General features: G+C 39.6%; 2 protein-coding genes across 3 annotated transcripts; both read right to left on the reverse strand.

The window, feature by feature from the left end:
* Window positions 1-55,542: 55,542 nt before the first annotated feature.
* Window positions 55,543-104,459, reverse strand: LOC134531302 (ubiquitin carboxyl-terminal hydrolase 3-like). Its single transcript, XM_063366999.1, has 11 exons — window positions 99,514-104,459; window positions 85,785-85,932; window positions 84,861-85,118; window positions 83,926-84,081; window positions 80,758-80,994; window positions 78,280-78,454; window positions 72,547-72,685; window positions 71,993-72,111; window positions 70,459-70,652; window positions 65,521-65,561; window positions 55,543-59,859 (listed from the first exon to the last, which is right to left on the reverse strand). Exons 1-11 carry the CDS (start codon window positions 99,590-99,592, stop codon window positions 59,735-59,737), a joined length of 1,671 nt encoding a protein of 556 aa, XP_063223069.1. The 5' UTR covers window positions 99,593-104,459; the 3' UTR covers window positions 55,543-59,734.
* A 5-nt stretch (window positions 104,460-104,464) lies between these two features.
* Window positions 104,465-117,085, reverse strand: LOC134531313 (small ribosomal subunit protein eS17). 2 transcript variants are annotated; one of them, XM_063367008.1, is made up of 4 exons: window positions 116,916-117,085; window positions 116,572-116,723; window positions 105,421-105,592; window positions 104,465-104,589 (listed from the first exon to the last, which is right to left on the reverse strand). In XM_063367008.1, exons 1-4 carry the CDS (start codon window positions 116,916-116,918, stop codon window positions 104,521-104,523), a joined length of 396 nt encoding a protein of 131 aa, XP_063223078.1. In that variant the 5' UTR covers window positions 116,919-117,085; the 3' UTR covers window positions 104,465-104,520. The 2 variants fall into 2 exon arrangements, with proteins under 2 accessions (XP_063223078.1, XP_063223083.1); XM_063367013.1 differs by having other exon boundaries at window positions 116,813-116,935.
* Window positions 117,086-121,896: the final 4,811 nt, after the last annotated feature.

Below are 121,896 nucleotides of genomic sequence, written 5' to 3' on the forward strand. Positions count from 1 at the left end.
TATATGTTTTTTTAATTATTCATTTTTCTCGAATAAATTACTAATTAAGTACTATAATTATTTTTAATGTAAATTGAGTACTTTACAAGATTATGCATATATGTTAATATTTTATAAGCACATAAATCACATACATACGTAATGTAAAAATAATTAAATTCCAATATCCTAATTGATGATAATATCTTTAACTCTTTCCGTGAAATCAATTATTTTAAAATCAAATTAGGAACAGCACCTGCAAAAATACTCAAGTTTGGAAGTATATACTGTTTTCAGGCTTATATAATTTATATATTCTAACTATGAGTTTTGTATTTTTGAAATATTGATTCTGTTTTTATTTTATCAAAAATAATTTACCACCCAGAAATTCAGTCCTAGATGCTTTTTTTCTAATGTATGATGCAAAGTGATGACATCGAGTACATCTGTGAAAACATTTGACAAGATTAGTCAGTTTAGTTTGATTATAATTTAGTATAGGTCACTCTAAAGGCCTTCAACGTGATCCAAGTAGATTTTAAGTTCCGTACATTTGTTTTAAGTATAGCAATATGGTTTCATTATAACAAGTATGATTCTACGATGCGATATTCAAAGAATCGTTGCAATGTAGTTCATGACTCATAGATGAATGTTGGATTGATGTCGCAGTATTACTACAGTTCATCGAACTGGAAACACGGGTATAGAGGAACAACAGAAAATGGTTTTTTAATAAAAAGATTAAATTTATAATATATATAAATAGTCCCATAAGTGTAATATGCCTAAAACCCACACAGTTAAGAAAACATTTTAAAAGAATTGACAAAACTAATGCCAATAAATAAACACAAAACACACGAACAACAAGCAAGTGTAGTGTAGTTGAGCTATACTCGGTTCAAACGACCCAGACGAGCACAAAAGTTTCCTTGAACGAGGAAGGCTGACGTTTCGGGAACCAGCACTTTCTTCCATCTTCAGCTTGTCTATGCTGTCCTCGTTGTCATGTGTTTCGTTCGTTTGTTGCCATTCATTTCACTTATCCTTTTTTTCACTTCTATCTGTTCGCGTGTTTTTCTTTACATATCCCAATCCAAGGATTATCTGCATGTTATACGTCTGTATATTTTACTAGAAACCCATTCTCTGTTGTGACGACCAAAAAAGTGAAATGGCATCAGTATAACATTCATTTACAAGCTGCGATTCTTCATTGTTCTGAGCTATGAATATTTAAAATGAGATATCATGGGGAGTAAGGGAATATTTTTGTAAACGGAGAAGAATAGACTACATCAGAAAGAGACTAAGTCATGTGTTGCAGTTTTTTATTTCCTTTCCTGTTTCATGTGTTCTGCATCGTTACTGTTTTCTCTATCACTACTTATTTGTGGTATAATGCATGTATGTTTAATTTTTATGTGTAATATTGCGTAGTATTAAGTTAAATTACATATAAATAGTGCAATTATAACTATGTGTCGTTTTTCTAAGAGCAATCCTGTTTTGGTTTATTGCTTTAGGTTCTACTTAAAAATCATTACTAAAATAACTTTTGAAAACGTAGTAGGAAGTTCTTAACTTTTTATCGGCACTGAAGTCTCATCGTAGGTGGGATATAAAAATAGAACACGTTCGAGATTTAATTCTTGCAGAGTTCCGTTTCCTTTCCCCTAGTCAAAGTTGAGTCCATCAACACGCAGCCACAAGCAGTACTTGCGTGTGTGGCGGGTTGCATGTCGCCAGGCGTCCCTCCCATGGTGTCCCCCCCCCCCCCCTTTCACCAAGAGGAGTGAGTGACGTACCCCGACACGCCGGGTCGACTCTGTTCGTCTCAGGCGCGCTGTTCAGGACAACACGAGTAGTGTTCGAACATCAGGGACTACTCACTCTCAGAACTTACACGCACACAGTGTTTGTACAGGGCTAATGATCACGGCAGAACTTACAGGTCTTCGAGGCTAATTTTGTCGTTATGAGTCCTGAGTTAACATGCCATGTAAAAAAGGAGGCATATGATTTAGTATAGCTACAGTGGTCAAACTAATTAATACATTTTTTCACAAATTTATTCTGGCACAACTTGCTCTACCTACGCATAAAAAATTGTGGACAATCTTCTGTTAGTCTGCCCTGGGGAGAGTAGAGGTCTCAGGTACGATCCTTGAGACGAAGTGGGGTGTACGTAGGAGAGAAGTTGCAATTTAATTGAGCCCTGACCTCTTTCTTCATAAATATGCAGATTCTCCTCAACAACAGAACGTCTGAAAATTAAACTTTTCTTCTTGTAGTAGAGCGAGAATTACGTCAGCAACGAAGTTACTTGGGAATAAATAAAATACGACATGCATATTTTATTTTATGTTAATAAAGACCACCATTTGTTGATATTAATTTTATTTATGAATAAATCTTTACAATTAAAGCTACGACATCTTTCCATGACTTACAGTAAACCAGCTAATATTATTTTGTATACCATCTTTAATTATAAGTTTTCATATTTTTACTATTTGTTGATTATTTTAAGAACATAAATTGGTGTCTCTTGGCAATTTTTTACAGCTGTAGTCATTCTGACAAAAAATAATAATTCAATGCTAAACACAAATTATTTTTTTTTCCAGATAAACAATTTATAGCAATCAGCCACTATTAATAACAAGGCATTCCATAAAATTATGTAATTTTTTCAAACAGAGCAATTTTTTTAATATTAAATAATATTAAAATATTGTTGACAAAAACATTTTAAACCAAGATTAAATATTTCAATTATCACTCCTTAGAAAAGAAAATTTGATATTTATCATATGATTTTTTTTAATACAACAAGAAAATGTACTTTACAAAGTCTGATTCCAGTTTTTGCTTTACAAATTACAATGTTTAGACACAATATAAAACATTTTCATCACTTCACAAAATCGTGTCCAAAATATTTTATCTCCGTAGCGTATATCTGGCAACAGAGCAGCGTGTATCTGGCGAAAGAGCAGCGTGTATCTGGCGACAGAGTAGCGTGTATCTGGCAACAGAGCAGCGTGTATCTGGCAACAGAGCAGCGTACATCTGGCGACAGAGCAGCGTACATCTGGCGACAGAGCAGCGTGTATCTGGCGACAGAGCAGCGTATATCTGGCAACAGAGCAGCGTGTATATGGCCACAGAGCAGCGTGCATCTGGCAACAGAGCAGCGTACATCTGGCGACAGAGCAGCGTACATCTGGCGACAGAGCAGCGTGTATCTGGCGACAGAGCAGCGTGTATATGGCAACAGAGTAGCGTACATCTGGCGACAGAGCAGCGTGTATCTGGCAACAGAGTAGCGTGTATCTGGCAACAGAGCAGCGTACATCTGGCGACAAAGCAGCGTACATCTGGCGACAGAGCAGCGTGTATATGGCCACAGAGCAGCGTGTATCTGGCGACAGAGCAGCGTACATCTGGCAACAGAGCAGCGTGTATATGGCCACAGAGCAGCGTGTATCTGGCAACAGAGCAGCGTACATCTGGCGACAAAGCAGCGTACATCTGGCGACAGAGCAGCGTGTATATGGCCACAGAGCAGCGTGTATCTGGCAACAGAGCAGCGTACATCTGGCAACAGAGCAGCGTGTATCTGGCAACAGAGCAGCGTGTATATGGCAACAGAGCAGCGTATATCTGGCAACAGAGCAGCGTACATCTGGCTACAGAGCAGCGTGTATCTGGCAACAGAGTAGCGTGTATCTGGCAACAGAGCAGCGTACATCTGGCGACAAAGCAGCGTACATCTGGCGACAGAGCAGCGTGTATATGGCCACAGAGCAGCGTGTATCTGGCGACAGAGCAGCGTACATCTGGCAACAGAGCAGCGTGTATATGGCCACAGAGCAGCGTGTATCTGGCAACAGAGCAGCGTACATCTGGCGACAAAGCAGCGTACATCTGGCGACAGAGCAGCGTGTATATGGCCACAGAGCAGCGTGTATCTGGCAACAGAGCAGCGTACATCTGGCAACAGAGCAGCGTGTATATGGCCACAGAGCAGCGTGTATCTGGCAACAGATCAGCGTACATCTGGCGACAGAGCAGCGTACATCTGGCGACAGAGCAGCGTGTATCTGGCGACAGAGCAGCGTGTATCTGGCGACAGAGTAGCGTGTATCTGGCGACAGAGCAGCGTGTATATGGCAACAGAGCAGCGTATATCTGGCAACAGAGCAGCGTATATCTGGCGACAGAGCAGCGTATATCTGGCAACAGAGCAGCGTACATCTGGCAACAGAGCAGCGTGTATATGGCCACAGAGCAGCGTGTATCTGGCAACAGAGCAGCGTACATCTGGCGACAGAGCAGCGTACATCTGGCGACAGAGCAGCGTACATCTGGCGACAGAGCAGCGTACATCTGGCGACAGAGCAGCGTGTATCTGGCGACAGAGCAGCGTGTATCTGGCAACAGAGCAGCGTGTATCTGGCAACAGAGCAGCGTGTATATGGCAACAGAGCAGCGTATATCTGGCAACAGAGCAGCGTACATCTGGCGACAGAGCAGCGTACATCTGGCGACAGAGCAGCGTGTATCTGGCGACAGAGCAGCGTGTATCTGGCGACAAAGCAGCGTGTATCTGGCGACAGAGTAGCGTGTATCTGGCGACAGAGCAGCGTGTATATGGCAACAGAGCAGCGTATATCTGGCAACAGAGCAGCGTATATCTGGCGACAGAGCAGCGTATATCTCGCAACAGAGCAGCGTACATCTGGCAACAGAGCAGCGTGTATATGGCCACAGAGCAGCGTGTATCTGGCAACAGAGCAGCGTACATCTGGCGACAGAGCAGCGTACATCTGGCGACAGAGCAGCGTACATCTGGCGACAGAGCAGCGTACATCTGGCGACAGAGCAGCGTGTATCTGGCGACAGAGCAGCGTATATCTGGCAACAGAGCAGCGTGTATATGGCCACAGAGCAGCGTGTATCTGGCAACAGAGCAGCGTACATCTGGCGACAGAGCAGCGTACATCTGGCGACAGAGCAGCGTGTATCTGGCGACAGAGCAGCGTGTATATGGCAACAGAGTAGCGTACATCTGGCGACAGAGCAGCGTGTATCTGGCGACAGAGTAGCGTGTATCTGGCAACAGAGCAGCGTGTATATGGCAACAGAGTAGCGTACATCTGGCGACAGAGCAGCGTACATCTGGCGACAGAGCAGCGTGTATCTGGCGACAGAGTAGAGTGTATCTGGCAACAGAGCAGCGTGTATATGGCAACAGAGCAGCGTATATCTGGCAACAGAGCAGCGTACATCTGGCAACAGAGCAGCGTGTATATGGCCACAGAGCAGCGTGTATCTGGCAACAGAGCAGCGTACATCTGGCGACAAAGCAGCGTACATCTGGCGACAGAGCAGCGTGTATATGGCCACAGAGCAGCGTGTATCTGGCAACAGAGCAGCGTACATCTGGCAACAGAGCAGTGTGTATATGGCCACAGAGCAGCGTGTATCTGGCAACAGAGCAGCGTATATCTGGCTACAGAGCAGCGTACATCTGGCAACAGAGCAGCGTGTATATGGCCACAGAGCAGCGTGTATCTGGCAACAGAGCAGCGTATATCTGGCGACAGAGCAGCGTATATCTGGCAACAGAGCAGCGTACATCTGGCAACAGAGCAGCGTGTATATGGCCACAGAGCAGCGTGTATCTGGCGACAGAGCAGCGTGTATCTGGCAACAGAGCAGCGTGTATATGGCAACAGAGCAGCGTATATCTGGCAACAGAGCAGCGTACATCTGGCGACAGAGCAGCGTGTATCTGGCGACAGAGCAGCGTGTATCTGGCGACAGAGTAGCGTGTATCTGGCGACAGAGCAGCGTGTATATGGCAACAGAGCAGCGTATATCTGGCAACAGAGCAGCGTATATCTGGCGACAGAGCAGCGTATATCTGGCAACAGAGCAGCGTACATCTGGCAACAGAGCAGCGTGTATATGGCCACAGAGCAGCGTGTATCTGGCAACAGAGCAGCGTACATCTGGCGACAGAGCAGCGTACATCTGGCGACAGAGCAGCGTACATCTGGCGACAGAGCAGCGTACATCTGGCGACAGAGTAGCGTGTATCTGGCGACAGAGCAGCGTGTATCTGGCGACAGAGCAGCGTGTATCTGGCAACAGAGTAGCGTGTATCTGGCAACAGAGCAGCGTGTATATGGCAACAGAGCAGCGTATATCTGGCAACAGAGCAGCGTACATCTGGCAACAGAGCAGCGTGTATATGGCCACAGAGCAGCGTGTATCTGGCAACAGAGCAGCGTACATCTGGCGACAGAGCAGCGTACATCTGGCGACAGAGCAGCGTGTATCTGGCGACAGAGCAGCGTGTATCTGGCGACAGAGCAGCGTGTATCTGGCGACAGAGTAGCGTGTATCTGGCGACAGAGCAGCGTGTATATGGCAACAGAGCAGCGTATATCTGGCAACAGAGCAGCGTATATCTGGCGACAGAGCAGCGTATATCTGGCAACAGAGCAGCGTACATCTGGCAACAGAGCAGCGTGTATATGGCCACAGAGCAGCGTGTATCTGGCAACAGAGCAGCGTACATCTGGCGACAGAGCAGCGTACATCTGGCGACAGAGCAGCGTACATCTGGCGACAGAGGAGCGTACATCTGGCGACAGAGCAGCGTGTATCTGGCGACAGAGCAGCGTGTATCTGGCGACAGAGCAGCGTGTATCTGGCAACAGAGCAGCGTGTATATGGCAACAGAGCAGCGTATATCTGGCAACAGAGCAGCGTATATCTGGTGACAGAGCAGCGTGTATCTGGCGACAGAGCAGCGTGTATCTGGCGACAGAGCAGCGTGTATCTGGCAACAGAGCAGCGTGTATATGGCAACAGAGCAGCGTATATCTGGCAACAGAGCAGCGTATATCTGGCGACAGAGCAGCGTATATCTGGCCACAGAGCAGCGTACATCTGGCAACAGAGCAGCGTGTATATGGCAACAGAGCAGCGTGTATCTGGCGACAGAGCAGCGTGTATCTGGCGACAGAGCAGCGTGTATATGGCAACAGAGCAGCGTATATCTGGTGACAGAGCAGCGTGTATCTGGCGACAGAGCAGCGTGTATCTGGCGACAGAGCAGCGTGTATCTGGCGACAGAGCAGCGTGTATCTGGCGACAGAGCAGCGTGTATCTGGCGACAGAGTAGCGTGTATCTGGCGACAGAGCAGCGTGTATATGGCAACAGAGCAGCGTATATCTGGCAACAGAGCAGCGTATATCTGGCGACAGAGCAGCGTATATCTGGCAACAGAGCAGCGTACATCTGGCAACAGAGCAGCGTGTATATGGCCACAGAGCAGCGTGTATCTGGCAACAGAGCAGCGTACATCTGGCGACAGAGCAGCGTACATCTGGCGACAGAGGAGCGTACATCTGGCGACAGAGCAGCGTGTATCTGGCGACAGAGCAGCGTGTATCTGGCGACAGAGCAGCGTGTATCTGGCAACAGAGCAGCGTGTATATGGCAACAGAGCAGCGTATATCTGGCAACAGAGCAGCGTATATCTGGTGACAGAGCAGCGTGTATCTGGCGACAGAGCAGCGTGTATCTGGCGACAGAGCAGCGTGTATCTGGCAACAGAGCAGCGTGTATATGGCAACAGAGCAGCGTATATCTGGCAACAGAGCAGCGTATATCTGGCGACAGAGCAGCGTATATCTGGCCACAGAGTAGCGTACATCTGGCAACATAGCACGCTGAAACGAGGCGCTCAAGATGTCGAACTCCTCCAGCCTCCATTAAGGCTCGATTGTTTGCAGTGGTGTCGGATCTCAGCTTGCTCCGAGGCGGTGTGTGGTGGAGGAGGGGGGAGGGGTGGAGTCTCCGGAGCTGGTCCGCCCCAGACTGTGTCCCAGGAGGGTTCCTCGTCGCGGCGACCGCCAGCTGCCCGCTGCACCCGTGCTGGGTGTCGGTGGTCCAGCAGGGACCAGCTTCCTCAAGAGCCGACATCTGCGTTCCTCCACTTCCTCTCTCTCTCTCTCCCCCCACCACAAGAAGACCCTGGTCCACGTGACCACGGCTGGGTCCCTGCTTCGAGCCACAGTCCTCCAGCCGTGCTCTTTGTTACTTGTGAGACTGGACAGAGACCCCTCACCACTGTGGAAGGATGGCGAATAGGGATGAGTCAAGCAATTACTCATATCCTCATGTACCACCAAATACGTACTCGTCGAAGGAAAAAAAGATTCTAAATAAAAATAGTAGAGGAATTAAAGGTAAAGTAACATTTTCAGCACTGATAAAATTTTAAGTTTACTAGGGTTTTTTTTTCATGCCTATAAATTTACCATTATTCAAGATATTGTACTTTTAAAATTTCATATATAAATCTTGATTCTGGAAGCTTATTTTGGATACCAAAATTTAGAGTTTTGAATGTTTCAACACCTTACTTAATATTTTTTTATTTTTTTTTATTTATTTTCGACTCTCCAGACTTAGATTTGGATTCAAGGGGTATATTCGAGATACGAATTCTAGATTTGGATTTTTAAAAAAAAAAAATTGGATTCAGCTCATCAAATAACAGGAAAAGCTCACAGGGCATTCTAGCAAATATGAACCCTCTGGAGTCTCTTCTTAGTGGATACCATCAGTCAGGCATGGATAAAATGTAGATTGACTTGTCCCAACATATTGTAAATTTTAGTGTGTGCCTCTTAATTAGAAGTATTTTTCTTTGATCTTATATGTAGGGGCAGGCATTTTTCGCGAAACAAAAAAAAATCTGTACGCTTAATAGACAGCAACAAGGCATACCCGCACCAGCGGTTTCTTCCTTGTGATTGGCGGCCGTCGGCGAGAGAAGTCGTTGCCTTGTTTGACCGAACCACTCGGCACGAGTTTTCTCTGGCAATGAATCACTGTGATTGGTGTTGTTACAATCGATATGTACCTGGGAGAAACTCACCCAATCACGAAACACAAACGACGCTACAGTGTTTTAACTTTCAGCTACTCTTAGAATCTTTTCGCGAAATTTGCATGCCCCTAGTTGCAGGTAGAGACCTGAAAAATTCGCGGATTCATTTCGTGAAATGCCACATTTCAAATATTTATATCTTAGTGCTGCTCCTGCCATTGGTTCACTGTTAATCTGGAGTAATGTGGGCCAATTAGAGACCCTCACTCGTAGAAGTGTCGGAATCACAGGCCACCCAGTCGAGACGACTCACAAGTCAGCAGCCAATGAGCAGGTGGCATTTGCCCGAGTGCGTAGAGGATTGTGGAGTCTATCCTGGAGGTCGTTGAACCCACGAATTTTTCCGGTCTCTAGTTATAGGCAACAAATCTACTCCAAGTATTCAAAAACTTGAAATGCATCATAGTTGCACCGCTGGTCCGCTGGTTCGCAGCGGTCGTCTGCTCCAGGAAGAAGGCGAGTCTCGAGAAGTGGAGCCGGCGAGGAGGTCACCACGACTCCACCACGGACAAACTGCAGGCTGCACGGAGGCTGAGGTATCGGAACTGCTTCTCGCCGTACGGTGTGCACTATGCGGGCACCGGACACGGGTCACGCGCAGAGGGGAGTGAGGTCACCACGACTCTGTCCCCCCCCCCTCCCCTTCCTGGTCACACTCTAGCTGCACGGCAGTTATTAAAAGGTACAAAGCAGTCAGGTTTTAATTACAGGCGCTCAGGGTGTTCACTGACTAATTGATAGGACGGTAAAGGAGAAGGTGTAATATGGGAAAAACTTGGAAGACATGATAATGAATGCAATATTATGTACCCCAAACTTTAAATATATATATATATTAATTAATAACGACCTTCTGAACTTATTTAATATTATTTTGCTATCTCAGTTATAGTTATATTTGTAATTTACCTAGAGTAGTGAGTTGTACAAAACTGTAAAATCTGTAATTGGAAGTCTAATTTAGTAGGGTTTTTTTTTACAATTACAAACAAAATTACATTGATTTTTTTTTTAAAATCCTTCATCCAAAGTTTCTAAAACAGACAAAAAAATATTTTTACTATTAATTATTTAGCAGGGAATCAAAATAGTTTTTCAATGTTCTAAATACAATTCTGGATTTTCGCCTGGTAGAAATAAATCTATTTGAAAACAATAATTTTCTAAAATGTAGCAATATAAAATTTTTAAAATTAAATCTTTAACACCGTTAGGTAACTACAAAACTGTTACTTTTCTCGTGTTATATACTAAGGGATGATAATAAAACTGTAGAAAAACCCTTTTCATACAGTCATAGGATTTAATTTCACTATAATTTGAAACGTTTTAAATGACCGACGCAAGAAGTGCTCCAAAATAACTTACTTTGAGCGAGTTTAGCCTGTCAGTGCTGAACGCCAAAGAGAAGAACGGCGACAAGTAGTGCGTAGCAAAGATGCTACATTTAATATCATCGACCCTATATATTGTTACGAACGTGAGCAGGGCCGCGGCGCGCACAGGATCGGGGCTGGCTGGCGGCCCCTCGCGGCCACTGACGTCACGTGGCCGCCGCAACGTGGGACGTGCCGCGCACGCCTGGTGGATCACAAGGGTCGTCGCTTCCCCCCCTCCTTCCCTCCGCTCTCCTAGCGACTCTCTGCCTCTGCGCCGTTACCTGGCACCTGGCACCTGGCACCTGGCACCTGGCACCTGACACCTGGCAGCTGGGGAGTTCCGCGAGCCGCCGAAGCGCGTCTCGATATTTCTGGCGTCGGGTCGGCGCGGGATGACGCGACTGGCCCCAGCCGCGCTCGTGAATTCTAGAAGTGGCGCCTGGACCTATATAAGCCCGGGACGCCGGTATCAGGGAGTGAGTTGATCCGGGCTATAGTGCCGCGGGTGCGGCGAGAGTTCCGAGCGAAGTTCCGAGCGAGGCGTCGAGTGGAATCCTCGGCGAAGGGAGGTGCGACGGCGGCGGCGGCGGAGTTCGGCGACGGAGGACCACGATGGGTGCTGCGGCGAGAGTTGCAGCCCAGCGAGGTGTGCGGTGTGTAAGAACCGGGTAACTGGGGAGTAAACATGTTCAAGTGTAATTGATTATTAGGCCTTTTTAGAAGATTATTTGTTAGTTATGTAAATATTGGAAATCAATAAAACTGTGTAGCAAAATCTTTAATTGGGCTATCCATTTACGAACCCAGTAGTTTTCCCACGACGAATTATTATTTTTTTTTATTTTAATAATTCCTAACATGTACTATATCTATATTAATTTGTAATTCCAAACATTCGTTAATGTTGTAACTGAAGTATTGGCATTGAACGATGGAGAGTTGTTGAGAGGTCAGTGCTGTATCGCCAACCCTAGGGATACTCCGTACAGAGTGCCGACGTGAAGTGCCACAGCTGTGTTGTGCACCGGTGGGAAGACCAGGGTACCAGCTACTGGCTGCTGAGTCCGGCTCACGGCGGGGCTGAGGGCTGCTTTCTGGTGCAGTGCGGCCCCCTCCCCCCACCCCCACCGGCCTCAGGGCTCATTATCCCGTCCCCCGACCACCCTCCACGCTCTAGAAGCCTCCGCGGGCCGAAACAGGACGTGAGCACCGCATGAATAATACGCTGCACTTATGCCGGTAGCTTCCTCACCCACCTCCCCCCCCCCCTCCCAGTCCGCTGCCATCAACACCGCCATATTTGAATTTCAAATCGCAGGTGTTATTTTCCGCGATTCCGCGAGCGCTCATTTGCTAACCCCTTGCCCCCCTCCCCCCCCCCCTCCATCATCGTCCTACAAACCAGTCAGAACCAGTCCTGCCACGCAGTGTCTGGGCGGTGCTGGTCGCAGGGAGGGATTTTCAATATGGCTGCCAATATGGCCGACATGACAACAGTCGACTATCTAGAGATAATTACTACTGCACTCTAGCGGATAAAAAAATAAACTAAAATGGATGCAGTGAAGTCTAGCAGATGAAAACATGGCGAATCCAAGATGGCAGCCATGACTTCATACTGGCTGACGTAATAATATTCTTCGGTATTAGTGGTGGGGGTCAGTTTGCCATCTACCACCAAAGGAAAGGATTAGTTTTATTTTTGCCCTCACCGGGTTCGAACCGAGGACTCTTAATATCCATGGTGTAAGTGCCCTTTTTATTAATTTTTTGTTTAAATTATAATTTAATATAACCGTTATCCTAACACAGCTACATGAACAATAATACGTTCAAATATCAAAAGACACAGAGCTCGTTGTGACTATAAATTAAAAGCAAACTGTAAAACGTTCAATGTCTTACGTGTGTTACCAATGCAAAGTAACACATTTCAAGTTGACATAACACGTAAAACTCATTATGTTTAAGCGTGAAAGATCTTTATACACACGTGCTCAAACACCCAAATGACTACTGAGCACAAATTAATTTCAAACGTTAAACAAGATTATACAAATAACAGTAGAAACTGATTACAAAAAAATATAGCATGACAATATTATGTTACAATCAAGGTGTAAGAAATAGCAACAGATCGTGTGATCTTTGCTAAATAATTATCATGGTCTTGAAAACGTGCTCTCAAAATTGGGTTAAAAATGGGAAATACAGAACATACGAAAGGACTTATTCCAATGTGGCGTAACCTCATAAAAATAAGTCGGAAAAAAGAAAGGTAACTCGCCGGGAAACGCCCTGAGAAAATACAAACAAGGGAGTTAACACTTACTGCAGCCAGCAGGCACAAACAAATTTGTAACCAAACTACATTTAGGAGTTCGTAGACCAAAAATAATAATTTGTTAAGCACAAATTAAGTTTCGATTATGACTTGATGTAGGCTTTTGGACATACGCCATTGCTTAGCCATTGTGCTAAGCAATGGCGTATGTCCAAAAGCCTACATCAAGTCATGCACTCCCATTGCACAAATCTTTCAAAGATAATAAGTTTCGATTATATTTACTTTACGAGTAGACGGTGCAATACGAGTAGATGGCATTGAGACAAAATTAAACTCAAAGTGATGGGTTCTTTACCTATTATTTATTCTTAAGGACTGTAAAATTAAACGGGTTACCTTACCTCCGAGATAGAATCCGCGATGCTCTACATACTAATGCAAACGTCACCGGTTCATTGGCTGGATACTTGTGAGAAGCTTTCAAACTGGGTAACTTTTGATGCGATTGGCTCAGAGTTCTCCAAATTAACAATGAGCCAATATCACTTGCTGCACAGAGGTTAAAGTAGCCTATCGCGAAATGAATTAGCCAATATTTCCGGTCTCTATTGATTCCTGCTACAAGTTTTTGACGTGACAACGTCGAATAAATCGATGAACGCCGGCTGCACGCACGAAAAAATGTCCCGTAACGCTCATTGTCCCGTTACTCTGTGTCCCGTTACGCTCATTGTACGCTTGCGTCGCATCTATCTCTCTTCCACTCGATTGGAACAACCATCGATTGGACTTTTTCGGGGCACATTAAACTTGAAACACTCCCATTCGTTTCCTACTTTTCCTATCATCGTCCTATCCTTAACAGAATAACACAGATTGGAAGAAGTTAAATAGGAAACATGTATAAAAGTTATCGTTAAAATAATCTCTTCGTCAAAGTAATAAACATATTTGAATTAATGAGTGCAATTATCAATAAAATTGTAGATTTCATTTCACTCCTCCTTTATATCCATACAAAATAGTGATAATGCAATAAAAATGATTCAATTTTATTCATAAAAGTATGCAATCATTTTATCAATGTTTTGTTATGACGTTGTCACGTTAAACTATCGTCCGTAAACCGACTTTACAGACAACCAATTTTTTCTTGCACGTTTAGGCACTGTTCCGTTATATTTACGTGTTATTACTTTTGGGTGCCCAGAAATTTGGTGTAATGTAAAACCACGAACACAAACTTTCCGTAGTTTTGAAAATTGCATCATAGTTCGAATATCGCGTCCTCTGCGACATTTTTCCACCGACCACAGAAAGTTGGCCGAGGCAAGTAAAGTCAATTTAAAACATGGAAGGTTGCTTTCAAAAAAAAAGGGGGGGTTTTCTGTAAAGTCGGTTTACGGAAGATAATGTTACGTGATAACGTAATCAAATCAATGTAAATAAATTGTTAATTTGAAATGACGAAAGTGGACAAATAAATCAAATTTTTTTTTAATTGCTGCTTTTAAAAATCCCGCCTTAACCTGTTTTATATTACAGAAGATTTTCTCGCACAGTGGTTGGCCGATTCTTGCACGCTCGGCTCGGGCGGAACGTGACAATGAGTCATGCTTTTTCGTGCGTGCAGCCGGCGTTCATCGATTTATAAGACGTCATCGCGTCAAAAAATACCTGTGAAAAATACAATGTATGTTGTGAAGTTTTGGCTCGTTGCGAGATTAATTTGTGGAATATGTAGGTCGTACATGGAGGGATGTGGTTTCTCGACCGTGTATGGAAAATAATAAAATACGTTACATCAAGTCATGCACTCCCATTGCACAAAATCTTTCAAAGATAAAAGAAAAAAGTACTATATCTGAGCGTAGCTGTACTAGACCACTAAAAAACTTATAAAAGTACTAGATCTAGTAGGACACCCTGCGACTGTGCACACCCTTGTAGCGCGCCTGTCTCTCCCCAGGACCCAGACTTGCCCCCGTCGTGGCCAGCGCCTAGGAGCGCACAACCGCGACCCGCCGCGGGACACAGCGCTGGCCTTTGTCACTCGGGAAATTAAAAAATATTAACTAATTTCCTCTCTCCAGCGCAATGTTCTTTCTCTCTCTCTCTTTCCGGAAATAAAAAATTGAAAAGTCTGCATGTGAACGAGGATCCGAGGTTAACGCTCACGTTTCGAGTGAATCACTTCAAACGACTCTTGTTTCCTGATATTAAAATTATTTCCCAGAGTTTCAAATCTAGGGCTTTTTTTTTTAAGTTGATAGCAATATCATTGCATTCAGTTAACGGATAAGCGAACACATCGGTTCAGTCTGTGTATTTTTTTATTATTATTAAAGAACTGAAAGTATTTTGAAACATTAGATTAAAAGGTAGACGAGAAAAATTTCTGAAATTAATACGGGGGTCTTACTACCGTTAATAGTACGTGTGTGTCATTTTCAAAAATACGCCAAGTAAACGAAACCGGTCCTGGAGATTTCCAAATAAGTAACAGCCCTACAAGTAAGCATGAACTGAAACCGTGCTAATTTTTTCCAAAAAAGTGAATCTGACTACTCCCTTTGATAGCAAACGCAGATATGAACGAATAGGTTTTAATTGTACGCTTTTAAAACCATACTTCGATGAAATTGCCTGCCCTGTAGCGCTACAGGTAACAGTTTCTGATGCAAGCACGAATTAGTTGAAAACAAATAGGTTGAATAAAACCAGTTCACGCTAATCTGGCCAATATAAAATGAACGGTTAAAAACTTGGATAGAGTTGGTAAACTGATAATGAAATTTCCCCTTTGCCATACACGCACTTTTGAGATGGTAACATATTGTGATAATATTTAATTTTGACTAAACGGTTGCCAAAGAATGCCTCTTTTTTAGTTTATGGACATTTCAATACATTCATTTTAATTTTTGACTTTATATTTATCTATCAGTGAAAAGAAAGTTATATTTTAAGTATGATTTTAAAAAATTAAATTTCAACATAAAAAAGTGTGGCTGTCATGCCACTTTGGCTCGTTGATTTTACTATTTATACAGTTATTTAGGTTTATTGTCATGATTTCATAAATTGAAGTACGGTAGCATGATATATATACAACCATAATTTAAAGAATTTTTAAGTTGAAACTGAAAAGTAGCTTAACGAATTTTTTGTAAAATATTTGAAAATTTGTAAGTTATATAGAACGGAAATGTGTACACACGGTGCTGCCATCTGTAGAGGTATCAGAAATCTCAAAAAGATGGTGGATGCGCGTGATTCACCCGTATACATTAACTTTCAAGAACATCAGGGGATGTAATAAGCATATCGGTGTGCCAAACTAAACTTCACAATAGTAAAACTGTCCTTTAATACTTTATGTTATAATTTGAAGTCATAAAAATAAATAATAACAACTTAAAAAAAGATTAGAATTTTGACTATCCTTATTTAACACTGAAATGTAGAGATAGTGCAGCATACCTCACACTGTAGACACGCGAGAAATTGGTGGCCGACATATTTATAGACGCCATGTTGAATAAAAGTATTTCGCGATGAAAATTTTACCGTTAAATCTTAAATGTAGAATCAGCTCAATAAGATGTAAGGTTTGTTATTTACAGATATGATTTCTTTTATTTGAGCAATACACTTCGTGTTATAAAATGTGTTTTCAAAAATTTCCAGGTTATTTTATCTTTAAATGTCTCTATTGTACTGCAACTAGTCTTTTTTTTTTCACTTGGTTGGCACACCGGCAAGTTTGACAAGCACCAATGTGCCAATCAGCTCCTCCCCCCCTTAATGTTTTTAATGTAACCCCGCGTCGTTGTGAAATTGTAGTTGTAGTTTTAGTGGTTGGTGTATGGGTAAGCGCCAAGGAGACGATAAGGACAACACAAATTACAACCATGTCTTACCCGGGATTCGAACCCAGAGCCCCCGCACCGTATCTCGGTGCGTTGCCGACTACGCTACGGAGGACGACAGTCTGAGCCAATCATCTGTACTCTTCTAATGGCTTTGTAGGCGGAGCTCGTCTTAAGACATCTATCGGCCTGATGTGACCAAAAACAAAAATCTTGGGGATAAAAATCCGTGGAAAAAATCATCTTGGAGCTGCCCTGTTAAATTCCCAGCGCATTTGTTTCTGCCTTGCCCGGCTTCACGTCGGGAAACATTTGACTGGCAGACCAAAAGACAAACAGAGGACAGGTTGTGCGTGCAGAAAGGAACGCGTAATGACGTAGAGACCTGAAAAATTCGCGGATTCATTTCGTGAAATGCTACAGTTCAAATAATCATACCTTAGTGCTGCTCCTGTCATTGGTTCACTGTTAATCTGGAGTAATGTGGGCCAGTTAGAGACCCTCACTCGTAGAAGTGTCCAATCACAGGCCACCCGGTCGAGACGACTCACAAGTCAGCAGCCAATGAACAGTTGGCATTTGCCCGAGTGTGTAGAGGATAGTGGAGTCCATCCTGGAGGTGGTTGAACCCGCGAATGTTTCCTGTCTCTAGCAATGATAGTTGCTGGTGTGGAGCGAGAGGCGCCTGAGGAGTGGCGTGTCTGCGCCACAGTGCGGTCCGACTGATGGGAGACGTGTTCGCTCCCCAGGTGGCCCGAGGCAGCTGGTCTCTGCCGCAGCCGTCGCCGCGACACCGGAGCGCTCCTGAGATCTGTAGGGCACAGGGGGTCTCTTTGAGTCAGCCGCGCTTCTGCCCCGGGGGACGGCCTCTCGTCGACACTGCACCGGGGTGCTTGCTGCTCCGCCAGGAGGCTGCGGTGCTGCGGTCCAGCTCTGTGCTGCTCGGCGGCGCGAGAAACACGCTCCTCCCCTCTCGCCAGTGACTGGCTCGTGTTCCGACATTAGCATCGCAGCCAGTGCCGCTTCCCGAGGTAGTCGCTGCAGTCGTATACACCAGGCTTGGCGAAGCAAACAACACTCTTTGAAAGAGGTATTCATCTCTCTCTCTCTCTCTCTCTCTCTCTTAAAAACCTGGAATTTTACTTTAAATGTTAACAGCCTTTTAAATAAAAAACAAAAAAACAAGTAGATGGATTTTGGTTGTGGAGTTACCTCTGTACTGCACAATCTCTTCTTGAAAATCCGACCGAGAGAAAAGGGGAAAATAAAGCCCGCGTTTCGATAGGAGATTGTTATATCGAAGTTTTCATGCTAGCTTCCAAGGCCACGGTTCAATAGGAAGATTTGACAGTGATCTGAAGGGAAAAAAAAAAATTGAATTTTTCTTCACAACTTTAGTTTGCGGAATATTTTTTTTAATACGGTTGTAGGAGACCTGATAATTACAAAACGTGAGGAATTTTGTTTTTTTAGCTTAGATGATTACTTTAGAGACAGATACATTCTGCATAATCTGCATAATTTCCAAGGTCGGTCTCAAAAATTGTAACTCTTTCTTACTCCTCGGCTTACGTAGAATGATTGGTTAACACAATGCGGCTATTATTGGGTGAATCATGAAGTCCCAGTCGCACGGCAACCGCATTGCCATGCGCCATGCCGAGAACTGATGGGGCTTTCTTCGCCGGCCTGGGCAGTGAAGAAAGCAATGTTGCATAGCGAGCATAGTGTTTAGAACAAGCCGTCACATTTCCCCCGTGATATACCCCTGTGCTTCAAGTTCTTCAGCTCTCTCTACGTAACATCGCAATTTTCATCAGCGGTTAACTTGGTGACAACTGTGATTTGGGATATTCCTGACTGGAATTATTCATTTGCATATGATTAGGGAACGGAAAAATTCGCGGGTTCATTGTCCTCTAGGATAGACTCCACAGTACTTAACAAATTCTGGGAAATGACACCTGTTCATTGGCTGCTGATTCGTGAGACGTCTTAACCAATTTTTCCATGATTGGGCACTTTCTTGGTTTATGTTTTTTCATTGGCCCGAAGTTCCCCAGATAAAATGTGGGCCAATCGCAGAAGCTCTACGAAGGTATACTTATTTGTATGTCAGTCCATCGCGAAATTAACTCGCGAATTTGTCAGGTCTCTACATATGATTCACTGAGGGAGTGTCACTAAACTTGTCCAGTAGCAGAAGTACTTACGACAAAAAGTCAAATGTACGTTTGGCGCGACACCCAGTTTACTCGTTCCTGCCAACCAGCGATGTTGGAGAAACAATATTTTTCTGAATTCATTTGTAAACGTCGAAATAAGTGTCGGGCCAGACAAACATTTTTCTTCTCGCGCCTGGTTGGCTGAGGAGATGACCACCCATAACCCTTCTTTTTAACAATAGGTGAAAAAAAAACTTAAGTTGCTAGAAAGCAAAGTTGGTAGCAGTGGAAGTTACGCCCGCAGGGAAACTGAATAGAACTCGGTCCGGGCAAAGTGAAATATATGCCAGAAGTTTGTGGGGCCTGAGAGAGAAGGAGGTTTGTATAAAAAGGGGGGAGGGGAAGAGGGAATTCGCAGTTTGGGAAGTGCTTCCTTAACGATTCTCCGCTTTCTGCACCCCTCCTCCTTTCCCTCCTTCCCAATGTTGTCCCATCCCCTCCACTCCACCCACACTCCCGGAGATGTAACTTACCTTTTAATTGGCAGCAAGACTTACCTCCTCTTCCTCCAGGATCATTTCCCAGCAGTCCGGGCCTCCGCACATACGCACATCGACACATCGACACATCGACACATCGGCATAGTGATGACCTTGACTGGATTCAAGGTTCACAAGTTTTATTGACGCCAAATATACACGAGCAATACAAAGCAGATACAAAATTACATATTCATTCCTTCTGCCTGAAGCTCGTACACGAAAACAAAATTAATATACTTATACACTGAAAAGAAAGTACACAAAATCAAGTTGCCTAAAAAACATGGGAAAAACAACGAAAAACCCCGCCAACTAATTGAAGGAGTAATTGATAGAGAACAGAAAGTTCAAAAGCACTGAAATATAAACAAATGTATCGGCGCATAACTTTATAAATAAGGCAACTAGCCCAGGAACAATGAGGATAAAAGCGGGAGAGATTCGTACATAATACTAAATAACTGCCGAGCTCGCCGAGTTGCGTTCCCGTAGCTCGAACTGACGACTGTCGTTTGTTCGACGCGCGCCGTTGCTACTAAAAAGCTACTTGTAGGCGAAGACATGGCTGTTTCGCGTTACGTAAGGCTGTCAGACAGGACTTCGTAGTTTGGGCGAGTCGTTCCCCAGTGGCGGGAGCTGAAAGCGGTGTTAGTCCACGAAAATATTCTGTCCTGAAATATTTTTGACGTGATAACGTCTTATAAATCGATGAACGCCGGCTGCACGCACGAAAAAAAATTTTGTCACGTTCCGCCTGAGCCGAGCGTGCAATAACCGGCCAGCCACCGTGCGAGAAAATCTTCTATAATATCAAACAGGTTATGGCGGGATTTTTAACTAATTGTTCGTGATTATATTTAAACAAATTATTTAAATTAAATTTGCAAAAACTGTAAATAATATTTGAAAATTAAAAATTATGCAATTTTTCATCAATGTTTTCTTATGAAGTTATCACGTATAATTATCGTCCGTAAACCGACTTTACAGACAACCCCCTTTTTTTCCAAAATGGTACATACGCTCTTACATTGCCCGAAAATAAAACTTGTGATGTATTAACAGTGCTCAAATTATATTTCGTGGTAAAATGCCATATCTGCTGTATAACTTTGTTTTCGTTTTAGCTCGAAATTATTCCATATTTCACATATTCCTTAGATATTAGAGCATATGCAGTTTTGAAAGAGGCACCGTGTTCTTTGCAACTCATACTTTATAGACCGGAAAATGCTGAGTAGCTGTTATGTCACCAGCTAAACAGCGAATACAGACACTCCCATTGTTACGATACTTGGATCTCACATAACCAATAATCATTTATAGTGACCTAATTATTCAAGATCCTGTCATAAAATTGAAAGTATGCCTTTATTGGGACATCAGACACTAAAGTAGTTAACCATTTAGGACCCACAGAGGCTTGTGAAGTTCATCCTGACTTAAAATTAATCAGAAGAATGTCCGTGTATCTACACAACCTTTTTGTTCATTCGACATAAATCGAGCAGCAAAGGAGCAGAATGTTAACTGCGGGTCTTGAGGCCTGTGTAGAATCATTTTAATTATGGAACCCTTAGACTGCTGTAAATTTATAAATAAAAGTTATACAATTTTCAATTATTTATGAGTACGCTCTTTGACTAGACGTCTTAGAACTAGCATACCTCACTAAAACATGTTATTTTTCTAGTGATAGATTCAACAAGAGCATGTATTACAATAGTATTAAAGGACGAAACTAGAAGGTGGACAGTCAAGGCTTGTTTCCCGGGCGCCGTAGTCATTACTATTGATATTTACTCGAATATTGTACTGTTAGAACACAAGAACTAAAGTTTAAGGCCAGATGAGCTGAATTATTTTTATTGGAAGATACATACATGTATCTCGTCAAATATTTAAAAAAAAATGTATTTTTCGATTACTATCCAACTCGCAGTGTATTTAAAATAAAAGGACGGCTAAAAAAACTATATATTTACCATCTAAGTTGAGTAAAAAATATTTTTAATAGTGGAATTAATATGTGGTGGCGATATGAGGTGTTGTCGATAAAGGTATTGGCTTGGTAGGCTTGAAAAAAAAGGTGGTGCCAAAAAGGGTTCTTGCCCCGGGTCTAAACAGGTCTGGTGACGTTCCTGCATTAGTATTTTCTAGTAACAACCAAGGATTTACTATCATTTTGAAATTGATGAATTTCGTATTAGTAGGGTCAGGCATTTTTTCGAGAAATATTTGAAAGTTTACTGGACTGCAACAACGTATACCCGCAACAGCGTTTTCTCCCTTGTGATTGGCGGCCGTCTGCCTTATTTGACCCCGGGCCGCTCAGGACGCATTTGCTTCCGCACTGGATTACTGTGATTGGTGTTGTGACAACCGACATGTACCCAAAGGAAACTTACTCAATCACGGAACACAGACGATGCTACCGTGTTTTAACTTTAAGCTGTGTGTTATACCAGTTATGCCTAGAGACCGGAAAAAATTCGCGAGTTCATTTCGCGATAGGCTAAAATACAAATAGTTATACCTCAGTGCTGCCTCTGTTATTGGTTCACAACTCACCTGGGTGACTCTGGGCCAATGAGAAACACCCAACCTAAGCTGTATCGAATCAAAGGCTGCTACGTTGGGACGTCTCACAAGACAGCAGCCAATAAGTGGGTGACATTTGACCGAGTAGAACGTAGAACTATGGAGTTCATCCTACAGGTCATAGAATCCGCGAATTTTTCCGGTCCCTAGTTATGCCAGTTGTGCCAGTTTTAAGTTGTGTTTCTAAGTTATGCAAGTTGTAAGTTGTGTGTTTCTAAGTTACGTGGAGATCCCCTCGCCGTTGAAGGCAGAACTCTTCGGGGCGATGCTTCCTTCTCCGTCTGGCAGAGACCCGCCGGCGCCCAGCAGCCAGGGGACCGTGTTTACTGCGACTACCTCCCACCAGCGCCGCCCACTGGCGGAGAATAAACAACTCCCTCCACCCCTCGCGCCCACGCACGAGGTGCGCCACTTCTTATCGCCCCTCCCCCACCACATTCTTCTGTGTGCCTTTCCTCCAGTCCTCCTCGGCGCCACACCGGCGACTTGTCTCGCCCTGTCGGCGCTGGCTCCTGTCCTTCCCCCCTCTGCTCCTCCACACAGCTCACCCTCAACTATCCATCCGCACACAGCTAGAGACCTGAACAATTCGCGAATTCATTTCGTGAAATGCTACAATTTAAATAATCATACCTTAGTGCTGCTCCTGCCATTGGCTCACTGTTAATCTGGAGTCATGAGGACCAATTAGAGACCCTCACTTGTAGAAGCGTCGAATCACAGGCCACCCAGTCGAGACGACTCACATGTCAACAGCCAATGAACAGGTGGCATTTTCCCGAGTGTGTAGAGGATTTTGGAGTCTGTCCTGGAGGTCATTGAACCCGCGAATTTTTCCAGTCTCTAACTATAATAGTTTGGCTTCTGGGTTGTAGCCGTGTCCTTGGCGAATAATTCACCGACGTTTCGGTCGACATTGCAGTCGCCATCATCAGGCAGCAGTTACCTACTGAGGTTCTTACCAGTTGTCCTGCCTTTATATACTCTCGCCTGAGGAGAAGGTGCTTCCTGATTGGCTGCTGCTGTGGGCCAATCGGAGCCTTCCTTTGTTGGCTGTGGAGCTATGTTTTGAGGATCGTCCCTGATCGGCAAAACAGCCCAGCCAACCAGAAACAAAGGAAGGCTCTGATCAGAAACAATCGGTTAAAATAAACAATCCCATGTAATTTAGTTTTAGTATTTAGAGTTATTTAAGTCCCGTAGTGACTCCTGGAGGAAGTAGTCGAGGGTGGTGTAGTCATGTCCACGCCCGGCTCTTGGACCCTGTCTGCGAACAAGCCCAAATATAAAATGATCAGAACTGGTTCACAGACAGTAGGTAAAATGGCAGGAAATTCCAACTAAAAACGGTGATGGTCAGGGAATAAAGGTTTGGCAAAAACTCGCCAGACAGGGAGGTGGCTTCTAGCTCTCAGCAAGGTAGCCCGCCAGGATGCAAAGCTCGCGAACACGCGCCGTTGTAGCGGATGTTTCCATAATTTAAAACAATTAGTAAAATTTAGCGAAGTATAACTATTTCTACTGGGCACGCAGACTGACTAATTACTAATTAATAAATGCGCTATAGGTCGTACGACGACCGGACTGAAGTCTTGCAGTATGCTGGCCGATTATCAAAGGCGGTCAGTCTGCTCGCGATGCGCGGAGTGTCTTCGTGGCGGTAGCGACTCGTAATTAAAAATAGGCGATGGCTTTCGAAAGAAAGTAGGGGGGACTTCGGCTTCCGCACCGAAAGGTTCCGAAGATTTCCGAGGGGGTGGTCGAGAAATGCTGACTTCGATATCTCGACGTTGGTGGTACTTGCCGATTTCAGCGCGACCTATTGAGAGGTGATCGAAACAAGAAGAGATCGACTCGTTCATCTCTCGCACGAGACGCATAGAGCTTATGGAGGGGACTAGTGCAGCGCTCTGGTGGCTTGGAAATTAATTACAGGGCACAGCTTGTTGTGTGAGGCGCCAGGGGGCAGGCGTTTAGCGGGCGTTCAAACAACCAGGGGAAATAACTCGCAAATCCGCCGCTAGAGGGCAGATGCAGTACTTTCGAAGACTGGTGGCGAGACCTTGAGATTCGGCCGGGGTTGGTAGCCGGTCAGTGAACTGGGCATGTTTCCCTGGAAAGACAGAAGAGGGGGGGGGGTGTAAATGTACCAGGGCAGTGGGAAACTCACTCGACAGAGTCCGGAGATGTGCCGAGGGCTTGAGCTAAACGACTCGTGATCGTGTCTGAAATCGCTCGCGTAAGGTTGGCTCTCAGAACCTAGCTGCTCTGATAGCTTGCAGGACATAGCAGTTCTTGTCACGGCTCGGAGGACAATTACAGGTGATGGCCGTGCGTCAAAGCGGGGATAAAATGAGCGCACCTGCTAACTCACAAAGGCTCTGCAAAAATCAGATCTACATCTGGGAACAGGATTGGGGAGACTGGCCTGACAAAGATTAAATGGGAGTGTACAGATAGTGGAAAAAGTTTATGTTTTAGCAGCAAAAATGACTAGTAAAATTATTTTTCAAAATTTCCATTTCGAATTGTGCCAAAAAAAAAACTAATTTGCGGTACACCATAAATTTTCACACCCTACTTGATCACATCCTTGTTCTATTAATGTTTCTATTTTAATTTTATCACTGCTCAATTTTGCTGCAGTGGGTCTCAGTTTGAGGGCCCAGATGGCTACTTCTGTCCCTGTCTTTCTGCTCCAATCTTCTCGGAGAAGTTCCTGCTCCCAGGAGCATGTATGCTTCAGTAACGGCCGGTGAAGCACGTTGTTTCGGCATCCCTGAACGACTCCATCTTCACGGTGGGTGCAAGGGAGTTAAGTCATAAAGGGATGTAAGTCTGCTCCATGTTGCCTTCTTAACAAGTTATTTCCAGTGCTGGAACTAATTTCGGACCTACGAACCCTTAAACATGTGACAACTAATCATTAACTGTACGATGTATCAATGGCTAAAATATTTGAATTTGCTGGTAGCTTTATAACTTGAACTCAGTAATGTATTAAATTCATAATTAATTTTATGTCAGATGGCCAATGTAATCTCATTTTCTTTGATAAATCTATTAATCTTTAAATGTTTTCTATATCTCTCTTATCCAAATAAAAATAAAAATAAATGTTTTCAGTAATAAAGACGAAACGAAACACATTTCTCTTTTAGTTTATTATCTTGTAGTGACAATGATCCACTCTATTGAGGAATTACTGTTGAGCCTGTATAGAATTTAAATTTAAGTTGTCTCGGTGGTTAACCTCTGGTGATTTCTGACCTACAGGTTTATTACAATCCTGAATGCCTTCCTCAATTTCTTAGATGTTTATAATTATTGAATATAACCCACCGACGGCAAACTTATAGTTGTTTAGTCATGCCTGTACCTTATTTCTGTTGTATATTTCTTGAATATCATTTGCAGAGCTCTTCGAAATGTTGAGTCTGCTTTGTGGTCTTGCAGCTCTATAAAATTGAATACTCTTGTTTGCCATAAATTGCGATCCCTGAATAATATTTTCTGTGAGGCATACCAGCCTTCGAGCACAGGTTATCTTGTTAAGTCGTTCACTTGACTCATGCATGATTTTGGAAGGGCTAGCAATGTTTTGCGGTCCAGGTTCGATCCCAGTACGGTGCAGGGGTAAGTTTATATTTCATGCCTATCTCTTTGGAACTTTTAACTGGCATGTTTACTTATGTTAGAATTGGAAATTGTATCTTAAAATGATGTTTCATAAACTTGGGATTTAGCTAGATCGATATTTCGCCCCCGAATGCAGCTATTCTCTCAATTTAAACGAAATCGTTAGAGCCGTATTTAAGAACGCCAGCGAATTTTGCTTTGTGCTTACATGTATTTATATTTTACTAAGAAGAACTAGAATCAGCGTGTGATGTTGATGATTAATATTTTCTAACTTTTACTACATGTAAATACATATTAATTACTTTAATATTTTTTCATAAATAATTTAACCTTTTAACTCGATCCACCGAAGTGTATTGTGACACTCTTTTGAGTGCCACGATTTGTTTGTTTAGGTTTTGTGTGTGATCGAGACGCGGGCGCAGTCGTGCACGCTATCTGTGTGCGAGCGCGCGCGGCGGTCTGGTTAGTTGCTGGTTTTATCGTGCGGCGCTGCGATCTGGTGTGTGTTTGACGCGGGAGCCCTAGTGTTTGTGCAGTTGGTACGTGAGGGAATTTAGCACTCGGGAGAAGGAATTGGTAGTAGTGGCCGTGCGTTAGGCTGTTGGTATGAGACAGCTGGTCGAGAGAGTTGATGTGAGACGCTTGGAGGAGTAATGTCGTACCTAATGTAGAGGTGGGTTGTTACAGCAGTTTTCGGTATCTGTACCAAAATGATACTGATACAATAATGTACCTAGTTACAAGTGTCTGATACTTTTGTATCAGAGCAGTATCGGTCCCAGGAAGCGACGAGGTACACATCCTCCGTGCCGTCATCACCAGCGTAAAAAGGTATCGGTGTCTCTGATACATTATTCATCACGCCCGGTAATTCTCTACCTCTGTTACTCTCATGCCCGCCTGATACAGCCAGTATCAATCAAAATTCACTGCAGTTCGTCCTGGCCGTGTATTAATTACCACCATGTACATTGTTGCGGGCTGTCATGCTTTGTAGTTAGTATCTTTATAGTGAAATAAGGAATGGATAAGTGCAGGAAAAAGACTTCATTTGTGTGGAATTTTTTTACGGAAAATAATGAGTTTGCTAATTGTAATTTGTGTAAACAAAAACTGAGTTATAAATCATCATCGACTAATCTGAAGAAACATTTGAAACGTAAACATTGATATAGTATGCTCACTAATGTACGTATCTGTTTTTTTTATTTTTTATTTTTGATAAAATCGTAATATTTTAATGTATGAAAACACTTGTTACTAATTGTTTTCGAAAAAAAAGTCAATATGTTGATTACATCTGTTATTAGTGTCAACTGAGAATTTATTTGCATTTTCATAGCTGTTAGGTGCACAAATATAAATATTATATCTTGTATTAATGTACTTTTTAATATTAAAATTTCATTAGTTTTATTATTGAACGAGACTGTGCACGCACTGCGCACTGAGCGTACTTTGATGTGGGACAGTAACCAAACGACTCGTAACAATTTGGCTTTGCGCCTCTCCTTCAACGCCTTCCCCTGCACTTCCTCCCCTACATTATTTCCCTTCTTTATTCCTTATTCGTCATTCCTGCTCCCTCCCCTTTCACAAGCTCCGCCCAAGTGACCGTCATCTGCGATCGGGTTCTGCGCACATTGGCCGTGGTGTTGTTCCAGGCGAATTCTGAACTGATACTAAAGTACTTGATACTTTTCAAGTGTCCTCGGTTGCCGTTCCTGATACAGGCGCGTATCAGTAACAAAGTATCAGGTTGATACTTTTCGACCCACCTCTAACCTAATGGAGAGAAGAGTTGGAGTAGGAGTAAAATAGGGTTAACTGTAAGAAGCCTACGCAACTAATGACTGGCCGTTTTAAAATGAAAATTCAGCTGCGCACCCGAGACAATGGTACAACGGAATAGAGGTTCATCTCTTATCGATTAGCTAACGAGAAGTATTAATTCAATCAACATTAGTTTCACGAGGGATTGTGATTATGAGTAAGCAAATGGAGAAAAAAATGAAGCCAAACTGCGTCGGAGTATTGGACTGATCACGAGAATAAAACGTTTTGCTCTCATAAATCTACACGTCGGGGTACGAGAAGTTGTAACAATATTATTTACCAAGGACAAGAGGGAAGTCTACTTCAGAGAGAGTTTTTCATGGGGAATGAAGATATGAAGAGTTCTGCTACGAGGATACCGTTTTCTACCTGCTTGGATATTCAAGTAGAAGGCGGAGTCTACGAATAGAAGTTTTGTGAAATCAGTGTAGCTGTGATGACGTCAGCGCGGCGACTTCAAGGCACGTCAGCGGCTGGAGAGAATGGGGCCGCTTCTCCAAGGCTTCTGTAAATTGCTGGGGGCAATTTGATTTTTCTTCATAGTTCAGTCTTCCTTCAAACTGTAAGTGTTGGCATTTTATTTCTGTGGATCTATCCAAGATTTATTTCTCTCTTAATTGGGAGTCTAGGTATGTGTAGGCTTTCCCCAGAAATAATTTTATTTTGTCTCATGGAGTTGTGCTCTGAATTACCGTTATGTTGAGTCGCTTTTTTTGTTGTATTTTTTTTGCTGCCGACTCACAATTCGGCTGTAAATCTGGCGATCAGGTAATGCTGAGGCTTAGACAGGTTTGCCACACAAATAGGATGAGTAGTTTGTAATAAATCCCCTTTCCTGCTAAAGTAAAGTTGATTATATTCTGTTAGCATTTAAATTATATTTATTATATTTATTGGTGCTCACCCTTGTTGAACTTTATAAAGTAAATTCGTAAAAGGAAATAGTGAACTGAGGAAACATTTGTTTCTTGGTTAGGTATAATTATATACTTGTTAGGTGATTACATTGGCGTAGCTGTGTTTATAATGTTGGGGGGGACAAATAATGATTTTGATGTCATGTAAACCCATTCCCCTGTTACTAAGACGGGGAGTCCGGGGGTCCTCCACAGGAAAATTTTTGTTTTAAAAGTGCAAAATAGCGCTTTTTAAACAGTTTTTGTATCGAACCATTGGATACATCGATGTTAAAATTATTATTGTTTCTTTAAGATAAAATTTGATGAGTGAAGAAATTACAAATAAAGTTGGGAAGAATAATATTATAAAATAAAAATATCACGGTCTAGAAAGTTGAGGGGGACAGTCCCCTCCACCCAAAAAGTTCAGGGGGACACGTCCCCCCTGCCCCCCCCCCTGTTCCTACGCCCCTGAGTGATTATTAATTTTATAAATGTTCTGTGGCATTATATTGTGATTACAAAGTACATAGTAGGTATAGACTATATTGCCAGTCCAGCTTGAAGGATTTTACCAAAATTGGTGTTTTATTATAATTTGCTTTAGAATAAGTGCAGGTACATTCTTAAATACTCAGTAACTCTTTATCTTATGGTGCTAAAAATATATTTATTAATGTGAATATGCCAGTGACCTCATGTGTATGATATTAATGTGTTTAATAGTACCTGAACAGAGTAATTTAAATATTTTTATATAGATTGTTTACACATTCTATTTTGTTATTTATATATTATTTTTTATGAGGTTTTTAATGGGGTCAAGTGGTATGGTGTAACCGGTGCACCGGACGGGGGGCAGGTGGTTCCAGAATTTGTGAGGCAGGAGGTTTTGTATTGGAGGGGAACGGCCTGTATGCCCTCTTTGCTTGAGACCTTGACCCCCATTGATTATTCTAACTATTCTATTATGTGTCTTTATATGATCTTAAGACTGTTGCAGTCTGTAAATGAATTAATGCCTTTTTCTGATGTGGGATATTTACTGTTTATATTTTTTTGTTTAACTGAATATTATAAACTAATACCTTCAGCCTGGGTTTTATTATTGTAATCCAGGCTTCTGCTTGGTCCCTATTAGTGTTTACTGGCCCGGCCAGGCAAAAGAGGGGGTTACAGTATCATATCAGTTTGTCTGTAATAGACCTTTGTTAATATGTTTAACAGAGAAGTAATAACATTTAAAAAATACCTACAGTTATGAAATAAATGAACATAATATTCGTCAGATTAAAACTGACTGTAACATAATTATAGATTTAGATTTTATATTCTACATTTTTGTGATAAATTATTCATTTAAAATGTGGTATGAGTATGAACAAGAATATGTTTTCATTTATACAGAATAATCTTAACTTTTTTGGTCTGAACACTCCTCGCTGTTCCAATGAAATTCAAAAAGTCACATAAAGTCAGGAATTTCGACTATAAATCTTCTGTGGCTACTGAAGTCACATTATTTGTTGTTTGTGTACTCGTGAGCAAAGATTGGTGGGTGTACTGTCGTGCCTATTAATTACAATTATTGACATAACTCTGAAAAACCGTGAAGGAACGGTTAGCGGCGTGACCAGTTGGAGAAAGAACACGACAATGACTAGAGCTGGTAAACTGGACAACTGGACACCACAGTCTGTATTCAGTAATGAGGCTACATGACACACGTGCTAGGCTAGTCCTGGAGCAGGACCGTCCCCGGGGACGGTGGGGCCGGCTCTTCGCGGTCGGCGGCACGGTCACGAAGAAGCCGTGGTTGCACCGGGTCTCGGGTGGCTCTGTCGACGGCTGCATCGCCTCGTAGACTTGCGAGGAGACACACTCGGGAGGCGGCTACTCCTGGAGCTGCTGGGCGGAGCACGCGCAGGACCGTCCCCGGGGGCGGTGGGGCCGGCTCTTCGCGGTCGGCGGCGCGGTCACGAAGAAGCCGTGGTTGCACCGGGTCTCGGGTGGCTCTGTCGACGGCTGCATCGCCTCGTAGACTTCCGAGGAAACACACTCGGGAGGCGGCTACTCCTGGAGCTGCTGGGCGGAGCACGCGCAGGACCGTCCCCGGGGACGGTGGGGCCGGCTCTTCGCGGTCCACGGCGCGGTCACGAAGAAGCCGTGGGTGCACCGGGTCTCGGGCAGCTCTTCCGGAGGCTCCGTCGACGGCCGCCTCACCTCGTAGACGCGCGTGCAGTCGGAGAAGTACGTTACCTTGGTGTACGCCCACTGCACCTGCGACAGACTCCGTCGCTCGACCCCCCGCCCGCAAGACCCGAGGCATCTTCACTGAGACGAGGTCAAATGAGCATGCTGTGTCTTGGCATCTCGCCACACGAGAGCCGCCAATCAGATGAGGAACTACGTGGTGCGGGAAACAGCTTTGTCCGCCACGTTTTATCACTTAAAGAGCTCCGCCTGCCTGGTCACACATACGGTGTGCACAGCTTCAGAAAAACCCACGGAATTTGAAAACTGCTTAGTATGTTCGAGTGGGGTCTGGTTACGATTTAAGAATACGCTGAGGCAGATGAGATATTTTTTTTACCCTATTTCGTTTTTAAACTGTACTTTAGAAAGTGAAAATGGCTAATGCGCTAAAGGGTCTCGCATTTTTTCGCCATATAATGTTATGGTTTTCACTCAAATCTCATAGTTTCCTTGTGCACGACTAGAAGATCATGCCAATTCAGAATCATGTGCTAGAAGCACAAGTAAGTGTCACACTTATCATCCCGCCTCAATAACACAAATACACTTCTTAGTAGGGGTGCCCCTTGAGAAAAATTACAGTTCAACCTCACTGGGAATGGAACCCAGATCTCCAAGGTGGGAGTGTCTGACCGCACAACCCCATGGCCCCTTCACGGAGATGAGTGTATGTTGTGTGCCGCCGATCAGCATTTTAGGCACAATTGTAAATTTGGATTTTTAAATTATTAGTTTATTTTATATATAATTTTGTAGCTAAAACTAAAACTTTTTCTACTCACTGCACACACCCACTTAATCTTTGTCAGGCTAGTTCCCCAAGTCATTCCCAGGGCCGTATCTGAGACTTTGCCGATCATTTTTAATACAGCACCTTGTCTCGTCTTAACCCCGCTTTGGTGCATGTCTGGGCACGGTGACAGGACCGTGGCCAATACTGCTTGTTCCTGCAGTCTCCCGGGACCCCATTTTTCTCGGAGCTCGCCTGACGCGAACACTACAAAGCATGATCACGAGTCGTTTTACCAAACCCTCAGTCACGTCCCCAGGCTCTGTAGAGCTAGTTTTCCACTGCCCTTGCACATTTCCACCTCTCCCGCCCCCTCTCCAGCCTTTCTGGGGAAAACTGCCCAGAGCAGTGACCGGTCCTTAACCCCGGCCAAGGGCGGTCTGTCTCAAGGTCTCGACACTAGTGTTCGAATGTACCACCTCTGCCCTCTAGTGGTGCAATTAGCAATTACTCCGAGCGGTTGTCAAGCTCAGCCTGCCCCCTGGCGACTCACGCAACAAACATTTCCCTGTGTTTCTCTTCCAAGCCGCCAGAGCGCTCCACAAGTCTCCTCCATAAGCTCCATAACCTCGTGCGAGATATGCACTAGTCGATTTCTTCTTGGTTCGGCCACTACTCAGTAGGTCGCGCTGCGAGCGGCCGCCAGAAGAAACGTCGGGATATCGAAGTCAGTATTTCTCGACCCCCCTCGGAAGTCTCCGTAACCTTTCGGACTTAAAGCCTGAAGCCTTCTTTCTAATTCAAGCGCCTGTTTATAATTAAGCGTCACCTCACCCTACCAGAGACTTTCAAGCCGCGACGTCAGACTGACTACTTCGTTTCTCGGTCAGCTCTCAACAAGATTCCACTTCTGTCTTCATACAAGAATGTAGTCGCTTTGTCAACGGGTGTTCCCTAATTTAGATAGTAGTTAGTCAGTCTGTGTTTTCCATGTAGAAATTGTTATATTTTGGCTAAATTTTATTATTCTAAATTATTAGTGCTTCCGCGTCAACTGCGCCTGTTCGGAACTGTCTCCGTTCACCTCCCAGCGGGCCCACTTCCTGAGCTCTAGGAGCAACACCCTGTTTTGGTGAGTTTCGGCAACCTTACTCTTCCTCGACCATCTCCGTTTTTGTGAGCATTTTTGCTCGTTTATTGACTGTCTGTGAAACAGGCTTAATCCTTTTGAATCTGCCTTGTTCACAGACAGGGTCCAAGAGCCTGGAACCGACATGGCGACCACAAGCTCTTCCTCGTCCTCGGTGACCAAGGACTGCTACAGCGCCCTGCTAGCCCATCTATAGCAAAATACCTCATCCTAGGCCAGCTATTTTCTAACATCATATCTCCCAATTCTCCGCGATACCTGCAGCATGCCAGTTAGGCTACTACTTCAACGATCCTGAGAGGTTTCACAATTTTTAACCTCAGGACTTTGATTAAGCTATATTCTAAGAATTAAAATTTTGGGATTGATTATTTTTATTGTTTTACTAAAACAAAGAAAACATGTTAATAATATTTTGATTAGGGCTGGCCCATATAGAAAATTTTATAGTATCCATGGATTAATCCTATTATGTATTTGAAAGTATTGTTATTATGATAATGTTTGTGTACTAATTTTTCTTCACCTATAAAAAGACCAAATAGAAGCACAGACACAGACGAAATTGTATTTGTTATTTATGCATTTGAAACTTTGAGATCCACCAACTCCCAAAATGTACCCAGGGAGTGTAACAGTTGGTAGGAACCATAATTATGAGACCACCCTAAATCCTCCCAGACTGCCAATGTAGAGCCAGCAGAAAGCTTCGTTGGAGGTCCTTTAATACAAGCAACTTTTAAGTAATGGTTTATAATGTTCCATGCAGAGATCATTCTGTACCGTGTATCGAAGTTTAACTCCTGATTCCTTGTGCACATATGACAGAAATTTGGTTGTGCTACCTTTGCTTGTTTATTTCATTGTCGGGAGTGTCACAGGTTGATCTGTAAGCCCCTCTGGCGCTGTCATCAAAGTGAAATACCAGCGCTGACTCGGGGCTGCAGCAGATTGTTTTATGAGCCACTGAAGGGATGGAGAAGAAAACAATCCTCTCAGTTATGGGTTGATGCCGATGCTTATTTTTTCTGGCAAGTATCGTCTTATGGTGGTTGCAATCACTTGCATCATGAGTAGCCGTACTGCAACAAAGCTCGGCGCGGCCATAGTGTATTACAAGAGCTGTACGTGAACAAACTCCAATGAGGGTCATTACTAGAGGTCAAGAAATCCCAAGGATGTTTTTGTAGAGACCTGAAAAATTCGCGGATTCATTTCGTGAAATGCTACAGTTCAAATAATTATACCTCAGTGCTGCTCCTGCCATTGGTTCACTGTTAATCTGGAGTAATGAGGGCCAATTAGAGACCCTCACTCATAGAAGCGTCGAATCACAGGCCGCCCAGTCGAGACGACTCACAAGTCAACAGCCAATGAACAGAAGAGGATTTAGAGGATAGTGGAGTCTATCCTGGAGGTCATTGAACCCGCGAATTTTTCCAGTCTCTATATATTTGGTGGCAAGCTAGACTTTAGACTCTTGAATGTTGGTATGACTTCAGCTCGCGTATAACCCTGGAGGTCTCTAAGCTTGCATCAGGATGACGCCCAAGAGTAGAACCGAACCAGTGGTTACCAATTCAAGACTTCTAACAAAGCCAATATCCCATTCAGCCTGAGTCAGCAGAAAATAATTAAGGAATTCTTTACAGGTCATTGAACAATCGCATTTTTTCATGACGCTAGCCAAGGCTGCTCCTCGATAAAGGCCCATGGTCCTTGAAGCGTTGTCACTGTCCCCCGTGAGGACAGAAGACAGTGACAGTCCCCACGACTTGCTAGGAGCAGCCACATTTACACGCGGCAAACAAAACATTGAGTTGTTAAACACCGGGATTATCATGATAGCTGTTCATTATTTGCAAGCCTGTGCGCAGAGACAAAACAAATAATAACAAAAAAGATTTTAAGGAGGGCCAAGTAGCAGGTGTTAGCGAAAGAAAATATGTTTCACTTGCTGCTTTTGATATGATCGTACTCCGTACAATGACTATATACTTCATGAAGAGCTTTTGCCTGCACCTTGTATTTAAATTATGCAATTTACCATAATAAAAATTATAAATGTTTTAAAAAAAATATTTTAGTACTATTACATTTATCATTATATATCCCGGCAAAGTTACTTAACTCATATACCTAAATTCATATTAGCGAAAAGTATATTTTTAAAAAATTACGATAAAAAATATCTAATTAATTAAATACATTACCAAAATTATATAAAAAGTTTCATAATATAACGATACTAGTCTTTTATATTTACGTATCTTTCAAATTGTTCTTATACATCATTATGGGCGGTATGTTTAAAGTAACGTTATTATTGGCCAATATAAAAAATTGGTTGTCTGTAAAGTCGGTTTACGGACGATAGTTTAACGTGACGTCATAACAAAACATTGATGAAATGATTGCATACTTTATGAATAAAATTGAATCATTTTTATTTTAATAATAAAAGAATAAATACTTGAATTTATACTAGTAATCAGATTTTTAAAATGCAAGAATAATTAACCTTTATTGCCGAAATTGTTGTTGTAATAAGCAATGAAAACCACATTAACTTTTCACTTCACTTTATAAACAGTCGAGTGGAAGAGAGATAGATGCGGCGCAAGCGTACAATGAGCGTAACGGGACACAGTGTAACGGAACAATGTGCGTAACGGGACACAGTGTAACGGAACAATGTGCGTAACGGGACACTTTTTCGTGCGTGCAGCCGGCGTTCATCGATTTATTAGACGTTGTCACGTCAAAAATATATATTTAAAACTTTTCTTAAAGTGCTGCAGTATAATGCGGCCTTAAAATCAACATCTCAGCTCGCAGCGGCAAAATGTCACCACGGAGCGGTTACGTGTTCATATTGCACATTCTTGTTACTGTAATTCCGACGCAATGAAGCACAGTTGGGAGACGTCGTGCTAATTGTGTTACCGGGACTGGGCGGGTGACTAATCTGATGATGCTCTGGCCGGCGCGCCAACAATACACGCAGCAGCTCGTACAATTTGCGTCTCGCAACTTTACTGGAAGGCGTACCAGACACAACCTTGCCTTGCACACAAAAGGACGGGGTTCTTGCTGCTGAAGTACACAGCTAACGGTTAACGACGCACAGAACCAGAACGACAACCGAATTGCAAAATCAACAAAACGCCGATTATTTTTTTACAGCGCGCTTGATCATCACATGTCTCGTGCACAGCACTGTCGAACACGGAAAGCCATCCTTCCACAGACGAGAGAGCCATACCCAAAGTTCTCCAAAGTTCATGCTCGCTTTTTTTTGTTCTATCTGATTGTATAAACCGGTGTGGCATTAAATTTTGCGGTCGATTAGGATAGGTTAGCTACATTATAAATACTTAAAACATTGCGGATGGTTGGTTATATTAGGTAAGTATAGCTACATTAAAAATACTGTAAAATCATTTTATGGTTGCTTAGCAAATAACTTTTTAATATGTAGCTGTCCAGGGCTAGGAAACAGTTTACATGATTTCACAGTATCTTTAATGTAGCTATCCTAACCAAATCAACCGTCCACAATGTTTTAAAGTATTTATAATGTAGCTAACCTAACCTTTTACAATGAACCAAAAAAAAACCGAAGATGCACGATCGGTCGTTTGGCTCTCTCGTCTGTGAAAAGAAGGCTTCCCTTAGCCATGCCCACGAAGTATGTCATACACTGCCCATTAGAATCAATAATGAAAGTACCTAAAACCAAGACAATAAGAATACTTAAAATAAACTAAAACCATAAATTAGCTTCTTGCGGTCTTTAGAATGTTCTGGTTATTTTTTTTTCACGATCATGTAGCCAACCTTAGCAAAACTTACAACTAAATTTACCAGAATTATAAACCAAATGTCCAAACTAAATAAAAAAAATTATGCATTTAAATAAAATCAATCAGCATCCAAAACCATAATAACAAGTTACTTTAAAAATAACCTGCAATAATTTAAATGCAAAAAAAATAAACTGTGTACCAAAGAAGAGGCACATTCCACAGCAGATTCGAGCTAGGCAACACTCTGGTATACGTGATTCGAGCTAGGCAACACTCTGGTATTCTTTCATTCCCATTTCTAAACACTGTCCAACATTACTGGTTCTTTTTTAATTATCAATTTAAAGGATGATAACCGAATTTCTTTATGATCTTGGGCATTGTATGATCAGAGCTTATAAATTAACAATAAATATTTTATCCTGCTCGAAGTAAGATTTTAATCGACGACCCCAAAATAATAAGTCGGGGAGGCTGAATCCTAATCAACTAGAGCCATCCAGAGCTTGTGGTATCTTCACTCTAGACTGGGGTATTGGTCCCAATAATTGGGTTGAAGAATGCAACTCTTAGATCGTTAAGAACTTTGTCCGAAATAACGCTCTCATCAGCTGGCTTACGCCCCATTCTGTATGATGAGTGTGCCATTTCAGTATTAATGTTTTTACGTACCTACATACTCACATTAAATAGCGATTCGTTGCGATGTTTTTGAATCAGGCCTTGTGCCCGCCATGTAATTACCATTGTCAATGTGTGATGTTCCTTTAGTGTTCATGAATAAAATGAAATGTTTGCATCATGCAAATGGATTTCTCTGCACTACTTATTTGCTTGTTTTCTTTTTTTATATAATTGTGTCTTGTGACGCTTGAGGCAGTCAGGTGGGTACTCGTGCCCCACCTGGTTCAGGGTTGAAGAAAGGGTGCCTCGAGTTGGGACTGCCGGGCAGCCAGGCTTCTAGACATGGCGGGGGGTTCTGATGAGAACCTCGCCGCGAGACAGCAGCAGCAAGTACCTGGGTGAGGTCCGGGTGCCGGTAGCGGTGCCTCGAGTTGGGACTGCCGGGCAGCCAGGCTTCTAGACATGGCGGGGGGTTCTGATGAGAACCTCGCCGCGAGACAGCAGCAGCAAGTACCTGGGTGAGGTCCGGGTGCCGGTAGCGGTGCCGTGGACGCCCCGTGTGGTTCACCAGGACGGCAGGCGCGCTGCTGGGGTCCCTCGGCGTGGAGGTCGCGTGGCTGCCCTCCTGCGGCGAGCCTGCCAGCTGCTGGCTGACCACTCCCGGGGCGCGATCACCGCGGTCCTCCCCGGGACCCGCCGACTTGAACTGCACCTTCGAGGCGCCCGCGGCGTCGTCCCGCGGGGCTCCGGCCCCGTGGGGCGTGTCCCCCGGGAGGTGGTCTTCGGGGTCCGCCGGTCCGGGGGGTTCTTCCTCGCAGTCGTCTGCGCGACGGGCGCCGCACACGCAGTAGGGGGCGCGTCCCAGGCGCCTCTGCACCTCCCGGCAGTCCCTGGAGTCCGGCTCCTGCCGCTTGCCGGGGGACCTGCCCCCCATGTCCTCAGAGCTCCGACCCTCCTCTCACGCCTCGTCCTGCCCGCCCCGCGGAAATTTTGACTCGCGTCTCATCGCCCGTGGTGCGTCTCCAGGCGTCAGCAACAATGCCCGTATCTCGCAACAATGGGCCGAGTCACGACTGTGTCTCGCTCACTTCTTCCTCTTCCGAACAATCTCCTCTTTTTATTTTTTTTGACGTGATAAAGTCTTATAAATCGACGAACGCCGGCTGCACGCACGAAGAATATTGTCACGTTCCGCTTGAGCCGAGCGTGCAAGAACCGGGCCAACCACCGTGCGAGGAAAATCTTCTATAATATCAAACAGGTTAAGGCGGGCTTTTTTTAACTAATTGTTCGTGATTATATATTTTAACAAATTATTTAAATTAAATTTGCAAAAAACTGTAAATAATATTTGAAAATTAAAAATGTATGCAATTTTTCATGAATGTTATCTTATGACGTTATCACGTAAAATTATCGTCCGTAAACCGACTTTACAGACAATCCCTTTTTTTTTATTTATTCGGTGAGACGTACATGGCAGTTGCTTCAAGTTTAGGCCACAGTACCACTTCACTTTCAGAAGTACTGCTTACGACCAACTGAAGATCTGCTGTGTGCTTTTCCGCTGCCTCGCTGGTGTAGTGGGTTATCTTGCTGAACTTGTAATCCTTGGGTCGTGGATGTGAGTCTTGCATCGGACAGGGGGATATTTGGGATTATTTTTTTCCTCAAGCCATCGCCGGCTAAGTCCTCCTGGATTAGGTCTAGTTAACATATCCATGCATACTCTTGTCGAAATTTTATCCATAACTCTATTTGTACATTAGTACCTACTTAAAGTATTTTCTTTGTAGTAGTCGTATAGACCTGTGTCACTAACCATCAACGAAAATATCAAATTACAATTTAATGCAATAACTATGTTACACAAAATAAAACACATAAAATACTTTTATCTAGTTAAACTGTCTTCTTGTCGTGTGTACCATGCGGGTATATATTTTTTAATATGTTGATTTCAAAAGAGTTAACAGTAGCACAAATTTATAATATGAGCCTGTCTGAGGTAGCATTTTTCTATAAGGTTAAAGATCTGAAAATTATACCAGGTTATGTATGCTCTTGTGATTTAGTGCAGCATCGCTCTCTTCGGGGCTTCTTTTCGAGGCATTATAAGAAACGTATTCACAATTTTAAATGATAAGGACCTAGAGAAATGGGGTCATTTAGCATAGTGGATTCCGAGTGGACTTCAATGTGCCTTTCATAGTTTATTAAAGCGAATAAAAGATTCTTGAGTGATTTTATTTAATTACCCATTCGTAAAAGAAATTCAAAATATTGGTTCTTGGTATAATTTAAATTTTACTAATGTATTTTTAAATTTGTGTGGAAGTTGAATCACAGAGTGTATTTCAGCAATGAAGATGATAAAGATAGCCCAAAATACATTAATATCTACTAGAATGTTTAAAGCTAACAGTTGTACGATGGTCTTCTTACTCCTTGGGTTGAAACATGGATGATTCGAAAGGTACCATCAATTTCGAAAGCCAAGCAACTCAAACGGCATGTAAAATAGAACACTCATCGAAAATGTACTTTGATTTGGTTTCCCATAAACAATGAAATTATATTTGCCTATAGTTGATCACAAGATAGAATTATTAAAAAAATTGTATTTTAGAAATCTTGTAAAAAACGATCAATTGTTGTATGAACTAAAAAGTAAACAAATAATCTTTAAATTTAATCCATTTGTTAATAAGCTAAAAATAATAATCAAGTAACAAACAAAACAATTAATTTTAATGAATAAAAGGGTATGGGATGATCTCTTCTTTCATTTTCATAATGACCCTGTCGTAACGAATAGACATTAGTGGTAGAAACTTTGAGACAACTGATATCAAGCACCCCACGCTTTTTTTTATTAAAATTAATTGTTTTGTGTATTACGTGATTCTTTTTATTTAACTTATTAAAAAATTTCGTTCTACAGAGTTGTAGTTAATTATGTCGCTGTTAAACAAAATACTTAAATTTAAATATTAATTTTTACTTTTTAGGTCATATAACTGAAGCGTGTTTTCTATGTTTATTAAAATATAATTTTATATTTTACTTACTAGCTCTTATTGAATTTTTTGACGTGACAACGTCTAATAAATAGATGAACGCCGGCTGCACGCACGAAAAAGTGTCCCGTAACGCACATTGTCCCACTACGATGTGTCCCGTTACGCTCATTGTACGCTTGCACCGCATCTCTCTTCCACTCGATTGGAACAACCATCGATATGACTTTTCAATCATGTTTTCGTCGTTTGAATTATTAATATTATGTAATTTAACGATCGTCCACCGATTTTCAGCACAATCGGTGCTGTTATTTAAAAGTAATGTTGTATTTTCAAATACGTTTTTGTACGAACAATTGTGTTTTACAGTTACACATAATAATTCAAATTACACCCGGGATCTTTTGCACAATGTTTTAAAAAATATTGTAACACATTATAAATAATTTTGGTGTATTTGGGATGCGTATTTGTTATAAAATCGTATTATAAAAACGAAATAATATTATTCCCCTTTGGTGCTGTTATATACGGTGACGGACGCGAACCGAACGAATCTCGCTATCAATCCGCTGTTTATAAAGTGAAGTGAAAAGTTAATGTGGTTTTCATTGCTTATTACAACAACAATTTCGGCAATAAAGGTTAATTATTCTTGCATTTTAAAAATATGATTACTAGTATAATTTCAAGTATTTATTTTTTATTATTAAAATTAAAATGATTAAATTTTATTCATAAAAGTATGCAATCTTTTCATCAATGTTTTGTTATGACGTTGTCACGTTAAAATATCGTCCGTAAACCGACTTTACAGACAACCAATTTTTTTAATACCTTTAAAGGTAACACAAAATCAATTCTCAAAGTCCCGAAAATTTCGGGGGCAATTGACCATCCCCCCCTTCCTAGGAGGTCCGACGGTGCCCGCAGGCCTGTAAGCACATCAAAACTAACGTACTTTAATTGTCCTGACTTTCAAACAATCGGAGGCATGTGACCTCTCCCTTTGGGGGGGGGGGGGGAAGAGGTTGTGGACATCGAAGGGCCTGGAAACACGCTAAATCGAAAAACAGTCGATTTTTTAAATTTTGTGGTTATGATATGCCCCCCCCCCCATCTTTTCCCGGAGGGGGCAGTTGACTTCGGGCAAATTTACCACGATGCCTCGGACTCATGGATATACCAAAAGCATGGATATTGCCCAAAGCAAAAAAAGTAGTGTTTTTTGCCTCTATGCCCCTCCCCCCTTCACACTTTGGGTCAAAGTCATTAAATTATTGTATTGTCATCGGGATAACATATACTAGAAAAGTTTCAAATCGATACGACAGTTATAAGTGGGTTAAAATCGACTTGATTACATAGTTACAAGTGAAGTTAATAAAATCGTGTTTAAAACATAGTCCCTTTCAAACAAAGTAGAATCATCGGTGTTCACTCAAGATCATTAACACAATACTTACATCTGGTGGGGAAAAAATTATCGTTGTTTGATTAACAGTTCCTGGAATCATATGAATAAATTAATTAGCCTGGATCTGAATCAGTGTCTCAGCATCCTTCAAACTCTTTTAGCTGTTAGATTCCATGGGTCTTTCCCGTTGTGGCCTCTCTTCGATTCTGAGTCCCAGTTGACAATGTACTACGTCCTGCCTAGGTTTTCTTGTATATCTGTGTTTACGGGTATATATATAAATATATATATGTATATATACATATATATAGAAACAATTCTAAGAAATTAAACTTATTTTTTGAAAACATACCTATATGTTCTTATCATTGGTCTCCCACAAATAGTTTATAGTAATATGTTCAAGTTATTACTACCGTTGAAATATGTACTCATGTACTGTATCTATGAATCATATGATTCGAGTACGTGAGATTTATTTTTTAATAAAATGATAAATATGTTCCTATTACAGAAGTTTTATTCGTTCTTAGATAAATTAAAAGTATTCAATAATAATCCACCGATTCAAACATGACATTGTCGATGAGACGTAAAGCCAAAAACCCCTCTTTCTTGTAATGATTCGTTTCACCTTCAGCACAAATACGAACGTAGAGGATTGGGAAGGGTAAGATATGTCTTCAAAATTTTAAAAAGGACCTGATTCCCTCGTTTATAAATCACAACTACTTGAGCGTCCGTTTGAAACAACAGTGAACACTGTCATCTGAGAAGGCGGGTTCGTGAGGGCAGAAGGCCAGCTAGGCGGGCGTGCAGTAGCAGTACACCGCGACCGAGCGCCACTCGCGACTGTAGTTGGAGCACTTGCCGCCGCCTTCCCGCCGCAGCACCGTCACGTTGTAGTGGTAGGGGTGGCATCTGTGGCCTCTTCGGCAGAGCAGCTGGTCGCAATCCATGTGGCGGAGGTACCTGGGCTCGTACTCCTGCAACACCCCCAACATTCCCCGTAAGGTACCTGGGTTCATACTCCTGCAACACCCCCAACATTCCCCGTAAGGTACCTGGGTTCATACTCCTGCAACACCCCAACATTTTATGTAAGATAACTGGGTTCATACTCCTGTAACACCCCAACAATCCACGTAAGGTACCTGGGTCCGTAATCCTGCAACACCCCAACAATCCACGTAAGGTAACTGGGTTCATACTCCTGTAACACCCCAACATTCCAAATAAGGTACCTGGCTTCGTACTCCTGCAACACCCCAACATTACACGTAAGGTACCTGGGACCGTACTCCTGCAACACCCCCAACATTCCCCGTAAGGTACCTGGGTTCATACTCCTGCAACACCCCCAACATTCCCCGTAAGGTACCTGGGCTCGTACTCCTGCAACACCCCCAACATTCCCCGTAAGGTACCTGGGTTCATACTCCTGCAACACCCCCAACATTCCCCGTAAGGTACCTGGGTTCATACTCCTGCAACACCCCAACATTTTATGTAAGATAACTGGGTTCATACTCCTGTAACACCCCAACAATCCACGTAAGGTACCTGGGTCCGTAATCCTGCAACACCCCAACAATCCACGTAAGGTAACTGGGTTCATACTCCTGTAACACCCCAACATTCCAAATAAGGTACCTGGCTTCGTACTCCTGCAACACCCCAACATTACACGTAAGGTACCTGGGACCGTACTCCTGCAACACCCCCAACATTCCCCGTAAGGTACCTGGGTTCATACTCCTGCAACACCCCCAACATTCCCCGTAAGGTACCTGGGCTCGTACTCCTGCAACACCCCCAACATTCCCCGTAAGGTACCTGGGTTCATACTCCTGCAACACCCCCAACATTCCCCGTAAGGTACCTGGGTTCATACTCCTGTAACACCCCAACATTCCAAATAAGGTACCTGGCTTCGTACTCCTGCAACACCCCAACATTACACGTAAGGTACCTGGGACCGTACTCCTGCAACACCCCAACATTTTATGTAAGGTACCTGGGTTCATACTCCTGCAACACCCCAACATTCCAAATAAGGTACCTGGCTTCGTACTCCTGCAACACCCCAACATTACACGTAAGGTACCTGGGACCGTACTCCTGCAACACCCCAACATTTTATGTAAGGTACCTGGGTTCATACTCCTGCAACACCCCAACATTTTATGTAAGGTACCTGGGTTCATACTCCTGTAACACCCCAACAATCCACGTAAGGTACCTGGGTTCATACTCCTGCAACACCCCAACATTCCACATAAGGTAGCTGGGTTCATACTCCTGTAACACCCCAACATTTTATGTAAGGTAACTGGGTTCATACTCCTGTAACACCCCAACAATCCACGTAAGGTACCTGGGTCCGTACTCCAGCAACACCCCAACATTACACCTAAGGTACCTGGGTTCATACTCCTGCAACACCCCAACATTCCATGTAAGGTACCTGGGTTCATACTCCTGTAACACCCCAACAATCCACGTAAGGTACCTGGCTTCGTACTCCTGCAACACCCCAACATTCCATGAAAGGTACCTGGGTTCATACTCCTGTAACACCCCAACAATCCACGTAAGGTACCTGGGCTGGTACTCCTGCAACACCCCAACATTCCACGTAAGGTACCTTGGTGAATACTCCTACAACACCTGCATACACCATGTGAGGTACCTGGGAGAGTACTCCAGCATCACCCAATGGTAGTTATGTAAGTTGTACTGGTTAAGCTTATGGTAAGTAATTTAGTGACTTCTAGTATGAACTTATGAAATACACGCTGAAAAGGCAGATAAACAATGTGTCAGTTTCAAATTTTTTAACAGTATATTATTTGCATGTAATTTTAAGACGATTTTTATTTGAGTTATATGTTGAGAATTTTTTTTTTAAGTTAGCGTAGATATATATAATTAATTGTTCCTAAAGTTGCGTTAGCAGAGCGATGGTGTAGCGTTTAGACTGACTGCTCGTTGGAACGGGAAGACAATTTGTTGGGGGGGGGGGGGGGGGTTGTTTGTAGGACTGGGGGTCAGCTGGGAGCTGGTAAGGAGTGGAAGTCACAGGAATTCGCGGAGTTTGAAAACTAACGAAAATGTGGCCGGGCCGTGGTAATTCAATTTACGTGAAATTAGCTGTAACATATTACAAGTATCTGGTGGTGCTTGCGAAGAGTGCTATCAAGAAAGTGTCTACGAGGTTTACGTTGGCAGCTACTATGGGCTGTAAATCTGTTCCACTTCTGGGGTAGTGACACCGCTGCCAGTAGCTTTGGCTGGTCACTCTGCTGGAATTTACCTGGGCTGGATTTATGCCCAAGTTCTGAAGAAATTCGCCTGAGGCAGTTTGTTCCGCTAACACGCGTAATCTGGAGGTGATCGCCGCGTCTGTCCTCGAAGTGAACCACTTCGGCGACTCGTGATTCATGTGAAGTGTGCGGTAAGCTTTGGAAAGCCAGATCCCCGTTTCCAATCCAACATTTCGGAACCTGCAACCCGACTTGTAGCCTACATTGTTCCCCTGATTTAAAGAAGACCGTACAAGGAACGATTTAAATAATACACTCCCGAGTTAAGGATGGAAGAATAAAGCTGGCCAGACATACAATTGTATTTCTTTTAAAATCAATTATTTTTTTAAGAAAATACTTTTAACTGTAAGGTTGATTTTTATAGCCACCCATAAATTGTAAAATTTACAAAAAGGTCAAAAGGTTTTATAACTTTTTGTAACTTTGGATTTTGTGATAAATATTTAACTTATAATATTTTGCATTCATATTGGAAACAGAGGTACCTAGCATTTTGTGTGTGTGTGTGTGTGTGTGTGTATATATATATATATATATATATATATATATATATATATATATATATATATATATATGGAATATAAAGCCGTTGCTGGTTGAAGTTTTCAAACATCTTTAAAACACAAAATTAGTTGCGGCTGGCCGTGACATCACAGGGTGCGCTCCGATAGTGGCAGACGGTACAGACACGGCTGGTACCAGCTTAAAATAAGGACCAAGGAGTTATTACCTCGTAAAAAATTTTCGTGAATACTAATTTTCACAAGAATTGGAATAGCATTGCAGATACTGTGAGTAAATTATCGTGGAATAGGTTATCAGCATGGAGGCTAGGGCAGCCGTTTTGTTGGATGCTTTTAGTGAAAACCTTCTATCATGGCATACGGGCTTATAAACACAAACCTTCCACCTCTACCAACAAGAGAATATAGATGAACAGAGAAAGAGAAAAATTCACACAATTCCGTGGTAAACACTCCTTTCCTAATTGTGATTGCAATTCTACCAGTGACTAAAAGCAGTGCTGCCACATTCATAAAGATACTTTTCGCTAACCCGACAATTTTGAACCGCGATATTTTGTATAGTAGTTTCAATAATAGGCATTTGAACATTCCAAAACTCTCTAGCAGAATGAAATCATCGGAAAGCATCAAGAATCCTCAATTATCGGGACTTTAACTATAATATTGATGGTAATACTGACCAAGCCGAGATCGGTGGCGCTGTAAGTAGTGCCGCAGCAGCAGGGAATGTGAGGCACGTCCTTGAAAGTCTTCTTGGCCAGCGCTCTCTGTGCGACGAGAGCAGGATGCAGCGGGCAGCGCACCATGGCTCTGTGCGCAGAGCCCAGAGCATAGACCAGGCAGTCCAGCGGATCCCCACGTCCGCCATCTTGTCGACCGAGCAGCAGCACTGCAGCACTCACCGCCAGCGCCTATGGACGTGTTTAGGGCGTGTCGGCCGCTTTCCTTCGCATACTGTCAGCAGCCGGGATTAGAGATGGCTACAGTATCCGCATATAGATATACCGGTCTTTGATCAATTGTTTGAGATACATCGACGCAGGCTTGGCCATATATATATATATATATATGTGTGTGTGTGTGTGTGTGTGTGTGTGCGATATATTGGGTTATCGAAATGTCGAAACTGTTTCACTTGTTTTATTTACAAAATAAATATTTAAGAACGTGTAATATTTGCCATCGTCCAGTTTGGGTATCAAAACCTGGGGTGGCCTAGTGATGTGACTAATGCCAGATTTCTGGAATTGTCCCAGTGGGTGCCAGGCCAGCTCGAAATCTAACTAAATGCTGTATTCGTGGGTCGATGGCTCCAGCATGTCACTAACAACGAAGGCTAAGAATCTAAGAATGGTTGCCAGAATGCTGCACTGATTCCTGACTATGAGTAATTAAAACTAATAAAATGACTGCAGAAGGTTTTCGGAACATTGCACCATACAGACATGGTACGTGCCGACTAATTTCATGGTTGTTCCTTGAGACATAGTACTCATTATGCTAATCACTGGTCCTACCTGCAGACATAAAGGGAAGTTTTGATTGCAAGTTGACAATCCCATATGTTCAATGTTAACCGTAGATAGGTTTTGACTCTCAGAGCCATGAACCTGCGTTAGAAGTCTTGCTGATGCCGGCAGATATATGCTCAGCCTCTAGAGTCATGGGGTCACGGTGGTAGAAATTTTAATGTGGTGGCGAGCGGAAAAGGTAAGGCGAAAGAATGTGGTAAACATTTGGAGTAGGGCAATGCGGCAATCGAAAAGGGTTATGTATTAACTAATAATCCCTTTAAACCAGATGAATAAAATAAGATGTTGCTGAACAATTATTAATTATGATGTAATTAATAAGAATTGTTCGATCGTGCCATCCTGTCTATAAATGGGGCCATGACCGACTGCAGCTCACTGCTTATTCGCTTGCGAAAGGCGACCACCCCAGGCTGCCTCAGTCATCATCCACCAGCACCAGGAGTGGACGCGTGTGTGCACCACTTGGTCTTAATTTTTGTCATCATAACTGCATAGCAGCAATAGAATAAGTTTTCCCGAATCCATTTGCATCGGCCCTGTGGCTAGCCCCAACTGGCTCGGACTAGCTTACCAGCTGCATAACATAATTATGTTAAGTGTCCTAATACAGGATGTTTCTTTAGTTACATAATTTTTACATTGCCTACCCAGAGGTTGCGGGTCAGGTTTCCCTTAATTATCCTTCGCTGCAAAGCCTTTAATGTTTAGTGCACACTACCTGGCCAGTTAAGTGTTTTTATTTCTAGCTATGTTAGAATGTAAACTAATAAAAAACTGTAAAATGTTTTTGAAAAGATTTGACTTTAATCACACATTGCTCTGGTTACATGTATATGGCTTATTCCGACAAAGTACATTCACATTTCAAACACCACACACACTATTTTAGTTATGGCACATATGTTCCTAGTGGCAGTCTTGCTAAGGAGAGAGTTAGTTGCAATTGGAGGCGACTAATCCCGTAATTTGCTTAGGTAACCATGACACAAAACAGCTGCACTAGCCATGAATTCATGTTACGCTAATTTCGAGTACCGATTCCTAACTGTAACGCTCATGTTCTTTTAGTATGCAGGACCATGGTCCGGCGTCGAAACACAACGGGCTGAGTGCTGCGGTAGCATCATTCAAAGTGCCGTTTCTGTATTAAAACAATGTCGTTCTGTATATTTTGGTCTTCATTTCGAACTTGCTGTCTCACGCCACATAGCCAGGAACTCTCTTGAGACCTAACCAGGCATAAACTTTTCTAACTTCACCCACGGGACAGCCCAGCAGATGACACAATTATGTAATTAAACTGTTTAAATAGATTTAATTTCTGTAAACAATTGTTAAATATTATGAAATATAAAATGAAAAAGTAAAACAAAAAAGGTTATTGTAAGTATCGAACTTGAGACGGCAAATTGTCAGAATTTGTAGTTAACAACTACATCATGCCACTTACTTAACAAATAATAAAAAAAAAAAGGGGGGGGGTTGTCCGTAAAGTCGGTTTATGGACGATAATTTTACGTCATAGCATCATAAGAAAACATTTTGGAAAAATGGCATACTTTTTAATTTTCAAATATTATTTACAGTTTTTGCAAATTTAATTTAAATAATTTGTTTAAATATAATCACGAACAATTAGTTAAAAAGCCCGCCTTAACCTGTTTGATATTGTAGAAGATTTTCTCGCACGGTGGTTGGCCGGTTCTTGCACGTTCGGCTCAGGCGGAACATGACAATGAGTCATGCTTTTTCAAGAGTGCAGCCGGCGTTCATCGATTTATAAAGGCCCTGTCACACTGTCAAATTTTAGCTTCCAACACCTTCCAATATGTTGGATCCAATATCTTTGAGGGTTGTGACGTCACATTAAACGTCACTATCGCAGCCATGTTTATTTGAGAGATTGAATGTCTAGAGTTTCCTTCAAATATTTTACGTATAGGACTGGTTCTAAAATATGTTGGATGGGATCAGCCAATCAGAGTTATCTAAAATAAAGTGGCCGCTTTTGTTTCCGTTTCCGAAGTGTAATAGTTTCAATATCAGCAATGGCGAATGGGAAATAAATGCAGTAATTGAATTAATACTATTTTATTTCCTGCTGGAATATGTAATTGTTATTGTATATTTTCCTCCAATTGAATCTGTATGTACGGAAGTGCAGGTTAATATATTTGACTAAAAGAAGTTACTGTAGTTTTGGAATATTATGGTTCTTAAACCAGAAAACATCTTCTATTCAACTTACGATCATTATTTGATTGCTATACCAGTTTTGCTTACGTTCAGGTATTGTTGATACACTAAATTAAAACGTACAGCAAGCATTGCGTACAAAATGTGCCATCAGGAATGAGGTATCAAAACTAGGATATGCATTTCTGAACTTTTACCTACAAATCCAAATTAATAACACCTATAATAAATTTTAAAATATTTCAATTCAGAGACTTAATGTAACTAACATTATTTTGGCTTACCCAATCAATCTTTCTTATAAGTCATTGTTCTCCTTATTTCACAATAGCTGCTACTCTGTAAGTATTGTCTGGAATTTTCTGGAATATAGACTCATAATTTCCTGACAATAGATGGTACTGACTTACGTTAAAGCAGCATCTCTGAGTAAGCAAGTAGCTCTGGTGATTTGCAAGAAAGGCCTAGAAATATTAAAATTCTGCCTACGTGTTCAATTATTATTATTTAAGTTTTGAAAGTAATACCATTTTTCGTGAATGTAAATATTTGTGTAGCAGATCCTTGTCAGTAAGCCTATACTGCCCAGGCTGTACGAAACAAGCATACCTGGTCTAATATCTCGTTAAAAAATTATTTTAAAGAGATAATGTGACTGAGGTGAAGTTAGCTCAGGTTGAGGTTTGTAACAGTAAATACGCTTAATTCAAAATAAAACAAAATTGCCAATTTCTAAAAACAGCAAAAAATTAACACATTCACTTTAAAGTATAAGAACAATTTTGATGAAATACAAGTGAAAGTGTCCATACAACAGCAGCTAGTTGGGTGAGAAAATAAGCGGGAATGAGAAGGTGACGCCGACCGCCAATGCTCCTCTATGTCGCATAGACCGCTATGCCTCATCAACGTCTCGTAAAAACGTGTGCATCGAACGCGCTCGTGCGCGCAGCAAAGTGCAGTGCGTGCGACGAGGCGAACACCATGCAACGAGTGCTGCACCGGCGGAAGGATCCGGCCGGGTGTGGCATGTCCCTCCGCCGCACTACAACAAATTATTTTAATTATGTTTTCCACAGGTTTTATTAAACATTATTTTCCATTAATTAATAATTAAGTCTTTGCAAAATCATGTTTCACTGTGCGATTTGTCCCGAACCTGGCCGGTTCAGTTTCCCGCGAAATTCACACGTTTCCGCGGGAGGGCTGGCGGGGGAGGGGGGTCGCGCGCGGCGACACCGTCAGTGTCCTTCCGGGAGCTCGAGAGGCCGGCAGCCTGCGCGCAACGCGGAACCTTCAACCTTTGCATTCGCCGACATGTAGTTTTTCAATAGTGTAGTTTCTCTTAAACCTTTTACGTACAGTTCCGCGGTCGGCCTACATTTACCATGAGGTACTTAACTTAATTCATCAGTGCTCCGAGATGAGTGTTCTACGTCATACGTAAGTACTGTGGGGAGATTATGTGGATTTACGTCGGCGCTTCACGCCCAATCTAGCCTACCGGCTACCTAGTTTTGGCCCGCACGGGGCAGCCAGCAGGCGACGCGTGCCATCAAACTTTATAACGAGTCAGTCCCTGGGACACACCTAGGCACCACGTAGAGTCGCCGGAGACACGGGCCTACGTGTTGCTAGCCCAGTTTAATTAGAGTTAGGTCATAGTGTAGTGTATTGTGCGTCAGAAATCATGTGCCATATCAGGGTGTATTTTTTGTAACTATCGCATCACGTGCACAAATCCGCCCCTCACGCGCATAACAATCGTGAGCCGCCACTGAGGAAGTGAGCTGCGCGTGTGACTAGTCGCGTCGGGCAAACAGTTACGGCCAGAACGGGCAGCACCATGTATTGGGCTGTGCTGTATTAAATTCACCAATTATCTTCAGAAGCTTTGTGTTATTATTCAGGCGTCCCGAGCGGCCATAACAGCTCGGGGGGCCCTACTGCGTTGACCCCTACCTCTAGCCACAAGGCCGAACCTTCCCTGAGATCTCGAACTGAACAAAAATCACGTCTAAATAAGCAGAGGTAGTGGGGACGGCGTCAAAGGGATATGCCTACTTGCAGATTTACATTTAATTATATTTTGAGATGGTGTTGTGTGGAATACTCGTAGAGAACATAAGGGACTTAAATGATTCCCCTGTCGCCAAAAATCTTAATGTAACTGCCAGCCTCTGCTTTGCTGGTATAGACTGGCACAAATGAGTATCCTTCTTTGCAATGCGAGACTCCACAATTGAAAGAAGATGATAAAAACTTTCAGAATCCATTATTACATAGTTCGGAAATGAATCGGCATCTTCGTATCGAAGTTCATGACAAAAATGGGTAAAACACCATTTGTTTGCCGGGATAGTATCCACTGTCTCGTCCACCATCTGCGTTTCCTTTTCTTAGATTTCTCTTCTAGTTTACTGAGACTTGCTACAATTGCAATTACAGCTACAGCTTTTGAAACACTTTGATGCTCTTAATGCAGGCATTGCAAACACCTGGAAAACGTAAATTTTAAACTGTGTATGATCACAATATACCTAAATTGGAATATAACCTACTTAAAAAAGCCCGCGTTCCTTGACCCAAAATTTGTTTTTGATTCTAAATACTGTCATTTACAGTTCTCTACAGAATGTTTGGTAAAACGAGCTCACTCAAAGAAAATTGATAGTGTGAAATGACTTCAAATATATTTTACATTGCTCGTCAAATAATATTGAATACAATATATTTGAAGACGTATTTCATCCAAAATCACCCTTCAAATTTTGTTGTCCAATTTATTGGATACAATATATTTGACAGTGTGACAGGGCCTTAAGACGTTATCAAGTCAAAAAAAGTTTCTAACTGTACTGAAAAATTTTTTATCTTTTAACCGGGTTGTTAGGTAGGTATAAAATCGAAGGGGAAAAAAACTTTATGGTTTTAAGCCGTAACCTTCATTACAGTCAGGCAATACACGAGCAAGACATTCTCTCGCACCACTTTAACACATGTGAAAAAATCTTCCAAGGCATTGGTACTATTGGGCATTTATCAAACACCCAAAATAATGGAAAATTATAATTTTTAACACAATTTCAAATTTAGGTGGAAATAGGGATAATATCATATTTCATACGAAACTTCCAGATTAAACAATTTAAATCGTGGGTCTGATACTACTAGCGCCATTAGTTTGCAGACTTAACTAAGCAGGTAAGACACACCAAGGCAAAGGAAAGGAAGTTGCCAGACTATATATGCCCATGGTTAAAACAGAGATTTTGAGTCGAGAGCGGGAAGCCTGCAACTCATGTAGTTTCGGTTCCCTGCAAGAATTTCCGAAGATTTCCGAATATTTGCTTTTTGGTATTAACGCCACTTTAGCCGCTAAATCAGAAGTTTCCAATGAAAACAAGCATGTTCTGACTGACCTAACCTAACCTAACCTAACCCTTAGATTTTTTAATTTAAATTTTTGAGAGAAATCCGAAGTTGCACGAACGTGGTAGGGAACCGAAACTATGTGAGTTGTAGGCTTCCCGTCGAGAGCGCTACTTCAGAACCACCTAGCGTATGTAAACCCTAACTAAAAATTTTGGTTTTGACTAGTATAGATATATCTGTGAGTATAAATCTGCTTGTGAAGCTAGCGGCAATCTGCGAACTACCGGCGTTAGTAGTAGTTGAGCATATTATTAACATTGTGTTAAATGGGAGTTTTGTATAAAGTATTTATTTATTATTTTAATTCTGTTCATAGAAAAGATTCTGTTTCGTTTTGAATCTGGATTACATTTTATGATTTTTGAAGTTATTCTTCTTTATGAATTTTTACGATGCGCGCGCATTATGCAATGAAATTGTCACAATATCATGAAAAGGCTACACAAAATCAAAAATTATATATGCTTTTAAATATTCTACTTTAATTATTTATCAACTTGTCTGTATCATTAAAAACATTTATTTATTGTGCATATTAGTGATAGAAATTGTGTTTATAAACTTTTTCAATTGTATTTATACACGTGTTAGGTTATATATAGGCAATTCTTTTTATGAAAAAACGATAATGAATTTTTACGAAGCGTGCGCAGTTACAGGACAAATTAAAAATGTATTTTTAAATAATATCCTTTTGTGATTTATATTGAATACTGGTCCATATAATTTAAATATTCATTTATTGTGACTATTGATGATATAAATTGTTTACTATTACTTTTTCAAGTGTCTTTACATAGTGAGATTATTTTCCCGTATGTATAATTCATGTACTTTATAAATTATAACAAATTAAAAAATTCTGCAAATTTACAGATTCTTATTATTAATTAAAATGTACCTCTTTACTAATTTAAATAATTGATTTTGTGTTAGTATTAGTATTGAATACCGAGTATTTATTTATTACTTTATCGTCCATATTTATATCATCACTCATCCTTTCATTTTTATTAATTATTTGCATGCAAAATGTCTGTTCTGCTACCCATGTTTTCGTGTGATTTTAAATAACTTTCAAGAAATGAAAAATATATTTTATTCAAATTTAACTTTCTCAGGAAAATATATATATTCTTATTACCGACATTAAAATATATAATTTTTTTTAACCTGATATATATATATGTGTGTGTATAGATATATATATATATATATATATATATGTATAGATATATATATATATATATATATATATATACATACACACATACACCCCGTGGATCTAATGGTCGAGCATATATATAATTACCATAACATTTCAGTTACATTTTACTTATTTGTTTTCAAGAGCTGAAGCTTGCATAAAGAAATTTCACAACCAAATTCTATTAGCCATGCTGATTTTTTTTTTTTTTTTCCCCACTACTTTGGTTTTACACATATTTAAGAATGCATGAACTTACTATATAACTGTGTGCTTATATAATTTTATTTCTTGCTACTTTGGTCACTAGCAATCTTGAAAAATGGACGTGGCAGTGGGTATACTAAATAGGCTACAATATTGTACCACAGTATAGAATGTAGCAATGTAGCAACATAACTAAATGACCATTTTAGTATAGGTACTGATGTAATGTGACCTAATGGACACAATTTTGAAAACCTAAATTTCTCAAATCGGATTACTAAGAAAAAAAATTATAAGCCTTGACCACCTCAAAAATATAATTTTAATTTTTTGAATCCTCGCAGCAGTGTCCTACAACAGAATAACGAGGTGGCACAGCGGAAACCAGAGTTGCATTTAAGAGGGGTTCAAGTCCCAATTCCTGATTGCAAAATGTTACGATGGCGCCTACCTACAGGCCACGGCCGATACCTCCTCCACAATATCCCTGGTATGCGTTGAATGCTACCATCTCCAATGACCTCCTCTTGGAGATGGAACATGCGACAGAGTGGTCCAAGAGCAGCCGCACTCCTGACAGTGTTGCCAGGGTGCGCGTCTCCACTCGGGCGCACAGAGACTCACCTTGATGACGCGCCACGCCGCTGTCATGAGTGTCTGTGAGCACCCCGGGCAGACGCGCGGCCACTCTTATACGCGAGAGGCGGCGGCATCCATTAGCCGGACACCGGACACCGTCCATTGTCCGGCCCGCCTCCTTCCCCCTCGAGGTGGTGCTGTTTCCGTCAACCCCCGCGATATTTATAATCCACACCCACTCGCCTCATCCCAAGAGGCAAACATGTGAAACCCCCGAGTGCGTCCCGACAAGAAACGGCTCATTCACCGAGAAAACAGTTGTGTAGTCCCCATGAGGAATATTATGAATGAATAATGGCTGTGAGAAAAAAAAAACACGTATTATTAACACATTATCTTCTCATTTAAGTTTACAGATGCTTCGATACAAATGATTTTACTTTTAATATATGTACAAGGATCATAAAAATTTAAATTATGTATAAAAAATTTCCCTCACATCTAAAAAACTATTTATTTTTATAGAGTATGCCTCAATTTGTATTTGTTTTTCTGGTATTAGGACAATTTATGAAATGGCTCTATTTATCAGTACACATTATAATTACAGGCACCAAGAGTTTAAAATATTTAACACTAGCTGATGCACCCTCGACAGGCAGAACTCTTTTGCGTTGCTCGTTAGGCCCTGTACACGCCCCCACCTCTGGGGAAGTCGCTGCCGTGCCTCTATCAAAAGAAAAAACCAAGCATAGTTTTGAAAATCTACTTTTGAAAATCAACTCATGATCATTAAAACTGAGATAAACTGGGATAAATATATCACAAAGATGCCACCATTTTTTAAGGGCCTTCGAATTCACATTAATTAAACTATCAAAGTGTAAATATTGTGGCAACGATAACAACTACAGAAAGACAGGATTAAGAACCAAAAATGAAAGAAACATCAACAATGCAACAGCCGTTGCCACGGAAATCAAAGGGAGAACGAGGTCTAAGATGACTATAAAAAAAATAATAATTCAAAAAGAACCAAGATGAATTTAGAAACATTTTTTTCGGGGTGCACCCCCTGAAGCATCCACGTACAACATTTCACAGTTTTATGCCTCACCGTGTCCGTGCTACGTGAACTACACACAGACAAACAGACAAACTCTCTTCCTTATTAATATAGATTTAACTCTGACTATACACTTGAACATACATCTCAATGCCACACTCAATCTTTTAGGTACTTAAAAACAGTTTCTACACAAAAGCAAACAAAACAATATCTTATCTTGGGTGAGTGACAATAAAAAGATTGAAGACTTGAAATTTTATTTGTATGTATTTTATTTGTAGGTATTAACTTGCCATTACAGTTTAAACAATAAATGTCAAACCGACGGGTCAGATCAGCTTGGGCTTGCAAAGGCCCAACACAAGGTTAAACATTGTCGTCCAGTCAGTAAAACACAGGCACAAATCTCCACAAGTTTCGAACAGGGGCCAGCCAACAAATGGCACAACTCCCGAAAATGGAAGCAGGCCCATTGTGATACAGCTTCAAACATAGCCAGAAAACTTAAAGCTCTTATGTTAAATGAAATTTTGGACTGCAACTCCCAATTACATATCCACAACAATTTACACTCTACTCTTACTTATCTTCTCACATGCATAAGCTGTAACATAAGAACGGTCATAATATTTTAACCTGGCTATTGTTTACATGAACTCAAAAAAAAATTTCTTCCAAAATTTTATGTACATGTACATACATATATATGCACTAATGTAAGGAAAAGCAATCACTTTGCGGGCTTCACAAAAGAAAAAATTTCTTCAAATCATGTACCCAAATAACTTCCCAACAAATGTGTACACAAAACCGAACTAGGAAATAAGCTGAATTATTTTGATCATATGCCTGTGCTTCAAAGAAAGACCTCAGTCGCAACTACACTGCACACATTACCTCCCAGCTATACAAAAGCCTATGACAATGCTTAAAAATGTGAGAGAGTTCTTGAAAAACACTATTTTAAAGCAATAATTGATTGATGCTGACCAATTAAAATACTAAAAAATTGACTTTTGTATAACTCACCGAAGTATGGTATTTATTTCGTTATTGCGGAAAAATATGCAAAATAAAATTTTTTGATGGATTAGTCAGCTTCTAATCCTAAACATCAAAGGTAAATTTAAAAAACAATTTAAGGCATTTAGTAAAATGAAATCTCCAATCAATTTTTTCACCAACATTAGCATTTCATCAAAAAAATTTGCAGATGATTTGATATAATAGGTACATCAATTTTTAAAGTACTACAATAACTTCATGACTTATGTTTCTGAAAAATTTCCCAAACCGTCTTTGAATTCCCCTACTTCCCATTGTGGACATTGTGAAGTATAAATATTGACACGGTGGCTACAGAATTAGGATTTTAAAATTCCTTACATTTTTTCACATTTTCAGAGAAATTTTAAAATCCCCGGCCCCCTTTCTTAAATTATTGTTCTCTAATATTTATCTAAAAAAAAAAACACACATACAATTTTTATGTGAAGTTGAAGTTAAACCTCTCACTTAGTCTCATTATGTATACTCCGTCTTAATGTTTTAGCAAAAAAAGGGGGTTGTCTGTAAAGTCAGTTTACGGACGATAATTTTACGTGATAACGTCATAAGAAAACATTTTGAAAAATGGCATACTTTTTAATTTTCAAATATTATTTACAGTTTTTGCAAATTTAATTTAAATAATTTGTTTAAATATAATCACGAACAATTAGTTAAAAAGCCCGCCTTAACCTATTTGATATTTTTCTCGCACGGTGGTTGGCCGGTTCTTGCACGTTCGGCTCAGGCGGAACATGACAATGATTCATGCTTTTTCGTGCAGCCGGCGTTCGTCGATTTATAAGACGTTATCACGTCAAAAAAAAGAAACAATCCACATAACATTAAAAAATTTTAAGGTAAGGGTTTACAAACTTTTAAACAAGCTGAAACTGCACGGCAAGTGAAAGCATGAAATCACAATTGGTGTCCAAAAGTTGAGCTGCAGATGGTTGAGATGGTTGTACGTATCTATGATTGAATTATAATTGCTTTGTGATATTTTCCATCAAACTAACTAAACTTCACTGGTCCTTAAGGACACAGTGCTATAGGTAGTTGGAAACATCAATCTTGCAGCATTAGAGCAATACCACACTCCATCTCTGAGCTGTCAAAATTCCCTGTTCAAATTAAAACACATAAAAAAATACATAATTAGTTCCCTAAGAATTTCAGCCACCCCTCCCCGTTTCTCATGTTTTTTTCCTGTCTGTAGCCACAGCCATGATAAATCTGTAATACACCAATCTGCGAAAACAATAAGTCTACTGGATGGACAGAGCTACTGCCTCCCCCTTACCGCCAAATTCTCTCTTCATTAAACCAAAAACCATTCCAAAACATATTTTGGCATCAAGTTTAGCATTAAACTAAAGTACTAATTTTCAACATCACACCAATCATTTTCCTGATGAGATTGGGGCATCTGGCGGGAGAACACAAGGGCAGATACTAGTTGCTGCCTGCTACGACAAATGTCTACAATTTGTTAGAAACATCTGACAAACACATTAGAAAACTCTTAAAAAAAAATTGCACTTAAAGATAATTTCCTCCCCAGACAAGTTAAAAAAAATGTAGCACTGGACCTACAAATACATTCAATTTTTACCCATTTAATAAAATTTCCATGTTAATAAGTTAAATTTTTTAAGTACTTTGAGACACTTTGTAACAGGGATCAACTGTACCTCTATGTGCTCACCGAGAGGTGTGTGGTGTGTCCAGTCTCATATTACTTATCAGTATATCACCTACACGACTTATATTTCGTCAGTTTAGCTTAAAATAATTTTGACAGCAATGCAAAGCTCCACCATACACGTTCCAACCACACAAGCAGAAATCTAACGCATACCAACTGCAACCGCATGTGCAACACAGGGTCATGAATGTTGAGAAGATGAACAGATGAAAAAATACACTGTTGTCAACTAATTATAATAAAAAAATTGTGTTACTTAAAGGAAAGAATGATAAGACAAGAAAGTAAATTTATTTATGCTGGCATGCCTGTCAATAGTAACTTCTTCACATGAACATCAGCTAATGTAATAATGATAATTCTGACTACTATACTATTTAGTTTATTGCAAAATTCTAAACAGCAAAAAAAAAAAATTAATACTGGACAAAACATTATACCCTCAAACAATGATTGAACACAGAGTTGATAAACATTGTTAAATGTGATTCAAACAAAATTAAAAAGAGTTCTGTTATTTTTAGGAAAAACACTTCCCATGATTTTGATAATAAATTAGTCACTTGAATGATTTTTGGTTTCACAACTCATCAGTTTATTAAAAATCAGAAACAAAGAATCTGTTCTGTTCAGATGGTCTTTTAGACACACAAAACAAAGACAGGCAATCAAAAGAAGAGAAAAGATAATATAAAAAAAAGTACCTAACTGTTTACAAACTAGCTAGAAAGTAGTACTATATATAAATATAAATCATATCATACACAAATGATAATTTTACAATAGGCGTATACAAAAACACATTTCCGAGAATGCAAGTGTTAATAATATCTCTCCCCAAGCAGATTCACAACCTTGCATCAAGAGCACATCTATTATTGATATCATCTTAATTTAAACGAGAGTGGATCTCATAGACTGGGATCCCAGTAAAGGCATTGCCTTTTGTGATGTCTTCAATTTGTACGTTACAGTTAATTTCACGACCGCCCGTTCCCCGATGAACCCACTTCGTTCAGCATAGACGAACGTGAATAAGCAGTAATGAAATTGATAAAATCGTGGGCTTAATAAAACCAGTAAGAGACATGATAATTTTTTTGCAAATGGAATCTGCAAAAGAAAGCAACTCCACAAACATGCATTCACGCTATACTACTTCAATAAATACACCCTAGTCTTTCTTCCACAATAATGTTGTACGTAACGAAATGTGAACCCGCCGTTCACCGTCGAATCCAGATGTCGGCGGGCGGGTCGAGACGCCCGACTCTCGATCACGTGCTACACCCCCCAACCCCGTCGGGATCACTCCGCATCGGACAGCGAGAAAGGAACATAAAAAAACACCGAGACCACCTCCTGTTTAAGACGAACGCAAGCGTGCGAAAACCTCCCCAAGAAAATTTAAAAAAAAAAAAGGGCGCTGGGTGATCAGTAAACATTTGTATTACAATATGTACATAAAAAAAAAAATTAGCAGAGAACTTGAATACTGAAAAGCCTCGGAATGTTTCAACGTAACACAAGTCCAGCTTCCCCTCTGCACCAAAAAACAAAATACTGCATAATTTATTTTTTTAATATTTTTTTTTTTCATTTCTTAAGGAGACTGGTGCGATCACTTGGTTCCACTACGAAGGGCTCGTGGAGCGCGCGAGGGGGGGCGGGGGCGGGCCCCACTCGCTCCGTCACGAGCTGACCTGCGGCAGGCGGAACTCCCGCCGGATGTAGAACAGGATGTAGGGCTTGCACTTGGCCACCACGTCGCCCATCGTGGGCCGCACCGTGCTGTCGTTGAAGTGGAACCACTGGCCTGCAACAAGGCGCCTCCTCACGTCGCTCCGTTCCCGTGCACTCCTGAAGTACCGTGTTCTCTCGCATCATCGTCGCACATTTTATTCTAAAATCATGTTTGAAAAGTAGGGGTGTGACAATTACGCGAGGAAAAAAAAAATTTGTTAGATAAAATTTCTTATAAAAACAAAACCCATTCATGGAAAGTACGTTTATTTAAAAACTGAAGTTTAAAAGAGCACGCCAAACAATTGAAATTAATAGGTCGCGCAACAAAAACCTTTCTTCGACTTTAAATAGAAAAACAAAAACAGTGACGCGAACGCAAGCCACTTGAATCTGTGACGTGAACTAACGTGTAACTATTGCCGTAGTACACACTTGTCACGAAAGAGTACGGGGTATCAAATGTAGTTAACTCGGCAATTGACAGAGCGCACACGTTGCATGCAATCGGCGAGATATCGATATTCCACTAGGTGTGCACGGTCTATGCAGGAAGCAACATAACCATACATAAACGATGCCAACTTGCGCTTTCTACATTATTGTAAATGGTACATAGCGACGACGCAAATGAAGAGATAAAGGTAATAATGTTTGAAAATGTCTTAAAAAGAAAAGTTACACGGCAGACAACCTCGCATTTTCATTAATTAAATACGTAAGTGGTAATGTCCAAATAAAGATTAGACTTCTACTTTAAAATACATTGTTTTATACGGAAAAGATACCTACACAAAGCGCTCAGAAACTAATAGCTGGACCAAAAACATCATGTGACGTTTACACGAGAGTTTTTTTTTATACTCCAATATTGATGCCCTAAAATGTGGGTGCAACGATTATGTGTGTACGATGATTATGCGATAAAAGAGGGTACTTTAAATCTGGCACGTTTGGGTCAACAGCCATGCCAGGTAGTTTTAACGGGAATACTAAAGAAAAAGTAACACACAGTACAACGGTATTTAAAACAAGTTGTATTAATCTGCCATATAAAAAACAACAAATACACTAAGCATTCTGTTTAAAAAGTCCCTAATGTCACGTTGCATTGTAACAAATTATATGGGCCGTTAGGATTTGCTGATTTAAGTCAGTGCTGCAGACAAGTCACTTGCCAGCACCGACACGGTGGGCGGCAGACGTATAATAACTGCGCTGCTCACGGAGCTTCGCAATACTACCGAGATATCCTAACTGAACAAATTAAAGTTACTTGTCGAAATATTCAAAAACACAGCCCAAAATTTAATCTCCCCCCCCCCCCCCCACAAAAAAAAATGGGAAACTTACTTAAGGGTAGCACTACATTTTTATCTACCAATCTGCATAAAATATGTGACCCTTACACGGGTGAATACAGTAAAAACACAAATTAAGGTTCCTAGCCATGACATAAAGTGTCTCAAATGTACAGAATAAAAACTACATTTTAAGTCAATATACAGTAGAACCCGTTTATAGTGAACCCGCCTATAATGAATACCCGTTTATTGTGAATTTCCGTCTGTCCTGGCAAAATGATGTGAGGTTATGTATTAATTTATTGGATATATGTAGCGCACAACTTTTGTCAATGTTGATACGTTTTCCAGTGTACCACGAACAAATTTTGCCGAGATAATGCACATTTATCTCAAATATTTTCATATAATTATAAGTTTTTTCACAAAACGTCTATTATGGATCACATTGAAGTTTTTCTCCGCAGTACGCTACTCGATTGTCCACTGTTCATATTATAAACAAGTCATATTCGAGTGGCCTCGGTAGGCTACGTGTAGCCCAAAATGGTGATCAGTTTGGTGAAAATAAAAAATAGTTTTCCCTGCATAATTAAAGAACGGACGAACGCGTGTACATTTAATATGTTATCAAAATTAAACATAAATTACCACCACACAAATACGTATGTACATTATAACAGCAAATTCAATATTTTTACGTCTCATTTTTATCGTTCACATTTCGGACATTTTGATCGAGTAAGGTTCGTAAGACTACCACTAAATAGAACTCTGTGGACTAAATTTTTCCATAGAAAGTGAGAAAATTTTGTTCCAGCTTTAGCAACTGCGACACTAAATGATACGTAGTGATCTTTGATGCGCCAGACTCGTTATTTTTCGTTTATTTACTTTTGACGGTAAAAAGAATTTCGTGTTATTAAGCTGCAAATGTGCTTCAATAAAAAATACGTACATAAAAATGGGTGATAAACGCGGTAAAAAACGTAAGGCATTATCTGTGCGAGATAAACTGGACATTATTGAAAAGATAGACTCCAAACCCACTGTCCCGCACGTGTTAATAGCAAAGTAACCGCGAAGTGCAACATCCACATTAAGTACAATATTAAAAAAGCTGAACAATCTTCTTTCTCAAGCTGCGAAAACGTCACAGAGTATTAAATGCCTGAAAAAAGGATAATACGCCGATGTCCAAGAACCATTAGGTAATAGAAAGTTTGTACATGTATAGTTCATTAAAAATAATATCTGCATTTGCTCATAAAACTGTTGCTTTAAGTACAGCAAAACCCCTTATTTGCACTTTTCATGGGGACAAAGTAAAAAAGTGTAAAAAGCGGGAAAGTGTAAATAAAGGGAAAAGTATAAAAAGGAGTACAGTTTACCTTATTTAGAATTTTTTTCCTTTTGTTTAATAGCACATACTACAATGCAGGTACAAACACACTAACAACAAATTTTACTTTAGTATTTAATCAATTATTAATTTACCACATTTGACAAAAATAAAAAAAAGAATGAAAGCCAAAATGTTTTTCTGATTACTTCCTAAAAAATAAATTTGAAATTTTCTTCTGCTTGCTTTTTTGGCTGTTCAAGGAGATTATTTGCCTCTCCAAATTATAAATACAGTTGCAACCGGCAGGGTTTATAACAAATACAGGCTACATACACATTGCACAAAGTAAAAATTTTTTTAAGAAAAGGCCGCAAATTGATGAATATTTACCGTCAATAGCGCGCCAAACGCGGAGAAAGGTCATTGTACTCGGTCAGCTGCTGTAACGACGCGGCGGCGCATGCGCACTCTATGCTCCGCCCAGACTCATGACGCCATCAGCCGCCAACCAATAGATGCGAGCTTAGCGGAAAAAAATATAAGCTCCACCTCCCGTGTACCAATTTTATCCAGTTCTAATACCAGTTTATTGGTATACGCACCAGTTTTCTCGCTGCCGTGACATGTTCAAGTTTACGTTTATCATGATGTCTTGATACCAATAATTAATTATTTACGATCCCCAGAAATAAATGGTTGGTTTAAAAAATATGCGTCAACTGTACAATATTTCCCAAATTATAAAAGACGTATAAAACAGTTACCAAGACACTGCTCATTTTATCTTGTGAAGTTTATGTCTCGTACCAGTATTTCGGCTAAGTTGTGACATAAATACAGTATCAGAACTTACAAGCAGCCATGTTTGTACATTCATGAGTACGTTTTTCCCTCGTGCATTTTAGATTGTCTCCTGCTATAATTACTCGTACTTTTACACGCCTAGGCTTAAATTATTACATGTTTAGAAATAAAAGCAACTTTTCATGTTATAAAATATGTACAGCAAAACCCCTTATTTGCACTTTTCATGGGGACAAAGTAAAAAAGTGTAAAAAGCGGGAAAGTGTAAATAAAGGGAAAAGTATAAAAAGGAGTACAGTTTACCTTATTTAGAATTTTTTTCCTTTTGTTTAATAGCACATACTACAATGCAGGTACAAACACACTAACAGCAAATTTTACTTTAGTATTTAATCAATTATTAATTTACCACATTTGACAAAAATAAAAAAAGAATGAAAGCCAAAATGTTTTTCTGATTACTTCCTAAAAAATAAATTTGAAATTTTCTTCTGCTTGCTTTTTTAGCTGTTCAAGGAGATTATTTGCCTCTCCAAATTATAAATACAGTTGCAACCGGCAGGGTTTATAACAAATACGGGCTACATACACATTGCTCACAGTAAAAAAATTTTTAAGAAAAGGCCGCAAATTGATGAATATTTACCGTCAATAGCGCGCCAAACGCGGAGAAAGGTCATTGTACTCGGTCAGCTGCTGTAACGACGCGGCGGCGCATGCGCACTCTATGCTCCGCCCAGACTCATGACGCCATCAGCCGCCAACCAATAGATGCGAGCTTAGCGGAAAAAAATATAAGCTCCACCTCCCGTGTACCAATTTTATCCAGTTCTAATACCAATTTATTGGTATACGCACCAGTTTTCTCGCTGCCGTGACATGTTCAAGTTTACGTTTATCATGATGTCTTGATACCAATAATTAATTATTTACGATCCCCAGAAATAAATGGTTAGTTTAAAAAATATGGCGTCAACTGTACAATACTTCCCAAATTATAAAAGACGTATAAAACAGTTACCAAGACACCGCTCATTTTATCTTGTGAAGTTTATGTCTCGTACCAGTATTTCGGCTAAGTTGTGACATAAATACAGTATCAGAACTTACAAGCAGCCATGTTTGTACATTCATGAGTTTACGTTTTTCCCTCGTGCATTTTAGATTGTCTCCTGCTATAATTACTCGTACTTTTACACGCCTAGGCTTAAATTATTACATGTTTAGAAATAAAAGCAACTTTTCATGTTATAAAATATGTATATTTTGCTATTTAAAATGTTCATTGCCTACTAGCTCCACGGTATTTTCTGGTTGTTTATGGTTGTTACGTGACGTAAATAGCGGGATTGATTCGATTTTTGAGACGTAATTCGCGGGAAAGTATTGTATTGGACTATATGGGAACCAAACGGGACCTGAAGAATATAGTGCAAATAACGGGAAAACGTAAATAACGGTAACGTAAATAAGGGGTTTCGCTGTATATTTTGCTATTTAAAATGTTCATTGCCTACTAGCTCCACGGTATTTTCTGGTTGTTTATGGTTGTTACGTGACGTAAATAGCGGGATTGATTCGATTTTTGAGACGTAATTCGCGGGAAAGTATTGTATTGGACTATATGGGAACCAAACGGGACCTGAAGAATATAGTGCAAATAACGGGAAAACGTAAATAACGGTAACGTAAATAAGGGGTTTCGCTGTATTTCCATTCGTTCTTTTCTTGGCTTAGGCCTATGTGTAGTTAAGATTTTGCTTTTGAGTATGTATTGCCAATATAAAAGTTTTCTCAGATAAAAATTTTCCCCTCTATAGTGAACATATAAACTACTCCCTTCAGATTCGTTATAACAGGGTTCTACTGTACATCGTAACTAAGTTGTAATACTGATCATAATCAATAATAATCCCAAGGTACTGACAACTCTTCAACATTCGACTACAAACTTTTACACTTAATATTCAGTTTTAGTGTACGTCAACATTTCAACTTGTAGGCACATCGCGGAGCTCCGAGCCAGCCACCCACTAACCGTGCAGTACTGCTGTACACTCCCAACACACTGAACCAAACAAATTCTGCAGCAGCAGTTACAAAGAGCCACGGTTCGGCTAGCCACAACCACTTATGTAACCAAAAAAATTAACGTAAAGTTTTTTGTTTGTATACTCCACTCTAAAAGAACAAGTTTCTAACAGCACTGGTAATTTCTAAGAAAAAAATATGTAGTGACATTGCTTAATAAGAATTAGGTACCATCTAACATAGCACTTACCATCTTTGACAGCAAAAGCGGTGTAGTGTCCTGAGCCAGCTCTGAAACATATATCAGTTAAATAGGTAATTAATACACAAATAACTATAAATATTATAAATGTCATGTTTACAATATGCGAACAAATATATAGTATGTGTTGCCCAGTACAAGTAACAAGACAAACTCAAGCCACAGCATCGTCATGTGACACGGACTATTTGGAGGTGTCGCTCAGTAGCATGAAGATCAGAGTCTGATCAGGTGTAGGTGTCTAGTGATAGCGAATAGCAAATTGGAGTCCACTAGGCGGAGGTTAGTGTTAGTGTGATAGCATGAAGCAGATTGGAGTCTGATCAGGTGCAGGTGTCTAGTGATAGCATGAAGCAGACCGTAGTTTGATCTGTTGAAGGGTTCGAGCAATAGCGTGAAGTAGATTGGAGTCCGTCTAGGCGGAGGTTAGCGTGATAGCATGAAGCAGATTGGAGTCTGATCAGGTGTAGGTGTCTAGTGATAGCGAATAGCAGATTGGAGTCCGACTAGGCGGAGGTTAGCGTGATAGCATGAAGCAGATTGGAGTCTGATCAGGTGTAGGTGTCTAGTGATAGCGAATAGCAGATTGGAGTCCGACTAGGCAGAGGATAGCGTGATAGCATGAAGCAGATTGGAGTCCGATCAGGTGCAGGTGTCTAGTGATAGCATGAAGCAGACCGTAGTTTGATCTGTTGAAGGGTTCGAGCAATAGCGTGAAGTAGATTGGAGTCCGACTAGGCGGAGGTTAGCGTGATAGCATGAAGCAGATTGGAGTCCGATCAGGTGCAGGTGTCTAGTGATAGCGAATAGCAGATTGGAGTCCGACTAGGCGGAGGTTAGCGTGATAGCATGAAGCAGATTGGAGTCTGATCAGGTGTAGGTGTCTAGTGATAGCGAATAGCAGATTGGAGTCCGACTAGGCGGAGGTTAGCGTGATAGCATGAAGCAGATTGGAGTCTGATCAGGTGTAGGTGTCTAGTGATAGCGAATAGCAGATTGGAGTCCGACTAGGCGGAGGTTAGCGTGATAGCATGAAGCAGATTGGAGTCTGATCAGGTGTAGGTGTCTAGTGATAGCGAATAGCAGATTGGAGTCCGACTAGGCGGAGGTTAGCATGATAGCATGAAGCAGATTGGAGTCCGATCAGGTGTAGGTGTCTAGTGATAGCGAATAGCAGATTGAAGTCCGACTAGGCGGAGGTTAGCGTGATAGCATGAAGCAGATTGGAGTCTGATCAGGTGTAGGTGTCTAGTGATAGCGAATAGCAGATTGGAGTCCGACTAGGCGGAGGTTAGCGTGATAGCATGAAGCAGATTGGAGTCTGATCAGGTGTAGGTGTCTAGTGATAGCGAATAGCAGATTGGAGTCCGACTAGGCGGAGGTTAGCGTGATAGCATGAAGCAGATTGGAGTCCGATCAGGTGTAGGTGTCTAGTGATAGCGAATAGCAGATTGGAGTCCGACTAGGCGGAGGTTAGCGTGATAGCATGAAGCAGATTGGAGTCTGATCAGGTGTAGGTGTCTAGTGATAGCGAATAGCAGATTGGAGTCCGACTAGGCGGAGGTTAGCGTGATAGCATGAAGCAGATTGGAGTCTGATCAGGTGTAGGTGTCTAGTGATAGCGAATAGCAGATTGGAGTCCGACTAGGCGGAGGTTAGCGTGATAGCATGAAGCAGATTGGAGTCTGATCAGGTGTAGGTGTCTAGTGATAGCGAATAGCAAATTGGAGTCCACTAGGCGGAGGTTAGTGTTAGTGTGATAGCATGAAGCAGATTGGAGTCTGATCAGGTGCAGGTGTCTAGTGATAGCATGAAGCAGACCGTAGTTTGATCTGTTGAAGGGTTCGAGCAATAGCGTGAAGTAGATTGGAGTCCGTCTAGGCGGAGGTTAGCGTGATAGCATGAAGCAGATTGGAGTCTGATCAGGTGTAGGTGTCTAGTGATAGCGAATAGCAGATTGGAGTCCGACTAGGCGGAGGTTAGCGTGATAGCATGAAGCAGATTGGAGTCTGATCAGGTGTAGGTGTCTAGTGATAGCGAATAGCAGATTGGAGTCCGACTAGGCGGAGGTTAGCGTGATAGCATGAAGCAGATTGGAGTCTGATCAGGTGTAGGTGTCTAGTGATAGCGAATAGCAGATTGGAGTCCGACTAGGCGGAGGTTAGCGTGATAGCATGAAGCAGATTGGAGTCTGATCAGGTGTAGGTGTCTAGTGATAGCGAATAGCAGATTGGAGTCCGACTAGGCGGAGGTTAGCGTGATAGCATGAAGCAGTTTGGAGTCCGATCAGGTGCAGGTGTCTAGTGATAGCATGAAGCAGACCGTAGTTTGATCTGTTGAAGGGTTCGAGCAATAGCGTGAAGTAGATTGGAGTCCGTCTAGGCGGAGGTTAGCGTGATAGCATGAAGCAGATTGGAGTCTGATCAGGTGTAGGTGTCTAGTGATAGCGAATAGCAGATTGGAGTCCGTCTAGGCGGAGGTTAGCGTGATAGCATGAAGCAGATTGGAGTCTGATCAGGTGTAGGTGTCTAGTGATAGCGAATAGCAGATTGGAGTCCGACTAGGCGGAGGTTAGCGTGATAGCATGAAGCAGATTGGAGTCTGATCAGGTGTAGGTGTCTAGTGATAGCGAATAGCAGATTGGAGTCCGACTAGGCGGAGGTTAGCGTGATAGCATGAAGCAGATTGGAGTCTGATCAGGTGTAGGTGTCTAGTGATAGCGAATAGCAGATTGGAGTCCGACTAGGCGGAGGTTAGCGTGATAGCATGAAGCAGATTGGAGTCTGATCAGGTGCAGGTGTCTAGTGATAGCATGAAGCAGACCGTAGTTTGATCTGTTGAAGGGTTCGAGCAATAGCGTGAAGTAGATTGGAGTCCGTCTAGGCTGAGGTTAGAGTGACAGCATGAAGCAGACTGGAGTTTGTGTTCAGGTGGCATTGTCCAGTGCTAGGATAAAGCATATCAGTTTGATCAGTTGAAGATGTTGAGTGATAGCATAGAGAGATTGTGGAAGACACAGCAAGTGGGACTCATTCACTTAAAACAAAAAAACAAATGTAAATGAAAAGAGTAACACTTGAATACACTTATAACACACTGGCTGGAATATCTGAATACGGTCTTCTCAGTTTGTGGCGAACGGACGATAAAATGAATTAACAATAAAACAAAGCTTTCAGCATATACTGTGCGACATGTTATCGTATAATGGTAAACATAATTTCACTGTATGTTATGTATAGGGGTAGTCAAATTTCGTTAATGACGAAATCGCGAAATTTTAAAAAAATCACTTGCACATGATGTGTAATACAAATAACCTTACTTGGTAGTGATAAGACGTTAATATACTGCATTTCGTTTTAACGAAATTTGCTGTGATGCGCGAAATCCGTAGTTTTTCACGAAATATGACGAAATCGCGATATTCGCGCGAAATTAACTTTTTTTATCGCGAAAAATCACGTTGAATCATTCTGGAACTTGCACAAAACGTTTATTATTCCAAGAGGTTATATGTGAGACGCCATCTTTGCTTTTGTTTTTCTCTAGCACCCATAGAGTAGTGTGTGGCAATAAACATTATCACTTTAGCTACTGGTGGACAAATCACAGATGGCGTTGGTAGTTACGAGTGTCGAAATGTTCTATGATTTTGTTTTCACGAGTGCGTGTCTGTCGAGTTTAAGTTCTTTATTTCCGAGTGGATGCAATATGTCTCTCTTCCGCATCTATGATCGTTTTCCGTTGAAAGTTTTTGTGTCATTTTGGTCATATTACCGTGGTCACTGGATAAACGTATAAAATGCCGAAAGTTGTGTTTTCGAAAGAGCTGAAGGATTTTACGTAATCAGTAAAGAAAAAGGCATCATGATGTGCAAGTTCTGTAATGTGCAAGTCGACTGGAAAATAAAATACACGTGTGAAAACACTGTAAATTTCGAGCATCGCACAAGGTGAACAAAGCATCGGGTTCTGGAACTAAGCGTCAAGTTACTCTAGAACCATATATTTCACGAATGAAAATTATTACATCCAGACGTACGCCTACTCAGTCTCCGTCGTCGCACACGTTCCTACGAGACGTAGAAGGCCATAAAACGGCAAAAATGACATTATTTTGCCGACCGCAAATGCGTCTGGTGACGCAATCGTCGATAGGCCTTAACTCAATCTTTGTTCCTTTCTCTGAATCGGCCAAACGCAGTCCAGAAAAATAGCGTCACTTCCATATTAGCCAATCAAATCATAACTTTCAAAATGTTAATTGTTGTATTTGGGCGTCCTAGCCGAGGCGACTATTTATTTTCGTAGTTGTCACGGCAATGCACGAAAATAAATGCCGGCCAAGAGTGCCAACATATACATGAACAAATACCGCACACGCAGTTGAGGCGGTGAAAAAGTAAACAAAAAAAAAACAATACTCTGTACTGTTGAATAAGTACTGTGTTTTGGTGGGGACTAGTTTGCAGGAAACATATAATAGCTGATTTTCAGAGATAGGTAGTCAAAATGGACTTGAGCCACTAACGTTTATGATCAGTTTCCGATTTTTTTGTATGTAATCTTGAGAATTTTAATTACAAATGCAGCGTGCTAAATTTTAGATGTGAATGTACTTCAAAACATTGTTTTTGATAAATTTCGACCAAATAAAACAATTATTCCATCAAACATATACATGTGTATAAAATTATAATGACGAAATAGTTATTTTTTCTAACTAAACAATTTTTTTTTCACCGAAATTTGGCACCGAAATAACTCTTTTTATTCACCGAAATGGGCCTTTTTTATTTACCATTTTTCATTGGCCCTAGTTATGTATTTCAAATTTGATTTTAAAATTTTTTATGTTCATGAGTAACGGAAGCCCACAGCGCATCACCGCCACCAGGCAGCCCACAGACACGGACTGCTCACCCGGAGCCGTGGTGGACGATGATGGCCGCCAGGTCGTACAGGTTGCTGCCCGTGCCCGAGCGCCGCGTCTCGTGCAGGTTGCTCAGCACGAACTGGGACATGTCGAGCGCCGTCACCGGGAACGACACGTCCGTGTCTATCTTGGTGCGGAACGAGTTGTGCCAGCGGAACCTCTTGAGGTGCAAGCACAGCACCTGCGCACACACCAGCACGTCGTCCCCACCGTCCGTGCCTCGCGCCAGCTAGTCTGGCCTTCGTGACAGTGCTGTCGAATAGGAGCGCTACAGCCGGTCATGTCTGTACTACATGTGCATTCTTAAATGTATTGTGTTGCGTTACAACATTTGAATTTATGAAGTACTTATTTCAACTATTTTTTTTATTAGTTAAGGTTTGTTTATTTTAGTACTGCAGAAAGAATTTGTTAGAAAAAAACATTTTTCATAATTAAACATTTCAGATTGATTGTTTATCTGCTAGAAGACATTGTTTCTACTTATAAAAAATTTTTAAATTTATATTAAGATGATTTCAAGAAAGTGTACTGCGATTCAGGAATGCAGCAAACAATAAATATTTTAGATTCTCTATTTTTTTTTTAATATAAGTACACTGTGTGATGGGTCAAAGGTTAGTTGTGTATACAAAACAATGTTAACCCAAAAGATGAATGGCGACACAGGTGCCCGAGCACGCTCGCGCGAAAGAGCGAGGAGGCAGGGAGCACCTTAGAATGAGGAGATTGGAGGAGAAAGGAAGGAAGATGGAGGAGGAAAAATGGAGGATGGAACAGAAAGGAAGGCGGAAGAAGGGTAGAGGGAGGATGCGCAAAGGAAGAAGGATAGAGGGAGGACAGAGGAAGAAGGATAGAGGAAGTATGACAGAGAAAATAGAGGGAGGAGGAGAAAGGGTAGAGGGAGGAGGAGAGAGGGTAGAGGAAGGATGAGAGGATAGAGGGAGGAGGAGAAAGGGTAGAGGAAGGAGGAGAGAGGATAGAGGAAGGAGGAAAAAGAGGATAGAGGAAGGAGGAGATAGGATAGAGGGATGAGATAGAGAGAGGATAGAGAAAGGAGGAGAGAGGATAGAGAAAGGAGAGAGGATAGAGGAAGGATGAGAGAGGATAGAGGGAGGAGATAGAGGATAGAGGAAGGAGGAGAAAGAGAGAGGAAGGAGGAGAAAGAGAGAGGAAGGAGGAGAAAGAGGTTAGAGGAAGGATGAGATAGAGGAATGAGGATGAAGAAGGGATAGAGGAGGGATGAGAGAGTAGAGGAGGGAGGAGAGGATAGATGAAGGAGAGAGGGTAGAGGAAGAAGGAGAAAGAAGATAGAGGAGGGAGGAGATAGAGGATAGAGGAAGGAGGAGAAAGAGGTTAGAGGAAGGATGAGATAGAGGAATGAGGATGAAGAAGGGATAGAGGAGGGATGAGAGAGTAGAGGAGGGAGGAGAGGATAGATGAAGGAGAGAGGGTAGAGGAAGAAGGAGAAAGAAGATAGAGGAGGGAGGAGAAAGGATAGAGGATGGAGGGACGACTCACGTTGGGCAGTCGCCTGATCCAGAAGCGCTTGGTTGAGCGCTGCTTGCTCTTGCAGTTGTTGCAGTAGTACAACTCCGTCTCCGCCAGCTCCTCCACCTCTATGAAGCTGGTCAGGCAGTCTGCCAAAACATCATCAACTGACATCACTCCTGGTTGCCTAACACCACCTCTTACAAACAACACTACCCATCATTCAAACAAACATAGTGCACATCATCCCAGAATAGAGCTCAGAATAGTGTGTGAAGCAGAGAAAAAATTGTAAGCAAAAAATATAAGAAGCAGTTAGCGTAAATTATAAGGTTAAGAATTTGTCGTGAGGGAGAAACATACAAAAAAGTTGTAATAAATTTTAAAAAAAAGGGATGAACAGGGAAAGCAGGTAGAGAAAAAAAGAGGGGGCAGCAGAATATAGTGATGAGAGATAAATGACGAAGTAAAATGAGGTATATGAGTACACTTGCAGGTAAATAAGGGAATGCACGAAAACAGATAAATTATTTCAAAATGAATAAATCAGCTGGATACTCGCAGGTTGCCTGCTAGTTGCTCACCAGCAATGTTGCACTGGGGCACCGTCTCCTCCCCGTCCTTGCCCTTCTTCTGGCACTGGAACTTGTCTGGGATGTCCAGGGACAGGTCCAGGAACGGGTCGTGCTTTTTCGACTCCCACGTGCAGTTCAGGCAGCACACCTGCGACAGCGCCCCACGCACCCGGGCCTCCTACAGCTTCTACATCCGCCACGCACACTGCATGCTGCATGAACATGAACCACGGCTGTTCAGGCTACGTCCAACACGCCGAATCAGCTATTTCATGTTCTCTCCGTTATCCTGTAACTTTATTGCGACAGCTCTATTGCATTCGTTGTTGGGCCACAAATTTCCTCACCCAATATTTACTGAACTTTATTTTAAAAATTTAAAGGGTCACGTATTTACCCAAAAATGTGACTCTATAATGCGACCCCAAACTTTTTGATTATGAGTTAATAAAGAAAAATATACAGGAAAGCTTCACTATAAAGAACACGAAGGGACCAAAAAATAGTTGAGTTTGTTATACTGAAGTTCTTTATACTGAAACATAAGCATTGTTATAAATATGTATACCGATAAACACATGAAACACCTTAAGTGTACTAAGGTTCAGTATCTCAGTCATTAGTCTATGGCCGCTTGAAGAACCTGTTCACATACTCTCTGCTGATGCTTTGTCTATGGTCAGGAGACACATTGTAGGCAGAGCTGCCAACCTCAAATCACACCCATCAGTAATGACAATTATATAGAAAAAGTACATGTACAATAAATTTTTCCTGAGGAATTATGACACACACAAGATAAAATAAGGACAATAAAATGCAAAAAAAAAATGAAAAATGTAGGCCTATGCATATGAATACAATGAAAATTAATGAATCAAAGAAAAAAAAAACGATTTGAACAATACAATCATCTGAATATGTAAGAAATGTCAATAATTTTACAGGAAATTTTCAACCTTCAATTCAAAGTATGCAAAGTTATACTTTTGAACAATTGTCTTTTTATTTGCTTCTTTTATCCTGGTTGGATAAGAACTGTCTTATAAACAAACAACAGAACTTGTAAACAATAACTCTGCGTTAGTTACTTTCGTTTCTTCAGATGTAGCGAAAAAACTACGATATGGATTTATTGCTCGTCATGACTATAAAATATTCCGCATATTTCTTTAATTCAATGTGCCCTCTACAGTCATCCCTTCCAACGTGTGCAATCGAAAAGTCACACGTGCATACATTACAAAACGCATGGTGTTCCAAAACATTTGAAGACGACAAGCATCGTCATTCTTTTGAATAGTTAGGTCTTAGGTCGAAAGTTTTGATGAATTGCGTTATTTTTTTTCTCCCCCACGCTTCATTTCTACAACCGGCAATGAAGAACACAACACTATTGAAAAACGTAAAAAATTTCACGCCTGTAGACACGACAAAAACACTACGGACTGTGATGAAAAAAATGACTTTCAAAAACTAATTAAAACACCGGTTTGCCAAAGTACCGTACAAAAATTATCGTAATGTAAGTAGCCAAAAAACGAAAAATCCGAGAATATGTACTAGTAGTTGTATCGTACAACGGACGTAATACCATTCCAATATTATTTCAAAATACGAGAATTAATCTACTAATTTCGATAGTACATGCGCACACATACTAGTTCCGTTATTGTTTTTGTTTACGTACACGCTGTTACGTTTGAATAAGAAAATTAAAAATAAAGAACAAGTTTTTGGATGGTAATTTTTTTCATAATTTGCCTCAAGGTTGTTCGTTCAAGTGAATATTTTTGTTTCACGAAGAAACGGACCATCGTAAAATTCGTTAAGATGAAATAAAATTCAAGGTTATTATATACGTTTTTGGCGGGACCAAACAATGAGTTCGGTTAAGTGAAGTGTTCGTTTAACTGAAGTTCGTTGTACTGGTGCTTTCCTGTATATATATTATAGATTGGAAATTACAATTCAAAAACATGGCTCTTGAAAATTATTTAAGTTATCAAACTTTGACGGGCTTCGCCTCGTAAGCCTGGTCCGACTCCACTGTCCAGTTCCCCTCCTTCCCGGCATTTGTACCGCCGACGTATGTAAACATGCGTGCGTTCAAATTGCGTGCCACGGACTACCGCAAGAGGGTGCTTAGCGGCAGTGCGACGTCACCCAGAAACCAAGAACAACAATTATTATTTAAGTATTAATATATAAAGTAGCGGAAGTTTAAGGTTCTGAGCCCTATGAGGGATTGTATAAATTATAAGAGTGTTTAGTCTATTCCTTAAAACTAACCCTTGGCGCGGGATCACAGAGTAGAATAACGGTTTTGTTCCGGCGGGAAGCTGCTCGCCCCAGTTCCTCTTCGTCATCGACCGAGACCAGACGTGCGCGGAGTCATCAGAGACGTGTGGCCACGTGTCGCCAACCCCGTGGTATCCGTGCGTGTTAAGCGGTGTGGCGTGCCCGACGCCTATAGCGGGCCAGATCTTAATAAATTAGCTCGATCTAATCAGAGGACCAATATCTCGCCTCACACGGGCCACGTAACGCCCTGACCGGGAGTCTCAGCCGGGTCCACGTGGTGGAGCCCACTACAAACAGCCTCGGGTAAGCAGCTGTCCTCAACTTATTCCATACTTACTAGACCATTTATATTGCCACTTTTCGCCAGTAGAGTGATTTACATGGTCTCTCTGGAAACACCAAGCTGCAGTTATAAAAAAAAAAGTTGTATTTTTATGACTGTGGTTCAAAAGCTGCTGTAAAGAAAGCAAAGTATGTGATGATGTACAGTGGTCTGGAGGACTGGGAGGGGTAATAGGGAGGGGGCGTGCCTTTGCCAGCAGTCGCAGGGAAGAGAAGCAGACAGAACTCAAGTGACAGACTCCATTTGCTCCTCTCCTTCATCCTGCATCTCTCGTCTGTCACAACCCGAGCTGGGGTTAAGGAAGCTCCGGACTGAAGTGGCATAAGTGGCATTAATGAGCCAGAGCCTGTAAATTTTGAACTAAGCTGTTCCCAAAAGTAAAATACAAGTTTGCGATTATAATGCAACCACCCCACTTCTAATTTCCAAAGTTTTGGTAAAAAAAAAAAAAAAAAATCATAGCATTATAGTCAAGTATATACAGAAAAAACTCTTGCGTGACATTTTTTTCGCTATTAGATAATATTTAAGGATTATCTTTTGACAAAATTTGGGACAAAACATAAAATCCAAGAGGGATATTGATAAAATGGCAGTGAAAGTTCTGAAACAGAAATAACCAATGAGACGTGTGTGACAGAGCCTTAAACTATAACTCGGCGAGGGTCACAGCTCGGGGCTTGAGGCTGACTGTGCCCTCCCCAGCACAGCCGAGTGTTCTCAGGACATCATGTATTATAGTAGTCCAGTATGTCAGCCGATTACATAGTCCAACGTCATGGTCATCTAGTTTGTATCCGTATTTTATTGACATGAACATTTTTATAATAGCCTCTGATGTTTCATTATTTTATTCATAAAGGCCATCCAACCACATTTTTGCTGGTTTTTTCACATTGTTTGCTGGGTTGGTATCTGTTTGATTGCCTTTTATAAGTATTTTATTTACTTTCAATGTTGTTTTTATGCCTATATTTTAAGTTTGGTTTATTTAGAAGCTACATATATTCATGTTTCTAAAACATTGTGTATTGTTTTGGCAAAGGATGAGAGACAGGTGCGCAACATGGTGGAACAAATTTTATAGACATTTTATCAGTTACAGAGACATGGTGCTTCCTGTGTGTATTCTTATTATGGGAATAAATCAGCAGGTTTTCACTCCCACGGGAGATGGTAAAACTATCATGGTTGCATGCTAACCAATCGGAAAAGTGTGTTGTTTTCGGCAAAAAAGGCCTTCATGCGAGATATAGGTATTGTGTATGTTATTGTGTCATTGGATGCAAGAGGTGTGTTGTGATTGGCCAGTGAGTTATGCAGTTCCCTACGTGGTGGTACACACCTGCGTGGCCTTGTCAGCCGTTGTTGAGTACTGTGCTGATAGATCGCGCCATTCGGAGGCTCACAAAAACAAAGTTTATCCTTAGTTATAAACTGACAATTTCATAAACGGTGTTGTGGCAGGCACAAATAATGTGCTTTAAACTTGGTTTTTCTTTTGTCTTTCTGCCCCAGACATGCAGAGCAGTCCGGGTGGCCTGTTGGTCCACCGGTACATAGACGATGACGAAGTTGCTAGGGAGCGATTAGCAAAGTTCAATATTTTATTTTATGGTACATTACGGATTAGTGTAACGGATATGTATTTTTATCGGGAGAAAAATAAATTTCTATACCTTTATTTAACAAATAACAAACAGGTTCAAGTAAATCAACAGTCACAGACACAACTCTACACCCAACTACCTGCAACCTCCACTGGAATACTTTTTTTTAATGTTTTTTTTGCATGCACCAAAAATGAATACTGCCATTAAGTTGCAAGTATGCACTATTCACTGTAGTTTAGGAGGAAATATAAAATAATGGCATGTAAAACAAAGATTTCCATTAAAAAAAATATGAAAATTTATTTTCTCTGTCATACAAGATGTGAGGTTACTAGGTCTTCAGCACATGCTATCTAAAAATCTTTGGGAGGCCTTTAGTAACAAAATTATGTACAAAATTAAAAACTGTAAAAATGGATTGCATTTTTCCAGCTCACTCTCAGATAAGAATTTAACAGACCAGGTAATTTGTAGTTCACATTTTGTTGAAGCGGTTGTTATGGTCTGTCTCACGCTTAGATTGCAGTACAGAGAAAATAAGAGACCACAGATCCCAAATTGCTAACATTAAAAATCTTATTTTATATATCATCTTAAATTTTGATAGGGTTTAATATTTTTTTTAGATTATACTATTTGTTGATTTTTTGAAGACCATAAATTATTGTCTATTGACAATATTCTCACAGTTGTAGTCGTTCTGACAATAAAATAATAATTCAATGCTAACCACCAAGTATTATTCCACAGGAGAAACTATTTATAGCATTTGTTCACTGATAATAACAAGGCATTTCATAAAATTACGTGCTATGATCAAAAGAGGAACAATTTTTAATATTAAATGTTTAATAAAATAAATTGTTCAAAAACAACTGAAATCAAGATGGCGTCTTTCAATAAAGATTCTTCTTAGAAATAAAAAATATATATATTTTCAGATGATGTATTTTTGAAAACAGGAAAACTTATTTCCAAATTCTCATTCCGAATTTCACTTTACAAATGACAATGTTTCAGATGTATTCCAGTAAATTTTTATTACATTAAAACAACGTGGCTAAAACACTTTGCTCTCTGGGATACACGTGACGGCAGACACACGTGGAAAACCAGGACAGCGCTAACGGCAGAAGCCGAGCGTTGGGAAGACGGAAGCATACTGCTCTCCCAGGGAACACAATACTGCTCTTTGGGATACACGTGACGGCAGACACACGTGGAAAATCAGTACAGCGCTAACGGCAGAAGCAGAGCATTGGGAAGACGGAAGCACACTGCACTCCAGGGAACACAATACTGCTCTTTGGGATACACGTGACGGCAGACACACGTGGAAAACCAGTACAGCGCTAACGGCAGAAGCAGAGCATTGGGAAGACGGAAGCACACTGCACTCCAGGGAACACAATCCTGCTCTCTGGGATACACGTGACAAGGACAGCGCTAACGGCAGAAGCACACTGCACTCCCAGCGCGTACCTCGCTCTGCAGGGTGCCGCCGAAGACGGTGGTGACGATGGAGCTGGTGCTTTTCTCCAGCGAGATGTAGGGGTTGTCCTTGAGCGAGAAGTCTGGCAGCAGGTGGAGCAGCTCCGTGTGCAGCCGGTCCAGCATGTAGCGCAGGAACTCGTGCGCGTCCTGCTGCTGGTAGCCTCTGTAGCACGCACACGCACGCTCATCAGTCGCCGTGCCCCGTGCCCCGTGCCCCTCCCGTCACACACCGCTGTTCCTCGCGTCGCAAACACGAGCCGAATGATACAGGTTTCTGACGTGATAACGCCGGCTGCACACACTAATATTTGTCACGTTCCGCCTGAGCAGAGCGTGCTCGAGTACCGAACAACCACCGGGCGAGAAAATCATCTGTAATATCAAACAGGTTAAGGCGGTTTTTTTTTTTTAACTAATTGTTCGTGATTATGTTTTAAACAAATTATTTAAATTTAATTCTGCAAAAAAACTGTCAATAATATTTGAAAATTTAAAAAGTAAGCAATTTTTCAGCAATGTTTTCTTATGACGTCACGTAAAATTATCGTCCGTAAACAGACTTTACAGACAACCCTCCCTTCCCCTTTTTTTATGATTACTAAAGCCACTTGTTCATTTGGAAAAAGAAAAGACATAACGTGATTTTTTAACGAGATAACTCGACATTCATTTCTTAGTAAAGTAATCAAACTTTCCTCAGATTCAAAATTTAAAAATTATGAAATTTCATGAGTGAGACACTTCAAACGTATTTTTATGCGAGCGTAACCATCGTGAAATTTTTGAAGTCATTTTGAGCGTAAAGTTTTTAAAATCAAAATATCTGTTATTCCTTCAATGTTTTCTTATATTTAAATGTCTCTTCCACTCAAGGTACTACATTTATCTATGAAGATTACTCTTTTTATTCCTAATCTTTCACAGAAATGGGTATGCCTCTATTGTAACCCTTGAGCTGAGCAGAAACAAGCTTGGAAACTGAATGCCAGAGCCGAGCTCAAAACTTTAATCAACTGTTTAGGCAGCTAAACTCTAGCCACCAAAACATCAGAGGCCAAGTTAATTTTAACAACAACCGTTACTAATAAGATACTACCCAAATTACAAAGTCAAAATTTTCTTCCTTTGAAACTGTGACTAAAATGCAACTTTAAAATGTCTTCACTCCCAAGCTGTCACGGGCTTTAACAAACCACAGCCTACAAACATTTTTTTTTATTTAATGATTAAATCTTTACTGATTAGATATGCCAAGGAAAAAACTGTGTGGTCTATAACGACTAGTTCATTGTGTCTTTTCAACATTACACTGTTGCCCACCATTGTACACATGAGAAGTAATATTGTGCAACATAAATGGAACTCACTATCTTGTCAGCGAATAGAGTGCATAATAGTGCTGAAATGTACACTTACTGCATTTGAATTTTATTTATCATAGAAAATAGTTTCTAACTAACTTTTAAGAGTATTGTAATAAAGTGTGCAGTTATAAACAACACAATCTCAGAAATTTAATTTTTGGCTCAAAAAAAGTAATATTGCACAAAAAAGACACAGATGTGCCAGTATTGTGCAAAAAAATGTAAATGTTTCACAACACAATTCTGTCAACAAGTGTAAAAATGTTTTAACAGCTAAAACTAGCAAGTGAGGCAAGTTGATCTGACCAGCCAGCCGAAGTTCAATGTAATTGTAAAATAGGGCTGGATTTTACAGTCAATTTTAATAGCAGAAGCTTAGCTATGGTTTCCCAACTTCAACTCATCAAGTTCATGTGTGTGTGTATGTAAACACACATATTATGTGAGGTTGAAATATTCAAGTTGGGTTACATTTGGGATACGACTGCACTCGAGGTCAAATTACAATCCAGGTCATCTTATGATCAGGATCTTATTTCATTCTAGTTAATCATATACTTGGGAGATCCTGAACTCAAGGATTCTATGGTCTAGACCAGCGGTTCCCCTGGGATTCCGTGAGTCAGGACGAACGTCATATAAATCAATTGGGGTTCTGCCGAAAGAAAAGTCGATCATAGTGTTCCCTTGCCGGAAAAAAACTGGGAACCGCTGGTTCTAGACCATTCTACACAAATGAATGGCCGTGTTACATAATATTTAAGAACAATCTGACTTTGGCAGTTTAAAACTAACCCTTTTTTTTCCTTGGAGAAGAACGTAAATAACTGCCAAACCACAGTAAATATACTACTGTAAAATAAAAAAATTAAAATTAAATTATGGTTTTACATGCACTCAAAATTTTCATTTCACAAGAAAATTATATTTTCATTTACTATTTTACTTACCCTAAAAGAATTCGTAATTGTTATTAAAAATGAATAATACGAATTTCACAATACCAACACCACTGCCAACTATTGGCACTCTCAACTGCGGCACACACCGGGGATGGGCAACTGAGAACAGACGGACGCGCGGAGCGAGACGGGGCGCTGACCTAAAACGAGGCACCACCTTCCAGATGACGAGGAAGAGCGACTCGGGCGAGATGGCGCCCTTGCAGCCCCCCTGGTTCAGCCCCACCAGCACCTTGCGCAGCTCCTCCGTCATGATGGCCTCGTTGATCTCGCAGTAGCTGCGCGAGTGGTAGAGCCGGCGCGTCGCCAGGCCCGGCCGGCTGCCCGCCTCCAGCGACGGCAGCTGCTTGAAGTAGTAGCAGAACTCCTGGATCGTGCTAGGCAAACCACAGCCGGCGGGGGCCCTCTGAGGCCAGGCCTTCGCACCGTCGCCGCCCGCCACCTCCGGCTAGCTCCCAGTTGCAGGTCACCAACAAACAACAAATCTATACACAAAGTTCCATGTATTACCCGCTTTATTTATTTACGTAAAAATAACACTATATATTCCGTACAACCGAAAACCCAAAAAAAAAAAAAAAAAAAAAACTAACTGTACATAAAAAAAAATAATACACGGAGCCATTGCTCGGCCCGCCGCCCGAACAACGACCGCTCGGCCCGGTGCTCGGACAATGACTGATCTCACAGCCTTCCTTTCCTTCGTGCGGGCAGTGTCCTGGGCTCGCTGACGTGATTCTCAGCCAATCACGGCGCGTGGCAACAGAGGCAGGTAACGAAATGCTTACTTCTGTTCCCACGACGCAGCGATTTTGTCTCTTCCTCGCACTCCCGTGACCGTGACTCACACGCCTAGCGTGTGAAACAAAAGCCTCGGTCGTGGAAAAAATGAAGGAAAATCACGTCAGCACGCCTTCCGACACAAAGAAGACAGCAAAAAATTACGAGAAAATGAACTTGTGAATTTTAAAAATAATAACAATAAACCCGGAGAATTACGTTTACAATAACTTTTAAAAGGAAAAACTTTACATCTAACCCGAAATATGACAAAAAACTTATAAAAAATTATTATTAATGAATTGCATGAGAAAGGCTGTAATTTGGGTTGTCACAGCACGTCTGTCCACTGGGGCAGTACTACAGACCTACAACTCACTTCAAATGTCACAACGTACGTCAAAACCATAATATGAACTTCGATAACCACCACCACCACTCATTAAAGAAGAAAAGACCTAATTATAAGTAATGATCATAATGTGTTTGATGATGATAATAGAGTAGCAAAGACTTTTGGAGAAATATTAATATTAGATATTTTGTAAGTATTGTGGGTGAAATAATCACATAATCTGTCCAATGGGGCAGTACTTTCCATGCCTCAGGTCACAACTGCACAAGCAGACCTACCACTCACTTACAATGTCACAACACAGCTCAAAACCAAAATGTGAATTTCGATAACCACCACCACACATTAAAGAAGAAAAGACCCAATTTCAAATATATTTATTACATTCAATATTGGCCAGCATTAACAAAAGCTAAAAAATGGTTTCAAACAGATAGTCTACACGCACTAGTACAATAATGAAAAAAATACCTCACTTCGGCTAATGTTACTTCAAAAATAAATAAACTCCCGCCCATCACACGGTCTGCTCAGCAATAGGCCTACGTGAATTCAGGACCTACAGGTCACGTCGTAACTTAATAGGCGAGAAAGAGCACTGCCCTACACGTATGACAATGTTCGATTGCTTGTTTCACGTAGGGGCGTTTGAAGCTTCGGAAAAGTCAGTCAAATTGAAGGCTGCAAACATCAAGTTGAAGTTGACACCTAAGTTTCTTAAAATTAATCATTTGAGTTAAATTCTCATTTCACACTGTGGTAAAGAAGATTTATGTAAATGAATATCACTATTGTTCACATTACAAATGATTAAAGAAATGTATTTTATTTAAAAGAAAAATTTTTTTTTTAACATTACCATTAGTATTTACGGTGGTCACAAACAGCATTGGCAACTGATATTTATGTTGCTTGTAACACACTATTTGAAAATATTTCCAACCTTTGAGTAAACAGGTTATGAATGTCAAAAATCTCATATCTATAGTGTAACTAGGCACAGCTTACCCAATACAAAACCAAATAATACATACAGTTTGGAGTTATAGTGATATTCAAGTACATTAAAGTATTTCCTTTAAAAAAAAACCCCCATTCAAGTTAAAAAAAACTACATTAATTTTAGTTTCATAAAAAAACAGGATTTTCCAGCTATTAATGAACATATGACCTTTTTCTAAATTGGAATATTGAGCTTGAAGCAAAAACAAGATTATATAATTAGCTCACCCAAAACATTTACAAAATATTTAATATTAATATTTTTTCAAAGTCTTTGCTACTCTATTAACATCATCAAACGATAAATCAGAAATACTGTATTTCACTTTGCCTACATTAATAACGCATTATAATCATTACTTATAATTAATACAATAATTAAATCTGTAAGTGGTCTTACAACTTACTCATGAAGGTTAGCAAACTTGTAATGATTTAAGAAAAAAAAATAGGCACATTTACCTCATACACTTCGAAAATTGGTAACTGATGTTTTACTACCAGAAATTTCCATTTAATCCCACTCACGTAACAAATAAAACTAGCGTTGCTTACAAAAGGCAAATAGACAAATAGTATGTCTGTGAATTCATCATCTACACTTTAATGATAGGCACATCAGAAGTATTTCTAAAAACAGCAGTAAATAATAATATCGGAGATGAAGTGATTGCAGAACCAGTTCGTGTTGGTTGAACCAGCGACAACACACTCGAGATGGTCTAAAATAATGATTCTACGGCCGTTTACAACAACCTTCTGCAATATGCACTCCTGTTGTGCCCTGGGAGGGAATTGTGAAAATTTTTATAGATATTTCCAATAGTGTTGGTGTGTTGTTTTAAAACATATTAAGTAATTTTTTTAAATAAAAATGGTCATTTCATTAAATTAATAGGCTTAAATATTATTATTGAAAGTTTATTTCTGATACAGCTTCGATGTACGCTCCTGCTGTGCCCTGGTAGGAAAAGGTTTTCAATATTAAAAGGTAGAATGCACGTAAAATATATTGGAGACTTTCACAACCATGGTCTTATATTTTTTTTTTTTTTAGTTTTTGGAGTTTGGCAACTTCAAAGAGGTAAGGTGTACCGCCAACCCAACGTGACTGACGACAAGCGAGGAGGATGCGGTACACCGGCACACTGATACGCAACACATCAACTACCTGAGCGAGTGGAGAACCGCGTTCATGAAGCACGTGTTGCCGAGGTTGCGCAGGCCTACCACCTTCTTGTCGCGGGCCTTCGCGTTGGCGTTCTTGAGGCCCACGTCCTGCCGCTTGCACTGGCTGTTCTCGCCGTTGCTGTCCGTCCAGTACGACCTGCGCACGACACAAAACTCTCTCTCTCTCTCGCTCTCTCTCTCTCTCTCTCTCTACGACTGTGGCTTGGACAGCCCTCTCAGAACACTCAGAAATATTGGCACTTTTTAAAAATGTTGCTAAAACAAATAAATAAGTAGCATACATTAAACAATAAAAATGTTTTATACCTAATGCCTAGAGACAAGAACTTATTTTTTTTATTTTTAGGCCAATTTCGTTTTCAAAACCTGTGGTTTCGGTGTTAATCTTTTTATTTTATATAAATTCTGTTTATTCATAAAGTAACGTATTATTTAACACCTAATGCATAAATGTTTTACGACATTTATTTGACTGATAGATGAAGCACTTGGAACAAAAAGCACGTGTTTGAAAAATGTACCAAATCATAATGTAAAAATTATTACTAATAACAGTTGCAAGATGGAAAAAAAAAAAAAAAAAAAAAAAGTAAAAAAAAATTCAAGTCTACTTAATACATACATTTATATGATCTGAGTTAAGTTTTGATTTAAAATGCTGATTAATTTCATGATAATTGTATTTCAGTGCTTTATGGTTGTATATATGTACTTGAATTTCGATATTATATGGTGTACTGACATGAATTTTCTGTGTTATTTCAGTTTTATTGCAATTCACCATATAATTTTTTTCCCTACTTATAACACATTTAAATTTAATTAAAAAATAGGAAAGTCCAGTATCACGTGGAGATGTGGGCCGCAGCAGCTACAACAGGATGGCAGGCAGGGACGAGATCCGGGGACGCTCACCGCTTCTTGGCGCGGGGCCGCAGGATCCTGACGTTCTCCTGCATCTCCTTGGCCAGGCTCTCGTCGGACTTCCACAGCTCCTCCTGGGCCAAGGCCGCGGCCGCCTCCGCGTCGTTCTCCTTGTTGAGCGGGTCGGGGGAGGGGGGCCGGTCCCCCGCCAGTCCCGCCCGTCCCGTCGCGCTGCGCGACAGCGCCTGCCGCACCAGCGCCACGTCCCCGCCCTCCGTGTCGTTCACCGCAAACTCATCGCACGCGTAGCTGCAACACACGTCGTCTCCGCACATCTTCACCACAGCAACGACTGGGGTTTGTGAGAGATGCATCGTCTGAAGGGTGATGTTAAGTGCAGATGAGTGAAATGACACGTCGTCTTCGCACATCTTCACCACAGCAGCGACTGGGGTTTGTGAGAGATGCATCGTCTGAAGGGTGATGTTAAGTGCAGATGAGTGAAATGACACGTCGTCTCCGCACATCTTCACCACAGCAGCGACTGGGGTTTGTGAGAGATGCATCGTCTGAAGGGTGATGTTAAGTGCAGATGAGTGAAATGACACGTCGTCTCCGCACATCTTCACCACAGCAGCGACTGGGGTTTGTGAGAGATGCATCGTCTGAAGGGTGATGTTAAGTGCAGATGAGTGAAATGACACGTCGTCTCCTCACATCTTCACCACAGCAGTGATTGGGGGTTTGTGAGAGATGCATCGTCTGAAGCGGTGATGTTAAGTGCAGATGAGTAAAATGGGATAATCTCCCATCAGTGGAAATCTATGTCTGATCACGGCATACTTCCAACACAGGTCACCACGGACTTCATTCGAATTTGACCAAACTAAAAAAAAAATTTCGAAAATACATATCAAGACCCGAAAATGTTACGAGTGTGTCGATGAAGTACAAGGATCGGACCCGTCCACTCACCAGTACACGGCGTACGCCTCGCAGTCGATGCAGAGCGGGTGGGTGGCGTTCTCCTCGCCATGCTGCTTCGCGTGGCCGTTCACGAAGCGGCCGCACCCCACGTTGCCACACACCAGGCACAGCCAGAGGTTCTGGGTCGTCCCGCACGCTGCAAGCAAACCACGCTGCGTCAAGCCGTGTACAAGATGTACAGTCTGGTACACTGGACACGCTGCTGTGAGGTCGACACCGAGTATGCAACACACGCTGGGCCCTCACACATACCTCTGTAAAAAGTCACACAGGCCTAACAACCACATGTAAACTAATCAGTGAGTAGCTAATCATGTTAATTTTATTTTTATATGCCACCATTTAGGACCTACACTCATTTTCTTGACAGCTGCAGGCAAAAAACAGGGTCCTCAAATGACTTCAAAATGTTCAAAATTTGTGAATATGATAAGACAAAATTTTGATGAACCTATAGGTGCCTTTAGGTTGGATTCACTAGATAAAATTTTTATGTGTATGGTCAGAAAGCTTTCTAGGTGTGTATACCCGGACATGTCCCAATTTTATAGCCTTTTTAACTGTTCGGGTGGCTTTTCTAGCAAACCCCCAACCCCCTTTTTTTTCCCAGTGAAAGTGAGAGGAAATTCCTGATCATTTGCTTTCATTTGTGTGTATATTTGAACTCTTTGTTGAAATAACATTACTTACTCTTTAATACTTTCCTCCTTGAGGAGATCTACTATTCACTGACACTGATTCAGACACCCAAATAATCCACACTTGTACATCTTTGGGTACTTTTTTGCCGTTGTATAAGCAAAAGTTAAGTATAGTTATGCCAATTACATAAAAATAAATAAATTCAATGCTTAGGTATAAAAATTCTCTTAAAAGTGAGTTTTATTTTATTTGTGATTTCATTGTGCACTTTCAACTATTTCTAGCCCTGTTAACATAATAGATCAATTAATAATTTCACATTTATTTACATTAACACCATCAAAAAGTAAAGCACTACATTATAATTTTTTCCGTAAATTAGTTGTACATGGTTCTTTTTTCTGTGTTACTTATTTGTAATCCTAAATCTGGGTTTACCATGCACTTCATGATGGGATCCAGACTGGTTTATAAGTCAATAGTTAAGAGATCTCCCTGTTCATGTACTGGCCACTTGCTCCAGTGAGGAATTCACAACTCTCTTCAGATTGATAAAAAAAATGGCATAATTAATAGAATCAATTAAGTTTTTTAAGTGTAAACATCAGTTGCATCATGATTTGTACATTTATTTGCAGCACCAAGGATTTGTACAACTTTTGCCAATGCTGCTTATGAACTGTGGATCTCATCTGAGATAGTGAATGTTTTTTTTTTCTTTCATTAATCAGAATTTACTATACAGACATCAGGTTTTAAATTTTCTATCATAAATTTCATCTGTCCCCTCTTTCCTTTAGAAACTATGATAGAGTAACAAAGCAAATTTTTTTCCAAATCCATAATCCATTGCTGTTAAGTATGCATTATCGTCTTTTTCATCTAATTTAGAGTTCGATATTATACACGCTTGCTGTTGAGGATACTTTGAGCTCTCTTCACACAACATACTATCTTATCAGAAAGGATGTTCCTAACACGCCAGGCATGCAGTCAACAAGAAACTATTTCATTTTAATATCATGAATGAATGGGCTTAATGTGTTTTTGACATCGAGGTTTATTAGAAAAAAGAGGAGTGACAAGATGAGAATGAAGCGTTGACGGAAACGGGAGACCCTCGGGAACACACGCCGGCTGTTGTGGTGCTCAGTTTCCACTTGCAGGTCGACCCCAACAGCAAGCAAGCCCTGATCGACTTGGCAGGAGGCGAGTGATCGGACCACTCAACCCCGTGAACTCCCGGTCGATAGGTTCCACACCAAATGATTGCAAGACATAAATACACATTCTCCCACAACAGGTACTCAGGGCCATCCAGAGAGAACACGGAGGAGGGAGGGGGGAAGTACCCGGGGCCCCGGTTGAGGGTTGAGTTTCTAGAATTTTTTTAATGCTTATGGTTACCCTGATAGGAATAACAATTTCATCGTTAATAGAATTCATTGGAAACCTTACAAATTATGTAAGCACAAATCCTGTTTACAGTTATAGCCGCAGTAATGTTTACATTCCTTCAATTATTTTTTTTAATCATAGGGTTTGAAAATTTGTATATTAAATAATACATGGCATGTTTACTAACTAATATCCACAGTTACGTTATTGATTTTAATTAAAGACCATTAAATACAGGAAATAAAAGTAAACATTACCCTGAAAAAAAAAGAAATTTCACTACTAATTCAGTATGTTCACAAATGAACATTTATTGTAATTTTAATAAAGCAGATTTAGTTGGTCCATCCTGCATAAGCCATTCTACAAATGGTAGCATTACCATTCCAATGGATTCAGCCCATAAAGCTCTCACTAACACAACTCCCTAGTTCTCAAATGCTCACAAAGATACATAGTACTAACAGCCCTGCTTTAAGCTGGAAGGCTGAATAGGGTAGGCAACCAGTGGCTCACGAACTACATCCACCTATAATTATTTCTTGAACAACACATTCAAGACTTACCAGTACTCATATCCACAACGTGGTGGTTGACGTGAGATACTGAATTATATTTGTGCCCTACCAGCAGAAAGTATTTGCTAAGAGAAGGGAAGAGGTTTGAATCTGTGAAATAAATCCCAACCCGACAACCTGAACAGTAAGGAAAGGAAAAGCAAAGACAAAATGTGAGCTACCGGGAGCCCAGCCTACCTGGGCATACATACGGTGCACAGAGTTTCAGAAGACACCACGCCATTTGACAACTGCTAGATATATCCAAGTGGTGTCTGTTTAAGAGAATCATTTAAGAATGCACAGAGAACAGGAGGGTAGTTCTGTTTCTGTATTTCATTTTTCAACAGTATTTTTTAGGAGAGTGAAAACAGTTAAAACACGTGTTATAAGAATAATTTTTAGACATGAAACGCCAGGTAAAGATTCTTGAAAGCACCCAATGGCCTCGCATTATCACACCTTTATCTTTATTTCTACGCCATCTTAAGTTATGATTACTGCTCAAATTTAATAGTTGTCCAAAGCATGACAAGGAGACTTCGCTCCAGTTCAGAGCCTTGCACTTAGAGTAGTCACCGCGCTAGAAGCACCAGCGAGCGTCGCGCTTATCATCCCGCCTCACTTACAGATACACCCCTGACGAGGCGGGCCCCTTAAGTACATGAAGTATTTAAGCAATTAAACTGATTCAAATATGGCTTAAAATCGATGTATAACATAGGCTATCATCAAATATTTTCTCACAAGTTATGAAACTAATTTTAATATTTACTGCATAGCTCGGTAAAGAACGAATTTAATTTTGAAAACTCTCGAAGGATGCAAACCCAAGGAACCAAAATATGTAGATTTTTACTGTATCACTATTTCTTAACAAATTTTTAGTATTAGTATTAACTTTTAAAATATTTTTATTCATAAAGTAATAGCATCTATTCATTTTGTGAACTCCTGAAATAAAACTTGAAATTTAAAAAGGTGAATAATTTTTCACTTGCTTCACTAGACTTGTATGCTTTCTTTAGCAAAGTGATTTGTGCGCAGAGAGACGCTTGCTACAGAGAAAGGTCTCCATCTGGCATTTTATGTTTCGGCATATTCTGCAATCCGACGCCAATCAAGCCGCTTCCGTTCGGATTTTGTTTGGGTGGATTCCTGCTGTTTGCCTGAGCCAACAAGTCGCATTACTGTGCTGCTGTTTACTGATAGTTTATCGTTATTGTCAAGTTTTATTCGTGTACAGTTTTTTTCTGTTTTCTAGTGGGTTACATTTTACATTTCACAGGTACATTTCTGTACTGATTTTTTGAGAAGATATTTGAATCATGGATTCAATGTGATAATAATATTTATTTATTTATTTATACAGTCCAATTAGCCTTTGTCTACGGAAGGTACCATAGGGCTATCAACAAGTCATTTGTACACAAATATTTTTGTAATATATTAGCAGACTCTTTTTTATACAGTAATGCAACTATGTATTTTTTATTTTCTCACAGCAGCTCGACCATAGTTCTAAATCAGCTGGATCAGATGCCCTTCACTGTATTTTGACTTGGGTGAAAGTCTTCAAAAATTTATACCCCAAAATTCAGATCAAGAAACTAGGTTTTCTTGAAGGTCATTAGGACAACACACGACACAGACCAGGATGTTGGAGAGGAAATCGGCCAGGAACTATTCCAGGATGCACCTCCCACCCACACAAAATTACTGGTTCTTTTGCACCACATCCTGACACGTATGTGCCTGATTTCCAGTCTGTTATCACGAGACAAGATTATACGGTGAATTATGATAAAACCAAAATAACACCAAAAAAACATGTCAAAAACACAACAAAACTCAGATGCAAGTTAATACACCATATGTAGCACCAAAATGCAAGTTATGTATTGGAATTAAGCAGCATTTAAAAAAATAGTAATTCAAATCATAAAAAAAGTAATCTGTACAAGTGTTTTAAATTCAAGGAATGTCAATTCTAGGAAAAATATTGTACCAAAGTTTTTGGATCAGAATAATTAATTTAAATTTGTTTTATTGTTAATATCTCTTATTGAACCACTTTTAAAACACAAATTGTTGCTAATTTATTTTTATTGTTCTGGATGTATTTTGTTTTAAACCAACTTACTACTAATTATTTAATAAAAAATGCAGCATATAAATTTTTACGCTATTTTTTGTGGAGTAAGTATTACATAACAGCTTTTATAATAATAAAAACTCTTCCATTTTAAAAACAAAATTGGACTAAAAATAAAATCCTAAAATCTTGTCTCTAGTTATCAAATCTGGGGTGGTACTATGTAATGTATCTGAATTAGGCTCAGCATCACATAGACATAGGTTCATTACAGAGGTGACGAGACGAGCGACTGTACAGCCAGGAACTGAACCCAGAGCCTTAGGCGAGTGTCACCACCTGGGTGGTGCTACAACCGAGAGGCATGGACGGCGGTGATGCCTTCACGGGCGCCAAGTGGCCAGTGCCGTGCACACACACCCCGTGTCACCCCCGGTGTCGTGACGTACGCACTCACGAGGCAGCCCCTTAGCAAGACAACACTCGTCCCTGCATGGCAAATATGTCTTCCGAACTTCCTTGGTCACACTGAAAATATTCTTGTGGGCAGCAAAGTCACCTGATACGTCTCCAATGGAAAATGTACAGAATAAACTTGGAAACCCACACAAGATTCACACTTCATAGTAAGTATGTGAAGAATGAAGAATTACCAATAATAATTATTTAATAATTTGTAGTACTGGAAATGCAACACACTTCGAAACGTAGAATTTCATCTGCTCCTCCAAATGACCGACGATAGAAAGCGTGATGGTGCGTGGCGCATCCTCGTAAATTGACTTGCAGCCAAAATACTAACTGTGTAACATTTTCATTCTAAATGCAATCACTCCTGCCTAACCACAGCATCTAAGACATCCAGGAACCATCATCAGTAATCTATATTATAACGAATTTGATAGGAAGTTTAGAATTTTTTAAATTTCAAACCCTGTTTTACTGTAATACTGTTTCAGCCAAAGGTATCAGATAATGTTTAGAATTTTTACAAAAAATTATAATAGATCTGATAGCATACGTACTAAAAAAAATTTTTTTTTTGTCTTTCAACCCTTGTTATTTCCAACCCTTGCAGTAATGGTCGGTTACTTAAAAATGTACTTTAGACAATAGTTTTACACAATATTAAGAAAGTTTTAAATAAATAAGAACGTATTCAATAGTGTACACAGTAGGGAATTTTAATTTAGGTTTTTATTCTAATCCCTGGATTTTTCAATCCCTTGCAATAATTGACTGTCTAATCAAAAAATGTTTCAGACTAAAATTTAGGATAATTATTATAACAGTAATTACAATTAATTGTTATAGAAATTAAAGTTTACCTATTAAGGGAATTATGACTTTTTATGTCCTCCAACACTTTTTTTCCACCCTTGCAGTTATGATTTGCTGTGTCAAAAATTTATTTTGACAAACGTTTTTGGTATTACACCTACGAGTTAATTCAAACAGATCCAATACTTGTCATATAATGGGAGTTAAAGCCATTTTTCTGTTATACAAAAACCTTTTCCCCTTTTCTACCCGTTTGGTTGGATTAAGCCCATTATCGAAATGAACCGAGATTATAGATTGCTTTATTTTATTTAACATTTTTGAAGCAATTTGTACAAAAGTACGGCAGTTATGTTCATAAAAATGTGATTTTTTTTATATATATATATATATATATATATATATATATATAATTACATATGAACTTTTGAGTTGGTTAAGGTTTTGGGGTCTATGGACCATGGAACGAAAAAGTATGTAGAATTTTTCCGGAAGTTGCCCCATGGTTAACGGCTAAAGTAGGTAGTATTTCTTCGAAATCTATATAAAATAAGCCAAGACTACTTACTAGTTGTGCTATATGTAAGATCTCATAGGTGTATATAGTTACAGGGGGTATTTCCAGAAAAAAAATTGGTATACAGTCGGTCATCTGCCGATGGTTGATTTTGACACGAAGACAATGACTATATAATTCAAGTTTATGATTTTGTTTTACTTGAGCTTAATACCTCAACATGTGATGTCATAAACTAAGAAACACAGTTAGATGGAACACGAGAAGTAATCAGCCGAGGTCTACAGTAAGTAAAGCACGGGTAACTAGATTCAGGATCGTTGCACCAGGATTTGAACCGGCTCCTCTGGACTGTAGGTCCAGTGTCTCAACACAGGATGCCTACAAATACCTTTTGGTGATATTTTACTAAAATTGTATTTTATCACAGAGTTGTTTTTTAAATAATTACAAAACCAAAATTAAACATGAACAAATGTAATAAAGAAATTTTCTACAATTCACATGTTTTAAGTTGGAAAGCTAAAATGTTTTTTACAGATAATTTCCACAAGATTTAAGTGGATAGTCACCAACTGTTTGTGCCTCATCAAGGGTGTATATGTGTAAGTCCGGTAAGATGATAAGCACTACGCTCACCGGTGCTATTAGCACGGTATCTCCTTCGAACTGGCGCAGTCTTCTCAACGTGCATAGTGCAACCATGAGATCTCATCGGTGACTGTAATGTTACATGTCGGAGAAATATACTGCAAGTCCCTTAAATGCTTTCAAGAATCTTTACCATGTGATTTATGCCCAAAATTTACTCTGAAAACACGCTTTTAAGCCATTTTCCCTTTTCTGAAAACAAAGTTTACAAAACATAATCCGGAAACAAAACTACTTATTGGCCCTCAGCTAATTCTTAAATGCTTTTTGTAAACAGACTCCACTCGGATGTCTTGAATAGTTTTCACTTTGCATTGTTTTTTCCTGAAGCTCTGCAGATTGTAAGTGTTCCCAGGTAGGCGGGGCCCTTGATGTATGGCCATGTGGCCATAAACTTAAGTGAGACATCAAGAAACAAAATGTTGCTGTAAATTTAAGTTTTGTCACTTTCAACTCTATTGTCGTTATTGACCTTTCTGTGACTATCGCGACCAGTCTTTGAGTTTCCTAACATTTTCCTGGCTCTCGGTACTCTTGTGGCCTCCAGACGTCCTGCAACACCGCGCTCCGCTGGGCTCATCAATGAACGCAGGAGATTAGACAGGTGTTCACTACATACACACTACTGGAGCCCCGTCATGCAGGTTGTATCACTGACTTGCACTGCTTCACTTTTGTCTAACAGTGGGATGAACATTACCAGTCTATTGCTATCACAATTTACTGAAAACCTTACAAGTTAGATGATGTGTGGTTTGTACCCTCTCATGCAATCAAAAATTAAGGACATTTTGAAGGCCCCTTCACTTCATCACCTTTACCACTATCATGGATAGAAAAACTATTTGTAATATCACACCCCTCAAGGAAGTAATTCATGCAAAAAAATTAATTTCATTGGGTAGTTCAATTTTTACAGATATCCCCTTACTGTCATTAATTTATCTTTGGAACACATAACTAACCCAAGCATAGTATGTAGGTATCTGAAATTTAATAACCCAAACATTTAATGTGATGAAATTTACTTTATAAGTTAAAAGAGAGGCAATAAAACCCATGTTTTGAGTTTAAAGGCGAGTCATAAAACACAAAAAAATAACTCAATTTTTTTATGTACGAAATCTAATCACAAGGCCCGAAATTCGCAAATTGCACTGCACATGCGCAAAATGTTGTTTGCTGCCAAGTCGGAAACGAAAGAACATTAATATTCCCGCATTTACCCATTACTTGCATGCTATCAGTCTAAAGAAAGTAGATTTAAAATTTCTTGGTGCAATTTAAGAACTGAAAAGAAAGTGGTTACACCTGAATTACGTTGATTGAGAACCTTTGTGATTTTATGTTATGAATTATCTAAAACTAAACCTGAATTGAAATTAACATATGATAAGTTAAAATCTCAATACAAGGCCCAAATCAGGCTAGCTAAACAGAAAGCTAATGATGACTATATAAATAATTCTAGAAATAAATGTAAGTCAGCGTGGAGAGTTATTAATACAGAAATAAACAATATTAATCATATGGATAATGATACATCTATATCTGCTTCAGATTTTAATTTATATTTTACAAATGTGTGTGAAAGTGTTAGGCCTAATGACCATGATATTAATTTAGATCTTGTTTAACAACTTTGAAATTTAAAAAATTAAATCTTGGTGAAAACACCTTTAAATGGACTGAAATAACTATAAAAGACGTAAGTAAGATTATAAATAGATTAAGTAATTGACGTTCAAAGGATTATTATGGTTGCTCTAATTATATAATCAAGCAACTACATGATGTTTTAATATTTCCTATCACTTTATTGATAAATTGGATGTTTCGGGAAGGTGTTTTTCCTAATTGTTTAAAAATAGCTGTGACTATTCCTATTTATAAAAAAGGTGACAAAAGAAATCCAAATAATTATAGGCCTGTATCACTTATACCTACCTACCTGTTATATCTAAAATAGTAGAAAGTTTAATGAAGGATCAATTAGTGAATTACTTTGAAAATAACAATTTTTTACATCATCACAGTTTGGTTTTAGGAATGGCATGTCTAAATGTAAAACTGTTGAAAATCTTGTAAACTATGTTTTAGATGGTTTGGAGTCAAAAACCAATGTATCTTCACTATTATTAGATTTAAGTAAGGCTTCTGATATAGTAAATCATAAAATTTTAATTGAAAAACTTAAATTTTATAGAATAGAACACTCAGAGTTAAGGTTACTGTCATCCTATTTGGATAATAGGATGCAAACAGTTAAAATAAATGATAAAAAGTCAGGTTTACTGCCTATTAAAAATGGAGTACCACAAGGATCAGATCTTGGGCCCTTGTTGTTCTTAATCTGTATAAATAATTTGCCCGATTACATGCTTAATGGAAAATGTATTTTATATGCTGATGATACTACCTTTTTAATTAATGATAAATATTCTGAGATTTTAAAAATTAAAATTGTACAAGCTACGGAAAAGTTTTATTACTGGTTTAAAACCAATAAGTTAGTTGTAAATTACGATAAAACAGAATCTATTACTTTCACTTTAAAACCTTCCCTAGAAATTAAAACTGTTAAAATTTTTAGGTATTTATTTAGATAGTATATTAAATTGGGATTCACACACAAATGCCTTACGTAAACGTCTTTCCAGCGTAATTTATTTACTTAGAAAGTTGAAATACTGTACGAGTCAACAATTGGAAAATTAATTCATACTATGCTTTCTTTCATGTACACTTACTATAGGTATGGTATTATACTATGGGGTAATTCACTCGGAGCCAAAAGAGTTTTTATATGGCAAAAAAAAAAAAAAAGTGATAAGAACTATTGTTGGAATTACTGAAAGACAATCATGTAGAGAATATTTTATAAATCTGAAAATACTCACATTAACCTTGTATTTTTATATTATACTGTTTATTGAATGATAAAAGTAATCTACAAACTTTAATTTTAAGAAATAATGTACATAACTATAAAACCATAAATAGATATTTAATTGATGTCAGTTATAAACAACTATGTAAATCATATATGAGTTTTGTAAATGTAAGTGTAATTTTTTTTAATATATTACCCTTGTGTGCAAAGACAGTATCTTTTGATAAGTATAAACAAATCTTAGAACAATGGCTCATATCCAATCCTTTATACTCACTAGACGAATGGAACAATTTAAATTTTAATGACCTTAAGTTTGTGTAAAGTTATATTATTGTTAAGATGTTTTTTTCTTTTAACTTAAAAATGTGTATTTATATATTATTATGCATTTTCAATGACAATGTCTATTGCACCCTATGTTTAATGACAATAAATATGATCTTTCATTTCATTTCATTTATTAGCGTCCTATATTTGACAGTACATATGTCCAGGTTTTGTCAGTAACATTATAAATAAAATACAACATCATAATACACTAACAAAACAATATAAAAAAAAAAAATACATTATAACACAATAATATATGTTACAATAAAAAATGATAATAAAAAACAATGCAGCAATTTATGTAGATGCACTGAGGAATTCATTAACAGAGTATGGAGCTATTCGTAGTAGGTAATCTTTGAGATGTCGTTTAAATATGGTATGTGATTGGGATGCTGTATTTAACAGGGATATCGGTAGAACATTTATTAGTTTAAGGCCCATGTAAAAAGGGTTCAATTCGTATTTTTTTGTTGAATGAAAAGGAATGTGATTCTTATAAATGGATCTGGTAAAGTGATTATGTATTTCATTATTCTTTACATACTTAATATTTTGAATTACATAAATGACAACCGAATATATATAAATGGCTGGAAATGTTAAGAGTTTGTTATTCAGGAAAATAGGCCTACAAGAATCTGTCTTACTAAGATTATAAATAATTCTAATAACCCGTTTTTGAAGCTTAAATATCTTTAGCCAATTTAAGGAATTTCCCCAAAAAATAACACCATATCTCATTATTGAATATATGTTTGCATAATACATAGCAATTACTGCTTTATGTGAAGTTACAGTATTAATAGTTTTTATGGCAAAACAAAGAGAACTAAGTCTACGACACAGAAAAGATATATGATTAGTCCAATTTAGATTCTCATCAAGATTCAGTCCCAGTAATTTTGCTGTTTTTACAGTATTAAGAATATTATTGCCAATAGTCACTTCAATATTATTTAATCTATTTATTTGAGAGTTAAAATATATAATAGAAGATTTTTGAATATTTAGAATCAGTCTATTATCAGTAAACCAAGTTTGCATTTGGTTGAGGGTTATGGAAATTCTTTTTTGTAGTTCCTGTAAAGTCTGGCCTGTTACTATAATGGAGGTATCATCTGCAAACATGATAGTCTGGCCATAATCTAGAAACAAAGGTAAATCATTAATAAAAAGCAAAAACAAAAGTGGACCGAGAATTGAACCTTGGGGAACACCAATACCAATTTTCAAAATTTTTGACCTAGAAGTAGTGGTAATATTATTATAAGTCACATTAATACTAGTAATTTGTGAACGATTTGATAAATAAGATTTTATAATATTGTTTGCAACACCTCTTATACCATATTTACTTAATTTTTCTAATAAAATATCATGGCTTACACAATCAAATGCTTTGGTTAAATCTACAAATATGCAAGCTGTCAAGACTTTATTATCTAAATGAGAATAAATACTATTGAGTAGAGTGAACAATGCTTGTTCCGTTGACTTGCCTTTAACAAAACCATACTGATTACTGGTAATTATATTATAACAATTTAAGAATGAAAGCAACCGTTTTAATATAATCTTTTCAAGAATTTTTGAAAAATTTGGTAATAAAGCAATTGGTCTATAATTATTAATGCAGGTAGTATCACCCTTTTTATGTAGTGGAATAATTTTCGCTATTTTGAGCCTATCAGGAAATATGCCATTTTCTAAACATTTATTAAATATATAGACAAGGGGCTTTTTAATGTGTTCTGCACATGATTTTATTACAGATTACAATTATCAATCAATTATCAATTATCAAACCTATCAAAATGTTAGTCTAGTCAAATAAAATTGCCAATTATAAACAGTCTATGGAAAGCTATTGAACAATAACACAAGAAAACTGTAGAGTTTTAATGTTTTTTTTTTCCACTCTGACAATACCCATACTCAAAAGCTCTATAATGTACCATTGGAAAAGCAGATAGCAGTGTAACTTATTGCTCAGTGTTTATAGCTGAGACAAGAAAACAAATAGTTACTACCTCTAACCTTATACAAAGGTGGGGGGTGGGGGTGCTATTGCATTGTCCTCAGATGGTGGAACAAGAGTTTTTCAACATACTAACTTTTTTATCACAAAACATTCATGAGATACAGAGAAACATGGTGATAAGACTTTTTTTTAATAGTTCTTTACATTCAAGGCATTGTGCTGAAAGGTATGCTTCATTTTATTTCCTTCCTTCAGCTACTTATTAGCAACTTCCATGCCAACCAAGGCAGAATATGATTTATTCAACACAATGCCATCTTCCATTGTTTGCCAATAAGTAGGTACACAATGAAGATTAACAGGAGTTATTTTTATTTAAAGATTATACACACATACACAAAAACATCAAAACCTCTAACATTAATTGAAAGTGTAATTTAATCAAATGTTATTTTTTGTAATATAATGTAAATGTCGGTAATCCTTCATTTTTTGACTCAAAGTGTATTTTATTTTCATCACAAGTTCTATTACAGTGTAAAAAAAATCCAAGACTTCACAAGTAGAAAACAAAAAATAAGCATTAATATTTGTGGCATTTTTGAAATTATCAATTGGGTACTTCAGCATCAACCTCCTAAATATGATTAACTTGCCAATCCCATTATCAAAAAAAATTTTTAATATAACTGAAACCAAGTATTTTGAATTTGGTTAGTAGTTATTTACCAAATAATTATAAATAAGTTCAATGAATAAAACTCTTGCACAGGGGCCATTTTTTAAATAAAAATATTATAATAAAGAACCATTTCGGGCACAAATAGAAATGCAAATGTCATTTTAACTTAAGATTCTTTTTTTTTTTCCGGAGGCACTATTCATTCAAGCGTCAGGATTCTGAAGGAGAAAAAATCAATACCAGCCTTCCAGTGAACTGAAACAGCTGATGGATAAAGAAATCTGGGAAAATGTAGGCCACATTCATGATCCATCTATTCAGATTCGTATCAAAACGCGGCGAACAAAAAAAAAATTAAAAGACCAAATCCGATAGCAATAAAAAGAATGTTCTTCATTAAATATTGAAATATCTGTAAAACGTCAAACAGTATTGTGGAGGTTATGTTTGTAAATTAAATGTCACATCTGCAAACTATATAGAAAAATTGTTAATAAAATATTAAGTCAAAAGTCGTTCAAATATCAATGGCAAATTCGATTTTTTTTTTAAAGTCTACGTAGAGTAAAAAGAATTGAAAAGTAGTCAAATAAATTGCAATAATTGTATAATCAATAATTTCACCAAAAAAAACGACAATTAAATAATTTAACACACAACCTTATTTATAGGATCCATTCTTACCTGCACATTGCCAGTTCTTTGTGATTTTTTCTTGAATAATTTGGATTTTTATACTATCCGAAAGGTGAGGACATTCCATTCTTCGACACAAAAAGTGTTAATATTTCACGAAAAATCTAGTTCCATTGGAAGGTAAACGCAAAACGTTCCACAACGCAAAAACACATCCGCTCCTACCGAAACCAGTTCAACATTCGATACTCGACCAAGAACCACATCTTCAAAACACAAGCACTTCTTACCACCATGGAGCGAACCACGGGCGACTGTGCTGCCAAGACACGACGAATGTATCCCTCCGCGCTCCGCGCAGACAGATCATATGGACGAGGCGAAACTGTCATTGGAAACTGGCGAATGTTCTCACGGCGGTCGTTGTTTCCGCGTGTTAAAAATATTTAAGACTCCAGTTTGAAAAATGTTTGTTAAATATGCAACCGACATTTATATTCGCAACAAGGAGAAATAATTATAATCGCCATTAACTTGTTTTTTGGACTGCAGTAACCCGTTGTAATTATCGCTCTCCTTTTGTGGATGCGAGCATTTCTAATCTGAATATTAATACATTTTCACGTAGACGACGCAATAAATGAACATTAAATCGGGCTTTGAAGTTATTAGAGCAATTTTTAAAGTAGTCTATTATTATTTTTTTAATAAATTCATGACTATTGGCCTCTGGCCATCAGAAACCCAAATTATTGAAAATGTTTTATTGCAGCAGCAGACCTTGGTCACTGTACGTTTGCTATAAGGAAAAACGAAAAACAACTTTCTCCTAACTTGTTGCGAGAAAAAAAAAATTTCTTACTCATGCCCTTTGTAAAACTATAGAACTTAAAAATGTAGTATAAGCCTGTGAATAAGATTAATTCACAACAAAAAAAATATATTTTACATTTTTTAAACACGCCTAACTAATGTTTGGTTAATTTTGAGCCCCAGAGGGGAGATGAAAACTGAATTACTTGAACTTTTACTTGTGTTCTAAGTCAACCAGGTTGATTATAATACAAAATTTAAGGATATTTCAGTATTAAAAATTTCATTTCAAAGAGAAATGTTTATATTTTTTAATGTATTTTTTATTACCTCTTATTTATGCCCTACCCAGTAAGTGATCAAATTACAACACATGATCATGGGTTAACAAATGTTTTTTTTTTCTATCAAAAAGGGTTACCTATTTAATACAACCATATTTTAATTTATTGCCTGAAGTACGGTATGTAGAGTAAAAATCTGTATTTCAAAGTGAATATAAAATACCATGCTTAGCCTTTGTGTTAAACTTCAAAGTAGCAAGTATAAATAACAGCCCAGACTCAAATTCACTTACTAAAGCCAAATTATAGGTCAGCATTAAAATTACATCAAACATATTTGTTGAAAGTAACTAAATTCATAGGTGTATAGCTCATACATAATTCCTGTTTCCAGCATTTTGCAGTTTTCTTTCTCAAACCTCAGCAAGTTTGTTACGTATAAGCTAGCTCTTACTGCACTCCAACTCCGAGAACTGCATTATTAATAACAAGCTTCATACTACATACAGTATGCCCAAATACAAACACCCCCTACCCTTTTTATTACATACTTGTCACATTCCATTTCCTAGGTGCTTAACCCACAACACAAATTAATGTAGTCACAAAAATTTTGTTCAAAATAAACTTGTTCTTGCCAGAACATCAGTCTTCAACTTCAGATGTAGAAATTCACATAATAAAAACAAAACTAGATCTGTAGCAGCCATAATTTTGTTTCAAGATTTCCCTACTAAGTAAAAACAAAATAAAAATATATTTGAGCACAAGTCAACCAATACATACGTAGAGCAGATGGTATATGAGGCAGCCTCTGATGCATATAGTCATCTCCATAGGGACACGTAATCTAAGTTTCTCACTGTAAAATTTTTCCACGACAGCATCCCCCATCAATAATTTAACATGTAACATAATTCAAAATTTTTTATTTCTTTTAGAATGGATACCACAAAGGAAACTTTATCTTCATGAACAAAACTTAATTTTTTTTTTTTAAATTATAGCTAAAAATATATATCATTTACCAAGATATATTATTTTACTGGAACACTTTTTTTTCTCTTAACTAATATAACCGTGTGTAACATCTGTTTCACATTTAGCTGTCAATATAAATTTGTTTAAGTATCAGTAAAGATCTTTCCGGCTAACTGACCAACAAATACTTAATAAATTTATTATTTTAAGAAAATTCCTATGAATTTTTCACTATGCTAATATGTACATAGTGCATCTGATGATTGGAGAAAAGTTGAATGAACTGCGATAAAAAGCAAACCACCACACAAAACCAAAAAGTAAAAACAAATAACTTCAAAACTAATTTTAAATCATGAAATATAGGCAGTATCTAAAAAAAATAATCCAAATTACAAAAATGGCATCCTTTTGACATCCCCAACTAAACTAATGCTGTAATACAGTCTTCACTAAGATATGTACGCAAATACATTAAATCAGAAATATTTCCCGGGTTCATCACCAATATTTACATAAATGTCAAAATGATTACGCAACACACAAAAGCTTGCAGATTAATTTTAACTCTGATTAAATGGGTTCCAAACCAGCTTATTACAAATTACGTAAAGTAAAACCCCGTTAAAAAGTTTCTCAAAAGGTATTTGAAATTTGAGACTTATTAAAAGGATGTATTTATTCCTATAGGCGGGTGCTATAAATATTCTTTTAATTTATCATGCAGCAACTTTTCTCAACTGGGATATTTTTAAAGGTCCCAACACACCCCACCAGTCCGTACTGACAGTCAGGACTTCTGATGGCTTTCCACCGAATCAGACTGTGGCCTTGAGAAACCCTCAGTCCAAACTTCTGTGTGTGGAAACAGTCAACAGCATCTCATCAGATCAAACAATCGGTCTATTAGCAGTGTCATGGGAGATATCTTTGTTTACCCTCTTTGGTTGCTTTGCTATTTTGTCTGCAACATTCGAAGTTTCTTCCATTTACCATGATGAAACGATACATCCAACAGCAACTACAAGACTGGTCACATGTGGGGAAGTTCAGTCCAAAATGTCAGTTCAGACTGTTCGGTCTAAATTAAGCAGCACCAAAACTGGTAGTGTGGGGCCTCACAAAGGTTTTAATTTATTTAAAACAATTTCATGTCATACCATTTCTGGATTACACTGCATGTCACAGCAAAAGTGCAAGGTTTACCTACGACATGCAGCGTACTGTATCAATGATGCATGTCCATGAAATTGTTTCAAATCAGCATTTCCCATCGCGAGAATAATTCAAAGAAAGTCGGGGTTTAACTGGAATTTTAAATGCAGATTTTAGTTATATCATGTTCAAAAATACTTTGCTTCAGCAAAAACAGAACACACACAAAATGTTATCTACTGAACTGGCCTTTTCTTTGGCAACATAGATGTACATAGCAATTTTTTTTTCTCAATTGGAGAATTAAAGGTGCTAATGTAATAAACAATTCACAAAAATAACTATGGTTCAAATATAGAACTTAGTCCAACTAAAATTTAAAAAATAAATTCTTTAAAACCAAGGAAACATAAAATTTTATATTCATATTTACAAAATTTAAGCACTATTTTTCCACATGTTCCCTGCAACATAACTTTTTGAAAGCACTGTACTTAATAACATAATTTATTTAAGTTTTTTTCCAAAGTAAAAAAATAGCCAAGTAGACTATACCAGGGTTAGTGAATGAATTTACCTTACTTTATATTGAATCTTTTTCCTCTAATATCAAACATTTCGTGATGTTTTGAGGGTTTAGATTTAACCCACTAATGTCTCACCTCTCAAAAATCACTCATTAGACAATTACAAATGCTTCTAAGCTGAACTTACTTGTAAGCTGATTCTTCACAAGTGCTGCAAAGGGGTTCAAATAATAAAAAACATAAGCTAATACAACAGCACCCCAGTATAGCCTGCAGTATATAAAGCTACACATAATCAATACAAATGCAGTGAAGAAATGAAAAAAAATGTAAAGTTACAAAAGAAATTTATATTTAAAGTTGAACTTTATAGGATCTCATGTTATAACCAAACCCTCAAAATGTTCATTTACTGTCATAAAAATTAGGTATGATAAAAAAAAATTATTTCTCTAAATTTGCTCTGGTATTAAATTGAACTTTAACTCATAATTTGATAGTCATACTATATTTAAAAACAAAATGAAAATTTTCCATAATTATTTAACACATCTCTTTATAATTAGACTTCTCACTTTAAATACTTTCAATCATTAACTACAAACTTGAAACCAGTCTATATTTCAGTGATTATTATAAAGAAACATTTGAACCATAATTTTTGTTGAAAAACTCACCTTTTTTATAATAAATAAGCAAAATATACAAAAAAAATGTAATTCAAAAATTTTTTTGACATAACATCTTATAAATTAATGAACGCCGGCTGCACGCACTAAAAATTGTCACGTTCTGCCTCAGCCGAGCGTGAAAGAACCGGCCAACCACCGCGCGAGAAAATCTTCTATAATATCAAACAGGTTTAAAGGGGGGGTTTTTCAAAGCAGCAATTTAAAAAATTTGATTTGTCCAATTTCATCATTTCAAATTAACAATTTATTGACATTGATTTGATTTCAGTTTATTTCTATAACTAATTGTTCGTGATTATATTTAAACAAATTATTTAAATTAAATTTGCAAAAACTGTAAATAATATTTGAAGATTAAAAAGTATGCAATTTTTCATCAATGTTTTCTTATGACATTATCACGTAAAATTATTGTCCGTAAACAGACTTTACAGACAAACCCCCATCTGTTTTTGATTAAATTTACCTAGAATTATAATAAATACACATTGTGATAGCACTAGATACTAGTACAGTATGAGTAGATATAGAAAACACAACAAGGGAGTCAGTTTATAGAGTTTATTGAAAAGCGAGGCGACAAGGTACAGGCGGGCCCCAGCCTCAAGGTCGCCGGCCGAACGACTGCGTGGTGGGCTGCAGCAGCTGCAGACCGCTGATGTTGTTGAAGTCCTGGAACAACGCACCTCCGTCACACTCCGCTTTCAGCCGGGTTCACACTTTCCTTTTACTCCTCGTGACAGCTTCATTTGAATTTTATTCTACAATACCACCAATTACAGAGTACCCACGCAAATTTGTAGAAAAAATTGTCTTGCTTCTCCACGACCAAGATTACAAATTTCCCTGAAGAATTCTTTAAAATAATCTATAGCTGTATTAGTTAAAAAAAACTTGTGAAAGCTATTTAACAGTGTTTATAACTATGCACTAAAACACCACATGGTCTAAAAGGACAGCATCGTAGCAGAGCATGATACAGTAGAATCCCGCCGATGCGACCCCCCTCTGATGCGTCCATTCCGTTTATACAACAGTTTTTTGAGAAACCGTGAAAAATTTGAGCAGAGAAAGTCGAAAATTTGAGTAAAATCGGCTGAAAAACAAGTCAGTTACACTTTGTTGGGCGCTATGTGTTCACGTTTATCTTGGCGAGATCTGTACTGTAAGCAGGCAGGCATACAAAAGACGGCTAAAAATAGATACCACCCCTCTAGACTGTCCACGCTAGCCAATACCGGTATGACCGAGGACGTATTAGGTGCTTCAAGTGTGCGTGAGAGATAAGATAAAGAAGGTGAAGAGGGCGAGACCTGACAGCCAATATATTTTAAATTTTAAGGAGGGGGGGGGGGGGGGGGTAAAAATCGGCCCAAATTCTCTATTGCGACCATTCCGTTTATAAGTCCGTTTTTCCGGAAACCGTGAGGGGTCGCATCAGCGGGATTCTACTGTATTTCCCTTTCAAATTCGGACAAGTGAGAAAGCGACACGACGGCTCACCAGCATCTTGAGCATCTCCTTGGTCTCTGCGTCCACCTCGATGATGTCGTGCTCCAGGGCCGACACCTCGGGCACGTAGTTGTCGCGGCGCTCGCGCTCCTCCTCCTGCAGCTTGATGGAGATGCCGCGCACCTGCGAGTGGCGCAGCCGCTTCATCAGGTGGGTCACGAACCTGCCGACACGCCCTCGCACCAGTCGCAACACACGCGCAACAACCACCGGGACAGACTTCAGGCTCCTACAGAAGTACAAGCACGCTGAGAACTGTGGTCGAGGGGTTCGCCTCGTCAGGGTGTATGCATGCGAGGCGGGATGATAAGCGCGACGCTCAGTGTCTCCTCTGGACTGGCACGCAGTCTTCTCGTCGTCACAGGACAACTGTGAGATCTGAGCGGTGACCGTAACATTATATGACGAAGAAATAAAGATAAAGGTGTAATGCAAGTCCCTTAAGGGGGTGCCTCCCATTTCAGGTCAGGATTTTATATTTATATTAATCACTGATCAAATTTTAGACTTTTTCAATTGTCTAACTTTCACGAAATTGAAAATATATATAGCGCATACTGTTTGCATAATTAGCTGCCTAAGTTACATTTTTAACATTTTTGGGTTGTACAAATAAGGAAAATTAAATTTATTGCATAACTGAAAATTTTTAGGTTTAACTGCAACGCCACAATTTTGAAATGCCAGGTAATTTTAATTAATATTTACTGAAAGAAATTCAAACCATTTCTTGAAGTAGCCAGTGGCATTGCAGTTAAACAAGAATCTTTACTGGTTGTTTTACTCTGAAAACATGCGTTTTAGCAATATTAACTCTTCTAAAAATACAGTTTAAAAACTTAATCCGAAATTAAAAGTACAAATCGGCCCTCAGCGAACTCTTAAATGCTTTTCGTAAACATCTTGAGTAGTTTTGAAATCGAGTTGTTTTCCCTGAAGCTCTGTGCACCGTACGTGTGCCCTGGTAGGCGGAGCTCTTAAGAAAATTGTCATTTCTTCCTTACAGTCCTACCAAGAAAAATAGATGTAGTTTGGCAGTTAGTCAAGGACACTTTCAGTAAAACCGACTGAGAAATCTCAAAAATTGAGAATACTACACCAGATACAAGAAACTGATTTTTATAAATGATGGAATAAGTTGGCAGGCAACAGTGAACGAGACTACAGATCAATAAAAAAATTTAGAAACAAAAAAAGTGTGATGAAAGTAGATGAGTGTTAATGCCCCTCAAAGCAACACCCTACTTCATTCCAGGAAAACATAGCGCCAATCAAAACAGCCCTTATCGTATACGGTTTCCAATAAGAGAGTATGTTAATCAAAATAATTAGTTTTCCAACTAGGTAAGTGTGCTTACTGACTACCATTTTAACTAAGACCACCATTAAAATGAATCCAAAGTACTAAATCTAAATACATCTCAAAATCATTTAAATAACATACATTTAAACAACCTAAAATTAATGTACAAAAATTAACATTACTGTTAACACAATTTAAATAACAGGGCTTCCAGAGTAGATGCTAATAATATTTCCGAGTTACAAAACAATAATGTTTCAATAAGACATATATTTCAGCTCAGATAAAATTTAAAAATAAAAGCATAAACTTAAAAACTTTTTATTATTAGAAAGATTATTTAAGCCATTAATGTAACTTCTAACTTGTTAACAAAATATGTATTTGCCATAATTTGCCACTAGTACAAGCTGTTAGGCACGAGGTAACAACCCTGAAAGCTTTGCTTTTCTCACCAGATATATTTCTGCATAACATAAAGCCCTGAACGATGTTACATGGGCTAAGTCATTATGCAATGAAGTAAGCAAATAGCTATTAAAGAAAGGCAAATATTGTTTTATTCGCCACACTAATTCATTGTATTGTATTTAATGCTGCACAAGCATCATACCTATTGTGCAAGCTTGGAAACAAAAATTCATGTAAATGAAAATAGTGCTAGTTCGAATCTACGACCGCAATACTTCACATCATACTGTACTTCATTAGCGTTGCTTACCTCAAAACCGCGAAAATCAAAGTGTCACTTCGAGGGGCAGATGTACATGCTAACTTATTTATTTATATAGGAAAGTACTGGCCAATCTATTACTTATTATTGATGCCCTATAATGTGATCCTAATAGTAAAAGATGTATAACAAGTGTGAAACAGTTATTATATAATAACATTTCTATTCTTGCTGTAGTTGTCGAAGAAATCAACGAGACTCAAATCCTTCAAGAAACACAGCAATAACTCAACAGTTCCAACATTAATATGAAAATTAAAAAAAATGGAACTTTGGAAATAAACCAAGCTGTCATTCAGATGAACTTACCTTCTAAATACTGGAAAAATGTTACGAGATGTTTCACAAATAATCATTAGATACTTCTAAATGTTCGAGGTTTGACTGCTTGTTCTAATAAAGTTATTAATATGTCTCTAAATTATTATGAAAAGGAAAATAAAATTGAAATTAAAGGATATGTGATAATGAGCGTAGAAGGAACAAGAGAAGTGCTAGAATTAAAGTAATGATACAGTGTAGAGAAAGAATATGTACTTGTGAATGTAGCGGACAGGAAAGCTACAATTAGTCTTTAGAGGAATGGAATAAATTTAATAGCAGAGCGGAAAATTATTATCTACAACAGCAATAATAAAAATAAATGTTTATTGCCATAAAGCCAATAAAGGGAAGTGGTTATTGTGAATTTTAAAAGTGTGCAATTGTGAGGTGTGTAAAATTTGTTTGATTAATGGAAGATTTTGAAATATATAAGAAAAGTCGGCAAGTACGAGTAAATTGTTAATGAACATTGAAATTGGTTTGAAGAGGAAAAGTGGAAACTAAAATACGCCCAAAAAGTGGCAAGTCTGATATGTATTGTACAGTCAACTATATGTTTGAAGGTGGTGTTAGTTTAAGGAATATGTGATAGTTAATATGTTGGCCTAGCACTCGTGCAGGTAATGAAAATGAAATTAATGATTGATTCGACTTGGTCAGAAAAATTATAAATACTTAAATATACAAACTGGATGGGACAGTGTAACATGTGATAAAGTTGGTTACGCTATTGGTATGTTACATTCTAACAGTATAAGCGGGAGAAAATGTGGGTCACGGCGAGGGAAGAGGTAGTGCAGTATTTTAGCATATTTCATTGTAGTATATTATGGGTTTAGGGTGTCATAATGAAGAACGAAAATCTAACCGGTGTAGTTTGGTTTTAGATTCTGGAATTTCATTATGTGAAATAAGAGAAATTTTGAGATAAAAATTTCTTAGTATCGAGAAGTAGACTTCACTCCCACCCAGTCTAGTCCATTTTGCGATACCAGTAATTTAGTCCTCAAAAGTTTAGACTTTTTTGCAACTTTTATTTTTCAAAATCATGAACTTTTGTAATAAATAGAGCACTGTGTTATATTTCCCGATACCACCTTAAGTTATAACATCTACAAACAACATTTTGCTGATAAATATCGGTATTGCAAAATAGATACAGCGGGAAGGGGGGCCGGAATATAGCCTAGTTTACGATACCAAAAAGCAGATTACTGTTTACCGCCCAAAAACCCCCACATTCCTGATATTCTCCCGTAAGAATGTAAGGGTGGTAATGATGAAAGCGACGCCATCAGTATGTTGTGGGATCATAAACAAGACAACTCCCAAAGTAGCTTTATTTAAAATAGGTCCTTTTAAACCACCCGTTAGCACTTATTTTACAGTCTAATAATGTAGCTAGCCCAACCAACTATAAAAACAATTTTACAATATTTTAAAATGCAGCAAACGCAACATAACCAACTGTTAACCAGGCAACTGCCACTAACTTACATTAAGTATTGCAATACCCTTCTTACAGAATCATCAGAAAAAATAGTAATTCAGAAGGAAAGCCTCTTTTCCAAAAAAACAAATATTAAATAAAAGGTAAATATGTAGTTGGGCGGTATTTGCGAAAAAAAATGTTAAAAATATGAAAATAATTTTATAATATGCTCTTTAACTTCCTCTTTTCATTAAACCCAGCGGAGATAAGAAATTCCAAATACTTTAGGAGACATCAACTTTTTTAATTTTCATAGTTGGGCGAAATTTGTTAAAAAAAAAAATTTAAATTCCGAAAATACTGTTATTCTATGCTCTTTAACTTCCTCTTTTCATTAAACCCAGCGGAGATAAGAAATTCCCAATACTTTAGGAAATATAGAATTTTTTAATTTCCATCACAATAACTGTGCATTCATGCGGCAATTCACAATTGTTTTTTGTTTACGAGTATCAATTTTTTTTTCGCGACATAGGAGAATGACTACATCATTATCTACTAATGGCAAAGGAATTGTACCCGCCTCTAACTTAGGTGAGTTTTTAAAGTTTCAAATTTTAATGTTTTATTTGTTATTTGGATATTGTTGCGCAAGTAATAGGTAAAAAAAAAATATGTGAGTTCCTACTGTTCATCCTTTGTCTTGGTTTGTTAGGTCAGGTCAGTTACATTATTAATACTTTAAAACTAAACAACCATTAAAATTAATTCACATTATTTTTAATGTCTACTTAGTTTGAAAGTATTTATAATGTAACTGACCTGACCTAATCAACCATTTTAATTAATTAGGCATTCACGAACACACGGCAAAATACAAAAATGGTGGCGGTCGAATGATTACACAGGTCTTGTATTGCAAAATAAGAACGGCAATATCTTCTAAAGTATTTGGAATTTCTTATCTCCGCCGGGTTTAATGAAAAGAGGAAGTTAAAGAGCATAGAATAAAAGATTTTCGGATTTTTAACATTTTGTTTCCGCATATACCGCCCAACTACATAATTACCAAATAAAATTCCAAAATGCTTTGTTTTACTTCCCGACATGTTTACGAATCATTGTCCTAGGCCATTTTTAAATACTATTCATGTAACTAAACACAACCAACGCAAGGAAGTCACCGTCACTAATAATAAATCATGGAAGTTGCAAGACCTCACCAACCATTCAATTTGTACATGTAAAACAGTAGGAAACAAATTTTTCCCCGGGCGTCTTATGAAGATTCATGTTTTTAATGAAAACTTGGCTTTAGATTTACACTTGAAATTGGATAGCAAGAGGTTCTCCCCTGTCCTTGAACCTTTCCCTTTGGTCCCTTAGATCCTTCACATCTCTCACTGCAAATATTTCTTTTACCGTGTGAAAAGTTATCATGTGTAAAATAAAAACAAACATCACATCCTTCTAAGTACATAACATCTAAGCCTTATAAACGTTTTCTGAACACCACTTCCAATATGGAAGGCAAATAAGTATGTCGAGATGCAAGAAGTAGAAAGATGCCCAATACTTTGCATTTCATTTTTACATCAAACGGAATTTAGAGATGAGTATTTGAAAACACTGTTAGTGAACTTTACGAATCTTAATTTCTTACTAAGATGAAGTTATACCACTTTAAGATGTGGTTAGGTTAGTTATATATTTAGACAACTTTAAAATAGTTGACAGTTAAGTTACATTAACTGGTAATTGTATTGTATCACATATCCAAGTATATCTCTTGATCCTAATGGCATGATCCTGAAAATATTTATCCTGTGGTACAGGATGCTTTCTGTTTTAATTTAGTACATCGAAAGATCCTGCACATAAAAACTTGTCATAGATAATTATGATCTTAAATTGAATACAAAATAGGGGTAAATATGTAGTGTACGGATTATCGTCAAAATTTTTTTTAAAAATCTGAAATAACTTTCATTATATGCTCTTTTACGTCCTCTTTTCATTACAGCCTGCGGAGATAAGAAACTCCAAATACTTTAGGAGATATCGAATTTTTTAATTTTCATATTTGGGCAATATTTGTTAAAAAAAAATTTTTTAATTCCAAAAATACTTTTATTCTTTGCTCTTTAACTTCCTCTTTTCATTAAACCCGCCGGAGATAAGAAATTCCAAATACTTTAGGAGATATCGAATTTTTTAATTTTCACCCTGAGCACTCTTGCGGCATTCACCATTGTTGCTTGTTTACGAGTATGACTTTCTTTTCTTTTTTTTTCGCGACGTAGGTGAACGACTACATCATTTTCTACTAATGGCAAAGGAATTGTACCCACCTCTAAATTAGGTGAGTTTTTAACGTTTCAAATTTTAATGTTTTATTTGTTGCGCAAGTAATAAGTAAAAAGAAAATTATGTGAGTTCCTACTGTTCATCCTTTGTCCCGGTTTGTTAGGTCAGGTCAGCTACATTATAAATACTTGTTTTTTGTTTACTAGTATCAATTGTTTTTTATTGGATAATGTTGTCACGTGATAGTTCGTGATAGGCCAATATTCAAATGAACCGATAGGTGATGATTTATATATTTAGGTGAGTTTTTAACGTTTCAAATTTTTACGCTTTGTTATTTCGATATTGTTGCGCGTAAAAAAAATTACGTTCGTTCCTACTGTTATCCTTTGTTCCGGTTTGTTAGGTTAGGTCAGCTACATTATAAATACTATAAAACTAAACAACCATTAAAATTAATTTTATAATTTTTAATGTCCGTTCAGTTTCAAAGTATTTATAATGTAGCTGACCTGACCTAATCTACGTTTGTCCCATTTTGTTAGGTCAGGTCAGTTACATTATAAATTCTTAAAACTATACAAGTAAAATTAATTGTAATTATTTTTAATTTCCGTTCATTTTGAAGTATTTATAATGTAACTAACCTTACCTAATGGAAAATTTCTGTTATTTAGGCATTCACGCACACACGGCAAAATATAAAATTGTGACGGTCGAATAATTACATAGGTCTTTTATTGCAAAATAAAAACGGCTATATCTCCAAAAGTAATTGGAATTTCTTATCTCCGCAGGCTGTTTTGAAAAGAGGACGAACAGAGCATATAATAAAAGTTATTTCAGATTTTTAAAAAAAAAATTTTGATGATAATCCGTACACTACATATTTACCAAAATAGGTTTTTCTTTTAATTCAACTGAACATAAATTATTGTTATACCACAAGTTTATGTTGTTCATGGTTGCTACAGTAATAGAATCTTATAATTCCCTGTTTTCCAGAAATTTAAGAGAAAAATTCCCTGACTTTCATATGAAGTACATACCATATATCAACGTGCATATGATTAAATGTAATATAAAAATTTCAACATGAGGTAAAATAAGGTTTTTTTTATTGTGTTATTTTGACGGCAGAATTACGAATGTGTTTTTTTCCTTCGACATGGCTGGTGAGAGCTCTTCGGCCCATATTGCTGAGTTGAATACTTTTGTAGCACAAAGTGCAGTACGCAGAATTTATGTTTATAGCAGAGGGTTTGATATGCTGAAACTGTGAATCCTTGAGCCAATTCTCCTTAAAAGTAGTTTTCTTCGACATCTCTAAGCTAAAAAAAAAGTACATAATATTTTCAGGTTAGGTTAAAAAATTATTGTTTATGAATTCTTAAAAAAATATTACTACACAAATACAAAAACTATTACGAATTCACACCTAGCAATATAACGGGCCTACTTAGAGAATTACAATAGCAGCATTACAACATGCAATACTCTTACATTCTTACAATGTTAACTAATGATTCTGAGGAAAAACATGTTCATTTATGCATATTTTTTTATACACAATGTAAGTGTCACGCAACAGAACTCACGGATTATAACGGTTGGAAAAAAAAAAGTAATTAAAAAAATAGTTAGAAAAAATGCAAAAACATAACCGCACACAAAAGCCACGTGTTTTCGTATCAGCTTGGTAGTTTTCCAAATGAGAATTGGTATTGCTTCTTTATCAAAATGCACTTTATTTTCTTATGATCGCATCAAAAACTAACTTCACCTGAAACACCTTTAAATTCACGTAATAAGCTTTGTACTCATCTTATTCCACGTGAAAATAGCCTTCAAAAGATAAACGACGCCATGCCCGTTCTGTAGTTCACTGCATGGAACGGAACAAAACACAAAGTCTCAAGGGCAAATTAAAAAGGATCAAAACACGAACAAATGAAGGCCGGGTTCGCTAGTGAACAAACGAGTGCCTGGATTGGCCAGAAGTTATGGTGGGTGGTTGTAACAGCCTATTGCAACGGACAATCGTAGACCAAGTAAAAAAAAAGTTGCAGTTGCCGTGTGCCTTAAGCAGCAGGCTTTTAGTGGAGTCGTTCGGTAGCGGTACGAGCGCATCAAAACAAAGCTTTGTTTGAATTATAAGCAACTTTAAAATTTCCAGAATTCGTAGAATTTTCCCTGACATTTCCCGGAATTCCCTGACCATTTTAATTTCCGACATTTCCCGGTTTTCTAGTCCTGTAGCAACCATGGTTGTTGCAGGATCTTTTGACATACTAAATTATAACTGCAAGCATCATGTACCACAGGATAATAATGAACAGGATCATGCCATCAGGATCAAGAGATAACCTTAGATACATATGGAATTTTGGTAAATATTTACAATCGCGGTAGATGCCAAAAAAAATGCTAAAAATCTGAAAATACTTTTATTCTGTGCCCCTTCACTTCCTCTTTTCAAAACAACCGGCGGAGGTAAGAAATTCCAAATACTTTAGGAGATATCGAATTTTTTAATTTCATCATATGTAGAGTCGCGGTATATGCCAAAAAAAATGCTAAACATCTGAAAATACCTTTATTATATGCTCTTCAACTTCCTATTTTCATTAAAAGCGGCGGAGATTCGAAATTCCAAATACTTTAGGAGATATCGAATTTTTAAATTTCAGCACAAAACCAGCGCATTCCTGTGGCGTGCGTGCACCATTGTTTCTTGTTTACGTACGAGTATCTATTTTTTTTATTGGATAATGATGTCACGTGATTGTTCGTGATAGGCCAGAATTCAAATGAACTAATACGTGATTATTTAGTTCAATTATTGTTTAAAACGGTGTTTAATTACCGCCTCCAACTTACGTGAGTTTTTAACGTTTCTAATTTTAAAGTCTTATTTGTTATTTTGGTATTGTTGCGCAAGTAATAAGTAACAAAAAAATTTACGTGAGTTGTTACTGTACATCCTTTGTTACGGGTTTGTTATGTAAGGTCAGTTACATTATAAATAATTTAAAACTAAAGAATAATTAAAATTAATTCACATTATTTTTAATATCACCTTAGTTTGAAAGTATTTGTAATGTAACTGACCTGACCTAATCGACCATTTTAGTTTACTGTTCACCCTCTGTCCGGGTTTGTTTGGTCAGGTCAGTTACATTATAAATATTTTAAAACTAAACATCCATTAAAATTAATTCACAAAATAATTTTTAATGTCGGCTTAGTTTGAAAGTATTAATAATGTAACTGACCTGACCTAATCAACCATTTTATTAATTACGCATTCACGATTCACGTATTCACGAACACACTGCAAAATAACAAAAATGGCGCCGCTCAAATGGTTCCACAGGTCTTGTATTGCAAAATTAAAAAAATTTGATATCTCCTAAAGTATTTGGAATTTCTTATCTCCGCCGCTTTTAATGAAAAGAGGAAGTTGAAGAGCATATGATAAAGGTATTTTAGGATTTTTTACATTTTTTTTGGCATCTACCGCGACTCTACATATCATGAAATTAAAAAATTCGATATCTTCTAAAATATTTGGAATTTATTATCTCCGCCGGTTGATTTGAAAAGAGGAAGTGAAAGAGAATAGAATAAAAGTATTTTCGGATTTTTAGCATTTTTTTTGGCATCTACCGCGATTGTAAATATTTACCGGAATTTTTACCAGTCACTACACTAACCTAACCAAACATCAATTATAAATCATTTTTAAAATAGCTAACATAACCAATCAATGTACATAACCTAACAAACCCACACTTTAAAATGGTCAACTACTGGTAAATTATTTTAACTATTTTAACTATGACAACACCCTCTTAAATGAAGTAAAACATACGACAAAAAATTAGGGATGAGTCGGGTCGGTTCTTCCGTTCCTCGGTTCTAGGCACCCGGACCGGAACTGTTTTCGAGTACTGAAAAGACCAGTTTTTTAAAGTTACGTGACTCAAAGCGCTTTAGAAAAATGATGCATTCACAGCCATAACTATATTCTATATTATATTTACTGCCGCGATAACTTTATTCTGTATGTAAAAGTAGCACAATACAGATAATTGAAAATTTTCCAAAATTCCCATTTTGGTCATTATTTTCATTTATTTACGGTAATATGCCTAAGCTGCGCTGCCATGTTTTTGTGAACATAGTGACCAACTTGCCATGGATTACACAACTTATCATACGTTTTAACTTATAAACGGTAAACGTTATTTTACCATTCCAGAATTAAACCATATGGTTTTAAATGTATGTGAAAATTGAAGTAAACAATTAACACCATTTTAGATGTTACTTTAACATGATACTTATTTTACCATAATTTGGCAACACATGCCACCAATAATACCAGGAGGTTGGTACACAGCCAGAACTTCGACGTTTTGTTTTGGATACTGTCGTGGTTTAGGCGATAAATAATTTGTGTTATTGGCACGTAAATTAATAAAGGAAGTAATATTTTCAGCTTTGTGCATGAGGAGTTTGTTTCGTTGCAGTAATGTCGTCTGTGTGGGAACATTTTGTTCTTGATGCAGATGAGAATTTTGCTATATGCGAACATTGTATAAAATACTACCGATGAGACAGTAAATTTTTTTTTCTTTTCTTAAAGATTGATTATCCTCACAACCAATGAGACAGGAACCAGGACCGGAGAAGAACCCAACCGAATTCCAAAAACCAAAATGGAACCGGAACCAAAAACATTACAGAACCGACCCATCCCTACAAAAACCCATTTAAAATTAGTACAATTATGAATTATTTACTGCTGCTATTCAAAATTGCATACTACAAAGCTCTAGACGAAATAAGCATGACTGAAATAAGGGTACTGTAGTAGGCTTCATGCTATATAGTGAGCTTGTTTAGAATCTGAAGTGTCAGAAAGAAACTCAACAGTAGATTACTTGCTGTTCAACACGAACTACTGAAACATACACCTTGCGATTACCAAACTATAAAATAATTAGGTGCATTAAATAAAAAGATCCCATGTCATACCCAGCAATCTTGTTCCTCAATGGTTTACTTGGTATGATTGCAATCTCCTCACATATTCTCTTGTTGGTGTGGAAATCCAGGGTCAGACGAGTGTAGTACTTCTCAATTATCACACGAGCGGCTTTCTTCACAGTTTTAGTACGTACCCGCCCCTGAAATAAATAAGTACTTGTCAGATCACATCTAACATTAAATTACAAATACAACATTCAAACATTTAAAAATAAAACATAAGTCAAACCATTTAAGAATAATCAAACAAACTAAATAACGCCTTTAACAGTGACAAAGTAGATAAATTACGAAAGATTCAAACAGATTTATAAAATCCCGTAACTACTAACCATTTTACCCAATTTCTTTACACGGAAATAGAGCCCATGTGGTCCAAAGACATCCCAATAATAACAAATAAGAGAGCAAGCTTTTTTCTAATTCAACTACAATAAAATAGAGTGACTAATAATGATTTGAAATAATTCTTTGAATAAATGCCATAAAGTTATAACTTTACATAAATATATCAACGTAATAAATAAATTGATTGCTTGAAAAATATACTGTAAAGTACTTTCAAAACACAAATACATTAGCGAAGAGAAATTAAAACATTTGAATTCAAAATTTTGTAACAATTAGTTTAAAACTTTAATTATAAAAAAATCTAGTCTAGACACAGAACAGTTTTAGTTGGGAAGTGACCACGATTGCATGATTACGTGCACACTGGGTGAAGCAAACTTTTCCTTAACTTATTGTTGTGGCATAATGAATACATGTCAAAAACATTGGCTGAAGTACCTGTGTTTACATTATAAAAATAGTTTTAAATTCCTTTTTTTATACACTGACTATGTTAAACGATTACCATTCATATTTATACTTATTAACCATCATTATGCAATATTAAGCATCATTTCCGCAATGTTTTGGGCAAAACAATGTTTGGCAATGGAGTGACGTCGACCCAGGTGTCTCCCCGGCTCCTTCAGGTCGTTATGCCTCGCCAGCGCCATCTCGTGAGAGTGTTGTGCAACGCAAGTGTCGGTGACATGTGAACTTGTGTTTCTTTACAGGGTATGACGTATTTTTTTTATTATAAATATATTTTTGTTTTACGTTTTTATACATAATTTTTGCTTATATTTTATTTTTAATTAATTTTATATTGAAGGGTTTTGTATTTTGAATGTTTTTAATTGTTCACCGGGCGCCTAGGCTGCGGCTTCCGCCTGTGACCAATCAGCGTGTTCCGCGGGCTCGCGAGGAGGGGTGGGACGCAAGCGCTGGGTCGCGCCAGGCGGGGAGGGGAGGCAGTCGGCAGCTGGACGCAGGAGGAGAGAGACGTGGCTACGAGAGCTCTCCGAGGCGGTGAGATCGGGCGCGGTGTCTCGCCGCAGTTAATGCAGTGCCGAGAGGAAGCGATTCCTCTGTCACAGTCGTGTGGTCAGTGAGGTGTGTCATCGTGTCATTCAGTCGCGGCGTGCAGTCAGGCACTGCTTTCGCGTGCGTGTTTTTCTCCGGCAGTTTACGAGTCGCGGAGTTCTTTTGCGGGCTGGATTTTCGCTTTCGTTGCAAGGTAATTTTCGGGTCTTGCTCATCACGAACAGGACATCACGTATTTCTTTTTTCATACAGGAACAGTGCGCGGAACCGGGCTCCGCCCTACAGGATCGGTCACAGGCGGGAACGCGGTAGCCCCTTGTAAAGGGATTGTTTTCGTATATAAAGAACCTGGAAACCGTCTTTGAGAGTTTTAATGACTATCCTGGTGACTTAGTCCCTTGGCCACGCGGCCCGAACCCTCTCTACCGAACACTGAGTAGCCGGCTAAATACTACCATTCAGGGGCTAGTCGGCCAGGCGACGACATGAGAAGTTTAAAAATTAATTTCAACTATGTTGATTTTCAACTCGTATCGCCCTTCTTACCTTTGAGACAGCTTGAGAAACGTATCATATCAAATTAACGTGTAAAGTATAAGTTAGGGTTGCCGTCGTCCCGGTAACGGAGGCTGCGTTAGCGGGTGAGCCTAGTAGGGAAGTCGGCTGGTATACTGTTCGGTCCGGATGGGCGCCAGGCTAGCTTGCAGCTAGGCCACAGTGGGTGTGGGTCGTCAGCCCCTGTGCAGCTCACTAGGCTCACCGGCGGTGCGGAGTTCACGTCCGGAAAACACTCACATATCTCACTATTCGCGTCTCACATCTCGCGGTCTCACGTCTCCCGGAGTCTCACAGGGTTACACTTCCATCCTTAGTCGCGCGCGGGCGAAGACTGACTAGTGATGGTGACTGTGCGGAGGATGGGTGTGAGGGTGCATTTCACCAGCGGGGGCTGGTGCTGGCGGGGTGGGGACCGGGCTTTACTGCCCACGGAGGTACGATGTCAAATGCCCCCCCCTGGAGAAGACCGGTCTTAACCCGCGCTCTGGCTCCCGCGGCGTGTTTGCACCCTCACTGCTGGCAACAGGTCCAGGTGGGAGGCACCTGTGAGAGCTGCCGCTGGTAGGGTCTGCGCTCTGCTTCCCCCTGTGTCCCTGGTGGTGTACCTGGGGGCGGCGTCTCCAGACGAGGGCCCTTGGGATGTTTCCCATGTGGTATGCCTCCAGGTACCTGGGTGACCGTCATACTCGGCGGGGGTGGTCAGGTCGACCGTCTCCTGCCCGACTCCCCAAAGGTTTTGGGCTGTCATTGGTCTTTACGGTGGTTACCCCATATTCGGGTTGCCCCCGCGTTTGTTGCAGATGACATGGACTTCTTTCCTGCGCTGGGCTTCCTACCGAAGGGCCCATCTGTGGGTCCAGTGATGCAATTGTCTCTCTCTCCGGGCCGATTTGGACTGACAATGAACGGTAGGGCACCCTCTCCCGCTCAGGGATACCTGGTGACATGTCTGTATTGTTGGTTTCAGCTGCCTGATAGCACTGGGGACTCCCTGTTTTGCCACCGGGCCATGGGCAGTTCGGGTTTTGGCCTCTTGGTCCGGGTGTTGTGGGCCGGTCTCCTGCATAGTCTTCCACGAAGGGGGGGTGCGGTGACTGTCGGTGTGGTCCGAAGGGTGCTTCTTCATCCGGTTCGCTCACATACATTGTGAAGGTGGCTCCTTCTAGGGGTGCAAGGTGGCCCCAGTCACCAAGAGTGGCGACTCCAGTGTTTCTGGGTCTAGCTCCTCCAGCTCAGTCACGACTGGTAGGGTAGGCGGCATGCCATCAGCTTCGGGCTCAGATTCCTCTGCTGAGACATCTGTGATGCTGAATTGCCCCAGGTTTTCTTGTTGAGGCTGCCATCGGCACGGGGTTTGTACGTCGGGTAGTTCGCTATTCCTCCCAGCGGAGGGTGTTTGCGGTTCATCGGGTTCCCCCTGTGACCTCGTGTCGATGGATGGGCAATTGGGAGTCGGTGTCCCCGGGAGCCTGTCTCCTGGGAGTGGGGCGAGTCGTAGGTCATCCCGGTGTATTTTCTTCACTCGGCGCCCGCCTAGGCATACCTGGTATGTCGTCTGGCCGAGCCGTTTCTGAACGATGTAGGGCCCGCCCCATCGCGGGGCTAACCCCGCGCAGTAATTGCGAGGGGCAGCTGACAACAGGTGGACCCGGACATAGACTTGATCACCGGCCCGCACCCCAGGAGGGGGTTTATTTGTTATAGGTGTGATCTCCTGCGCGTATGCCCATTGCCTCTGGCGTGCGCCCTCGTGTGCGAGGTTGCGATGCTGGGCCCGTTCCTCCAAATCTTCCGCTGTGTGCGGAACTCCATGAGTGGTCCACTCCCCGGGTAGTGGCAGGTTGCGCCCCTGGACAATCTTGGCGGGTGTCATACCGGTGGCAGCGTTCGTCCGGCACCGGACACAAAAGAGTGCGTCTGTGAGGTGTTGGTCCCACTGGGCATGGTCCTGGCCCAAACGGATGCGAAGTTGCACTTTCAGCTCCTGGTTCCTGGGTTCTGTGGGGTTGGCCCGCGGGTGGTAGGCAGGTGTAGTGTGGTGCCGGATTTGTTGCTCTCCACACCAGGCATTCCAACACCGGCCCAGGAACTGACTGGCATTGTCCGTGAGAACGGACTGTGGGTAGCCCCAGCGTGGCAGGAACTCTGTGCTCAAGATCTTGGTGATCGTGGCCGCCCGCACGTTCCGACATGGGTAGGCCTCCATCCAGCGTGTAAAGAAGTCAGTTACTATGAGGATGAAGCGGTGTCCTCTAGGAGTTCGTGGGTAGGGGCCCATCACGTCGAGCGCTAGTGTTTGGAATGTCGTGGTGGGCTCACGGGGCTGCTGTTGTTCCTCCCCATCTCGTCTTCGAGCCTTCCGCGACTGGCATATCTCACACTCACGCACGTAATCTCGTACATCGTGGGTGACTCCGGGCCAGTGGTAGAACTGACCCACTGCCCGTCGTGTTTGGTCAGTACCTGGGTGGCCGGCCAAGTCATGGTCATGGTGGAAACGTAGCACAGCCTCCCGTGCCTCGAGTGGTACATATGTTTTCCACTCGACATGTTCCCCGGGTGCTCGGTTCATCAATGTCCCGTCCTAGGTACTCCAGGTCTCCTGATCTCCTTCGGTCACCTGCTGGCGTCGATTTGGCAGCTTCTGGTGAGACTTCTTGTGCCTCTAGTACCTGTCGGTGGACGTCGTTCGAGGTACACGGAGGATCGCCCTCTTCCAGTGTGTCGGCTGTGATCCGAGTGCAAGTCGAATCTGGGTGAGGTAGCCTGTCTCGGCTGTTGGGGGGCAACATGTCTTCCCACTCTTCTGGGTCGATCAGCTCATTGCGCTCGTCCGGCTCACGGGACAACAGGTCGGGCAGCTGGTTGTCTGCTCCGGGGACGTGTTCGACGTTGAAGTCGAAGGATTGTAAGAACAACGCCCACCGGATCAGTTTGCCCTTCCTTCCCTGCATTGTATGCAACCAGGTTAGGCATTGGTTGTCTGTGCGAAGTGTGAAGGACTTCCCTTCCAAGTGTGGGCGGTACTTCTTCATCGCCCACACGACATTCAGGCACTCCTGCTCGTTACTATGATAACGACGTTCTGCCGAGCCGAACTTCGCGCTGGCATAATCTATAACTTGCCGACCCCCATGCTGGTCCAGGTGGAACAGCACGGCCCCTACCCCCAAGGTACTGGCGTCGGTCTGCAAGTACAAATGACGCTCTGGGTCGACCCGTGCCAGAGTATGGCATTGTGTGAACACCATTTTGACCTGGCTGAATGCTTTCTGAGAAATTGCATCCCACCGGTAGCGGTGTTATGGGGACAGGAGGTCAGTCAGGGGGGCAATGACGTGAGAGAAGTTCGGTACATAACTCCTCAGCCAGTTGACGAGG

Source organism: Bacillus rossius, chromosome 1 (assembly GCF_032445375.1).
Source record: "Bacillus rossius redtenbacheri isolate Brsri chromosome 1, Brsri_v3, whole genome shotgun sequence".
NCBI lineage: Eukaryota > Metazoa > Arthropoda > Insecta > Phasmatodea > Bacillidae > Bacillus > Bacillus rossius.

Excerpts from the sequence above, each read along its gene's own strand:
- LOC134531302 (XM_063366999.1), bottom strand. The coding sequence starts at position 99,592 with ATGGAATGTCCTCACCTTTCGGATAGTATAAAAATCCAAATTATTCAA. Across the intron at positions 80,995-83,925 it reads GCGGTTCTCCACTCGCTCAG|CACGATCCAGGAGTTCTGCT; the intron begins GTAGTTGATGTG and ends TGGTTTGCCTAG. Across the intron at positions 72,686-78,279 it reads GCGGCACCCTGCAGAGCGAG|GTGTGCTGCCTGAACTGCAC; the intron begins GTACGCGCTGGG and ends GCGCTGTCGCAG.
- LOC134531313 (XM_063367008.1), bottom strand. Across the intron at positions 105,593-116,571 it reads TTGAGGAACAAGATTGCTGG|GTTCGTGACCCACCTGATGA; the intron begins GTATGACATGGG and ends GCGTGTCGGCAG. Across the intron at positions 104,590-105,420 it reads AGGAGATGCTCAAGATGCTG|GACTTCAACAACATCAGCGG; the intron begins GTGAGCCGTCGT and ends GCGTTGTTCCAG.